Source organism: Idiotropiscis lumnitzeri, chromosome 6 (genome assembly GCF_059441095.1).
Source record: "Idiotropiscis lumnitzeri isolate Australia: NSW breed Sydney's pygmy pipehorse chromosome 6, RoL_Ilum_1.0, whole genome shotgun sequence".
In the NCBI taxonomy this organism is placed as follows: domain Eukaryota; kingdom Metazoa; phylum Chordata; class Actinopteri; order Syngnathiformes; family Syngnathidae; genus Idiotropiscis; species Idiotropiscis lumnitzeri.
In genome coordinates, this window is record NC_142396.1 from 4,345,955 (window position 1) to 4,490,133 (window position 144,179).

The 144,179-nt window shown below is 41.3% G+C and overlaps 6 protein-coding genes across 15 annotated transcripts in view; 3 read left to right on the plus strand and 3 right to left on the minus strand.

Annotated features, from left to right (window-relative positions):
- The first annotated feature begins 432 nt into the window (after positions 1 to 432).
- il34 (interleukin 34) lies at positions 433 to 38,805 on the plus strand. 3 transcript variants are annotated; one of them, XM_088299557.1, is made up of 8 exons: positions 433 to 577; positions 12,504 to 12,831; positions 25,014 to 25,117; positions 26,999 to 27,076; positions 27,176 to 27,253; positions 33,114 to 33,221; positions 35,146 to 35,326; positions 38,030 to 38,805. In XM_088299557.1, the coding sequence occupies exons 2-8, from the start codon at positions 12,786 to 12,788 to the stop codon at positions 38,086 to 38,088; spliced, it is 654 nt and encodes a 217-aa protein (XP_088155683.1). In that variant the 5' UTR covers positions 433 to 577; positions 12,504 to 12,785; the 3' UTR covers positions 38,089 to 38,805. The 3 variants fall into 3 exon arrangements, with proteins under 3 accessions (XP_088155683.1, XP_088155684.1, XP_088155685.1); XM_088299558.1 differs by lacking the exons at positions 433 to 577; positions 12,504 to 12,831 and adding an exon at positions 24,291 to 24,629; XM_088299559.1 differs by lacking the exons at positions 433 to 577; positions 12,504 to 12,831 and adding an exon at positions 24,639 to 24,864.
- A 3,597-nt stretch (positions 38,806 to 42,402) lies between these two features.
- On the plus strand, positions 42,403 to 63,771 carry lonp2 (lon peptidase 2, peroxisomal). The gene is made up of 18 exons (XM_088299625.1): positions 42,403 to 42,768; positions 45,857 to 45,992; positions 46,075 to 46,185; positions 48,508 to 48,639; positions 48,961 to 49,083; positions 49,151 to 49,314; positions 50,587 to 50,681; positions 52,385 to 52,503; positions 52,583 to 52,722; positions 54,055 to 54,196; positions 54,960 to 55,110; positions 55,471 to 55,597; positions 56,429 to 56,568; positions 60,133 to 60,218; positions 60,514 to 60,721; positions 60,799 to 60,989; positions 63,151 to 63,386; positions 63,477 to 63,771. The coding sequence occupies exons 1-17, from the start codon at positions 42,536 to 42,538 to the stop codon at positions 63,379 to 63,381; spliced, it is 2,529 nt and encodes an 842-aa protein (XP_088155751.1). The 5' UTR covers positions 42,403 to 42,535; the 3' UTR covers positions 63,382 to 63,386; positions 63,477 to 63,771.
- Positions 63,772 to 66,547: 2,776 nt separating this feature from the next.
- On the minus strand, positions 66,548 to 77,762 carry siah1 (siah E3 ubiquitin protein ligase 1). Its single transcript, XM_088299549.1, has 5 exons — positions 77,508 to 77,762; positions 72,553 to 72,610; positions 69,760 to 69,941; positions 68,707 to 69,003; positions 66,548 to 68,161 (listed from the first exon to the last, which is right to left on the minus strand). Exons 1-5 carry the CDS (start codon positions 77,619 to 77,621, stop codon positions 67,790 to 67,792), a joined length of 1,023 nt encoding a protein of 340 aa, XP_088155675.1. The 5' UTR covers positions 77,622 to 77,762; the 3' UTR covers positions 66,548 to 67,789.
- A 4,285-nt stretch (positions 77,763 to 82,047) lies between these two features.
- n4bp1 (nedd4 binding protein 1) lies at positions 82,048 to 92,525 on the minus strand. The gene is made up of 12 exons (XM_088299302.1): positions 91,989 to 92,525; positions 89,284 to 89,511; positions 88,831 to 89,004; positions 87,543 to 88,057; positions 87,112 to 87,433; positions 86,089 to 86,421; positions 85,744 to 85,976; positions 85,503 to 85,633; positions 85,183 to 85,279; positions 84,421 to 84,528; positions 84,210 to 84,311; positions 82,048 to 83,850 (listed from the first exon to the last, which is right to left on the minus strand). Exons 1-12 carry the CDS (start codon positions 92,298 to 92,300, stop codon positions 83,493 to 83,495), a joined length of 2,913 nt encoding a protein of 970 aa, XP_088155428.1. The 5' UTR covers positions 92,301 to 92,525; the 3' UTR covers positions 82,048 to 83,492.
- Positions 92,526 to 93,999: 1,474 nt separating this feature from the next.
- Positions 94,000 to 95,444, plus strand: LOC148334640 (dynein light chain roadblock-type 2-like). Its single transcript, XM_088299303.1, has 4 exons — positions 94,000 to 94,202; positions 94,340 to 94,415; positions 94,881 to 95,048; positions 95,233 to 95,444. Exons 1-4 carry the CDS (start codon positions 94,200 to 94,202, stop codon positions 95,286 to 95,288), a joined length of 303 nt encoding a protein of 100 aa, XP_088155429.1. The 5' UTR covers positions 94,000 to 94,199; the 3' UTR covers positions 95,289 to 95,444.
- Positions 95,445 to 95,875: 431 nt separating this feature from the next.
- LOC148334641 (genetic suppressor element 1-like) overlaps positions 95,876 to 144,179 on the minus strand; it is a 50,120-nt gene continuing 1,816 nt past the window's right edge. For 2 of the 8 annotated variants that reach the window (XM_088298627.1, XM_088298628.1), the window contains exons 2-18: positions 143,267 to 143,443; positions 134,840 to 135,043; positions 110,799 to 110,978; positions 109,073 to 109,275; positions 106,388 to 106,560; positions 105,331 to 105,549; positions 105,065 to 105,220; positions 103,541 to 103,764; positions 102,823 to 103,048; positions 101,521 to 102,008; positions 101,336 to 101,448; positions 100,337 to 100,613; positions 100,083 to 100,205; positions 99,037 to 99,384; positions 98,142 to 98,414; positions 97,775 to 97,878; positions 95,876 to 97,542 (exon numbers count right to left, since the gene is read on the minus strand). In XM_088298627.1, the coding sequence (XP_088154753.1) occupies positions 97,402 to 97,542; positions 97,775 to 97,878; positions 98,142 to 98,414; positions 99,037 to 99,384; positions 100,083 to 100,205; positions 100,337 to 100,613; positions 101,336 to 101,448; positions 101,521 to 102,008; positions 102,823 to 103,048; positions 103,541 to 103,764; positions 105,065 to 105,220; positions 105,331 to 105,549; positions 106,388 to 106,560; positions 109,073 to 109,275; positions 110,799 to 110,978; positions 134,840 to 134,876 (3,285 nt within the window). In that variant the 5' untranslated portion in view covers positions 134,877 to 135,043; positions 143,267 to 143,443 and the 3' untranslated portion in view covers positions 95,876 to 97,401. Of the gene's footprint in view, positions 97,543 to 97,774; positions 97,879 to 98,141; positions 98,415 to 99,036; positions 99,385 to 100,082; positions 100,206 to 100,336; positions 100,614 to 101,335; positions 101,449 to 101,520; positions 102,009 to 102,822; positions 103,049 to 103,540; positions 103,765 to 105,064; positions 105,221 to 105,330; positions 105,550 to 106,387; positions 106,561 to 109,072; positions 109,276 to 110,798; positions 110,979 to 115,097; positions 115,156 to 115,496; positions 115,644 to 123,783; positions 123,914 to 134,839; positions 135,044 to 135,697; positions 135,788 to 137,790; positions 137,808 to 138,558; positions 138,860 to 140,079; positions 140,227 to 143,266; positions 143,444 to 144,179 lie in introns of those variants that run through there. The other 6 variants (XM_088298625.1, XM_088298624.1, XM_088298626.1 and 3 more) reach the window with 6 other exon arrangements.

The window sequence follows — 144,179 nt, forward strand, 5'->3', positions numbered from 1 at the left end:
AATCTCAACAAGATGTCAGAGTATGGATGTCAAATTGGTAAGGTTCCACTGTGTTGTAGTTTATGTGCTTTTATCAGGTTACTTTATATAAATGTATACATAATTTATATTCAAATATAAATAACCAGTGCTGCTTTATAATTGGAAAGTACAATTTTTCAATCATCAGCACTTGGATTTGATGTGAATTCAACCCCCCAACCAAACAAAAAACATTTTAAATATGACATGTGCGCAGTTTTGGATGTCCTCTACCGTGACTGAACTCCATACTGTTCCTCACGAGGAAACGGCACCCGTACGTTTATTTTGACAGCAAACCGGATGTTGTTAGGCATCTGTCAACTTGACGTAGTCGGAGACAGGACAACCTGTTGCGGACTGTTCTACTCCGCAGTCTCTGCGCACACGTAGAGAACACAAGCATGAACGCACGGAGCAAGTGATGGACTTCCCTTTAACAAAGTATTCGTAGGCTATTTCTTGTTCGGATTTGCTATCATCTCACACAGGCGGGATTGGAGCTCGGCGCACCTGACAGAAGTGGACGACATTGGGGATTAAAGGCCTGCAAAAGGTGCGTGTCCACGCGTTTTGCCGCGTTTAAATTTCACTTTCGTCAGGTGCTATGGTGACACGTTGGGTATGAATGGGATTCAAAAATGTCCTGTGTATGGATTTACGCAAAAGTGACCTACACAATTTGCGCACCTGAGCCCACGTGGGATATAACGTGTGAATTTAAGTATCCGAGCAGTAACTAATATGATTTTAAAAGTAAATGCTCGTGAGGATGAGCCATTCAGTAAATGGATGGATGGATGTTTTGATCTACATGCTTTCAATTCAATCCACGATGAGGCTGTAGAAGGAGGACGCTTGATCTCTGTGCGTGCGTGTGTGCGCCTGAAACATTAGCGCGGTCCACAGAATTGTGATGTGACCCAAGCTAGAAATGATAATCAATTTCTTGATGAATTGATCGTGAAGAATAGCTTGTCGAGTTGGCTTTGCGGAATTGGATTTTTATTTAATTGTCTCATTTGAAGCATCGGAGTGCACTATTTTGCTGTAAGCATTTTTGATTTGCTGCTGATTTAGTCTCATTTAAGTTTGTGAACTTAGGAAAAGTTTTGAAGTATTTGCAAATTGTTGTTAAAAAGAAAAAAATATGTTTTTTTAATGAAATAAGTGTAAAAAAAGATTGCATGTATTGATTCCTTGTTTTTTTTCTACCATCCATCTTTTTTGATTAACCGTTTTAAACTTTTTTTTCCTTATATATATTATTTTTGCTTAAGTTGTGGCTTTTTTGCCAACTGGTTAAAATGTGGGTTTTGTGTTGACTTAATCACCAGTCTGGCAGTTGCCCTTCTGCTTTTTGACCTCTGAGTGCGCTGCTTTGAGATTGATCGGTATGACACCACATCAGAGAAGTAGTAAGAGCTCCCTGTTGCTTTCTCACATCACGTCATGTCATGAAAGTGCTGCCATCATAAAATGCAACCCCCTGCCATCACTACTTTGTAATAAAATCTTGATAGAGAGCTTGCAAAAACAAACACCAAAAAAAAAAAAATGTCCATCATATTCAGCGGGTGTAACCTTTGCACCCCATTGAAGCATCCTTGGTGTTCATTGCTGGTCTTAAATAAAACACGGCTGCATACTCATGCATGTGTTTTGGGTTTGCCTTTCAGGGTTAAGCCATCATAAAACGTTCCACTTGATTTGAAAACTGGCCTCACTTCAATCTGGGGTATTTAGCCTTTCATACACTTCAAAAGTGTTCGCACATTGGCCTGATATTGAGTGAAAGGGAATGGATTTGGGGCTGGAAATGACACAAGGAAGTGGCAAAACACTAAAGTTGTGTAAAGAGCTATTTTCTTTTTAAATTATTCTTTATAGTTTGACAAAATGTTCCAAGTCCCAAATTACGCTGACCTTTTATGCAGCGTACTAAAAGCGTACGAGTTCCATCAGGCAGCTATATTTCAAACTGTAAATTCTACAAGTTTCACAAGCTGAGGTTCAGCCAATCAACCAGCACATCTGCAACGATAAAACTGTTCCGTTTGCTTCATTAGTGCGCGGGAAGAGTCGAGCCTTCTGACCCGCCTACTTTTGTTCCAGACACACCTCGTCATTGATTCAAATTCTTCCGATTAGTGCCATAATGATTTGTCATGTCTTAGGATTTTTCTTCATCATCTTAGTCATTTCCTACTTCCCCTGTGTCATTTCCTGACAGAAGCTACCGATTCACCAAATCAAAATGCGTTTAAACTTGGACTTGACCAGCGTGTGAATCATTTTTTGTTCGAAAGTCATCATTGCATGCTGTGAAGCCGTCAACATTTGTTTGATGATCTCATGCAGCTGCAGGCTGGGTGCATCGCACATCTGTCTCCGGTCCAACTACGTGGGGAGTCATTAGTCATGTTAGCGCTGAAATTCAGAAATCAGGAATGTCAGTGTGATAATCATCCCTCAATAAAATGTCACTTTTATAAGCCGGAGAGCAGCGCTATCCCCACGTTGCAATCACAGGAAAGTTGGCTCGGAAAATTTCTGATGTTTGATTCAATTTGCTGTCTCCTTTTTGCAAAACATTGTCATGGTGTAGACTGAATTACGTGGCTGATCCATATGGAGCTTTTACGTTTGAGCTTTCGGGATGTTAACAGCTAAATTTGTTCTTTACATTTGATCCATTTCCTACCCCGATATCGATTCATAAAAGCATATATCGAAACTTTTAATAATGGCTTTTTCTCGATAAATTTGCAGGATTTTTTTGCGTGACGCGAGACCTTGTCCTGACGCGGAAATAGCATGTCAAAACAAAATGGCCGAAGCAGACGTATTTATTGATTTGATCAGGTCATGTGGAATAAAATTTACATGATTAATATTGGCTTCCATTCTTATTGTAAATAATATTTTTTCATATAATAATTTTTCAATTTGTACCATTTTGTAAAATGTGAGGTCCTCTGGAAAAACTATTATCACCTCCGCAAAATAGAAAATATTGTGACGATTAATATTATATTCTTACAGGTTGACGTAGGAACGTGCATTTAAGTTTTGTTCGACTCGATAGCCAGGCAGCCACCCCCCGCAGAAAACTGGCTGACGCCATTGCTGCTTTCTGGGCAGGGTGATCGCTAATTAATTCAGAATAGCCAAAGCATGACTAAATTGCTGAAAGGGTGCTTTGAGAATAATTTCTGTAGGTATTTACTGATTTCTCCAGAACAAATTGATAACATTTAAAATCAAAGATAACCTTTTCCCGATTAAAGAGTATATAAAGAGAGTTTTTGAATGAAAAAAATGGGCCATCTCGGCCAGATGCTCTTGATCTGACTTCATTGTGGCCTGCAGCTGAATCTTTCAAGTCTTTAATTATGAACATAATTCACTTTTCAGTATGAGAATATAACCGAGGTTCAGTATCAGAACTCGGACCGACAAATAAAATAATGGTCGACTATTTAAATAATCGAGTCAATGTTTAAGACACTGTTTAATGTATATGATTAAAGTGCTTCGATTACAGCCATTCAACAGTAAATATTTTCAGATTTCCGTCGTTTTTTATGAAAGTCTTTTGTGTTTAAGCATCAGAAGTGTACACCAAATCAGGAGCCTTTTGCATTCAGGAAATAGCTCTTATGGTGAAAAATGTCAGTGAGTGTTGTGTGACATTGCTTCATTGTTTTGTTTGGTTTTGTTTTATCATTACACAATACCAAATAAACTAATTCCCGGTAAATAAACGGTAATCGAAAATTTAAAAAAAGATTTTGCAATACATGTCAATGAAAATTATTTTTCAGATTATTCAATTTATCGGTGGAATAATCGATCGACTAATCCAGCGTTCACCACCTTTATTCTGTGAAAAATCACGGCACATCATTTCGAAAAATGATTCACAAAACATGGATATTCGGGTTAATTATGTACCTTCAGTCATCTCGTGGGAAAACATGTCTTTTTTTTTTTTTACCCGTTACTCTTTGTGTTTGACAGACATACACTAATTTAACAGAAAAGAATTGAAATGTAGAAAATTTTGTCAAAATAATTGACATTGGATACATTTACATGGCACCCCACATGATGTCTTACTCATGTGCCCAAGATATTTTGAACTCCTTTTGAACCAAAAACAGTGGGCTGCGCCCAATAATTCTGTCTGTAAAAGTTAGGAACAGAATTGGTGACAAAGAGCAGCCTTGGCGGATCCGGCTCTCACTGGAAACTAATCCGACGTACTGCCCACAATGCAAACCAAACTCTGACACTGATCATCCAGGGATTGAACCCGTAAAAATAAATAAATTTCTTTTTAACCCCCAAGATTCTTCACCCAACAAGCATGGACGTAGTGTACTAGGAGGTGCCGAACCACAAATATGTGTCCGCCGTACAGTTCTATGATTATTTCCACAGGAAAGGTTCACATGTTGAACATTTCTTGATGACAAGAAAAACTGTTTGCGACCGTTAAAACTTTTGACGGACGTCTTCGCGACTGTTTGTTGCATTGAGTGCTCGAATAAGAATGTGTAATTTATCGGCTCTGTAAATTTCCGTCTATAATGGATAACATTGTGATTGATTTTGCTTCTCACTGTGAACAACTTGTGATTGACTTCAGAACGTGAAGCGTTCCTAAACAGATTTAGAGTTTTATGAGCGTTGCTTGGTTGGCTGGCTTGTCGGTTACTCGACACATTTCTATACATCACACGACACACATTATAAAAATAAAATAAACATTTCCATTACTGATGTGTATGATTTTTTTTTTTTTTTGTCGTCATAAATAAGCTACGAACAACGCTGCCATTCTCTTCAGTTGTCATCACTTTAACAAGAACTAAATAGTAATGAGAATTCAATTCAAATGTCACACATCCTAAATCATCCTTTCGTTTTGGATTCAACGGATAACAGGTGTCATTATTTTTACAGGATTCCGCAGACGCGCGTGTACTTTGTAGTGAGTTTCACACAAATGATCACTGGAAGTACGACTTAAATACGACGTCGGCGAGGGTTACTGATAGACGATAGCATGTTTCCAGTTGACAAATTTGGGTTATGCCGACACCGTAGGAGCAGTCAAATATTTAATGTGTGTTCCGGGTCAGATTTGCCTTTTCTTTTTATTTTGAAAGACAGGCTTTAGGAATGTTATTACAGGCTGTCTAAAAACAACTTCAAGCACCATTTAAGCAGTCTCTCATCTAAAAACGATGTCATTGATGTTTTAATATCATAATAATCCAGACTAGTAAAGTTTTTACGGTCTGCATCAGTGCCAAGCTTTTAATTTGTACATGCAGTTGTCATGTTCAATATCATTTTCTTAATAAAGGAAATTTAAAACAAGTGAACACTTGGAATTAAAATGTGATATGCTAGTTTTCAAAGGCTATTTTTAAAATTTTTTTTTTTTAAATTATTCCTAACGCCAATTAAAGTGCATCTAGAGTTTGAAATAGGAAAATACAGGTCTTGGTCTGACAACGACAACTTGACAGAATCATTTCAGCTCTAGTATAGTTAGTTTCAGATGGTCTCAATTCATGCTTGCTGGGTACATTTAAAAAAAAAAAAAGTAAAAGCGATCTTGTCATTTATAGTACGAAGTTAATTTAGAACGAAAAATAATTGGTGGAAGAGACTACGCAACAATGTCAATCCATATTTAAGCCCTGCTAAGTTTCTCTCAGCCTATCACGGCGACTGTGACAGGCCACGTTAGGACGGTTCTGCGGAATCCCGGAGGTTCGAAGGCGCACTCAGTGACAGCCTGCGGTTTACCACAGATGTCAGTACGTTGCCTCCCTCAAATCGCGCCTTTGCTGTTGCCGGTCCTTCCCTATGGAATGAGCTTCCTTTAAATGTTAGGCAAGCATCCTCTCTGTCCACTTTTAAAAGTCGTTTGGAGACACATTTGTATTTTTATAGCTTTCGACTCAACATGAGACTGTTGCTGTTCTTCTGGTACCTATTATGCGTTTTAACTTCTGTTCTAATTTCCCGTTCATTTATATGACACCATATGGAAAACGCTTTGGAACAGCTCCAACTGTTGTGAAATGTAGACATCAAGTTGTTTTGTATTGTATAATGTTTGTTCATCCCGTGCCCATGCGTTCTCTCACAGCTGTCCTCATTTGTCCATGGTGACCTGAAACGGGCCTGCTCTGATTGCCGGGTGTGTGAACGAGGCGCATGGAGTTCTGTGATCAATTGAGCAGAGATGGGCGCATTTTTCCGCCATCGACCTGGGCACCTTTCCCTCATCGCTTGTCCGTCCTTCTTCAAAAAAAAGTCGTCCTCCATCCCCGTCCATCCTCGTCCTTTTAAATCGCTTCCATTCATACGTTTGATCAGAGAACAGTGGTCTTTCTTTTTAAACTAACCCAACGCAACACGTCCATGGGTTCTAGGCCCAATTAGGGACAATTTCAGGTTCAGATGACGGACACTTAGTATTGTGAAGTCTCAAAGTTCATATTCCAAAAAAGTCTAGTTCTGTGTCAAAGGTCCCAAGCAATATTGGTCATGAAACACATTTTTAACGCATTCACTGCTATTGCCGTCAAAGATCAATTTTCCAGCTTGGCTGGAAGTTCAGATGACGAAAACTTCATTTTAACTTACACATCCCACACTAATATAACAATAATTAGTTATCATTTTCCAATTTGATCACGCTGACCTATTTTTCTTGAATTATGAGGCGACAAAATGTAAGCTTAGTTCTATTTTTTACTTTTTTAACTTTGTATGTACAAAGTGTGTTGAAAATGACCAAAACTAATCAATCTTAATACATCAAAAGCTGAGAAAATTGAACAAAATCAGGTTTTTCTAACCGGCTGATTTTGACGAGGCGCCTGTGGGCCAACTCAACTGCGTGATTTGAACATCTTGAGGTCCCTGAATAAAATTGCAGAGACGTCTAACAGGAAAACTTTTCGTCTTCATTACGGACCAGGAATACTCCAGCGGACTCGATGCGCTGCAGCTCGTTATGTATTTTTAGTGGGAAGATTTGGACCTTGTGCGAGTTTCCTGTTTCCATTTCCAAGCTCCCGAGACGCTATCTGGAGGAAAAATAACCTCATTCTTAAAAATTGTGTGGGCTTTTTGAACAGGTACATTTAATAGCTCGGCGATGACGCGTTTCAAGGTGGAAATGTCATCCCAAGTAGTGACTTTTTTTTAAAGACAAAACAATCTCTCCTCCACCAAGTCTGTGATTCGACAAACGTAATCTGTCCGTCTTTCTCTTTGTTTCTCAATGCTCAGCTCTCCGGCGAGTTATGAAGCTGAGCTCTTTCTCTCCCGCACCATTCATGCGCTCTAGATCAGGGGTGGGCAAGCTTTTTGATTGGCGGGCCACAATGAGTTCTAAAATTGGACAGAGGGGCCCGGACCAGGAACAGATGGATGGAGTGTTTTGAAAAAAACCCCAAAAAAAACATTTAATTTGAAATGAAAGTGAACATTAAACGCAGTATTTTGAAAATAAAACATTAAAAAGGTTTATTCATTTCATTTTTTTCAAGTTTGGCGGGCCGGATTAAAACGTTTAGCGGGCCGCATGTGGCCCCCGGGCCGTAGTTTGCCCACCCTGCTCTAGATGTTCTAGCGAGGCGGTCATGTTAGCCGTCTCTTGTCCAGGTGTTCCAAGTTGTCTTGTCTGTTTGGATTCAGTTCCCTGTTTCATTTCAGTCCTGGTTTGTTCATCGTCCAGTGTCCATTGCTCATGTCATGTCAAGCTGCTTTTTGTTTTGCTGCAAAGTCAAGTCCTGGTCCTTGTTGTTGTTTACTTACTTTGATGTTGTTTCTGTTAATTTAATATTTTGGGGTAAGCCCAGAGCCTTGTTTTCCTTATTGTTTTCTTCTTTTGGACATTAAACACCTTTTGTTTTGCTCGCCTACGCGCTTCCCTGCGTTGGGGTTCTCCACAACAACAAAAAAAAAAAAAAAACGACAGCGCTGATTTGATTCGAAGAGAGTTGCAGCTGTTGTTGTTCAAAAAACTTTTTTAGCACCTTGAAGAAAAGAGGAAAAAGAGCATGTGATATTTGGTCAGCTTGCTTTAGGGCGGAAACAAATTTTCCATTAATTCGGGTGCCTTGATGGGGGAAAAAAAACAAAACAAACAAAAATCTTCTTCAATTACCCGCTTATTTACGTCTACACTGCTAAGAAGTCAAGCTAAGCATAGAAACAATGGTTTATGGTATGGATAATAGTAACACAATAGTAATAAACGCAAATAGTGGATAATAGTAACCACTGCGGTAACACGGCCAGCTTCAAAATAAGCCTTACATTAGCAATTAATTTCTGGACATCATTGCCGAGGTAAGTGGTAAGTTCTTCCTGGCAGCAAGTCTCGGCGTAACCGTTGACTTGACTTACGTTCCAAACTCTTTTTGTGACTGTTTTTCATCACAAACTATTGCTACTGACTTCAACAACATAACGCCGCCCTAAAATAACATCCAAACACCATTTTCACTTTTTAACAAACCAGGCTTAATCACGAGTGTTTTTTTTAGCTGTCCAAATCGTGATATGCACGATTTAAATGTAAGAATAAAATTGAAAAACAATTGGACGTTCATTATTGAACACTTTCCGTGAAGTCAAATTGGGCAATCTCCGGCGAGTGACGTCGTTTCAAGATGGCCGAGTCGCCAGCCAGCTGTTGTACTGCATTGTGGATTGTCCTTCTAATTACTTTTTGCCATTGTTAACGTGTTTTTTTTCACTATTTCGTGTGCCGATGTATCGTTCCTGTTCAGGCCAGCGGTTGTTTGAGTGGCCAAAAGATGAGAACAGGACACGTAAATTGACCAGTCTCTTTCTTTACGCAAAGCGAATGAATGCCACGCCGGAGTCTGTTTTCGTAACCATTTTGCTTATGATAAAGCGTTTACAAAAAGGGAGGTGTGATGACAATTAATTTAATTTAATTTTTTTTTTTTTGGTGAACAGGCCACATCCTCTTGGAAAACTGCCAATCACAATCAATCGTACTGTGAATTCACTTGCGTTTTATCATTTATTAAATATCCCTTATTTATCCCGACAAGTATTATCAAAATATGACAAGAAATAAAGCTAATGTGACAATGTGGGACACCAACCCAAAATGACGTGTGCTCTTAGCGGCAGCGGAATAAATGGACTAATGTTGCGTGTAATTTACAGCTTGGCAAAGGATTGAGTTTCAAACAGTAACGCGAGTTTAATAACCGCAGCCTCGTACCGTTATTTGTTCCAATCTCGTTGATTCTCGTCACCACTCCATGTGCGATCGTTCGGGCACAACATTTTTTGGCATTGTGAGAATCTGACTCATACAACTTACATCATGCCAACAATGTCCTCTTCCTTCAACTTTTCAAACACGTGGATCCCCTCAGATCAGTTTGAAATGTCGCTTTTGAGTTGATTTCTGATTGGCTTGTTGGCTGGTTGTTGTTGAAGTTATGTCACACTTCTGGGTTTGTCACTTGCCTGGATCTCATTTCGGAAAAATTATTACTTAGTTTTATGAAATTACTTCACAGTAGGTCTTTAAGTGGAAATTATTATTTTTGTCTTAAGTACTCACAACCAAGTAGAATTGAGTTTTTTTTTTAATCAGATTATTCAATATAATTCTCTGCAGGATGTCCGGATAAAAAAATATTTGATAGCTGCTGCCCTAGCTTGCTTTAATACGGTCAGGTGGCCACGTAAGTCGTCCGTATGGAATAATGAATGCCATTTGCAGTAACAAATCCAATAATAAATGATCAAAAATGAGTCATTAATTTAATATAAACTGTTTAAGAATAACCATGTGAGGAAAAATTGTAAATTTGTCGACAAGTTCAGATGAGTTCAACCAAAAATAACTGGTCTCCAATTAAACCAGGGTGTCCATATGGAAAAATCAAAGGACGCGAGGGCTGCTTTGAAATCTTTTAACTCTAAACCAATTCATCAGTTAATGTAAAGATATGTGAAGCTAATAGCAATAATAGATTTATTTTTATATATTGTATAGTTGGGGAAAAACAACTAAGTAATAATGCAAAACATCAATGATTTTTCCAAATTTGGGCATGACTGGTCCTTTCGAATGATGACCGAGTGGTTGAAAATAAGCAAGTGAGGGACGAAAACAAACTTCTGTTCTTCCTCAGCCTTGTCACTCAATGTTCAAAGTAGTATAAGTACATCACAAAACAGGTTAATGTAAATGCTACGTCAAATGTTATTTTAGTCCGTGCTGCGAGACGCTAAAAATAAATAGTTTGGGCATCCCGGAAATAATCTAAATTGAGAATCGTTTGGAACTGGAATCAAAACAAGCAACCGAAATTAGAATCGGTGACATTCAGATGATGCCCAAGGACTGTGTTTTGTTGTCGGTCATTTGCAACCCTGACAGTGACTCCAAAATAAAAAAATATAAATAAAATACTGTGCTACATAATGACATTTAATATGCCCATTGGCTGTGCAAATGTTGATATTTCATGCAGCAGTCTAGAGTGCAACACGTGCTTGAAACAAACAGAGCGAGTGTATAAAAAACGGCGGCGCTAAAGTTAAAAAAAAAACTAATTGGCTGGTGGAAATCCTGTTATCACATAAGTTAATTCAGAACCCTGTTTACTGCCATCCCTTTGTTCTTTTCACCCTCATGTTTTGTTTTCTTCTTCTTTTTGTGTGGCCTGGTCCATCAGTTGGCTTCATAGCGTCTTGTTTTGATGTGCTATTAACCTATTTTCAACAAGACTGCAAGTTGGGGGCTCGCCGATGCCCCACGTGTCGTGGCAATGCCTTTTTAGCATCGTGTCAGTAATATCGACCAATATCAGCTGTTTGTCGGAGGTGGGGGCCACCTGTCAGTGCCGCTCAGGGGTGGGGGAGTGAAGGGGGGTGGGCGTTTGTCTCGAGCAATTTGCAAATGAAAGAATGTCAGGAAACGCCGTGGGTGGCGTCAACAGATCAACAACTGTACAGCATTTTTTTTGCTGTGTCTGATACTGAGGCACAGCTAATTAATACTCACCCCTCAGATTTGCCTTAATTGCGTCTAGGTTGAATTAATCATCAATTTCTGACAATACATAAAATGTTATTGATTATGCCCATTTCTAATACTCTATACATAATAGTCGTTCAGATGAGGGGTGTATTTTCCACTTCTGATCCGATACCAACATCGTGGCCCTAGAGGAATTCCGATATCCGATATCATATGATATGAGCATGCTGTGATACATTTTTTAGTATAAGAAGAGACTTGATCAAGTTATCCTGTTAAACCAAATAACAAGAGTGAGCAACGGTAGTTATGAGAATATATGACCCATTTATTCCAAACATGGCGTGTATCTGACTATTAAATGGATAAATACATACATACAGTTACTAGTTACCTGTTAAAAATTCACTTAGCAAAGTATTCAAAGTGCCGAATATTAATGTGACTTCAATACATTTCGTTACTTTTGGATCACTCTAATACTAGATATGTTGAAAAAAAAAATCAATGTTGTTTATTTCTATATATTTCTCTTTTTTTCTCTTATGACTGTAAAATGGTTTTGGAATGCCGGATAAAGCCTGAGCACCCACAATTCAAATGCAAAGTACAAAAAATGTGAAGTCGACAAACTGATGGCCATTTGTGCACCGTACAGCAGAGACAGACAGACAACTTCATCCGGTGAGGCAAAGTAGATTTGGTAGCTTCGTCAAGTTTTTCAAACATTTCCACGTAACTAGTTTGTAAATTTGTAAAGGGTTGAGAAGAGACGTTTGCTTCACGGCGTTTAAATAGCAAAGCTGTGGGCAATTTGTAACGGGAATTAGTAAACGATTTACTTATAAGTTGCGGGCGTAGCACTAGCATGCTAGCGGTTCGCGATCCTCCATCATAACAAGCAGTCCGGATGATTTTGACAGTTGACAGATTTCTTTGTGAATGTTATTTAAAATGAATAAGTCCTACAGTGAATACTATCCAAAACAGTCGCCACCTACGTATTCATTTTTTAACCACAAACTTCAATATTTTTTAATAAATATGTTGACTCCCAGACTGTCTTCACTCGCTCGTTGTTTCGATCACGTGGGTTTTGCACGCTCGCTCTAGACGCTGCTGGATACAAGAACACGAACGGATTCTCGAATGGACTGCTTATCTTTGTGTGCTAATATCGGACATTTTGGGTGTTGTCTGCTAAAATCCACTACATGTATTTTTTTTTTGGGGGGGGGCGGCGGCTGATATCAAAATCTGATCCGATACACAAAAACGGATCGGGTCACCCCTAGCTGATTATGACTTTTTTTGTTTTAATAAACTCATGCTGATTATAGCTGCATTCAAGTTGATGATTTGCATCTTCTCTTTTTTCCTAATTACATTTCCTATTTTCTTCCCCCAGATTTCCCACAGCCAAGGAAGCACAAGAGGCAAACCAAAATGACTTGTTGCTGTCAGCATGTACCAAAATTGCAATGAAGACTTGATGTCTGACCACTCATGTTTGGCAAGCTGAACATCCCCCGAAGAGGAGCGTGACACAGCAGTTTGCCCCGACCTGCCCTGCGTGTGTGGACACACGTATACATATACATATATTTATATATGTGCTACAAATATATCAACACACGCACGTTGTGCTGAATTCAAAGCACCCTGGAGCTGAGGAATTAAAACCAAGAGTATGGTCCAACGTTCCACCTCAGTCCGCCTGTTGGGAGCCCTCTTGGGTAAGATGCATGAGAAACTCCTAATAAGATTAGCTCGTGTTTCGACAAAAATGAGAAACATGTTTCATGCTTGAGAGTGATACCATATATGATGTTATGCGATACGGTGCTGCTAAAGGCTGCATCACAGTAGGGGAAAGGTCCGTTATAATCCAACGAAAAATTAACCTTTGGCATCCACTTTAATGTTGTTTACATTTTGTGAAACTATTTATTCTGGAGCTTTCGTATGCTATATGGAAGTGTACGCTATTGCAGTTTGTGTATTACACCAGAAGTCCCAACCACTCAGGCCGCGGCGGTTCACGCGGATGGGGGAAAAAAAAAAACATAGTTGACGCATGTCAGGAAGCTAATCGTTTGGGTTACCTTATGGGTTTTTTTAGCTAGCGAAACGGGTAACGACAACATGTGTGAAGCCCGCTCGGCACACTAAGTGGCCCCTCAAAGTCGTCCCATTCAAATGACCTTCATTAATTGACCTTTTCTAACCACAGCATGCATGGCATCAGAAAATTTTGTGTGACCACAGCTCAGGAAGCTTGAAAGGATATTTCATGGCGTCAAGTGTTTTTTTTTTTTTTGGCTTTTTGCTTCATTTACTCTAATCCCTCTGTGAACGACGATTTTCTGCAAGACATTTATTAGAGGAACTCTTTGGTTTAATTGTGACACTTTGGTTTTCGTTTTCCCCTTCCTGTTTAAATGTTCTGTGCCGCTTACAAATCTGCTTTTCAGTTGGTGTATTTTTTTTTTTTTAATTTGCTCAGAAATGCTCTCTGCACACTTTTGTTTGATGATGCTCAAGCTTATCATAACAAACAAATTACCTTTCAAATTCAATATCATTTGTCACCAAAAAAGTGAAATGAAAATAAGAACTTAAAAGGTGTCATTGTGTTGCTTCTACTGCTTTCAAAAGTCATTGTACTTTCTTCAAATAGCAACATTACTCTTGCGCCATATGCTTGACATATTCTTTATGTTAACAGAAATATGCTTACATGAGAAGCTGTATCAAACAAAGAGAGAGTTTTCTTTCACTATATCAAATTCCATTTCAATGTATAACACATGGTCACTTTGGCTTACACATTTCAATGACTCCCACATGTCAAGTATCTGTTTTTGGAAAATTGCAGTCCAGCAATTTCATGTTACAGTTAATCCTCTGACTGGAGCGTCATGGCCTTGTGTCCATAACATACCATTTTTGAATATTTTGGAGTATTTATCAGGACCTCTTCTGCGCGTGAAAGATCCACAGGCGGTCATGGTTGAGTTACCCTGTTGATATTGTTGTTAAACAGCTAAGATTTTAAATCTATAATAACCTCATGTGGCAGTGCTTCTCAATTATTTTCTGTCCCCAAGGAGAGCAAGGAGGCTCGGAGAGCACCACTGCCAACTACTGGAGTGGTTGTGCAATTACACTTTATTGTATAATATATAACATTCATTGTTTGGCGTAAATACTAGCCGTAACGAGTGGACTGCGGTGCGTCTCTAATTGAAGTGTGTCAAAAACATTGTCTCTGTCTTCCAATTGTTTTTGTTAATTTTGAAACTGAGAAATCTTCAACAGCGTTATTTTTTTTTTGTTTGTTTGTTTTTTTTAACATCCGGTGCAACTAGTTTTAGGGGCGTATCTAGTTGTCACCGTGGTAATGAACTAGCCACAAATTGAGGGTAGCCATCATTAACAGAAACTACGCCCTTCACGGCGATAATGTCCCTTTACAAAGATACATCAACATTAATATCACCGCAAAGGAGCCGTGAAGGACCCGAGACGGGGTCAAATTAACCCAGTGGGCATCTTCAGGCACAGTCCATGTGACAATGATTACGACACGGTGCGTGTTTCAATTTGAAAAGCTCCCACAATTTTCTGGACTTATTATTCTTTGCGCTCTGTCAACCGTGTGTCAAATAAACTTTGGAATGTATTTATATGAGGCAAAGATGAAAATGCCAATGTAGCTCATGTTTGAAATTTTTGAAAGCAGCGTCTAAATTTGCTGTGAACGTGAATGTAAAGCTCCACTTCCAACTGAAGAAGCCTCAAAGCAAAATGTTTTGTGTTCTTTTGGTGATGAGCAGTTTGTGACAAACTTAATAGTATTAAGGCCGGAAAATTCTTTTTCTTGTTTTATTTTTTTTTTTTTAAACACAATTTCCCGCATGCATTTTCAAGACCTCTCCTTGTTTTTTTTTTTTACAAGATATTAGCCTGACTTGGATTCAGGTATTTTTTTTTTGTAAGATAAGGCTGCTATTTTGCCACCCTCAAGCTTGAATAGTCACCAAAACTCTTTATTCGAAGCTTAGTGGCTCATTCTTTGTCCCAACTCTGAAACTCATATCTACAAAAATGACAAAAATCTTTCTCCTTTATAGTCCTGAGCTTGAGTCACACTTGCTGAAATAAGATCTTAGATTTAACTTAGCTTGATTTATTTATTTTTTATTTTTTTTATTTTATTTTTTTTAAGGGGGCGGCACGGTGGTTGACGGGTTAGCACAATCGCCTCACACTACAGAGGTGCAGGGTTCAATTCCGGCTCCGGCCTTCCTGTGAGGAGTTGACATGTTCTCTACGTGGCAGTGTGGGTTTTCTCTGGGTACTCTGGTTTGCTCCCACATTCCAAAAACACGCATGGCAGGTTGATTGGACACTGTAAATTGGCCCGAGGTGTGAGTGTGAGCGCGGATGGTTGTTTGTCTTTGTGTGCTTTCTGCGCCCTTGTATGTGGTTGTGCCGCGAGACATGTAACAGGTTTCTGGCTGCTCTCTGTGTCTATACGATCGAACCACACCCCCTTTGCAAGCTACTGGTCGTTCGCAATCGACGCACTGGGCATCCCTGTCTTAAAGCCCCCCCAGCTTGTGCGTTCATGCATTACTATTTAATTATATCGTATCGCAGCCCAAAAAGAGAGCACATAAACATCCAATCCACACACGAGCTGAGTTTTAAACAAACAAATATATATTTCATGACATATTAGAATTTAAAGTTGAGTGTAAATGCATAACCTTGCTTTTTTTTTTTAATTGAAATAAAGGGGACGCCAAAGTCGGTATATAGTTACTAGAAAAATAACAAGCTCTTTATTATTTGCTTTCTTTATTTACTTGCGGACTGAGAAGACACCCTGAGTTGACACTGTACTTTGTGGTTTTCTATTTGATTCGACCTATTTGTGGCCTAGATTCGTTTTTCATGTGGGTATTTAATGTCATTGTTACTTTACTACTTTGTCATCATTTTATTGTCAATGAGCTATAAATGACGTTAATAAATGACGACCCAAACTGCATAGACGTAGGTACTCATAATTTTCGGCAAAAAGGGCTCTTTGATATTTGTTGTACTTGAGGACGAAGATTGTGAAATTGAGCCAGCCAAGCGCTTGTACTGTAGACTCTTTGTGTAGAACTGCATTAGGGCGATTTGCTTGATGGAGCTCGTCATGAGGACGCGCGCATGTAAACACATGATTTCCAGGAGGGTCTTCAGTCAACAGTTGGTTTGCTGTACAAATGAACAAGAAAAACACATCATGCTGAATTTGTACACCTGTGTGCAGTCGGCAGTGACGGGAAAAAGTTTTCCTTCAGACAGATGCTAAGATTTTCAGATTTGCGACTCGCATCATTTGTGCGTGACGAGCCGAGCCTTACATCCGACACTTCAGAATCATCCACACAATCAGATTTCTAACATTCAATTCGTCATTGTCAGGAAATTACATCATAAATAAGTGCAAGAGGGTTTCAAGAGGTTTTCAAGCCAACCTTTTATGACCAGCTGTAGCAAGGTTGAATTTGCTAAATATTAATACTCACTCACAGCAGAGTAGCTTTCTGTTGATGATAAAGAAAAGTTGAGCTTGTTCACTTGATCATCCAGTTAAAACAACTTTAACTTAAATCCACTACCAGCCAAGTAAAAAAAAAGACGTATTTAGCCGTCAATGGTAGGGAATAAGTTAATTACTATTACCCCCTTATAAAAGCCCACTTTCGTCTCCTGTAAGGTCCTTAAAGGATGCACTCAGGAAGAGGATTTGTTTCACCACACTTTACAACCTAATACAATTAGTTTCACTCGACAGAAGCACCAGGTCGTACCATCCCAATTTTGCACAATTTTCTCTTTTTTTTACGTTACTTGTCCCTGCTCACTGACAGCAATTCTGAGTCTTCTACTTAGTGAGGAAGTGAGGAACATAATGTGATTTATTCACATTTGTGGCTTTGTGTTTCCTGTCATCTTAATTATTTAACAATTAAAATTGTGGACGCTAAATGACAATTTCCACTAACTCTAATATTATCTTTATTTGAAAACATCTTTATCAAGTACAGCTGCTTCCTTAATTCCTCTACAGTTGTGTTCCAAATCATAGTTTTTTTTAAAAGGAACCTTGAATCTGGTTTCCGCATGCCCACAGCAGTGAAGCTATTTTCCCAGCCCCCAAAAAAAAGCCACTGCCATCTGTGGAGTCCCTCAAGGTTCAATCCTTGGACCCTACTATTTATCGTTTGCTGCCTCTCGGTTGCGTCCTCAGCAGGCATGGAATATCCCTCCATTGCTTTTCTGATGACACTTAACTATGGTTTAGAACAGACCCGAGATCCACCTCTACCCATTTCCCATCCTCCTCACTCCCACTCCCGTCTCTCTCCAACTGCGTGGAGCAGATAAATCTGTGGATGAGCCAAAATGTCACCCTGACGAACAGCTCTAAAACGGAAGCTTTCCTCACGCACACCACCCCCCCACCACCACCACCACCAGGTCCCACCATTTCTTTTTCCTGTCAAGACGGGCCCCTCTCAACCTCAGTAAACAATCTTGTTGTCAACTTGACCATTTGTATTCACATCAAACATCTGTACAAAACATGTTTCTTCCATCTCAGGAACATTTCCAAGGTCTTTCTGTCTGTTGCTGATGCTGCAAAACTCATCCCGTCCTTTGTATCCTCCATGCTTGATTATTGCAATAGTCCAAGTTGAAAGGTTTTCATATTCAAAATTAAGCACCACCCTCGGCATAATCTTTTCATACAAGTAACATTGTTTAATTCAGCATTATTGGCTTTAAAGAAACGGCAAGGATGCCATGTTGTCTGTTCTTGACTTCGGTAATTTGAAAGAGTTGGCTCCACACCCTAAATATTTTCATTTCAAAGAAGATTCTGAATCTCTGTGTGAGTCGGAATATTTTTTCTTATTTTAAACACTGGTAGGAAAGCGTTTAATTTAACCTGAGCCAAGTCATGCGGATCTTTGCCCAAATTCCTTTCAGAGAGAAAGAGATAATGGTTTTAAAGATTGGCGGATGTCCTCGTTTTCTCTGAAATTGGATTTATTTCATTTTGAAGATTTATTAATTGAATTTAACGGAGTACGGTGCCTGCGTGGGTTTCCTCCCGCTACTCCGGTTTCCTCCCACATTCCTAAAACACGCATGGCACGTTGATTGGACACTCTCAATTGGCCCGAGGTGTGATTGTGAGCGCGGATGGTTGTTCATCTAGATGTGCCCTGTGATTGGCTGGCAACCAATTCAGGGTGTCCCCCGCCTACTGTCCAAAGACAGCTGGGATAGGCTCCAGCACCTCCGTGACCCTCGTGAGGAGAAGCAGTCCAGATAATGGATGGATGGATGTATCCTCTGCTTATACAATTACTGCCGCACATTTGTATGATTATGGGTGGTCTGTTGAGAAACAGAGCAAGAGACTCAGATTTGCTGGTAATTGCGAACTCTGACTTCCACATCTGCTTTCTTTGACATGCATCAGTAAAAATAATCCCTGCTTGTCTTCCTTAAAGCAGACAAAAATGTCTGTTGGGATTTGTGATGCTCCTCTAACATTTGCACAACATGTTTTGGAAGACTAAATTCTAATTTGTGTCAACAGCACGACTTTTTTCCGTAACACTCTGTCCTTGTATTGAGAGCCCCTGAAGTTTTGCACCCAAAATGCAATCCTGTCTCCCTAAATACTGACAAGGACAAACAATCACCAAGCCACAATTTTAAGACAACATAACCGCCATTTGGTCCTGTGAATTCAAGTCTCTCTGAGAGTTAAAAAAAAAATGTGAATGCTCAGTCAACGAGCAGGTTAGTCAAGTTTTTATATTTTTGTCGACTCAACGGGTGGTTTGCACCGTTGTGGGCGTGAACACAGCCGACTCCTCTCAATGCCTTTAAAGTCGGCATGCGTGAGGTGCACAATCTTTGACATGGCAAGAGCAGGAACTGATTTGTTGGAATCCATGCAGGAGATCAAAGCGTGCATGCTTGGCACATCTTGCTTTTCGTGCCAACGCCAGCCTCCTTGCGCCTCTTTGGGAATTTGGAAGACTGTTCTGTGACCAGTCTCTTACGTGTTCCGGTCTGGGAGGATTCGCTGGATTGCTTTGACGATCTAAAATCGCATTGTCTGAGATCGCAATTTCGATCCCAAAACGATAAATCGTTCACACTACATATCTCAAGTGTCTCATTGCATCTTTGCAAATGTTTATGGACAAGTAGCCTACAGTAATATGATGGACACCATATCTGAATCCCTCTGAGCGTTTGATGATTCCATGACAGTAATTGACAGTTAGGTGAAATTAGAAGTTGACTAACGAAGGAACCGTGAAAGTGTTGCTATAATTGGACAACTATTTTTTTTTACAGCATTGTAGGGTAGAGATGTATAGTTGCTTTATACATGCAAAAAAGTGAGTGCAGCGTGTGACGCCAAACTTTGGTAACTGCTCTTCCTGTAAAATCTTATTTTACTTTTTTTTTTTTTTTTTAAGATAGCCATAATGACAGAACATATTCATTGTGCTTGCACGATTCCAAAATGGATGACGCATTTGAGGCCACTGACTATTTACAGCACTAAACCGTGCGGGTTATTTGGGGCAAAAGCACAAAGTGATCTTGGCCATTTTTATGGTCCTGACTCCTCAATGGGAAAGGAATTTACTTGTGAAACATGTGTGAACAGTTTCATGAGAGATGAGAGCTTTTGCTAGTGAGCTGTATTGTTTCCGCAGAACGAATGCAAAGACTGTTGAGCCAAATAATCATTTAGTTTTAAGAATGTCATGTTATGTTCCAAGAAATGTGCCAAAACTATGGAGAAAAACGTACCTTGCAGGACTTTTTATCCAATACACATCTTCAGTTTCACTTTTTTTCTCTTCTATATTTATATAGTGTGTTGGCTTTATGAGCACAAACCACAATTAGCGGTTTTAGCACTCGCAAAACATTAGCAGGGCAAATTCCTTTCTTCCATCCACTGTGCAGGAAATAAGATTGTTGTTAACATAAGGCCCACACTTGGTGTTAAATAGTTGCAAGAAATGTCGGATCGTAGTAAACGAAGAGCCACAGTAGTCGAAGCACTTTTCAGCTGTTTATTTCTTTATCACTGAGAGAAGAGTAACACATAAACACAATGAGCAGACTGAGACAAAAGCCGCTGTCCACCATGGCTCTTGCTTAGACAGAACCCTACTCACTGTTGTCAGAAAACTTCTCATCCCTTAAATAATAATAATGCATCAGTTTTATAGAGCACTTTAAACACAGCTGTGTAAATTGTATCAATATTACGCTTGCAAGTGTAAATGGCTTTGAAGCGTTTGGGAAGGGTAAAACTATAGGAGAGCTTTTTTGTTTACCTATTACCGGTCGGTCCATGATACACGGGCTAACAGTGTACTGCTAATCTGTTCAGGTTTGCACGGAACTATCACAAGTTAATTACAGAGCCCGTATGGAAACAGACTACCATTCACACGTCACGGAGAGGGAATTTAACCCACATTGCATTCACAGATGTCAGACAGGTGGGAGACTGCAAGATCGGGTCCTCCGAATATAATTTAGAAACAAAAAAACAAAAACATTTATACAGAAATTGATTAGCTAAGAAAGAGCCTACATTCTTGTCTTTCTCTGTTGTTTTCAATTTTCATTTCCTACTTTTGAGGTGCAACAATTAATTGACAACTAATTTATTATCTAATTAATGGCTGATTATTTAGCTCATCAAGTCCTTCGAAATTGCCGCCTTTCAACAGTAAATATTGTCTGATAATGATTATAACTTTATTTTTTTCAAAATAAAAAAAATTGGAAACATGCGTCGACTTTTGAAAACAATGATCAACAGTTTTTTTGAAACGTTATCGACCAAACCAGGTAATGTCCAGTTTTTGAATGTGATTAAAAAACTAAATTTATTTTTTTTTTTGCCTGATTTATCGATTGTTAAAATAAAACGTTGCAGCCCCAGTCTAATTTTAATTCATATCCGCTCTGAAAGCTTCAACATATGTGGAAGCAATTTTTCTAACCAACTCAGGTTTGTGCACCAAGCGGCAGTACATAAAAAGCTGTGACTTTTCCTGAGTAATGTGTGCTTAGAAAATATGTGTTAGTTCTACAAAAGGCATCCAGAATCAATATTTTTGAGGCATTGGGTTGTTCAGTTTAAAAAAAAAAACATCTGCGTTGACATGTATCCCATTAAGAATCGGGAGGCTGTATTTAATTTTGTTTTATCTGTCTTGTGTACTTTGAAGATGTTTGACTCTGTTGGACATTATGAATTTTTTATTACGTGTTGTCATGGAGTTGAATGGTTGTGACAAACATGTCATGTTATGGGTTTGGAGTTACTTTGAGTACTTCTTTATCCAAGTTCATGAGCACAACACAATGTTCTTGAGAAAGGAAGGTAGGGAGAGAGACATAGGGAGGGAGGGGTGAGGAGAGAGAGGGGGGGAGAGAGAGAGAGACAAACATTGGCTCGTAAACCTTGGAAGATGTTAATTGGTGGCACGTTAGGATTTAACCATTTCTTCTACAAAGAATGGTGGATCAAATACCATAGAAGCTTATGAATAACATTTTAAATTTAGTATCGATATTCATTTTCAACCGGGGTGGCACCTCGGCTGGCAAGGTATTTGTTCAAGGTTCCAGCTGCCACCCATTGAGACCCTGTAAAACCGCCTTTGCCGCCTTTGCATGTAAACAGTGTGAGTATCTTAAAAAAACTTCAGAAGGATGGACATGTGGTTTTGATTGAATGTTTAAATGAATGGAAAAATGAAACTGATGCACATCTGCGTTACAGAGATCTTTGCAAACATTGCATGCATGGCTGGTTGATGGAACCCTTGGAACGGAGCTCTTACTGTAACCATAACCAAAACTAAAAAAAAAAATAATTAAGGAACGCAGTACAAGTAAATCTGGCCTGATTCACTGCTGCTCTCACATGAATCAAAGATATTTGCCATGATATCCTGGTGACCTACTGAATTGGGATTAAAGGGCAAATGGAGGTGTGTAAGAAAGAAATAAGTATCCAACCATTATATGCTTCATTGAAAAAATGCAATATGGCAAATAAACTTAGACTCAAGTCCATCTGCCTGCCAGGTTGATTTTGCGCCTGTGAACACACATGACAGCAAAACTGAAAATCAAACATTGAGACAACCGTCAAACGAAAGAAAAACTACTGAGACATTTAAAAAAGAAAGCTTCTCTGGGCTTATGGTAGTCAAGGGAAGCTCCGCAGAAGGAGTGAGCTAGCAATAGCTTCGGCTTGCTAGTAGCGTGCCTAAACATGTTCCGAAGTCGCTTCTATGTCAGTAATCATGGCGACAAATAAGCTACATTTCTGACAAGTATACTCATGAGGAAAGGACGAGCAAAGATGGCGAAGCCATGCTAAATGCCAAGCTAACACGGCTCGCGCTTTTAACACCGCAATTAAGTGCTTGGGTGATCGATCACAATTTGTTTGCCGCTACACACAATGTGAATTTAAAAACTGTTACTTCTATTAAAAAAAAAAAAAAAAAAAGCTCTACAAATTTAGAAGGTTGCTCCTGAAATTTAGTCATTGATTTACACAATTGCTTTGCATGCAGAAAAATATTTTGAGCCTTGAAGTAAGATTCATCTTTTCTCGGAACACATGCTAACATTCTTTAGAGTTTAATGTCAGCATGCTTTACAGCACTCTCCATGATGCTTGCAAAAAAAAAAATCTGCAATAACCTTTAGCTCTCACTGCAAACACTGAGAAGTAGGGCTGACCATTTTTAGCACTCCGCCACTCCTCTTGGTAGCTTAACATGTTCCTACAATTTATGGCTGATTTGCTGTGGTTCCTAAAATCTTCATCTACCCATCTGTTCTTCACTGCTTGTCTTGTTCACAGTCACGAAATATAGAAGGAACGGCTCTTTCACCACAACTGAATCTCAAGTTAGAATTGGATTGAAAGATTTGAAACCTCCCTCATGCTGACGGCAGACTACATGAATATAGCCCGATTTTGGGCCGACAGATGTGTCGCAGACAAACGTAGACGATTTTGAGTTGTCTTGACACATCGTAGCCCACATCTGACCAACCTATGTGGACAGATGCCATTCAACAATTAAGATTGTTCGACAATTATAGCAACACTCTGATTGACTGCTTGGCAAGTCTAAGCGAAGGTGTTCGGGAAGTAAAGAGACTCGTGCGGAGATGTTGGCTCGGATGCACATCGAATCTGGTGTGCAGTAAGAGCTCCTCTCAGGATTTACTCCATGTGGAGGAATCTTTCGGTCAAGTGTCTTTCTATCAGAGGCGTAACAACCCTCGGCACATTGAACAAGGTTTTGTCAAATGCTCACAGTATTGCTATTCCTGCTGAGATCAAGGGTTGATATGAATGTCAAATATTTTTACAAGGATAACACTCTTGTGATGTAGTGAGTGAAGGTCATGCATGGTTGAATAAGCAGCACAAGCAGAGGGAATAACTCCACATCAGACTTTTTCAGCTGCCTTGCTTGTGTGTGAACACCGGGAGCGGCGTAAATGTTTAAATCAGAGGTCCCCAACCATCTGGCCACGGGCCGGTACCAGTCCGCGGGCCACTTTGGACCGGGCACAGATGATATGGAAAAAAAAAAACTTGCAGTACTTCTGGTTTATTTATTATCTGAGGCTTTTTAAAAGTGACATACTGTTCTCCATTATATCCATCTATGATAGGCCGGACACGATCCGTGGAATGGCTTGTGAGAAAAAAACCTACACGCGATCACATTAAGGCAACATGATAATAGTCCGCAATCACTATAATAGCAGAAGTTGACACCCCAGGTGGATCACGAAAGTTGCGTGTATGAGAGAATTTTGGCAACTTGAGGTGAAACGAGTTCTCAATTTATTTATTTTTTCTGTCTCCTATCGGGACATTTCACACAGACATGTCAAGGTAGCTGCAAACATAGTCAACGAACAAGCCGCCTCTGCAATGGTTAACTTCAAAATAAAGCTTAACAAATTATACATTGTGTCATTGGCGCCTATGCAATAACACTTTTTAGACTTTTATTTTGAAGTTGGCCTTCGTGGTGGTGTAACGACCACCTTGATTTCCGTCGACGACCTTTCGTCTCGTTTTATCGTAGTTTTAATTGACTTTAGATAGTTGCTACCAAAATCAACACAACGGCATCCCGAAATCATATTCAGTCACGAATTTAGGACGCTAACAAACCGCTACTTAATTACGCCGTCGTTGTATGACACGACACAAGTCTTCGGCGTTAATGGCTACTACCTGTTAGCAGCTAACTGTTAGCATTAGCATTAGCAACAATTGCCAGCTGCCCCCGCCCCCCAACACCAGTCACTGGACCGCAAAAGTTTCGTACTTGTATGAACCGGCCCGCGGCGCAAAAAGGTTGGGCAACACCAGTTTAAATAACAAAGTAATCTAGTTAATAACTTTAGTACCAGTATCACTATCATTAGTGGCAGCAGTTAAAGGTCATCATCTTTCCCATGCGCCATGACAAGCAAACATGGCTGCGATGTCATTGCTGTGCGCTCCTCATTCATGATTTCATAAAGTGGAATAAATACATGTCCAGAATCTTTTCCACACATTCATGGTGGAGGCGGGAGCAAACCCTAAAGTAAAAAGCCATGTTCAGAATTGGGGCAAATTAATCGATTTTTGTGTCGTGGTGCTTTTTAGATATGGTTTGCATTAATAAGCCACCAATCTCAGTATAGCATAGTGATGTCGATGTTCACGTTGTTGTTGTTCATTTTGTCCTCGTAGGCCTGATTCTGCTCATGCCTGTTCTGATGGCACCAACACCGCCAAGCATGTGCATTGCCTTGAGGACGCTTGATGACAATCTGAGTCACAGGCGACGCTACATGGTAAGAGAGAATGATGGCATGTTTACGACTGTGCCACACAAACTATTTCCTCGGGAGTTGAAGGACGCCAATCTGTGGTGGTCAAGTCATACTAGTGTGTAATGGATTTACGAATTGACATGCTGTGTTTTTTCAATCATCAATTTTCGTTTGTTGAGACATTTTGTCCAAATTGAAGACTTGCCCTTAGGTTATTTTTTTTTACAACAATCACAGTAAGTATCTTGAGCTCAGCGAACATCAAAAATGGAATTTTCCACAATGTGAACCACCATCTGACTCCAGAGGAAATGCAGTGGCCTGAGAAAAATAGAGATGAAAAATATTTTAAAGAGGGGTGTCACTAGGTTATGTGGATTTAGTAACAGTATTTACTTGACGTTAATTTTATCCCACTTGAAACATGAAGCATAAAATGGACATTTATGGTGATAGACACAGCAATGATGTGATGGCTTCATGAAATGAGATCGAAAAGCCTTGCCTCATCATCATGCAGCATCAGGAGCAACTGGGGGTTCAATATATTGCTCATGGACACTCTGACATGGTCACAACTCAACCCCTGAGCCATGTCACCCAATGTGGTCCTGATGACTACTTACTTAATTTCATATCCATCCATCCATTATCTGAGCCGTCTTTATACATCTTGAGTCATCTTTAATTTTGCATTTGCGGCAGCTAGTAAGACTCCACTTACTGTTTGTGAGCTGGCCTCAATAGGTATTGCTTTTTTGGTTAGCACCGGCGTTAACATGGGATTAGTTCCCAGTAACGCTTTCATTTCAGTGCGCGGCAAATATCATCTTCAGATTAAAGGTAAAGGAGGTGTCTCATCAGGTGACGGCACTCATTTGTTTCAAATGACTAACACACCCGTTGAGTACAAAGACACAGTGTCTATGAAAGTTGAGGCCACAATTCTTTGAGCAATTATGACCACATAAGACCATTCATTGAGACCAGACATAGTGTTTGAACATAGTTAATCTTTTAATTCAATTTGTATAAAATGCTTGCAAGAACAGATGTCTACATATTCTTTGACTATACTTTGTTGTCTGCTACTCACTGCACACCAAGGCAGTCATTGTCACTGGTCTGCAATGTGAATCTGTGTTGGTTTGCGGATGTGAGGCATCCAACCAGCTGCTGCTATCCACTTTATGACCAACTCCTTTGTTGAATGTAAAAGCAAAAAACGAGAGGCAAGCCAGGAACCTGTAGTAGAGCTGAACCTTTAATTATCACAAGCACATGGAGTGAAATATTTACAATGGCTATTTTGGCCTGTCTCCAAGTTCTAAATGCCAGTTTGAATTTAAGTTACTTCTTCAACACCTTGTAGGATACAGGGATTGCTACTGCATGGTTCAAGTGACAAAATTCAGATTTTTTTTTTTTTTTTTTTAGCTCTGATGTGGCTCAGGTTGGATGTGGGTCATATCCCAAGTACAACATAGGGGGGGAAGCCTTATTGAATTGGAATCAATCCTCCTGTAAATATGCATAAAACATAATATACTGCTACCGTCTGCCGACACTATTGTGAAAAAAAAAATTTCTGGAAATTTTACATTTGAGTGCATGTTCTCCCCGTGCATGCATGGGTTTCCTATGGGTAATCTTGTTTCCTCCCACATTCCAAAAACATTCATGGCAGGTTGATTGGACACTGTAAATTGCCCCTAGGTATGAGTGTGTGCGCGGCTGGTTGTTTGTCTCTGTGTGCCCTGTGATTGGCTGGCAACCAGTTCAGGGTGTACTTCGTCTACTGAGGGAAGACCACAAAGAAAATGAACCAAATAACCAAATTACAGTTAATTATGTCATGGCTTTACAACATGACACATTTTAGGGGTTCTTTATGTGTTGCAGAAGCACAACTTCCCTGTCAACTACACCATCAGAGTTCATCACGAGGAAGTTTTTAAACCATCAAATATCAGCAAAATGGTAAGCACTTGAATACGTCGCTTGAGTCTGCTTTTTTTTTTTCAGTTTGATTCTTTCTGTTGAACAGCTGTTCAGCTCTTTTTTTCCCCCCGCTTTTAGAAGTTGCGGGTGGACAACTTGGAAGAACTTCACCTCCAGAGGATGTGGTTCCTCGTTAACCATGGCGTGTTAAAAAGGGTAAGCCCGCATTTCTCAGCTAACTGTCTCATTGATGAGCAATGGCTTCTGCACGGGATAAAAATTCCAGTGGTACCTGGAAGTTCCCAAACCTTGAATCAAATGGTCATTTTATGTGATGTCATGTGAGCCAACAGTGTACCATACTAGACACCAAAGATTCTGGCAGGATTCAAGTACTTTAGCCCAGCGTCAATGTTCTGATAGATGGAGACAATGATGCCAGCAAGTTCTCTGCTGGCATCAACACTATCAGAGGCACCGACATATTTACACCCTTAATTCCAATATTTGTCCATTGAAATTGCATTAATTTCTTCCCAACTGTGTATTGTCTCTATATCATTGTGTTTCTTGTTTGCGCTGTTTCCAGACAGCAGCATGTAGCATTGTGGGCCAATAAGATTGCCATGTCAATCAAATCTGCCTACGGACTTTAGACTCATCAGTGTTGGCTGATGTAACGCAAAGCCGTTTCAAACTGTGCCTTAAACCAATCAGATTTTACATTAGCCTCAAAGGAATTTATCAGTATCAGTGAAACAGAATTGCTGCAAAGCGAAACGTAAGTAGGTGGATGACGTCCAGCGTTTAAAGAGGCCGAAAGAGAACATTTGTTGAATTCAGGCTTACTAACACGATCCACATGTACTAATTAAAACTATTGACGCTGCGATTGTAATTCTGCGGAGTATTGGTTAATCGATTTTGGTCATTATCAACAGCAGTCTGTCTTCTGGTGTAGTCCCCCAACATTTTAAACATACTTTGTTCTATCCTCTGCTCAAGAAACCTGGTCTTGATCACGTTGTGCTGTCGAGGTTTAGACCTATCTCCAAGCTACCCTTTATTTAAAAATCTGGAAAAAGTCAGGTTCTAAGCCCCGTTACCAATTTTTAATGACATCCTTCTGGCTAATGACTCTGAGGGACAATGTGTGTGTCTTCCTTTGCTGCATCTGACTGCAGCGTTTAAATCGGCGGACCACAGTTTAGAGAGCGAGAGAGAGAGATAGTTTAAGCTGCATTTTGAATCGGATTTATTTTGAGCAAAGGGATGAAGTGCAATAAATACAGTCCAGAAATTACGATACGTGGATGTTAATAGGAAATTAGACAGCTAATGAGCTTTAATTGATGTTTCTTAACTAAATCTTAATTAAGAAACCTCTGGTGCTAGCCTCTCGTCATGCACGGACGCTTTCTTGTTTTTCGGGGTGGGCTCCGGGGGGCGAAATGTAAGGTCGGAAGAGCTTTGTCGCAGGACAGGGACGCAGATTGATTATTTTATGAATCAGGATGATGGAAAGGTTCCCAGGTCACGGATGGAGGACGGACCGGCAAAATAGGGTAAAGTGTCCAACCCTGATGTTTATCCATATTATTTATCTTTAACATTCATTAATTTGGTATTCATTCACATAACGTTGTGTGAAGAGTCTCATTTATGTGATATGCTCATGTGCAGATGTTTGGAGCAGCATTGTAATTCAGTCACATGTTGCAAGACAAAATGAGCGGAATATTGTGGGATAATTTGTCGATGTGCTTCAGTAGTGTCATCCAAATATGAATGCATGCAAATGAATTATCTTATTATCCATTGCCTGTTTTATCTATTTTAAGTGGCTGGTTCTGTTGTTTATGTGACATTCATGGAACTGTTGCCGTGTCGCAATCGTCAGTGTCGAGACAGTGCACCACCAGAAGTGATACAAATTTGAGTTTCAAAATAAGTGGAATTTATGTGTGATGTCACTTGACAGCTGGGTTTACAGAAAGAATTAGATGGATAGGTACATGGCTACAAATACTTTATTCTGTCACTTAGACTAGAAATTAGATTCACAGCGACAATATTCCCCCAAAATAAAATGGGACCTACCGACGACAAACAAAAGAAGCATTGAGTGGGACTCATGGAAAATTAATTCATCTAAACCGGGACCAAAAGGAAAGGAGATTTCATGGTGTTGCTTTAGGGCCATGGCAAGTCATAAATAAAGTATAAATATAGACCAATTTGCCACAGCAGTTGTGATACAGCTAGCAATTTATTAATCAAGAGAATTGGCCAATATTGTCACCATAGTTAAGCTATTACATTTCTAAATTGAAATTGAAATTTATTGATCTTTTTTTTTTTTTTTATTCAGTGTTATTTTTTGTATCACTGTTATTTGACAGAGCTTGACCCTTTCTTGCCAGTTAGTCCCCGCCTTGCGGCCGCGATCTAATTACCCTTCCAGCCTCGACTTGCCGGCCTTATTCATAAAAATTGTTGGCCCCTCTATTTGTTTTGGAGAAAGCCGTGACTAAATAACGATTTGAAAACTCCCCCCTAAAAATAAAGGATATGTCCACCCCCCCTACTTTCCCTCAATGTCTTTGTGAGAGTCACGTAGGGACCGATCAGAAATTTTCCATTCATCCACAGTGATGTCATTTTTACATTGATAGCTATTATATAAGTACCAATGTTCAGATGAATCAAGTGTCCCTTTAATTAATCTGGTTTGCCACTGTAAAGTGAGCAATTGACTCACAGAAAAGTCTGCGGGCTCAAAACTGAAAAACAGCACTAGGGGAGGAAGCCTTGGTTACCCACCTTTCACATTTCCATGAAACTGTTTTCCTGCACACCCTCCACTGGACTACAAGTAGAACGAAGAGAGATCCATGCGACAGTCCCCTGAAAAGCGGGATGAAAGACAAATAACCAAAGGAGCCTTGGAGTAGGCAACTATGGGTTGCCCAATGTAACAACTTATTTGGTCATCAGAATTCTGAGGACAGCACTGCAGCAGCTGATACAGCGAGGGTGGATCATAGCCAGATTGAGCACCATATTGCTGCAGATCCCATCATTGCATTTTGAGTGGGGGAAGACCCATCTGCCCAGGACGATGAACAGCAACTTCAGCCTAACCCACAGTGGAATCTAAAGTTCTCCGCAAGAGAACCATATGAGAAGCCACGACGCAAATCCAAAGTCAGGTTCATGGAAAACATCCATCTCATTTTCTGTTGGCAGTAAGACAATCCCAATCTTGACAGACCAGCCACTGAGAAATCTCCAGACAGCCAACCTCTCTGACAGACAGATGGCGGCATGTATTACATCACACCTCTCGAAATATCAGAGCAAGGTTGACCACAGTTTCCTGCATCAAAGTCAGATGCTGCCGGTTCTCCTTCTACCAATGCCTGATGTGGCCATTGAAGCTGTGTTACATCATATTGCCAACAGCCTTGAAGCTGGATGCAAAATCCAGCAATTAAATCAGGAAGTGGCAGGGCCTCCTTTGTTGCTTGAACAAAATGGCACCCTTTAGAAGAAACACCTCGAAGCTTCCACTGAAATCTACCCGTGCTGGCGACAAGCTGCAGAAGGTGAGGCTGGTGATCAAGTTGAGGGATTCATCGCATTCTGCTGTCTGCAATGCCAAAGCGTGGGATTGTACTGTACGGAAGTGTAACGTATCAATCAGTCAACCAGGCCAGCGATAGCCTTAAGCACCAAGAGATCTTAGGAATGTAGCATCAGAGAAGGACCGATCGTGCCAAAGATGTGGTCCAAAGCCACAGAGATGGGGAGGATAGACCTGGTGCTTTTAGAAGTTCCCAATGTGTAGGAGGAACGCAATTAAGATCAGAGCAGTGCGCCAGCAGCAACAAGGGAGACGGACAACCGGGAAGGCAGTGGTGGAAAGCGCTATGATGTGGGCAGATGAATGCTGCCAGCTCTGCAACTCTGAACTTAAGACTGCTGGAATAATAAATTCATTTAAATTCATTTCAATACAAACGTCAAACGGCAGATGTAAGAAATTAAAAACAATAAATAAAAAGGAATAATCAAACATAAAAGCGCTACCAACAAAATTTTGAAGTTATACTGACAAGACAACAAACCAATAGTAAATTCTCACAACCGGTGCGTGAGACTTGTGAGGTCTGGTTTTAATACACTCGTTAGAAGCCGTTAACACATCCAGGCACACCACCATTAATAGGTCTCTTTGATAAAGGCAAAATAGACTGTTATTTGTAACTTGAGTTAAGTTATTACAGACGATACTGAAATCTAGTTAAAAGCATCGGGCCCCCGGCACTTAATCCAGCAATTGCCCGTTACCCGTGAGCTTTTATCTTACTTTTCAATCAAATGTACCTTTCAGAAACGGCAAAGTGGATGAGCTTTCGAGTGCATTTAAATCTGATAATAGGCTATTGTAGGCAATAATAATGTAATATGCTTTTGACAAAAAAATATTTTACAACCTAAACATCTCCTCAGGATGCTGAACACTTGCTCAAATCCGCTACCCCCTTTGTTAAACAGATCAATCAATTCTACCCCTGAAATGAAATTCAGAATAAATATAAAACATTCAGTATTATGTTAAATTTTTCGTGTTTTGGGGGAAAAAAATTAAAACAGGCCATTATTTTAGGAAGATGATTTTCATGCTGGTAGAGGGATCATGCCTTTAAATCCCTCCATAAACTTCAACTGGTCCAGAATTCAGCTGCTCAGCTCATTACAAGGACTGCCTCCTTCCACTGCATCACCCCGGATTGAAATCAGTTCCACTGGCAAACGTATATACATACATACATTTATAATATATTTCAAAATCCTCCTGCTAACTTTGACCGTCATCCAGAACCTCAGTCCACCATTCCCGACAAGCGTACAAATGGCCACCTCGTCTTGCACCCATGATCCGCGTCCTTTTCTCCAGCTCACTGTCCTGCCTGCCAGCTTCATCACTGCGGGGAGCAGAACATTCAGTCACTTTACTCCCCATCTCTGGAATGTATTACCATCTGACCTGCACAACACAAACTCCATTTCTTTCTTTACAGCCAAACTCAAAACACATCTGTTCAGCGTTACATCCCCCCCAGTCTTGTTTTTCCATTTACATTTTTGTGTCTTAATTTTTTTGATTGTAAAGTGTCCTTGTCTGCTCTGAAAGGCATCTTTCCATAAAATGCATTAGTATGGCTCTCGTTAAGCCAAGACAAATATTTATATAGCTCTTAATCACAAACAAGTCTCAAAGGGCTTCAACAAGCCCACAGTTGACAAATATTAACGGAATCTGATCTAAAACCCAGAAGAGCGCAAGAAAAAAAAAAAGAAACCTTGAAAAGGGGCCGCAGGCGGGGGGAATCCCCCTTCGCGGATGACCAGGCTGCATTAGATGCCGAGTGGGCAACATTTAACGCATAATGCGTTAAGGCTGTGCAATGAAATAAAATTCAATTACGATTATGATTATTAGACTCAATGAATACAAAATTTGCATAATCGTGATGAGCAATTATTGTATATAGTATATATTAAATATATAACATGACTAAAATATTACTCATTTTTCACGTCTAATTTGAGACATTGAAGAGGATTAGACTAGTCTTTTCCATATAGCGTAGCAATAAACACTGAATCATCTTATACAGTACGTCCTACCACAACTCCATGTATCCATCCAACAGTTTTCTTCTTTTGGATGGACACACTTAGTTTTCATTCAATTTATCTTTCATAAATTAAAATGCTAAAGTTCTCATTTCCTCCCCAATATGTGGACTTACAAAACATATTGTAGACCTGCTGTGCTAGTCATGGGCCTCAATTACATTTTTTTGTGTGCATCTGTATCGCCTCACTGAAAAGAAGGGTAAAAAAAAAAAGAATAATAAGATGACGTAATGCAACGAGAAACACTGTGGAATCTGAATTGTAACGACAATCTGCAAACATGCCTCAAAGTTTTATGTTTAAAATATGTTGAAATATTTTTTTGCACGTATAAAGATACTGCATTGAATCCAGATTCAATTTCCAGATAATCCGAGTCATGCCAGAGAGACATCCGTCGCGTCCCTACACGACGGAGTTGGAGAGGCGTCTGCAAGATGCTGAGGGAGTCTTCATGCACTCGCATCCTCCAAAGGTAAGGCAGCGGTCATGCTTCTCTACTATGTCTCTATTATGTGGCGACATTAAAGAATTTAACACATAATTGAGTTTGCCTCGGAACGCAAGGTTCTGAGGTCATTTGGAAGCTCAGGGATGTCACATTGATCCTATTTATGTTTATTTGGAATGAATAGAGGAATGACCCCACGGGGTAATCGGGGTAGGACAGTCATTATCAGGACATAAAAAGTGTTCATTTTTAATGATTCGATTAAAATTGCAGTTTAGTAGGGGCGAGGTTGGAAAATGGTCGCTGGTGGAATTTGTTTACGGCAATGCGAGATAGTTTCCATTTCGCAAAAACTGATTTGATAGATGGCCTCTCACCAACATGCTTGCTAAAAAAGCTCATGTAGCATCTAATACATCTACGCTTGGTACTGTGTCAGTCACAAAAAGTTGATCACACCGACTCTAGCTGGGAGTTCTATTAAGCCAACAGCAACCGGACAAAAGGGAACAAATTAGTATCGCCAAAAGTAAAAAGAATAAGGCCTGCTACACACAAAGGATTCTTATTATTTTTTTTAATCTTGGAGATTTTTTAATTCTCAAGAGATTTTTATCCGTTTCAGACCTTTCACACAGATAAAGAATCCGGCATTGAACAGTTTGATCGTACTTTGTGTGCAGGGAATGATAGTTGTTTCAGGACAATTTTTCATGGAAAAACCCCAAAAAGAAAAAAGAAAAATTGTGGTGACCGCATGAAAGTGGACTTTGTAGTCTCCTAAGCAATTTGGTGAATAGTAGCTGGTGTTATTTATTGTCCTTTGTGTTTTGGGCAAGACTGTGACTTAATTGTATTATTTATTTATTTTATTTTTTATGCAAGTCGGGAATGAGCAAAATTGGGACATAAACAGAGTGATCCTGTGATACTGGCTGAAATTAGGTCAGGTAACTGGTGAGGTGCATTGAATAGCTCATTTCACACAATGAAAGTTCAGAAGGATTTTTTTTTTTTGGGGGGCCAAGCTAAAAGGGACCACTGTATACGATAATTCTTGTAATATTTTGACTTTGATTTTCCAGATATTCCTACTTAACTCAAGTAATGTTATTTCCGTAAAGTAAAAAATATTTACCTCTTGATTCGCTACCTCACAGCCAATCACAGTGTTCATTTGTCCCGACCGCCAGGACCAATTCTACGTGCCCTCTCTCCGTCCGTCCAAGAAGTAGAGATGTAACGGTTTATTGTATTGCGGTATCTTAGTTTCACAATCGTCACAGTACTGCCGTGGAAATTCACGACCCAGAACTGCCCGCTGCTGTCAATCTGAAAACCATACTGCAAGGCATTCTGCAGGAGACGACAGAGGCTTTAGGGCTCGTTTTCTTTCTGTTTTTGCAATGTGGTCAATGCAACACGTTGTATTCATGTCACTCACCACAGCATTAAAGCAGCCGTTTTCCAAATCGCTCCAAAAGACCGCTACGTCTGAGTCTCGCAACGGTTGTTTACCTCTGCTTGTGTATTTCCGGCGAGTTTGTACCAGACGTACGGATTTATGGACACTCGTGTGTGTGTGTGTGTGTGTGTCTATCAACATGTAGCATTTTCGGCGTAGAGCTCTCAATGTAGCTGCTCATCAAGATAAGGAGTTAGGCTATTACTAGTGCTCATGATGTGGACATGTGCATTAGATTTACCCTCAAATAACATTTTCATCTAATCTGATCTAATGGAAATAAATGTTCCAAATCACTTAATTGGTCATGAGTCATGGTCCTTGTGTATGTCTTTATTTAGTTTGTCGAATGTTTAATTATAGAAGAAGGTGGGAATTATTATTTCATGTTTCATGACGCTAACTTGCAACACCGACTTGTTTCTCATGAGAGATTCAGCACCGCAGCTGACTTCAAAACTGTGTGTTTGTGTGTGCGCACAGGTGTTCCAGCAGGAGCTTCCAGGTGCAATCCAAGACATTTGGGATCATTTAACAGAAGAGTCAGACAGAGTTCCAGAGTCCAGCTGGAGGTTTGCTTCTCCAAAATCCCTTTTGGACAATTTCTGTCACACCATGCATTGCCTCTTCAGTGAATGCTTTGCCACCACAGAAACACAGGAAAGTGAGTATTAGACGATTGAGCCCATCGGCAAGAATTGGATGTCAATAATGTTTCACCTTATTTGTAAACATGATTGAAACCGTTTTGAGGACCTGCGGCTATTTTACTACTCTGCCTGTGAAGTTCTGCCGTTTTTTTTTTTCTCTTTTCAAACAGTTTGTACGCAAATGTGCAGTGACAAACATGAATCTGGTTTATTGTTCCTAGCGATATTTCTGACATCTGGAGAAAACAATATCAATGCATTCCTCTTGAGAACTTTGCCAAATTGTTGGTATTCGAGTAATGGCACACAATCAAATAACCTCTGTTGTGTTGTTTGAAATATGAAAAAAAAAAAAAAAATACCAACACCCCTTTGTACACCTTGCTGAACATCTGGATGATTTGGACTTTGTAGTTGCAGGTTCGTTAAGGTTTCATTGTTTTTTGTTCTCTGAAAATATGTATGTGGGGAGTGGTTTGTTCAACTTGCGTCTATGAAATTCATACCCCGAGTTAACCAGTAGAGAGGGCCAAAATATATGCTATGAACAATTATTCGCTCAACCATGTTCTCAATCAAATAGTCGGTATGCCCTTGGCTCTTCCAGAAAACAAACAACTAATGAATGCCACTTAAATTTTTTTTCCTTTTTTAAGCAATTTAAAAATGTGCAAAATGGTATAACAATTACTGAAATAGTGGCATTTCAAACACTTGCTCAAATCATAATATTTTCGTTGTGGCCCAGCGTTGGCTGTCCTGACAGGGCTTAAACTGCCAAAGTTGTTTTGTGGTGTTCCGGATAGAAATGAAATGTTAAGGTCACCGCTGACTTGCTGTTAGCAAACTGAAACTACACACTCCATGGATGTGTGGTTTTAAAATATGCATAGTGAACAAGTATCATCCAGAAAGAAAAAAAAACATGTTTTCTGAGTCAATGGAGAGGATTGTTTGGATATCTGGATGTTGTTCTTATAAAATGGAAAAACGCTGATGATGTGATAATAAGACATTCATGCGGAAAATCAAAGCATTTGATTCTGATTGTTATTTGTTGATGCACTATTTTGTTTTTAATCAACTGTCATAATGGAAACGGATATTTGCGCTTCAGGGCAGTGCAGAAATAGAAATCTCTGACACAATCCTTTCCGGGACGCTGGTTGACCTTCAATTTATTTGAAAGACAAAAAAAAAAATCAAAAAAATCCCTGTCGCCATCATAAAATTTTTTGTCACTACGCATGCCATGTTTGTTTTTAACTTCTTTAACTGTGTCCAGGAAGCAAATTTCTTAAACTGAATACTAAGGGCTTTAGTTATTGCTCTTGACTTTTGGCAGGTTGCAGTGAGCAGCCAAGATATTTCGTAGATGTGGCTACGTTCATGTTGCAATACATGATCACTGGAGCTGGGCAATTTAATGCGTTAGTTTATTAATGCCGACAATCATTTTATCGTGCATTAATGCCGTTCGTACTATTTCTTTTATTGTGAAAGTCCGTTGCTTCCGGCTGCGGCGCTCACCGGAACAGGTGGAAACAATATGTATCGCACATTGAGTAGAGGTGAAACAGGTGGAAAGCTATGCACATTTCTGCATTCACATTTTTTTTTTTATATCAACAAAATTTTACCATTAAACAATCACGTGACCATAATGAATTTCAAGGAATCAAACACGATATTTAAGGAAGAGGATTGGAGAAGTGGGATGTTTCCCGTGCAATCAAATTTAAGTGGCAAGGTACAGAAGGTGGGCTCCTGTTAGAGAACATGTACTGATTTATTTATTTATTTATTTATTTTATTCTTTTTTTTTTTTTTGTAACGGTCGATGGCTGCGTCAACAGAAGCAAAAGAGAAAAAAAAATGAAGTCACTTGCCTTCTGTATTAGACTGGAGATGCGTTCAAAGACCACTCACACAGTTGGATATTTGATTAACTCATGTGCATTCAATGCATCAAACAGCTATGAACTACACATAGCTAAACAATGCTGGCTTTCTAACACAGTGCGCCATTACTAATAGTTATTGTCATCCAACAAATATGCACGTTTGTGTTTGATTTTCATTTTTATGAACAAAGTTTGGCAAAAAAATAAAATAAAATGCTTGCACTTGTCTGTGCTGTATTTCATTCAGCTAATTATTCACTACAATTTAAAACGTTAGATATGCACATTTGCACATGATGTATAAAAAAGTTTTGCAAAAAAAATCATTATTTATAACATAATAATAAATGTGAAGTGATGTGAATTTGAGCTGGTATTCTCTTTTCCAGGCAAATGTTAGCGAATACTTTTGGCAGGCAGTAATATACACTACTTCCGAATTTTGGGGATTTTGTCTATAACAATGCGATTAATCACAAAGACGTCATCCAATTGATCGTGGTTAAAAAAGGTAATCGTTGCCCAGCTTTAGTGATCACACTTTTCCTTTTGCCGTCTCTAGTTCTCTAAGGTATGACGGCATGACACGATGAGAGAGAATAATAAAAGCCCCACATTAAACAAAAACACAAAACACTTGTGCTTTAAAGTCTGAAATCTTATGAGATATGATAACCCAAGTTTTGTGAGACTTTAGAGGCATATTGTCCTCGATAATTTTGCTAATTTCTGAATTTTAGGCCTTCCGTAAAAAAATAAATAAATAAAAAAAAAAAAACGGAATTTGTTTTCACAAATGTTTTTTTTTTCCAGAATTGGATTCCTTCCATTGTCACAAAGGCAGGAAGAAAGCCTTAAGAGCAAATAGCTGAGAGGAGGCCAGGGGGGTGAGGAGACGTGGGCACTGACAAAAGAAAAAAATCATTATGAATCTGTTCAGCTTTCATGTTTTATTGTGCAATTGCTTTGCCTGATAGACATGATTTCAAGAGAATAGTTGCAAAAATGGTAAATCCAGTCCGATTTTTCATGGACTTAATGCCATTGGTGAAGATGATGTTTTATCTTTGTTTTGTTTTGTTTTTTCCGGTATATATATCTATATTTCACATTCATCAATGTGCACTGGCAATCCGGGTCATGCAGCTGCATTTACAAACAATGTATTCCAAACACACCATACTAAAATTTTCACTCATGGAATAAAAACTAGATCATCTTTTTTTTTTTTTTTTTTTTAAGCCATGTGTTTTCTGATTAATTCATAGATTGTTACTTCATTCAAAATAAAAATAAATACGCTTTCCAACTCAAACACATCAAGTAAAATAAAGAATAAAATGTGATATTCAGGAAAAGCAGGTCACTTTGAATATACAGCACGATATCATGTCAGTTTGTCAAAAGTTTACTGGTGCAGCACACCTGAATACTGATGTAAAAAAAAAAAAAAAACTCACACCAGCAATAATTGAAGTAAAAGTGGAAGTTCTTCACGTCATGAAAATCGATCTAAAGAGTTATGACTCCAACACAAAGAAGGATTATGGGGGCCACGCAGAAAAGAAAAATGGGAGATGACTTTGAGACGATACAAACCACAACTCCAGTGAATTTGCGACATTAAGTGTAAAATGTAAAAAAAAACAGTATTTGCAGATCACTTTCAAACTATATCCCATTGAATACAATACAAAGACAAGATATTTGCTGTTCAAACTGTTTTTTACCCCTCAATTTGAATCTTGTAAACTGTTCCAAAAAATCTGGGACAAGGGCAACATGAGACTGGAAAAGTTGAGGAATGCTCCAAAAAACGCCTGATTGGAACAGTCCACCAGGCGTACAGGTTAAGTGGAAAGACTGGAGTTAAAGGAGCATCCCCGAGAAGCTCAGTTGTTCACGAGCAAGGACAAGCGAGGAGTGTGCGTTCACCACTTTGTGAACAAATGCGTGAGCACAGTCCAACAGTTTAAGAAAAAAACATTTCACAAGGTACAACTTCAAGGAATTTAGGGACAGCGAAAAGGAAAGGTTATATAACGGTGACAAACATGTTCTTGTGCTTGCTTGTTTTTTTTCAGGGGGGGGGATGTCTTGCAGGCATCTCAACCAAAATGAAGGAATATTTAATAAAATAAATGTTATCAGTTTGAACATTTGAATATTGTCTTTGTAGTCTATCTAATTTGTTGAGAAAGGATTTACAAATCAATATTTTCTGTTTTTTTCTACGTTACGTAGATAACGTCCCGACATTTTGTTAAAGATGCATTGATACAAGAACCGGAAGGTCAACACAAGTGTAAAAATAAAAGAAATCACGCAATTACCCAAATATATAGCGGTAATGTGAAGCCGACCTCTGAAGATAGACAGCAGCAGCTTTGACATCACTGGATATAATTACAACTTGAGCTTGGAATTAGTTGTAAGTACACCTCTGCATCGCAAAGTATCCTTATTAACATTAAAATAAATATAGACCATCTTACAACAAAGACTGACTTATTAACATGTTTTTTTTTTTAGTCTGTCACTGAAAATATTTGAATTGCATCAATTTGCCTGAAATTAGAACGAATAATTGGGCACCACTGCCACCTACTGTAGTGGATGTGCAATCACACTTTATTCTTGAATGGCAAAAGAAAAAACATTTTCTCCAGGTCATATACACGAAAAATGAAGATATGCCCGTTTCTTTACACCAACTGCAGTTCACATTACCAAAATCAATCAAATTACCAAATTGTGAGGTGCGCGGAAGCTCCGTCTGATCATTTAGATGGAGACGATCTTAAAATTCAGCGACTTTGTTTGAACCACAGGAGAAACATTTTAAAGACATACGGCAAAAAAACAACAGCTTGGTAAAATTATAGAGCGAGAAAGACAGAAGACAAAGTTGGGGAAGAGCTGTTTTGATTCTAGCGCTGCCAAAACCATTTTTATCATGAAATGACATTATGCCTTTTTCACAAGATTTTATTCTCGTAACTTTACACATTTTTGGAAACATTACAACTCTATTCTCTTGAAACGATAACTTTTTCTCTTGTCAAATTTCCTCCCAACAATATGCAGTTAATAAGAGTGACTATTCTCGTAACTTTTTTTTCTTGTTACTTCACCTCTTAATTCTCATAACTTCTGGACCTAATTCTTGTGAAGTTAATTTATCATTACAAATACCATTTTTTGTACTGAGCTGCTGCATACTTGAAGAGTGATGTCATTATTAAAGCTGTTTATTGAGGGCAGCAGTGATACACTATAAATTGTATATTAAGTGGTGACGGTGAGCAAGCTAGAATCAAAAGATAAACAAAACATGCATTTATTTCAGGTTCTCTTTGGAAATTTGCAGCACACGTTGCAGTACGGTGAGGTTTTAGACCCTTATAGAAATAACAACATATCGTACATTTGACGTACTTTTATCCTGACTTGCTGGTTTAGTCAGTTTGTCGTGTCCTAATTTGTCTATAGTGTCATAGAAATGTTTGAAAGTTGGTGCATCAAAAATAAGCACTGTGAAGTACAAGATTCTGGTTGAATGCCTTGTGAAAAATTCTTTGATTTGTTGAGAGACAAAAAGGCCCAAGTTATAGAAACATTCGGAAATGGCAGACAGTGAAAACGCAATGTGGTTCAGTTTTACACAAGTGTGTGTAAGCTTCAGATGCTTCTATCGTGTATGTCGTAGGAACACACTTTTATTTGTGAAGGCTTGCTGAAATGTTTATTTTCGAGTTAGTATTCCGAGCCTTTTTTTTTTTTTCAGAATTAATATATGTTCGAGCTTTAAAATTGGGGGCAAGTCAGAAAGGTTCCAGGGCTGCATTTGCAAAAGATGCACATCATACCCAAACTACGAAATGTCAATGTGGGCCCGGCATTTAACAAGCACGTCTCCTGCAGTGTTTGCTACGTTCAGTGCGTGAGAAAAGGTGAGAACAGGGGTGTGACAGCTTATTGCTGCTTCACCGTTGTCATCCACCTGCTCACAATTTCTGAAGCATCGGACTGAGGAGAACATTTCAGTGCTGGAGAAGTCTCCTTTCTCAGTCCACCTGGTTCTGCCAATTTTGGGGGGGTTTACTAAGATGTGGACGACATCAAGATAGCAGTGACGAAAGAGATGCAGAGAATTCTGGAAGAATCCTCCCAGGAGTGCATGAAGGGGGATTACTTTGAAGGGCAAAATTATAGTTTAGATCTCAGATATATTTTTTGAGACACCAGTCCTGGAACTTTTCCGACACACGTCATATGTGTCAGTCATTACATTATTGTGGCGTTATGGTCATTGGTCATATTTTGTATCTGAACTCAACCAAGCGATATTTTTCATACCGTTTCCTGGGATTGATTTCGCAAAGAAATGTGTACAATAATTGCTGAAATGATGTGGATTGCATGTAGTTTTGCTCACACTATCAATTACGTCAATCAAATGTAATGATACATGTTTGTAAAATCGTGCCTTTTTTTTAAAGTGTATAAAAAACTGTTTATTATCATGAAGTGCTATTTGCCACCTCTGTATGACAACGGACAACAGAAATATGCCTGCAAATATAATGTTTGTTGGTTGCTTGTTTGAAACCTGGAACACATTTTTTATACACAGGATAATAAATTTATTTATTTTTTGAAATGTATAATGCTACTGTATGTGACCATACTTTTATGAAAGATGTATAATTAAATTGCTATTTTATCAAATAAAGCTGTGTCTATAGTGCTCTGATGTGATTTCATTTTTTCAGTAATATTTCAGTCTGTAATAAAACTCTTTCCTCCACTTTTGAGTGCTCTGTCAAATTCCTCATGGCATTATTTTAAGCGTTAGTCCACTGGGAAAAACAATGTATGTAACATTACTTAAAAATCTACTAGTTCTTAGGCTGAAGATTTGCACATTTTGACCCTTACGACTTGCTATTGTATACACGGACGTAAACAGGAAGTCGAGATTTTGTTTTAAGTAGAGAACGAAAAACATTTTTTTCTTAATTAATATAAAATCATAACCACATATAATGTATTTAACGTTTTATTCTATTCCTTTTAACAATTTGAACGGTTAGAATTATGACGTATTTTCCTGTTTCATAGACACTGGTCGCCAATCGTCATTTTACTTTGAAAATAGAAAAGGAAGTGATTGGATTTCTGCCGACTTTATTTTGACAGCTAAAGGCGAATTGCGATGTTTACACATTAGCTTGAGTTTGTGGTACTCGCCAACATAAACCACTAACGCCACTTTATATTGCCCTCGGCTTGACTTCAAGTGTTTTAATACTAAAAATGTCATCATTGGGTGGAATTCATTTACCGAGCCGTATCCCGTTGCTTTTAAACCACGAACGGGTTCTCCTTCCCGGCTCGACCGTCCGCTTCAACGTAGATACTCCTCGGAACATGCACTTGATCAAGCACCGTCTTCTCAAGGGGACTTCGCTCAAAAGCACCATTATTGGAGTGATTCCCAACACCAGAGACCCCGCGAATGACGCCGACGACCTGCCCACTTTGCACAAGTAAACTTGACAATCACAGAAGTCCGTACTTTTGAGTCGTAACCCCTTCAAGTAACGCATAAAACTAAATCAAGGGCTAATAATTATTTGACAGCTACTCACTTAACGATATATTTTCAAGCGACGACACCACAGCCACAACATATGATCAACATACTTAGTGACTGCTGACATGTAAAACGCATGTTGTGGGTGAGCGTGCTGTTCTTTCTGCTCATTATCGTGGAAGTAGGACTGCAGTTCGAACGATGTAAAATACATACACATAAATCCCAAAAATAATGATAAAATGATTTGGACGGGGTGGAGGGCAATTTTTGATTACATTCTTCAAATTCATACGTTTATATGCATTTCAATATTGGTAACGTGACTTTGGGTCCAACTTCTCCTCACAACAGTTTTAGTCATTTAATAATAATATTGCCTTTATTAGTCCCACAATGGGGAAATTTGAGATTCGAACCCAGGCCTCCTGGGGAGACTGGGTCCTGAACGCGGCGCCTTAGACCACTCGGCCATCCTGGCAGCCTAAGATTCGAACCCAGGCCTCCTGGGGGGACTGGGTCCTGAACGCGGCGCCTTAGACCACTCGGCCATCCTGGCAGCCCACTCGGCCATCCTGGCAGCCCACTCGGCCATCCTGGCAGCCCACTCGGCCATCCTGGCAGCCCACTCGGCCATCCTGGCAGCCCACTCGGCCATCCTGGCAGCCCACTCGGCCATCCTGGCAGCCCACTCGGCCATCCTGGCAGCCCACTCGGCCATCCTGGCAGCCCACGCGGCCATTTCGGCCCATTCCTCCTGATAAAACTTGTGTAACTCGGCTAAGATCGTACGCTACCTTGCTTGGAGATGCCTTAACAGGGCAAGCCATACATTTCTTGACCCTTAGTGATGGCAATTTCTTCTCCTTCTTGAGTGGTTTGATGGTTGGACATTCTCATAGTGCTTGTGCTTGTGTCGAAGTGTTTGAACAGTTGCACGTGTTACCATATGGCAGATGGAAGTCCACAGTTCTCTTCCAGATATGTTTTCTTATTTCTTTTCACTTTCTCATGAGAAGCAATGTGTTTCAAGTGTGTGAGTGACTTCAAATGCATCCGCAGGTGTGTTTCTATTTAGCCCTATTGATGTCATTACACCTGTCAGAAGCTTTCAAAGACATGGTGTCATCATCTGGGATTTACCCAAATTTTTGAAAGTTATACTATACTCCGTTTACCAATGATTTTGAAGAAAGTAATGCAAAATTGTATTTAAAAAAAAAAAATATACAAAAAAATACACTGCAGTGGACCCCAACCACCGGTCCGCGGGCTGCATTGATGAAAGAAAAAAGAACTTGTAGTACTTCCTGTTTATTTTTACTCAAGGCTGGGAAAATATTTTGTTTTGAAAAATGACCAAGAATGTGCCTTCACAATTATCGTAATACCAACAAATTACCCCGGTTTTTGTGTTTCTTGTTCATCCACGTTATAGTTGTTCTGTGGTGTCTGTTGCGTTACCATCGTGACCATCTTAAGATATACATAAAAATACACAGTGGATTTGCGTTTGTTGTTGTCGCATTTTATTAATCTGCCAACATACCTGCTCCCGTGTTTGCCAGTCCACAAAAGTTATGGACTTGTATGAACCAGTCTCAGCATCTTGATTATGATTTTATTTATTTAGTTAATAACTTGTGTTTTCTTTGTATGGCGGAATTTTCAGTTGAGTTGTTCAACACAGTCAAGTACCCAAAGATGGACTTTAACCGGTCACTCGGCCACTCTTGTTTTTTTTCCCCCTCAATTTCTACTAGCCTGAACAATCATCGATCCACTTTCTTGAGTCTAGCATAACGTGGAAAAGAACAACCGCTTCTTGTCTTATCTTTTTGTTAACAGCTAATGTGTACCAACCTACATTAATGAGAAGCGTGCTGTTTTGTAAATGGCAACGTTTGGGGCTGGTGCTGAGAGCACTGAATTGTTTCTCCTGGCTTGTATAAACTTAACTGAATCAATGACACCGTACTTCAAAAGAAAAATGGGAAAAATAGACACCATAGATTGCCTTGAACTATTTATATAAGCAGAATCTTGTGATGCTGTCCTACTTCTGCTTTGGCCTACTGACAAAACAAAGTTTCTCATTCAGATATGTTAAAGTTACAAAAATGTTATTTCAGAGTCGGGCAGCACAATGAGATTGTGGTTCGTACTTGTATCTCTCACAGTCCAGATGTCCTGACTTCAAATCTCACCGCCGGCGTTCCTCTGTGGCGTCTGTATGTTCTCCCGTTGTTTGTGTGTATTTTTTGAAAATCGTACGGAAGCTTTGTGAGGCCTTGCGGCAGTTAACAAGCTGTGCATGGACACCAATTTGAAATTCAATTGAGCGCCGCGCAGATCTGAGAGAAGAGATGAGATTTACACAAATTAGGAGGGACTCTTTGAACTGTTTCTATCGATAAGAAAATGCGCTGCTGGTTGCGGCAAACTCCAAATATTGATCTAAGATTACATTAGTTTGGAGTGGGGCCCAACCGGCGCTGAGTTTTTGGATCCAATGCCAATACTGATTTGGGGGTATAAAATAAAAAAAAGAAAATGCTGATTATGTAATATATGGGCCAATGTATAACATGAGATGGTAATTGACAGATGCATGTATGCTTGTTACACAAAAATGGAGATCCAACAAACACGTTCCAACGCTGAAAAAAAAAAAAAAAACACTCATGAGACACTATAATAGCAGGCGTGGGCAAACTACGGCCCGGGGGCCACATGCGGCCCGTTAGATGTTTTAATACGGCCGAACTTGAAAAAATGAATAAACCTTGTTAATGTTTTATTTTCTAAATACTGTGGTTTCTCAACGACATATATGTTGTTGTAATTCTTTTGTTTACTTTCATTAAAAATTAAATGTATTTTTTTCTCTGATGAGGTGAGGTGACCAAAACACTCCATCCATCTGCTCCTGGTCCGGCGGCCCTTCTGTCAAATTTTAGAACCCAGTGTGGCACGCCAATCAAAAAGTTTGTCTACCCCTCCTCACTTCTGATACTAATTTCTTCTTTTTTTATGGGCAGGATTGGTACAGCTGGGATTGCAGTGCAGGTAGTGGGAAGTAACTGGCCAAAGCCACACTATACCCTCCTCATCACAGGATTGTGCCGGTTTAGTGTGTCAAGCCTGCTGACGGAACGACCTTTTGTTCTGGCTGAGGTGAAAAGAGATCAAATACATTTTAGAAGGGGTCAATTACTTTTTCATGGCACTGTATGTCCATCTTATCTGAAATTTGCAGGTGGAGCAGTTGGATAAACTTGAAGAGTACACCACCCCGCTGGAGGGTGTCACACCAGATGACGGAGAGCTCCAAGAATTGTCCCAGAAATTCTACCAGACAGCACGACAGGTGCGGTTTGTCTTTCGGGCATCGCTTTAACCGCTCAAGCCACCCACGTGTACGTGTCGTCTCTGGATAACGCTATGTGGCTGCACGTAACTGGCGCACTTTACCTGAAAGAGCGCTTTGCAACATCAACCATTTGAGCACACTTGCTCTTCCTTTTCCTCATTTCAACTAATTCGGCTGTGCACCCCGACAGCTTTCTCCATTTGTAAAACGCACAAAAGGCTTTCCCACTCATGTTACAGAGGGGGGGGGGGGGGAGTTTATGCGAGGGGTCTCCCACCCTCTCAAGTACGTGCCTATAAGCCCCCTTTTGCACTCGCCAATAATAATACAACAGGAGGAATTTCAACAATGCTCACGGCTCCCTGCTTTGATCGAGACGGCAAAATGAATATTTCTGGCAAGAATTTCAACCTCGTATGTCCTTGTTTTGCAATGCTCGAAGATCAAAGCGCAGCCAGCGCAGACATTCTTTTTCTTCCTCATCCCACCGGCAACAAATAATCACACATGACACAAGTTCATACGTTTACTGAAAGGCGCAGTTGATTTATCCTCCCAAGTGACATCTTAGACATCCGACCTAATGCACAAGGAGAAAAATTTGCAACAGACAGCCGTCAGCGTCGAGCCCAACATGCATCGGACTCGTCATACCACAGTGGTTGCTCGCCGATAATAGAGAGCCCAGTTTTTCTATAAAGGCGCTCAAGTTGTCGACCTTTGGCTGTCTTGCGACGGATATTCGAGGGTATTCACGGGGCGTAGAGGGAGAAAGCAACAAATCAGTTTTTTAGTGGAGCAAGGGAATTTCGAATGTTATGAAGTCCAGTGTTGTAATGAGAGACCAGAGGCCTCATGTACAAAGGGTGCACGCACAGAAATACGGCATTTTTGATTTTTTCGATTTTTGATTCATGATTCACTTTGATTGATTTTTTGGTTCAAAGATTTCACGCAGTACCAATTTGACTTTGGTATCAATGGCGTTCTCAGAAGAACCAATGCTGCAATTAGTACCAACTTCTTGTCGTAACTAGGTGCATTAGTAAAAATATTAATATTTACGTTTTGAAATGAAGCCAATACAGTTATATTAATCATGTACGTCACCCTCGCTGACTCGAGAGGACGGCATTTTTGAGTCGTGGGAGGATTTTCTTTCTCCAACATTTGTGCATTTATTGAGATGTATGCAAGGAATGTGCTTGGCATCCTGCGTTCGCAACGATTAATGCACCTGGATTTTTTTATCTTTTGCGCGTGCAACGTTTTCTCGATTTGGCTGGCTGCTGCATTTTAGTATGAAAGCCACACAAGTCTTTGTACATGAGAGCCCAGGTCATCAGGGTTGAAAAACTTTGTCGAGGAAGCAGGAGGTCAAAATATGATTGAGATTGGCGGGGTTATATATTGGTTTTCATCTGACCGTGATTCCTGCTTTAGATTTTTTGCCTGGAAAAAAAACAACAAAACTCAACATTAAAGAGTGTCACAGGGATCATGTTCCATAATACAGTCACATCATTTGTAACAAATTTGCACCTTTGGATCAAACTTCAAGCCAGCTGTCGTATCCGGCCTCCAATATGTTCTTAATTTCCGGCTTCCACTTTTGTATAAATAAATACAGATTGTACTGAACTTTAATATGTGTGTGCTATCAAAAGGTGTTAGTTGAGGAGTCATGTGTGAACTGGATTTAAAACAAACATTGAGCTTTGAGCCTTTGAAACATCGTCCCAAGCTAATGCAACTAAGTCATATTTTTCAACAAGTTGGCCTATCCAGTGTGGTGGCAATACATTCCAGCATTTTTAAAAACTGATGGCACAAAGCCGATGGCGCCTCATGTGCGCAGGGCTTAAATCTGTTGAATTTTATTGATGATTAACTCATTCACTACCAGCCAAGTTAAAAAAAAAAGATTTTTGACGTCTTTAGCCGTCAATGGCAGTCAATGAGTTAATTGAAAAATTAAAGTCCAATGAGCAAACAAACACATTTGCTACCAGGAATGCATACCAAACCACAAATGTAAGCAAATAAATATTTGGATTGAGATTGATCTGACAAAGCGCTTGCTCCTGTTCTGCTTCGACCTTTATTTATTTTTTTATTATTGGCACAGATCTAGTCGTTGTGTCATTCAGGTGGTCATTAAACAATATCAAATAGTTCAAATATGTGTCGACTGCAGCAACACACTATCATGGATTGGATTTCGTATATTTAAATATATTTACCTGTGGTAGTATTTCTAATTGTCAGTGTGTGTGTGTGTGTGTGTGTGCGGGGGTGTGTGTGTGTGTGTGTGTGTAGTTGTTAGGTATGCTGGATATGTCTGTTCCAGTCGTGGCCAAATTCAGACGCCTTTTGGACAGCCTTCCCAAGGAAACTCTGCCTGATGTCGTTGCCGCCATGATCCGCACTTCAAACAAGGAGAAATTACAGGTGACGTCATCCCTGGATGTGCAAATTCAACATTTATCGGAAGCATTCGTCCTCATTAGGATGCCGCTTAGCCCAGCCCATCGCAACATGGACCGGTTGCTAATAAATCGCAGGGTAGATGTAGACAAGTAACCATTCACTCAATTTCAGTTTGCAGCACTTAAAAATGTTTTGCCATTTTAAGGTCAACTTAAAAAAATAAAAAAAAGTCTGAAATTACCAGAAAAGTGAGTACAAATTGTTCTACGATAATCCAAAATTTTTTTTCAAAATCCTGCCAGCGGTGCACAATAACATTTGCAACCAAACTTTGTCATAAAGGTGCTGGATGCCGTTAGTTTGGAGGAGCGTTTTAAGAAAACGTTGCCCATGCTGACCAGACAGATTGAAGGACTTAAACTGCTGCAGAAAACTCGGAAACTGATGCCTGACCCGGAAAAGAAGGTAAAAAGCATATCAACATCTGCATTTAAGAGCGTTGTTAATAACTACTTGTGTACTATCTTGTTAGGTGCTATCTGTCCGCAAAGGTGGAGCGTTTCCGGGCCGACATTTCAATTTGAACGAAGAAGATGAGGAGGACGATAGTGATGATACAGCGGCTCTGGAGAGGAAGATTAACGCGGTTAACATGCCAGACACACCTCTCCGAGTTTGCTTAAAAGAGCTCAAAAGGTGAATATGTCATTACAGCAAGCTTCAAATTCATTGATTGAATACAACTGAACGGATTTTGAAGTACTGTAGTGCTATCGTGATCTCGAAGGCCTACGTTTATTCCGTTTGTTCTCAAATGCATTTGGGCAAGTTACTTCCAAGGTTGCGCCATTTCATATCATTTATCAAAAAAAGTTACTGAAATGAACTCATTCACTGCCATTGACGGGTAAAAATACTCCTGGGACCCCAAAATTCTAATGGACAACGAAAGCCAATCAAGTGTGTCGACTTCCACGATGATTGCTAAAATCCGTACCAAAATTATCAAAATGTCATAACTGTGTAATAAATACTAACTGTGAAATGCTGCAAATATTTAGTTGCCAAACCTCTTATTACAGTAACCTAAACAATAGTTGAACGGACGGAACGTTTTATACTGTTTCGCCTCATCAGCCAAAGGGTTTCATGTCTTTTTTGACGTTTTGAAATATGGAACGACACTACGTGGAGAAAACTCACGCGAAGCATGGAAAGAGCCTTCGACTCCACAGACAAAGGCCGGTGCCATGATTGCAACCCTGAAGCTCTTGCCCATGCTCCCTGCTTCTGAAACGATCCATACATGCGTTTTCTGAGCTTGTCCCAGCTGTCTTTGGGTGGGAGGTGGCGTACATATTTCAAATATAATTGCTATCGGAGAGGACTTTTTGTTTTGGCGGTCGACCAAATCCGAGTTTGCGACAGATTGCTCGACTTTGGACGTTTCACCTTGTAGGATTTTTCCCCGGAACAAAGTTGTGATTGAGGCTTCATTGTTATAAATAATTCTAGCCAGAGGTCGCCTATTGAAGTAGAATCGATTCAGATGTTTACTGGAATGATAAAACAAGATGATTTTATTTCAGTGACCGGGGCTAATTGAAAAGGGTGAACAACAAAAATGAAGCTAGACTGGCCTGGTAGCCATAAAGAACAAAGCGTTGTGCTTTTCTTTAATTTGTGTACCGGAACCTACCTCTGCATTAAACTCAAAGAAAAATGTGATCACCTGTAAACACACAACCCCGACTGTTCAGTCACATTTGGTTCAAGTCATATAAAGTACATTCCCTTTCAACCATCCGCATGGAAGAGGCAGAAACATCTGGCTACTGAGCAGAAAATGTCCACCACTGAGACTGTAACTGAAGAAACTTCTAAATGCTAACCCTGATTATGCCACTATTGAGTGAGGCCTTGTTTAAAAAAAAAAAAAAAAAGTTTCAAATTTTTATCCTCATATAGATTGAAGAAGATGCCGCAGTCGATGCCGGAATATTCCCTCACTCGAAACTATTTGGACTTGATGGTAGAGCTTCCATGGAGCAAAAGCACCAAAGGTAAATCACATTTGAATTCTAGTCATTACTTACCTGTCCCCCAAAAAATTAGTCCGCCCGGCAGCCAGATGAGAAAAGTAATATCGGGGTGGTGGTCACCATCTGAATATTCATCACCCAAATTGACAGCAGCGGCCCTGGCGAACTATTTGGTGTTGCACATTTAACACTTTAGTAAATGTTACTTTAACACTGGGTAGGTTGGACGCTTGGAGACACTTCGGTGATGTTAAAATTGACACCCTAAGTTGTTTCATGAAAACCTGCAGTTTTGCACTACCAAAGAGAAGGTGTCCACCGATGGGGTTTATGTGAGGTGTTGCCTTCAAGGACAGTTAATAATCGGCTTCGCTCTCGCAACCAAGCAAACGTTTCAAATGGCCTGAAAGTCTCAACTCAACTCATGTGGATTTATAAAGCTCATCACCCACCGCTTGAAACAAAATGGCCTACAAAGAGCTAAAGCGATTCATACAACAAGAAACCATGAAACAAATTCATAATGTCGATAGTAAAAAGCACAAAAACAGTTCAACCAAAATCCAAGCCTCACGCTGAGTCAAAAGCCAAAGTATAAAAATGAGCTTTAAGATGATATCTGTATCTCTACAGCACAGCGAAAAAATGATGAACACGTCTAAGTTGCGGCTAAGGTCCAGCTGTAAATACCTGGGAATGAACGCTGATCTCTTGTCCCATATTCATCTTTTTCATTTCAAGCCCAAATGTTTTCAATATACATAAAAAAATGAAGAAATTGTCTTCCAATAGTTTTCAGGGGAGTGTGTATACGGAAAACTTGGCAAGCAGTGGCTCATATTTTGTTCAAGTTCTCACTGGGATTTTTCTGAAGCTGAAGCGCAAACCCCAATTGCAATGACGTTAGAACACTCTAAAATGTGACTAAAAAGCTCTGCAAACAACAATTTCCAAATGTAATTAATTAGTAATTACACAGAAATATTAACAACGCGTATCTAAAAATAAATACAATAATCAGCACCGTCGACTTATGCCATATAATTCAAAATGAGAGAATATTTGCAAAAAATATTGAATATAGACTGAATAAGATTTGTCAAACATTGTATTCCATTTTTATTTATGTGTTACGCCACATCCCAACTCCATTGGAATTACGGCTTGTATGTTGTTTCCATCTGTCAGAGATGGCCTTTCTGAGTAACTACGTGTGTGGCTTATCGCGAAAGCCAAGAAAAACATATCCTTGTTTTACCGGAGAGAAATCCGCGTTATCTGGCAAGCAGCAAGCAGCCCTGGCTGCATCTCCTGTCCTCCAAATCGCTGTTAGAAGCGCCTCATGTGCCAAGTAGCTGCACACAGACATGCTCTGGAGATCAAATTAAAGAAGACGACTAGATTCAGGTTTGCGTTTTATTGGCTTAGCTTCATTTAATTCTTCCCCCTTTTTTTTTTTTTTTTGAAACATGGCGTGCACAAAGCCGGAATAGATAACCGCTTGACAAGAGACAAGCGCTCTCGCTTTTCATTCTCTGCCCAAACAAGCAATGTTAAAAAGTAATTTTGATTCATGTCTTCAGGGACTAGTTTTTGTTCAATTCTGTTGCTGTGTAAAAATCTGCCTCTGAAAAGTCTTTCTTTCCAAAAAAAAAAAAAAAAAGCTCTACTTTCTCTTAAACATTTTGTGCCATCCTTCCGCCGCAACCCCACAAACTCCACAGACTGCTTGGATATCCGAGCTGCTCGAACATTGCTGGATAATGACCATTACGCAATGGACAAGCTAAAGAGACGAGTGCTGGAGTATCTGGCTGTCAGACAGCTGAAAGCTTCACTAAAGGTTCCTCGAGTAGACGACTTGATACATGACTCTTTGTTTAGACATGAAATGATGACACCACTTTTGGATTTGTCATCAGGGTCCCATCCTGTGCTTTGTGGGACCTCCGGGAGTTGGTAAGACCAGTGTGGGGCGCTCCGTTGCCAAGACTCTGGGCAGAGAGTTCCATCGCATCGCTCTCGGGGGTGTTTGTGACCAGTCGGACATCCGAGGACACAGGTAGGTTTGGACCGCAGAAATTCAGACCGGACTTGTTTTTCATTGCTTTTCAAATGGACAATGCAGGAATGCTGACTCGGCTTTAAAATCTAAATGTATTCATTTTTTAAGTTAAGATCCTGCACCCGAGGTTAACACGATTGCTGTTTGCTAATTTGCATGATCAAAAGATGACATGATGCCGCTCGCATTTTCATGCTTTCCACTTCATCACTTGGATGAGCATGCATGTTTTTTTGTTTTTGTTTTTTTTTTTCATTTTTGTTGTTTGTTTTTGTGTAGTGAGGCCGACAGTAAACGTTTGTTGTCTCAGATAGTTTTGTGTTCTTTAATTCAATTGTATCATAAATGTACTGTAACTGATCCCCCATGCATAATTTTGCACGTGGAATCGCGTTGTTTTAGCGCACATATGTTATGGTGTGCAGATGTCCCAACAATCTCGCCATTACCTCACACACATCTTTTATGGATCTCGTGAGCCCGCCATTACCTCTGTTGCAGATATCTCAAAAGCATTTACTTGAAGTAACTCTTGCTGACACTTCAGGCCGTCATGTATTTGGATAAAATTATAACTCTCTAAATAATAATACATCTACTCCAATGCATTTCCAATTATTGCCATCGGTTTGCAATGCCCTCTATTGCTGCTTGTTTTAGTTTTGCTGATCAAATTTTCTTCCGAGGTGATCCATTATCGAATCCGCTTATCTTCACGAGGTTCTCCGGCATGCGGGAATGCTTGTTACAAAAAAAAAAAAAAAAAGAAATAAATAAAATATGATGGCAGTAATTGGCAGCACAAAACTGGGAAGTATTATTTGTGGCTGGATATGGCATTAACAAGTGGCCCTGGGGTTACGTCTTGAATTGCTCATGTGATTGCTGGGTCTTCTGGGTGTCTGTTCAAATATATATGAACTATTCATACCTCGTGTCACAGACTGGCGGCCGGCGGGGTAAATTCCCGATCTGAAAATAATCGTAATAAGATTAAGGTATATAGATACATGCCTCATCAAAGTTGTGGCATCCAAATTATACCAATGTCATAACTTGCATATTAAAACTTTTGAAAAACAAAGATGTGGGATAGCTCAAAAACTCAAGCCAATTCAGAAAAGGCAAAGTCATTTTCGGATTCAGCGACATCAAAATACCGAACTCGTAAACTGTTGAAACTTTGGCACCAAAATGATTGTGTTAATTGTCATGAAGCAACTTAAATGGCTCACCCTTAAAACATTTGTCTTATTAAATTTTTTTTTGTGGGGGGGGGAATTTATTGGCAAAAATAATATGAATATCTAATGTTTCCTCTGACTCCAGACGTACTTACGTAGGCAGCATGCCGGGCCGCATCATCAACGGTTTGAAGACGGTGGGCGTTAATAATCCAGTTTTCCTCTTGGATGAAGTGGACAAACTTGGGAAGAGCCTGCAAGGAGACCCCGCAGCTGCACTGCTGGAGGTTCGCTCATTTCATCGCAAGCAAGTGAACTTATGTGTGAATGTTCCAATTTGAACCTGTCAACATGCGAATGTCTCTCCAGACAACAACGATACGATCACACAGAACGATTCATCGTCTCCTGAAAGGCTTAATTATGAGGACTGAAAGTGCCAAAATTAAATAAACAAATACACCATGAAATGTTAAATTAAAATTGTCATTAATTGTTTCTTTTTGTTTCTTTCATTCATTTATTCATTAAATATGAAATTAAATAAATCAGATGAATAAATAAATGCACCATTAAATAATAAAATAAATGTACCAACGATGATATGATTATTTAATTATATATATATATATATATATATATATATACCGAATTATGTATATAATTATTTCTGTATTTAATTAATAATTTCATGGTCCTATGTTGCATTGGTCTCATGATTTTTTTTTTTTGCATATAATCATTGGTAATTAATTAAATTATTTATTTAGTATGATTTATTTAGTTCTACATTTAACTAACAAATGAAACATTTAGTTAATGACACTTTTATTTAATTTTTTTAATGGTGAATTTATTTATTAATCTGATTTATTGCCATATTTAATGAATGAATTAAACTATTAATTAATTAATGACAATTTTAATGAGACATTTCATGGTGTATTTATTTATTTAATTTTGGAACTTCCTGTCCTCCACACTTCCGCAGTGCTTGATTTTCCCTTTTGCAAACATGCCGTCAGCTGCCTGTTCATGTTGCTCCCTCAGGTGCTCGACCCGGAGCAGAACCACAGCTTCACAGACCACTATCTCAACGTGGCTTTTGATCTCTCTCAAGTGCTCTTCATCGCCACGGCCAACACCACTGCAACTATCCCTCCTGCCCTGCTGGACAGAATGGAAGTGCTCCAGGTGCCCGGTGAGTTTCGCTCTAGAGTCGCGCTGGGAACACGTTCCATTGAATATTGATGGCTGAGTTTTGTTAAGGGGTAAGCGTAGTGCATATGTTTTGCATATGTTTCGAGTACACACGCGATGAACGCAAGTCGAACTCTGTGTCCGATCATAATGAAATTAAATTAATCAGTTCAACAGTTGATACATGCGTGCCCATGCCGCAGTACTACAGAATATTGAATGACCAACTGAACACTGATTGCTTACACCAACAACGTGAGAGTTCACCGAGTATGCAATATAACGAGTGTGATAGTTTGGAATACATATTGTTGACTGCCTTAAAAAAAAAACTGACCATGTCAACAAATGTCTCCCTCAGGCTACACGCAGGAGGAGAAGGTGGAGATAAGTCACCGGCACTTGATCCCTAACCAAATGGAGCAGCACGGATTATCACCTAAACAGCTTCATATACCTCCAGACACCACCAAGGATATTATAAACAGGTGCACAGAAGTCCATATAAAAAAAAAATTGAGAAAATTTTGACATTATGTTTGAAATTGCATCAGTGGGCCATCAATTATTATTATTATTTCATGTAAGAAAGAGTAGATTTTGAACATAGCAAATATACACCACAGTATGCGCGGATTTCCAAACAAGTTGCGCCACTTCCGAGATAAAAATAAATAAATCCCCAAAATGTTTTTGCTTGGAAAAAGGCTTTTATAAAAACATAAGATTTTCTGCCATAAATATATATCATAAATACAATGTACACCAAATTTATTGGGGTTTTTTTTGGACTCAATGCCCGTGTCTCCTCATATGTCATCAGATAGTCGTGATGGCGGCCATTTTGTTACATCTTTCAACTGAAAGTGACATCACAGTTGCTCAGGGCTCAGGTAACGACCGATCACGGCTAGTTGAGACCTGAACAACATTGATGTCACTTTCAATCGACAAAAGTGACAAAATGGCCGATCCCTGAGATGGCAAAAAAACGGGTGGATTTTACTGCTTCACTCATGCAATTATAATCAGAATGCCATGTTTCAACTCGTGGGACTGCATAGAACATGTTCTTGTAAAGAACATTTTTAGGGCTGACTCCCCCTTTAATAAACTTGGAAAACCCGGGTTCACAAGTGTAGGCCCGTCAGATGTTGTTTGGTGCGAACATTTTGTTCCCTTCATCTGGAAGAAATTGTTCTTCTAGTTCAAGTTTTAACATCCCTGATTGAATCCACTTCTTTCATTTTTTTGTGTGTGTGTTTTTTTAATTCCTTGACAAATTTCTAAGCTTGTCTGTATTGCTTGTGTTGGGCTAGGTACACACGAGAGGCTGGTGTGCGCTCGCTGGAAAGGAAGATTGGAGCCATCTGTCGCGCTGTTGCTGTTAAGATCGCTGAAGGCCAAACCGATCCAAAGACTGAAGCGTTGACTCCTGAGACTCAAACACAGCAGGGAGGTGAGCTGTCCATGATGACGCACAAATTCCGCTTTTTCTTGAAAAAGCGCAGAACACTGAGAAATGTCATGATACCGCTTGGAAAATAACAATCGCTTGAATTAGCCCGCAGAACGCAACAATCCCGTTTCAGTTCTTCCGAGTTTGCAGACTTGGTAAATGTGGGACACAGCAGGAATGCTTCAGCCTGAGGGAGAATCTTAAGTGGAAGAGCACAGATGTCGCTCCTTAGCACGTTACTGAGCATTTATAACCTTTACACAAAAAGAAACAGCTCTGAGCCCTAAAAACAGTTTGCCACACACCACGTTGGCTAACGTATATTCAAGAATGTGTGTGTGTTCTCTTGAGTTTGACTGTTTTTTTTAAATGTACCTGTTTAATTTAATTCATCCACTTCAAACCCTCGGATATTCCGCCAGAAGGAAAATAAAACTGTTTTGTTGACTGAAAACAAAATCGCTAAACTTTGAAACTTGAACCGTTTAAAGAGGGTAACCTGGAGTGAAAATGTCAGGACAAATGCAATTTTCAAGTCCAAGACTCCAAACCTAATCTGCAAACCAAAACTAAAGAAGGCGAAGTAGCTGTTTAAGCGTATCGCACATGAAAATGCCGTGTTTAGCCACGTTAGCTAGCTAGCTAGCCGTAGCGTGTTGTGAGGACGTGGCAAAATAGTGCTCAACAAGCATTCCACGATGCCAAAAGCAGAAAACTGCGAGTTGATGGGCAACTGTTCACTGTGGACGTGCTTTCCGTCGAGTTCATTTCAGAAATTTGTCCTGGTCAGCGTTTGAAGTGTCTTGGTGGACCGACACAGTGCCGTACTGGGTGGGGGGGCTAACGTTCATGTCGGACATAAATGAACAGTCAGTGTTATTATGAGCGTAACGACTTAGCCTTTACTTATTTCCCTCACAAAATACAGACGATCCGTAACATTTACTGTTAGCAGCTCTGTTTTTTATTTATTTATTTTTTTGCATCAATTTCGCACTTCTTCAAAAACACCCAAAGTGGGTATTTTAAACATACTTTTTTTTTTAAGGATGTCTTTTTAAACGTTCTCTTGGGATACAGTGAGCACAAAGAGAGAGAGAAATCTAAAAATGTACGTGCTCCCGCAATTGGCCAGTTGGGTCCCAATCTCCCTCTTTAGGCAAATTCAGACTTGTATTGATTATGTCGCACTTAGGCCGCATCGTAACATTTGGGGATGTTTCGCTTGAAAGTCAAGTCAAGTCAAATTTATTACATACCCGCAGTTGACATGCCCTGATCTTAACCCCTCAGGTGGGCAAAGAAAAACGCATCTGGGTTAAAGTGCGAAACCTTGAGAAGGGACCACAGATGGGGGAATCCCCCTTCCGGGATGATCCCGAGTGGGCAACATTTGACACATAAATGATGCTATGCGATATTAGTTGAAAATAATGTGAGCGTCTTGAAGATCAATTTACGGCAGTGCTTACTTTTTTCTTTTTTATATTTATGGCCTCGTTCGGACTTTGCTACTGTGTTAGCATAACTTTGTGATGTATTCCAACGCTTTCAACCACTTTTGCTGCAGCTGTCTTCATTTGCCTTGCATGCTCCGAATATATTTCAATTGGATTCAAGTGTTGCATGTGTTTTCCTCTCGAGCTTTTCCCCAACTTTCTGTTTGTGTGCGCTGGCTTGTCGTGGCACTTGAAAGATGGACTTTGTTCTCAGCTTTCAAGCAGACACCTTTTTATGTGGGAGGACGAAATAAATACAATGTTGTTGGACAACTTTACCTTTGAACGGTTCATATCAGTTCATTACATTTTTTGGGGCATCGGATCAAAAGTTTTGTAAATTTAAGGAGATCGTCAATGTTATGATTTCATTGTTTTTATTGTCGGATAAGCAGTTGCTTCGGATGATTCGCACTGACCCCTTCGGCTTGTTAAAATCCTGATCATGCGAAGCGTTTGCCCGAGTGAGTTGGGAGCGGTGGGCTTGGCTTCGGGCAACATCTGTCGTTTTTTAATTGGCTTCCTTTTCGAGGACTGTTTTGATTCTTGCTCAATGCTAAATCTTTTAAGTTGTCTCTCAAATGTGCATGTGACAGCACTCGTGGAGCTGTTGGAGTTTGCTTGATAGCGCATCCTACTTAACTTCTATCTGCGCTGAAAATCCTTCAGGACCACCATGATTGCCAATTCTTTGGACCAATTGACAACTAAAAAAAAAAAACAAGCGTTGATTGGAATCTTATTTTTTTTTTTTTAGCAGCCAGTTTGACGTTTATAAGTTGGCAACGAGGCAGAGGTGCTCTCAAACAAAATGCATTGTTGGCGATAAAACCGATAAAATGCCTCCTGACGTTTATTCCAAAGTGGGAGAACAAGTAAACATTTTCTCCTGACAATTGACAGAGCAGTCTTCGGGTGTGGAAGGTCGCGTACACGAGTGCACATGACGGTCTGGATAATTGAGGCGCGCAAGAATGAGTTCAGTGTGTCGACTTGGCCTTCATCTCATCTTGACGCCACATCTCAGTCCAACGGCACATCTGCAGGATGTGTTGCTCTTAATTGCACTTGGAAGCGCTGTCCCGCCCGTCAAGAAAAATTTTTTACAAATGAGCAAACTTACATCTAAGGTGGACCACAATGTTGATGTTTTTTTTGGGGGGGAGGGGTTTGTTTGTTTTTTGATTCTGTGGCTGTCTTCACGCTACCTGGCATAGAGCAGTGGTTCTCCAATTTTTTTTTCATACCAGTCCATAACTTTTGCAGACTGACGGGGGGGGGGGGGGGGGGGGGGGGGGTGCTCGCCACATCTTGTTCAGGGCGGGCTTCGTACGTGGTTTGTTTTTATTCATTCTCATTCTTTTCTCGGAGAGAAGCCGTTTCACTTTTCAAAATAATATATTTTTCAACCACAAATAATAAATAAAAATTTTTTTTTTTTTTTTCCTCCATCCTCCATTTCTATTAAATTTTCAGTTCCCGATTTCAATCAGATAATTTTTTTTATTTTCCGAAACGAATCACTAAACTCATAACTAAAATATGTTGTTGTTTTTTATTTTTTTTATTTTAACATCTACGGTTCGATCTTGTTGCAAAGAGTGACTTTACACAAAAACTTGAAAAAAGTGAAAATGAACAAATAATTTTTGCCGTTTAACTGCGTTTTTGTCTTATGACTGTTTTGTTGAACAGAACATAAAAATAAATAATGTACAATAGATTTGACTGTTATTACTAATTCTTTTGTAATCAAAATATCCTTATTGATTTTTTTTTTTTTTTTTACATCAATGGACATTTTAAGCAATTTAAATCGATTTTCAACAAATAATTCCCTACTTAATCCTGTTTGGGTCCAAGGCATGGGCAATCTGGCTTATTGACCGATAAGAGCCCAAACCAAACTGGTTGACCTAAAATGCATGACTTTTTTTTTTTGTTTGTTTTTTTTAAATGTGAGAAGAGCCTTTGAGCTAAGGTTGAACACCCAGAACATTTGGCCGTGAAGCGGAATGTGTTTGCCGCATGACCCACCGCAATCTAACTGTTTTGTACTAAACAGAGAAGGCGGCTCCCCCAGCGATGCCAATCGTGATCGACCACATGGCCCTAAAAGACATCCTTGGAGCTCCTCCCTTCGACATGGAGGTAAGCAGGAGGAAGAGCACATGCGCATCATTACAATAATGCTGATTCTCTCAGCGTGTCGGGAATTATCAAAAACCGGACCTCAACTGGTCTCCAAATGTTGTCTCTCATAAGTAGTTGTTTCCGTGAGTAATTCAGCTTTTCCATCTGCTGTCCATCACGTCTTCATTTCCTCTGCACCCTCTGTCACCTCATCGTCCAGTTTTGAAATCCACGGCCTCATTTTGAGAGAATGACCTTTTCATCTGCCAAATCCCGACGCGCCTTATCGCCGTTGATGTCCGTGTGGTGTTAGGTGTCGGAGCGGCTCACTCTTCCCGGCGTGGCCCTGGGCCTGGCCTGGACCCCTCTGGGCGGCGAGATCATGTTCGTGGAGGCCAGTCGAACAGAGGGCGAGGGTCAGCTGACTCTTACGGGTCAGCTGGGCGACGTCATGAAAGAATCGGCGCATCTGTCCATCAGCTGGCTTAGAGCGAACGCTAAACGCTACCAGCTGACAAACAGTGAGTCCATCCACGCATAAGAAATCATCCGTACGCCGTGCACGACTTTGACTTTGTCAAATTATTTTGGAAAACAGTGGTGGGGGGTCCCGATCCTTTAGAAGGGACAGACATCCATCTTCACTTCCCTGCTGGAGCTGTGACCAAGGATGGCCCGTCTGCGGGTGTTACCATAGTAACCTGTCTGGCCTCCCTGTTCAGCGGACGACTGGTCCGATCGGATGTCGCCTTGACCGGAGAGATCACGCTGAGAGGCCTGGTTCTTCCGGTATGAAAAAGCTCGCGGTTTATAAAAGATGCACCATTATATCGTGTAAAATCCTCTCACGAACGAAAGACAACAACTTATGAGAACGTCTCGTAAATGCAGAAGTAAAAGAGCGTGATAAAAACCACCAAAGCATGAATGTTTTTATTGTCCTTTTTCACCAAGCGACATAAACAAAATCAAATCGAAACCTCCCGCTGGGGCTACGATGGCTCAGCATGTGCAAAGGTTTTTACAAAACCCTTTTGGTCTGTAACTGATTTTCTTGGGTGGAATCCCTTTTGTCTCCATAAAAGTGACTGAATTAATTACTGAATTCATCCATCCGTCCATTTTCCGTACTGCTTCGCCTCACTAACAAAGAAGGCCCGAGTCAAATGTGGCGCCTTAGGCCAGATTTTATAAGGCGCTTGCCTCCATCTTGGATTTACATACGTTTACAAAACAAGTTGAATATGTCACAAAATGTGAAATATAAAATGGAGCGTTTTCTTTTTTTTTCTTGACTGTATCATTACTGTCAAAGAAATCACGCGGGAAACTTGCTGTTGCGGCACATAATTGGACAAAACAATTAATATCTGAGGGACCTCAAAACAATACTGGTGGACGTTCTGCAGGCCCTAATTCAAATTTTTTTTTACTGCAAGTACTAAAAAGTACATTTAACACAATCTAGTGTCAAATAAAAAATGTCACACAGCTCCAGGTTCATTAAAAAAAAAAAAAAAATTCGCCATAACAGTGAAACGAAGTGCTTTCAACTTTTTTGTTCTATTAATTCAATATATGAAAATGCATATACTGGCCGTTTAAAACAAAGCGCCCGTTTTGACCTTTAGCACTGATTAGGGTTGTTCGATGTAAACATTGATTTGAGGCCGCCGCACATCTAACTCTCGCTAACGGTAACGGCATCATAACGATTGTCGTAGGAAGTAATTGTATAACATGCTCATGGAAAAACAATACCGGTGTTAATTATGGGCAAAAATTGAAATATTTCATTAATCGGCCTAAAATGCAAAAATCATTGAATCTGGTGGATGACGTGATACAAATAATTCACTTTTTGTGTTTAAAAAAAAAATAGAAATAATTCACATAAAACCATGATTTGGTGTTTTTCTGCAAGTCAATGAGAACAAAACAAAGTATTAGTACGTTTGAGAAAGAGCTAGGATTAAAACATGACTAGAATGGAGACAAAAACTGTTGTGTGCAACAAGCCTTAATTTATTAAACCATGGAAAAATTAAAGCAGCATATAAATTGCCTGAGCGGAGAATTTCCACTGGCATTAAGTGTACGCAACGGTTTAATATGCTGATCATCTGATTGATCATCCAGCGCCACAAGATAAATTACAGTATTTGTTCCTCTGCATCACAACACAATCATAAAAACGAAAATGTGGTTTGCTCTTTTGCCTCAAAGGCTTTTCGCTTCGTAACTATGCATACCATTTTATCATACTAGGATTTCTCTAATCTCGGATCGGCGCACGTCAGGCTCGTGAGGCGACGTGCGAATGAAAATGAATTAATCATGCTCACCCCAAAATTATTCACACTCTACTTCAGAAGTGGTACTCATACAAAAAATTATGTTTAAAAGCCTGTGGTGAATGGTGAAGTAAATGTTAAAAAAAAAAAATGTACTTGGGCACAAAAGTTCATGAGTTTGTTTTTTTTTTAAGTCTATTATATAAAGTGTCTTATTTGATAACGTGGCATTTGGATAACCGCATGTCCCTCTTTTATTAACCTAATCGAAATTGTTATTAGAACAATTTAAAAAAAAAAAAATCGTCGTCATGTGTTGCCATTTTAGAACGACTTGCTAACATCGTTTAGTTGAACTGAGTAATAAATTGCTCACTTTAACAACGGAAAAAATACACCTTCCTTGGAAATATTTTTTTTTTACCAGATAAGTCTGAGAATTTTCGAAAGCGAAAAGCTGGTGGATTTTAGGCTAGCACCCAACACGACACTTGCAGCACGTCGCGTTTACAGTAAAGAGACAAAACGTGTGACTCATCGGGAGGACGACATTTATGACTTATCTATCTAAAATTAAAATCTGACAAATCTGTCGTTTTTTTTTTTTTTATTTCCATATTGAGATTGAGCTTTGATTTGTCTGTGGTCCTCGTCAGGTGGGCGGCATAAAAGACAAGGTGCTAGCAGCCCACCGGGCGGGCGTCAAGCGAGTCATCGTGCCCAAACGTAACGAGAAGGACCTGGAGGAGCTCCCGCTGAATGTGCGAGACGACCTGGACTTTGTGGCCGCCGCCGACCTGGACCAGGTGCTGAACGCCGCTTTCGACGGAGGCTTCCCCGGGACAAGCTGCGTGCGCCGACGCCCTCAGCTCAGCAGCAAGCTGTAACGCAGGTTGGAGTCTTCACCATTCGTCCTTTCAAACTTGATACGCATTCATGAATCACCTGGCCATCATTTTTCTTTACTCTTATCCTGGTTTAGGGTCTGGAGGAGCTGATTTGACCCTGAACTGGTCATCAATCAGTCACAGGGCGAGTCGAAAGACAGACAACCTCCCACACACTCGCATTCTCAGCATCACTGAGTGAGAACTGAAACCTCACCGCTTGCACGCAAGTCAGACGAGTGAACGTTTCTCTTGGACTCGTCCGCTATTCCTGAACAGAACAATACAATACGATATTAGAATTCTAGCAATTAATGTTTTAAGTGACTAAAAGAATGTGTGATATTTTGGATTGTTGGGCTTATTACAGCAGTTCTTCCCCTTTCTTTTAAAGGACAATTGCCTTTTCAAAGGTCTTGCTTAGAAATAGTTGGGTCTCTGGAGCATCTGCGTGCAATTAAACAATCAATAAAATCATCTTTTTTTTTCAATCTGCCTATTGCTGAATATTTCTTTGTGAGCTAACCTTTCTGAATTGTATATCACTGCAACCCTGCATTGAGTCTTTTTAGACCAGAACATGATCAGTTAAAAAAAAAAAAAACATCTCACGCTCATTATTTTAATATGGATTCATTCCAACAGTTACTATAAGTATACTAATTAAATAGTTTTTATGCGATTAAAAATGAACAGTTATGAAAAAAAAAACAAGAAAAGAACTTTTACAATTTTGAAACACTAATAATAATTTTATGGACTGTATATCCAATATTGGAGCAAAAGTCTTCGGGCTTTCAAATATTTGTTATTCATTTCGTAAGCCTTGCGGCAGTAAAACATATCATTGAATGTTCCACTAATCGTGGAAAAAAACAACGCAGTCTTGTGCTCGACTGGGCCCATCGAGTCATGTGGCTGAATCGTGCCAACGCTCAGTCATGTAAAATTGCGCATGGTGAAAGGAACGTTGACGATAACATCGTTGACGTCGATGACGATCGGCCAGCCCAAAGCACACACTTCGTTGCCACGTTGCACCAAGCGAGTCGGTCCAACGCATGCACGTTAGTGAATATGCGGGTGATGGAGGAAGCTGGCTCAAGGTGCACCTGGAGCATTAATCAAGGAAGGGAATTTTGAATAATTCCAATTAGTAGTGAAGGGAAAATGACGCTTCAAATTTGTTTCATGAACCAGATGTACTTTTGAGGCCTCTAGATGGCACTGTTGGTTTAAATAAAGGGTTTAAAATGTACAAGTCAGTGTGCCTTCAGCCCAATGTTGAACGGAGAGTGCCACCTACAGGATTCCAAAAATACTACAGCTGGTTCAGGAAGCAGAGTTGAAGTTTCATTTACCAATCACTACCAATTAGCTGTCATTGTTAGTACAAAACCTTCAGACTTCTGCTATAAAGCTACAAAAATGTTGGTATAATATATTAAATAAATGTTTGGGGTTAATCAGATGCACTTTAAATGGTGGCAGGTGTGTGCTGATTCCCATTTAACTGTAAAAAATTCACGTCAGCAGTTTCAAGAGGGTGTCCAGACTTCTGCAAGCACATCATCTCAGATTTTGAAAAGTTTAAAAATGATTCACCATAGTCTGATTTTTATATTGCGAAAGCCTGGAATTTGAACAGTCAAATAGATTTTTATATCCATTCAATATGTGACTACCATGAGTGAAACACACACGCACAGTCTAATGTAAACCACCGGTACTGTGAAGTGCGTCTTTGAAAGATGTGCTTCAATTAGCCTTTTTCCAATAAAGACAAGGCCAAATAAACAACGCTTATGGAGCAGTGAGAGGCACACCTGCAACGTTTTAAAAGCATCCATTTCCTTGGCCTACTTAGTGCTGTTCAACTTCATGGGGAGGCCGTGGTCTCTTTCAACTGATTTGGAATGGTTGGTTGTCACTCAATGGGCCATAGCCATTATTGTTCCTTTTGCTTTTTTTTTTTTTTTTTTTTAGTAATGCAAGGTTTAAGTATTGGGCAACAGATGTCAAAATTCACGTTTACAGATTGCGGACTCGCTTCGCTACACTTCTGACAAGTCTTGTTCTCACAAAGGGATGACGAGTAGTTAGCTGTCGGGAGACTCAACTTTCTCCCTGTTTATTCACCTATTAGACAATCTCCCCCCCAACCGCTTGCTGCTGACAATAAACTATCCATGTCGCAAAGAACGGTTTTGCTAATTGATACGCATTATCATGGATTTGGCATTACTATGAAAAAGTTTTGAAGGTAACTTTTTTCGTGTCCCTTGAAGCAAAATGCTGGTGTAATATACTTTAAAGAAAATCCCGTCAGATTAACGTCATTGCATCACCCTAACCCTAGTTGGGAACCCTAACCCGAGTTGGGAACCCTAACCCTAGCTTGAAACCCTACTTGGAAACCCTAGCACTTATTTTAAACCTTACTTGGAAACCCTAACCCTAGTTTGAAGTCCTAATTCCAATTTGAAACCCAACTTGGAACCTCCTAACCCTTGTTGAAACTAATCCTATTTTAAAACAATATTTTAAAACTCAAACCTTACAAAACAAAGCTCCAATTTGGACATTTGCTCTCAGTAGACTGAAAATACTGTCCTCCTGTGGCTGAAAAGGGGTGGGAGGCTTCACCAAGGAGAGAGACTCAGATATATTTACTCAGTTCATCATTGGACTACAATGGATAAAATGTTTTTGGACAACTGATGTTTTGACAGCACTTGTCTTAGTCATGGGTGAGATGGCATCTTGCGAAACTAACTTTGGCTGCCACACCCTAAAGTGGTCACCAGCCACCTGCAGTACAAAAACTCATATTCACAAGTACAGACATTTTCCATCCATTTATTATCCAATCCGCTTCTCCTCACGAGGGTCGCGGATGTGCTGGAGTCCATCCAAGCTGTCTTCAGGTGGCATGAAGGATCCGCCCGGAATTGTTGGCCAGCCAATTGCAGAACACTCAAAGACAAAACAACCAACCGGCCTCACAAACACACCAGACAATTTAGAAAGTTCAATCAGAAAGAACATGGAAACTCCTGCTGAGAATTGACCCTTGAACTTCACAACTGAGGCTGACACGATGTCTGCACATCTAAATTAAATTGACAGTTGAGCAGAACGCAATATATTAAAAAGAGAGACCTGGTATGAAAAAGATAAATTTATTTAATGACATGTTAAAACAGAAAAGGTCAAGGGAGGGTCCAGTTGAGGGAGAGCAGCAAGATGATGGCGACTCCACATGAAGAAAATGCTCACGTTTATTAACAAAAAAAAGGAAGAAAGAAGACTTACCACAAGAGGACATACGGACAAATAGATGACGGGAGGAAAAAAAACAAAACCATCCAACCAGATGGAGGAGGAGAGAATACAACTGGCTTTCACCTACAAACACACTGCCTAGCCACAAGTTAACAACCGACTGCTGTTTTTGGAAAGTCATTTGACAAACAATAAGGATCAATTTCCATGTAATAATTTTGTAGCAACCTGGTCACTGAGAAGAGGCGATGGAGATAAGCAGGCCAATTGGTTCACCTCTCTGTCAAAAGATTTAAGAAATCCCACAAAGACAATTTGACTGAACTGAAATGCACCCCCAAACAAAACAAGACCGACCTTATCGTTTATCGGTCATGCAAATGCACGGGCATACACACTTGGTGATGATTAAGATCATTTTGGGGGGGGTTGGAAAAATCCATCTGAGAGTCATCACACGGATGCGAGGAGAGCGTGTTGTAACATCAATTTAAAAAAAAGAAACAAAACAAAACAATCAACTCAGGTGATGAAACGCGTGTCCATTGCACAGTCTTTAGGAATCCACGTGAGGGAGACGGGCCGGCGGATGTCCCGAGGTATGGGAGTCCTCAACAGAACCGGGAGCTACATAACTTGGCGCCACGGCCACGGAGACGACGGGTTTGGCTGCACGTGCGGCCGCAAAACCGCAGCTGGCAGTCGGAAGATGAGCCGGCCCGTTCGCATGAGGCATGATAGCTTGCCAACTGCCTGGATTGGATCAGGGGGCCCGTGTTAACAGCTTGTGTGTGTGTGCGCGCGTGTGTGTGGTGGAGGAGGTGAACGACACTAAAACAAGAATGGAGAAGACACTGCCAGAAAAACGCCTTGATGACCAACCAGGTGAGACTGCGCGTGTACGTTTGTTTTGCGTGTTGATAAGGCTGCGGCCACCTCCACACACTCCCGCCTCTGGTTCCTCGCAGCTGCCCGACACGACAGTCCGATTCCACATCCATAGTGTCTTCAAATAGTCCGACGGAGGCGGAGCCGAGCTGATTCGACCCCCTCCGAATGCCTGCCGAGTGGTTGACCAAGACATCCAAACCTCCCGCCTCCCACGTGGCTTATCGGTGAGTTCTTAGCACATGGAGATGGTCACGTTGATGCCTAGGTTGCCGTTCTCTGCAAAGAGCTGCGCGATGGACGTGTCGAACACCAGACAGTCGCTGTTCATGATGGCCGTAGCGATGCCCTCGTGGATGGAGCGCGGCGTGGCCTCCCAGGTCAGGCGGCGCCGGTGGCCGTTGAGCTCCAGGCGATACGCAAAGTTCTCCGCTTGCTTGCGAGTCCCAATGAGCTGCACGATGGCAAAGAACTGTTGGTGACCGTCGTACTTCTCCTGCTTCTCCAGCACCAGCATGAAGTGGAAGCCGAAGCACGACTGCATCATCACCCAGTCCACGGCGCCGGGCAGGTTGATGTCTGTGGCCAGAAACACAATGTCCTCCCCCTGGAAAAGGGAGATTTGGATTTAGTATTTCGCTTCAGGCATCTGCTTGATTTCTTCCGAGCCCAAATCCTCCCCCAGAATTAACTTGGAAACATAATAATATACGTTTATATTATTTATTTTTACAAATGACAAAATAAAACAACCCCCTTGATTCAAAACATGCATAGTACCGTGGCACCTCCAGTTAAACGAGCCGGAACAAATGGACTACATCTGTAATGGACGCCTCGACGTGGCCCTTCGCACAGTAGCGGTCCAAGCCCGTTAAATATTGGAAACATTTGGACAGCTTCAAGCTTCCCATTTACATTTATTCAAAGCTACGGGCGTCATTTGGAAGAAAAATAACCTCATTCTTTCAAATTTCGTTAAATGTGTGTTTTTGAAAGGGATTCAATAGTTCGGGGGTGATTCTGAATGAAAGAAACCAAGCAAGACAGTAAAGCTGCCACCACTTTGATCCGGGTGCAAGCGCGGCATTAAAACATTGACAAAAGCGCCACCATGTGGACAATGGGCTCAGTGGCTCGGCGAAAGCTGACCTGCAATGTGGTGATGGACTTGTGCTGGTGCATCAAGTGAGGCATGACGGCATCCAGGGAGCCCTGCCACTTGCAGGAGGCGCCGGGGCACGGGCACGAGTACGGCCGGAACTCGCACAGCTCCTCGTGCTCCGTCTTGTCGGTGTGCGGCAGCGTGACTTCGCATCCCGACGAGGCGTATTTGCACGGGAAGAGCACCGAGTTCGCCACCTTCTCCATCGCCAGATTCCTGATGGAGCCCAGCGGCCCTCGACAGGTGGGGCAGCAGGTGAGTTTGGGCCGACAGTTGGAGCATACCTGACAAAGGCGGGTACACAGACACAAAATGACACCGGAGGAAAGGGAAAGACTTTGAACACCAAGGCCAGAAGAAGTGCACCGCCGCACGTGTCGGAACTTCAGTCACATCCGCATAGCAATCATACAATTTGGAAGCTCATCCAGGAAGTATTTGTGATCCCTATAATGAACACGTCTTGACGGACACGAGCCATCAAACGGTCCTTTCCTCTGCTTTGTGTTATATTTTGGATCATGAAAAGAAAAACGCTGAATAATCCTGCCAGCAGCAACTCATTTCACTTGGCAGTCACTGTGAGTTTTCTTTTTTTTTTTTTTTGGTGTATCTGTCTGCCAGGCAAACAGGAAGCATTGTTGGAATTTCTTATTATTCCACTTGTTCTTGATCAAACACAGCATTTCAGTGAGCCCTCACATTGTGATGATTGTTTGTTGCAGCAGCTTTCTATTTTCCAGACAATATTTCAATTTTGTTTTATTGCCCTGATCACAAACGGCCAGACGCTGTTTCGAATACAAGCGTTTTGAACTCAGAGCAGAATAGTGGGCTGTCAAGACGAAAACTTTGGAAGCGGAGAACAGGACAAATTTCAAGTCAATTCAAAGCCATTTGAAATCCATAAAAAAAAAATGAGTCTGGCAAGTTGGTCAATCGTGACGGAATACTAAAAAACTAGTCTGATGCAGCAAAATGGTTTGCAATATTCATTTGGCACACATTGTGATCTGTGTGCCAAGAACGGGCTCACATACCAAGTGTCCCGACTGGCACTGAAGGATGGGAGGCAGGACATAGTCGAAGCACACCGGGCACTCGAACAGGCTGGCCAGGTCACTGTTGGAGGCAGTGGTCCCTGACAGGGTGGGCACGCGCTGGGAGGCAGGGCACTTGGATGTTCCTGTGGGCAGCGCGGTGGCAGTCTGGCGACTCATTTCTGATTTCAATCAAGAATAAAACACACAAAGACAAATAAACAGAGAGAGAAGAGCCATGAATGAAAGCCACATTTTGATGATGACATCGACAATATAAGCGCAATACTACAAACGCAAGACTGTGGCTGCTGTTTCCGCGTCTTTGTAACCCTCAATTATTTTTTCATCAGAGGTCCACAACTAGGGCTGCACGATACTGGAAAAACATGGATGTGCGATATGGCTGCTGACTATTGCGATAAATATTATTGCGATATTTAACTTGTACCTAAAGAAACGACAATGATCTAATTCAATAAAAAAAAAAAAAAATCCCCCCCAAACGGCAAAATAAGCAATCTCAACGTATTCTTAGCTAATTAATTGTCATTCCACTAGCGTAGAGCATTATCGATATTGATTTTTTATTTATTTTTTTTACCTATTGTGCAGCCCTGGTCCAAGCTACCAGGAAATAAAGTCATCAATTGTTGAGTTTACATTTCTTGAATGTATTGAGAAAGTGGAAACATGCTCATGACACCTTGACTTATGAGCGCATCAACTCAGGTTTTTCCAGCTTTTAGAGAGCACAAGTGGAATTAATTAAAATCGGACAATGTGCACATTACAAACAAGCTCTTCCCAAAACACTCCTCTGCTCAGAAAGTGCAAGTGGCTACCAACAACTAATGTATCAAATGTACATTATTTATTAGGACAGAAAGGAATGAAAAATGTCCAATGAGGCAAAAGAGAGGATTACAAAAGGTGTCACGACCGCGACCCTGCATAGCTCATCCTTATATAGCCCCGCCCACACTCTGACAACACAAGACGAAACCAGAGAGGATCAAGTAGACGATAATGTGTGGGAAGTGAACGGCGGAAAAGTAGTAGGTGATGAGATGATGGCTCAGCAACATGGAGATGCATATACCGGCAGTGGAGCAATCAATTGGACCAGTACGGCGCTCACAAATTTACTTGCAACAGTAGCTTAGAAAAGCAATAATACATTTAAAAAAAATAAATAAATAAAGTAGGAGGAAGGATGGCTACCATCAATTAATCGACCGTCTCGAACTTCATAGTTTAATGGCGTGTTGAAGCCACTGAGGCAAGGTGGAGTACACAACTACGTTTGCAGGATTGAAGTCGCCCATGTTTTATTAGACTCTTACAAACTTTAAAGATCCTGATTATGTTTTCAACACCGAATTGTGATGCATGCCGAGTTTCACTCCACTCAAACAGGGGTGGGCAGTAGTGATGCACCATTTGGGGGAAAACAAGCGGTATGCGATATGATTAGGGTTGGGGCATCTTTCAATGTAGATGGTTTATTTTTGGGATAACCTAGTATTTTTCTTTCAAAAGAAAAAAAAACAATCTGACAGTTGGGAGCATTTTTGCGGATGTTGCCAATAGCGACACTAATACAGCGATAGATACCGACTCAAAAGATGATGCAACAACAATGTATTAGTTTAAGCGTGTGTGTATTTATCCGGCCGGATTATTGTACTTTTTTTTTTTTTTGGTTTGTTTTACATCCCGGTTGGTCACATCTGTACGTGCAAGGTTAACGCTTCGCCATCATGCTGGCCCATTAGTACGCACATCTGCTGCGATGGGGATAATTCCTTGGAGACTATTAATAGCTGGCAAGCATACCAACAGAAGCAGCAGTGACAGAAGCCAGAGCAGTGGGACTAAATTAGCACAGGACACTGAGACAGTCCAAGGCCGGGGTCATAGTCAGCTAGCGTGCGCAAATGATATAACCAGTCAAGGCAGCTCCTTGCAGGCAATGACTCGGTTGCCTAATCCATTTTAAAGGCGATGCTATAACCACATCAAGGAGAAGAGCGACACTCAGGCCGATGCATACGATGAGGTTTTGTGAGGCAGATGTGGATTTTTGGCAGGAAAAAAAAGAAATACTGATTAATCTGCCAATTAACTTTTACAAAATTCCATACACAAAATGCCATTTTCTTCTTCGAATCGAACACCAAAGTTCAGAACTCATCTCTATTACATATCTGCCTCGCCATAGTTAAATAAAGTTCTTATAAGGGCGCATTGTTTATAAAGTGATGCATGTATTATAGGAGTGGCGGGGAAATTTGTGAAAGAAAAAAAAAAATGCATGGGGAAAAACATGACATGGCATAGCAACACTTTCCGGTAAGCGGGTGATGAGGTTTGGGCACAATGAAGTGGTGGCTGGCAACACATTTGGGTGGCCGTTGCAGCCGGGAGCGGGCAGGAGAAACCGGGGTTGTTCCATCGGACCTACATTTTCGTCATTAAACAAACTCCTTTTAGATTTCAGGTGCTTTTGGAAACCAAGGCTCTTAAGTGTGCTCTATTCAACGTTGTTCACTTCAAAAAGGCAAACAAACAGCCATGAGTCGAAGACAATGCATTTTAAAACAAAGATCACTTTTAATTTTCTTATGTTTTTAAATGTCTAATTCTTTTGATTGTAAATTCTTCGAATGTTATATTTTTAATTATGTGAAGCAGGCTTGCCTTCTCAAGTTTATTCACGAGGAGGATATGTCTACCATGAAATTTGGAAGGGAGGAAAAAAAACAAAAAAAAAAACAACCCTCAACTCACCTTCGTCCATAAGATTTCCAAATAAGGCTTTCGTCTTCTCTTGAAATGGGGGGGACCTCTGAAAAGAAAGGAATATAAACACGTAGAATTAGTGCATTGCCTGACAAAAGACATCAAATCAATTAGTTACAAATTAATGGACAAACTGTTTTAAATGAGCATGTGTGGCACCGTACACGTCGACGTGAAAAACTACAAAACAAAAGTCTTCTAAAAATGTTTTTAAAAAAGAAAATGTTACAACTTTTTAAAATCATTCATGAGCATAATAAATAACAGGTAGCTAAGTGGAAACCAGTGTATTATGTAACAATCAGTTGTCAAAAACTATTTGATACGGGCACTGTGACCTTCCCCTGTGACAAAAAAAAAATATACCAGTGCTTCCTTCATTCCATCTTATGTTGTGACACATCACATCCTCGAAAATGGGAAGGTTCTAAAGAGTTGAAGGAGCAAGGATTTGACATTTTTCGGCAAAAAAGGGGGTGTAGCCGTCTTCTTCGCAAGAACTACTGGGTCAATCTGCACAAACCAGTAACGATAAATCTTTTGATCGATACAAAACGCATCGACACAAAGAGATAAAAATGTATCACATTTTGGGAATGATACAACAAAACAATTTCAATACGGTAACAATAACTTTTCTGCAAATAAACCTATACTAAGCTACGGTAACACAAAATGAATGTTTTTTCATTGGATTATATCTCAAAACCAACTCCGCTTTACCAATTCGAAAATGTAAAAAGTACAAGAGAGCCGCCACCCGACGGACAAACGCAATGCCAAAGTAAAACTGTGCCTCTTTGTAGGATTGCAAAACACAGATTGAGCCAAATGGCGTTCCAGAGGAGGAAAAAGGTTGTAGTCGGTAAGAGAACGAGGAGGGAAAGTCCCAAACTGTCTGACTTCCACACTCTGCTGTTCCTGAAGTGCGGTAGGTGTCACCGCGGGGTGTGTGGAGCTGAGCCGGTGTCCAATGTCAGCACTAACAGTATGCGCTCACACACACACACACACGCGCACCCCCCGCCCAGTTCTCCAAACTAATAACTCCTTCATCTCCACTTGCTTCTCTCTCTGTCATGCACCCAATCATGTCAGTAGCTGAGTTTTCAACGTCAAAAGAGCTAATTCTCTTGCCACCGTGGACAAGTCAGCTCCTCTGACTCTTTTCCTGTGCCCCCCCCCCCCCCCCACCCGCCACTCCCACTGCCCAAATGAATGCGCGGGGCTCAGATTTCAGACTTGTCTGTCTGCAGGCTCTACCACCAGCTGCCCTCTCTGACAACATAACTCATTTTCTTTTCACAATGTATTGCTTATTGCAAACAGTCTTCAACAAATGGCCGCAGGCTTTTAAAGACAGCATCATGCAAACTAATTCCCGCACAAATGTGTGGACGCCGTTATTTTTTTCGACGATACGTTTCGGAGCGCAAGTCGCATTTTTTTTTTTGGGGGGGGGGGGGGTGTCGTTGCACTAAAATCAAGACCAAGAAGAGTGGAACTCTGACTCAGGCTCGGGGTACTCGTTCCCTAGCCTTGGGTGCGTTGGGAAATACGCCACGAGCGAGCGCTGATTGCCTGCGACCATTCAAAAACTCAAGAGCGTTGTTCAAATGTGCCATTTGGATTTCCAGAGTGCCCAAAAAGGGAGGGCCGGAGACCAGCATCAAACAAGTTCCAGTTGGACGAAACATCCGCTTCTAATTATGGAAAACGTTTTTCTTTTTAGCTTAAAACCGCTTACCGAACTAGAATCCGTTCAGCGAAAAACATGTATTTGTTTGAACCGAAAAAAGAAAAAAAAAAGGTTGGGGACCAGTGCTTTAAAAACGCACTAAAATGAATGTGGTTGAATTTCTAACAGCTTTGCATAAGGCTTAATCAGCATAAACTGATGACGCACGCGTCGCAGCTGACACAAATCACACACGCATCATCCAAGTAAAGCGTTTGCTGAGCAGCCGCAATCACGTTTCATCAAGACACTTTCAACCAGGAGCTTGATCCAATTTACAGAGAAAAGATAAATGGCTGAATGGAGAAGAATGAGAACAAAGCCGGCCATCAATAGGCCACAAGAGGTCATTAAATAGGCTCTGTTGGGACATCTGAGTACCGAGTGCGCACGCACAGGCAGCAGCTGCACACGATCATTCATTCACAAACCGATAGAACCAAAATGACGCAACGTCCGTCATGAAGCGGCTGAAGCATTGCCAACGGGCAATGCTCTGAAACATAAAACAATGCTCGGCATATTGGAAATCGCGATGGATATGTGGTTTCACAAACTATGTGTGAACCATGAGCTCAGGGTTTTCCCTACACATGTGCGACAAGTTTCCCTTGCTCACTGTGTATGCGATGGCTCGCTGACAACTCCGGTGAGGTTTGCCACAAAATCTTCAAGTCGCTGTCATGCACTTTAGAATGTCGTCATCCGCTGAACCAAAGAGAAATAGAACACCATCATGCATGGAATGCGTTGGCCTCGACACATTTGAACTTAAATGCAGTGCATTGACTGACTCAGGAAGTCTGGACGCAGGCTTTTCAAGATGATGATTCTCGGCATCTCTCTTCCCGTATCCTACCTGACGTTATTCCACCCATTTATGAGCCGATTAGCCTCACTATTAGCTTAGCTTATTTAATTCATTTTATGTCCAGTGATTGTATTGCTGGTCCATATTAATGACATATATGTAATATGTTGGCATTATCGAACATTAAAATGTATTATGGGTTGTGTTTAAAGGTCCGTGTCAGAGGTCCTAATATCATCATCGTCGTTTAATTTTCATTGTCATAATTATTCATGTTTTTTAATCACCTAAACCGGTTGTGGATTGGCTAATGTGTTAAAAGAGGCAATTCTTGGATTGCGGAGGTTTCACGTGACTTTTGTAAACAATGAATGGCAAAGAGGACGACCGGAGCTGACTTTCTCCTCAACCTTGAGTGCCAGAAGGCGTGAGAAATTGTGCAGAGCGGGCTTCCAATGTGGCATGGTTTTTACTCATTTCGCTAGCTTGCGGGTTTAATGCGACCGAGACAATAGGCACCTGGACATGTGTCACCTGCAAGATGTTTTCAAATGCAACACACCACACCTGTCGTCGTATCATTATGGGGTGTTTTAATATTATACAAGGTTTCAAGTAACGGTGTTCTAGGCAGTGTGTGGTGCGCTGCAGAGAGTTTGCTTTTCATTAGGAACATACAGTTGACATTGATGAGACAAAACCGCCCATTCCCCACGCTCGTAAGCGCGTCGCCGACTGATGTCTTTAAGTAAGTAAGAGCAGTTTCCCGCCACGACTGAGGCTGTCCTCTTTAATGGTGGAAAAAAATAATTAATTGTTTGATGATGGCATAAAGATTTTTCATTTAAATATTTGCTGAATTATCACATTTCAAGCTTTGCATAAAAATACTTTCTCATATAATTTAGTGTAATTATGTCTTTCACAACATTTCGCGCAGATTGCGGCGCATTACGACCGACAGACGTGTCACAATCTGAACAGAACTGGGTGGTAAACCACAGCAAGGATGTAACTCTTTATCAAATCTATTATTGTTGGGCGCTCTGAAAACACATTTCTACTTCCACAAGTACAAGAAAACCTTGTTGCGGCTGCTCAGTGTTCACCGACCAGGACCGGTGAGTTAACTCATTCACTGCCAATGACATTTTTGTATTTTCAGAATCCAGACATTCAATCCCATCTTGCATATTTTTACGTTTTTTTTTCATGCGGTGGGGTAAAGGGAGGGTCTGACAATGGCAGGCAGTTTCATTGCAAAGTGTTGCAACAAAAAATGGCTACATTAATAACAACACGGCAGTATATTGCCACCGAGAGAGTAACTGCAACAAATCATTGTTCAGGCATGTTTTGTAACATGCTGTGCATCGACTTAAACACACACACACACACACACCCCCTTCTTGTAGTGTTAAAGCGCCACTGTTGATGCTCGACTCCGCGAGTGTTGTTATGGCAACAGGCTACTCAGCTGATCACGAACAGTTTATTCGTGAGCCCGATGAAGAGAGGCGAAAGGTGCAGTGTGAGAATGCATCGTGTTTCATTGATTAAATGGAAGTAATGGCATTGTAATCAGTTTTTGCTAACTTCAGCAATATATAGAAGCTTGACAATGTTGTCCAACTTAAGCTTGGACAACAGTAATGTCGCTGATAAGTGAAATAAAGCTTCTCTTGCACAGGGGCATTAATCCCCACAAGCACCGACGCTTAATGACAAAATGCAGCCGAGAATGTACTGTACCTGCCCGTGCTCGTTCATTACACGTATACAAGTGTACATGTTACCACCAGCTCTACTTACAGTACCCGATTAAAAAGATAAGATAATGTTGCAGGATGGAGACGTTTCAATTACATTTTATGCTCACAGCTGACATTCAAGCCTCCACTTGAAGCCAGGTCACTCACGGGCAAGCACAACCAAGTCAGTGTTGAGCTTTTCCTCTTCGCAAAGACACACATGCAAAAGAATACATGGACGTTGAGCGAAAGGGAGTCAACCAGAAATGCTGTGCTTTTGGAGGAAAACGACGGCATATTTCTTGCTACCTAGTGTTCCACACACACACAAGGCCTAGTCGTGACGGGGAGCTGCAGCCTTAGCATGTACGCTCCCGAAATCGGTCAGTTATCTCAGCGAGTGTACTACCACGCAGATAAACGAAAACATGTCTACTTCCTCGAAGTAACGCGTTCGTCTCAATGAAAAAAAGGGTCGTTGAACAAGTGAAGTCCACAAACAAGTTAGCAAAAAGGGGCTAGCTAATGTTAGCAAGCCACCCCCCCCTCCCGCGCTAATGGAAGGCAAGCTAACGCTGTTGTTTTGACCACAGCACACTCGTTCCAAACCTCCTCTCGCCATTATTAGCACGACCCAGCTTACCTCGGAAGAAATATCCGTGACTTCACCGCGGGTAAAACGACGTATACGCCGAGAAGGGGTCGACAGCGGCTCGGTGTAGTCCGTGTTTCCTTGGTTAGCTGCAGGGACACACATTCGCAAATGCTCGTGAAGCAGAGGCGAGACGCCAGGCGCTAAATAGTAGCAACGAGCAGCCGCTCGGGCTCGCGCACGGTTGTTGAAGTTTGCCTCGGGAGCGCGCTCCTCGCTTGCAGGCGGCCCAGTACGGATTGTGCTTTCACCAGGCAGTCGGAGAAATTACTTGTGGTTTACTGAAACGGAAGAATAAGGATTAAAGACATTAAATGAAAAGATGAAAATCAAGATTCTAGCAAAATAGCTGCATTTAAAAAAAGATAAAACAGAACAGTAAAATGACACGGCTTGTTGATGATCAATTTAGGAAGCACAAAACAAAAGCAACATTGTGAAAACAAGAAATGGTATTTTCACATTCTTTCAAATTCACATAATAATAATCAGTTAATTCCACATCATCAGAATCATCTTTATTGACCAAGTACTGTATGTTAGACATGATTAACTTGTCAGCGGTAGTTGAAGTTAGCGGTGTCCAATACTAAATTATGTATTGAAAACATAAAAAGCTGATACAAGTAAGCAGGGCTGGACTGGCCATCTGTCCTAAAGGGCTGATGCCCAGTGGGCCACCATCTTTAGGGCCGATGTGGTGTTATGTAATTATAAATTTCCTCCATTTTTTCCCCAAGAGACTGGCCGACAATAGAGAGAAAGCCGACCGTTAATTTTGACCACTTCATATTATTAGCAGCGGGTCGCCGCCACATTATAACTTGGTATATTTGCAAAGAAAGACTTCAAACAGATGGATTTTTCAAAACAAACAAACAAACCCCAAACTTTCAGGTTAAACTGAGCTCCTCTGTACTGCAGCAATGCAGTGTTCTTCACTAAGGCACTTTATTTAGGTAATCTACTACAGTTTGTTCTCAAATGTTTGTTGTCAAATGTTACAATGGTGCAATGTTGACAAAATGTGCTTGACTATTGAGCAGCCACCAACGGTTTAACCAAATGGTATCTAGGGGTGGGGGGGAAAAAATTGTCTGTGACAATTCAGGATTGATACACTAATATCAAATGTTGATATTGTTGCGGTCTGGTGAAAAACACTGCAAGTGCTGCATTATTGACAGTGGAAGCTGGTGATGAAAGTGTGTTGGACTTAGCAAGAGTCACTTAGGAGGCAAGTCAAATACTATTGTGTTGCACTGCAAGTCATAAATAAAAATTAAATGCGTGGTCTTACACAGAACATGGAAATAGTGGAAGCAGAAAGGAGAACGCGTGGGGCTCGAGGGCGGAAGGAAGAGGGGAGATCCAAATCCCGGAGAGTGTTAAGCTGTTCTGGCATGCTGGAATTTGACTTTCAGCTTGGACAGAACAGCACATGAATAGTTGTGGACAGTTCTAATCCCCGAGAAAATGAAGAAAAGAGTGGAGGAAAGCCACAGACGAGGTTTTGAACAGGATGCACGTATGGAGGATAAAAGGAGGGAGGAGAGGCTAAGGTTACAAGAAACAAGACGGAGAAAGGTGACCGAGGCAGCCGCTTTTCTCGCTGCCATCAGCAAATTCCACACATAACTCTCCTTGGTTGCAGACTCTCATCCAAGATGCGATACAAATTCCTGATTCTGGCTCCTCGCAGATGTTTGATGAGTTACTTATGGAGAACATGGTCCAAATTACAGTTGAGGCCATTGAACCAAAGCGAGGAGAGTTACCCTGGAGGAATCCAGCAGAGAGTAGAATGCCGCTGAAGTTGATCACAATCCATCCATTCATCCCTTTTCTCGGGTAATGACCAATCACGACTCACCTGTTTTCTGAAGCTAAATCATGATCGGTCGTGATCTGAGCCCTGAGCAACTGTGATGTCATTTTCAGTCGAGAGAACTGATGTCATAAGCGACTGATAATGTAGGAAACAACAGAACATTGTTCGTAATTACTGGCATGGATGTAGCAAAACGCATTCATAGAAATGAGAAACAGCTTTTTTTGAATTGCACAAGCGACACAATGACGCGGACGTTGGACAAGTTCAACTCTAATCTGAGAAATGCACCCCAGCAACAGAGAAAAACTGTTATAAAAAATACCGCAAGGATCAAGAATGCTGGTTACCCTTTAAACGCCCGATTTCTTGTCTTGCCGAATGTATGTTTAAAATCCCATCATTTCCAAAGGCAAAAGTCGAATTCAAATCCCAGACAAAGGAATGGATCATGTTCAGCGGTTCCACTGTTGTTAAATTGCCAGTTTGACGCAAATTCAAACAAAATGTACACTACATGCCAGATGTTTCCATCTGCTTGTGTTTTCTGTTCCTTCCGGTGGGTTCCGAGACTCTGACTTCCACTCACTAAAATGCCGCAACCTCAAAAGCTTGAGAATGGTCTCCATCTCATTACCTGCTGGCATATCGCATGTGGTCAGTGCACTTAACATTGCTATGCCCGTGTATAACTACAAGGTTTAGAAGACAAACACATGAGACCGCAGAGGAAGCAGGAGGGCGGTTTTTGGATTCAGTCAGTTAAAAACAGGTGGCGCAGAGCAAAGGTAGGTTTTTGGATTATGTGCCCAGGGTGACCGCACACACACACACACACACACACATAAGAGCACATCGGCAGTTCCATATTCTCCGGCACCCAAGGACTGCCAACATTTCATTCCAGAGACAATGCGGTATAATTTTTGTTTATTTTAAATAAACCACAGAAATAGTTGGACGTTTGTATGCCTGATAGAGGATGTGGTCTGTTTGACAAACTTGTCAGAGAAGCATTACGATTTGGGCAAATCAAATCTACCATATGCAAGAGTGGTAAACATCTACAGGCCAACACACACACACACACACACACACATACACACACACACAAAATTGATTAACGCAATCAGCACCAATGATTGGTTTACGATAGAGCGTTATGGATGTCTAAATAAACGAGGTGCGTTTTAGTCATGCTGCTCTGATTTCCATTTGGCAGCCATCTTATTTGTGTATGAAGCTTTTTGTATTTTATTTCTGGTTGACTCAGAGACAGGCACGGCACCAGGATTTTTTTTTGTCTCCCGGGGCTAGACCGATATGTGGGGGGGATGATGGAAAAAGAAATATACAAAATATAATACATAATAGTGGTGCACGATGGGGGACATGTATTCAATATAACTTGTGAATTTGCCCGAAGGTAGAGATTTGGACCCAACTGTCCAATCATGCAATTGATTACATCATTGTATCGTTCTGCTCAGTGTGACAGAATTTCGCACTCTCAAGAGGCCGACTGATGATACTTCAGGACTTGCACTTAAATAAATATTATTAAGGGGGTGAGAGGCTACAGTCAGCACATTGGCTGTGTTGATGTGGATTCATTAAATACAGAAATCCTCCACATTATTGCTCTAAAATGAGCTTTCTTTTCATTGCATCTGCCGAAGTAAAAATAACTGTCACCAAGCCGGCTGGTCACTAGCAAACACGTTTTTTTATTATTCTGGCCTGACAGTGACGTTGAATGATGCCGAGTAAAGTTGTCAAACCTTTCGAGGGGACATAATACTGGAAAATTAGGAAGTGGAAACGCACACACTACGGTATGCATCGTTGTGAAATACGCAATACAAATAAAGTTGTATTGTATTGTATTGTATAAAATGTAGAATTATGAAAGGGATTTAATATGATGCCAGCCTGAAATATGGGAAATTAGTCATCATGTTCAAGGCTGTATTAAATCCACCACTGCCCCTAAACTTAGTTTTAAGTATATTTAGTTTTTTTTAACTGTGGTTTGAGATAAAAAATTAGCTTCAAAGGACAACATTACGTATGTGTCACGACGTTTGTAAAAAAAAAAAAAAAAAGCGCTTTCCGTATCTCATTTAAATATATGCAGTCTCGGGTCCAATGTTCACGATTTACCACTATTCGTCCCTCTAATAACATTCGTCTTTTAGAACTGTCTGAGACTCATCTGGATGCTACTGAAGGTTTTAGAACCTGTAGATTGTAAAGAGACAAATTGGTGGGGTTGTATTTTATGATCAAGAGAAGATCCAGTTTTACAACGCAATGACGTTGATATTTGTGTGTCGATACTGACCTCTAGTGTCAGCAAGAGAGAATTGCTGCTATTTTCCGAGTATAATGTGTAAAACATCCACCCATCCATCTTCATAAGGGTCGCGGGCGTGGTGGAGCCTATCCCAGCTGTTTTCAGGCAATAGGCCAGGTACACCCTAAAAGTTTTGCCAGACAATCACAGGGCACACATAGACAAACATCATCATAAATACGTCGTGAACTAATTACACGAATCAATTATTTTTTTAATTGGAGGATTTCCTACTTGAGCTGCGATGAGAGTTCAGTGTTCCATTTGTTTTGTATGAACAGTGTTTTGTGCATTCAAAAAGAATCCGACCAGCTCTGTAGCATCACATTTGCCGTAGTCACACGTGGTGTTAATCCTCTTTATTGATCCCGCAAGGAAAGGATTATTTACATTCTCCTGTTGGCTTTCTGTACACCCAACAAAGCGCAAGAATCTCATGCTATCACCTCAAAAATTCGGAACCTGTACTTTGTCCATCATTGCATCCTTCAAGGAAGGATAAGTGGATGGTAACGCAGAAGCTTACTGCTGACTGTGGCATTTATTTGGATTCTTCACAGACATTAAACCACATGTCCAAAAATATTCAGATTTAGAAAAAAAAAATAAGTCCACAACAAAAAATATAGTCAAACAAAAGAAAAATCCTTCAACAATGCTTACAACATGAACATGTTTTGAGGGGTTGGTATGTTACACAACTGATGCACATCACATATATGCATGCAAGGGAAACTGTCCATTTTCTGCTTGGAGGGTGAAAAAAAGCACAAGGAGTGATTCTTCAAGTGCCTGCAATTCAGCATTTAACATGAATCAACCTATGTACATTTTTCAATGCTACAAAAGTACAGCGAAAACAAAGTGTATGTAATTTTGCTTTGTAACAGCAATTTAACTCAATCCAACAAATGGAAACTACACGATTGAGCCTTGTAGTGTTTCATAACGAGATGGAGTGACTAAAGTGGTCAAGTGGCTCCAAAACAACCAACACAGTTAACCTCTGAATAATAAGTGATGCTGGGGACATATACAACCCCGCCGCAAAAAAAAAAAAACCCTCACAAATCTAATCTTCATTGGGATTTTTCGAGCGACAATTTAAGATTGAGCGCTTGAAGTTTTCAAAATGAAATCCCAAATTTACGGCAAACACAGGTCTCGGGAATAAAAGGCGAAAGTTGACTGTCGCGAATTCCCAAACGTTCGGGCTGCAAACAAAACCCTGGCAAACGGAAAACTAAATTGTTAGTGGTTATTTCCACTAATTTTAATGTCTTTGCAGTGTACGAAGCATCAAGTCCAAATATATTTTGAAGGGAGACAAATGGGCCCGTTCTATTCTATTTGGCAAAACTATGAATATGTACAGATGTATGTTGTCCTAACAACTGCCTTGCTTGAAATAAGATATGCCACTGTGCTGGTTAATTTGTCTAATGGCAGTCGTTACATAATTAGGTAGTATAGATGCATTTGTGGGAAGAAGCCGATCAAATTCTGGGACCAGAACTCAAATCTTGAGCTATTCTGGTCCCACATTTGAAAGGTTAAAAAAAAAAGGGAGAAACAAAACCCACTTGGCTTTTTTTGGTTGACATTTTAGACCAAATTGTTTCAAACTGAAAAAAAGGGGAAATCTGTGTTCATATCGAATGAACAAATAAGCTTTTAGATAAAAAAAAAAAAAAAAAAAAAAAGACTGTCCAAGCTGAAAGAGAGAAGAAAATAAATAGTTGTTATACTGTTTTCAGGGTCCCCTCGTATGAAGTGCGGTTGTTAAAAATCATCCCAGCAGCAGCCCCGACAGGGCGTTCAAGTCTCTCATGTACGGGTTGTCGCTGAGGATGCGGTCAATCTGTTGCTTCTGGTCCGGGAAAATCGCGCACAGCTGCCTCCTCAGCTCGGACGTCTCTCCCGGCGAACGCTGGGGAGGGGGCGACGGCGAGGGAGAGGCGTGACGACGGCGGCCTGGATGGGGCCACTGCGCACTGGGATGGGGCATATGGGAAGGGGGGGGCTGAGGGGCGACGGCGGGGCACCAGGGAGCCGAGTGGAGGGCCTGCACGTAGACTGGATGCTGCTGGTTGGCGGATGAACGCAGGTCCGGGGGTCTCAGAGGGGGAGGGGTGAGCGGATGATGCCTGGACAGACACGGCGAGGGAAGGAGAAAATGTATAAAAGCGCGATATCCCAAATTTTTCCACTCAGGGCCACAGATGGGAAAATGGAGGGGAGAGAGGTGCTACGTCACCGTGATTTTATGGAACATGCTAAAACCAAATTCAACCAGCTAGAGGACAAAATATGCAACGCTAAACTGGTATTACAGTGATATTATCTGAAAGGACAAGCTTTCATCCGTTGTTTCTTTTTTTTTTTTTTAATTTGTGTGGTGGTGCTGTGTTGGTCATCTGGTGTACATTTCACGCAATGATTTTTTTTGTGGGAACTATCACATTTTAAAAATAGGTTCTAGTGTACCGATAAATGAAGCGCACACCTGTTGATTTTACGAAGGAAAAGGTCCAGATGAGGTCCATTTTTACCCAAAGGGTCATCAGGGATCATGAAGTGGTCCTCCACAAAAGTAAACTGGAGTAACCTTTGAGAGAGAAAAAAATAAAATCAATAAGTTAAAAAAATAAAAAGAATAATTTTAGACTGCATCTGGCCACTTGGGTCATGTGAGATATGAGCAAATGGTCAATGACCTCTCTTGAATGATCCGGCGCCAAGTGTCCGAAGAGTTGACAAAGTCTCGCAGGTTGTCTTTGGTTACAATGACGCCGTCTGTTTTTTCAGCTAAGTGGAGCAGGAATCTAATGGAGAGTGCAAGTATTTGATATTTAAGATTTCCTTTGTCAAGACAATTTTGAAATGGATTTTATTCATCGTTATTACTCATACAGTTATTAAATGTGCCGCGACTTTAAATAAATAAATAAAATGTAATTTCCTGCTTTGTCATTTATGTTGAAGAAGCGCTTCAACGTTGAAGGAAAGTAAGTCACTTCTAAAAAAAATATTTCACAATATTATGCTCTATGTGACACCACTTGACGAAACACGGTATTCTGATGAATATTACATTTTTGGAATTCTAATTAAGCAGCACAACCGTTTTTATCCATCTACGGGGGCCTTTTTGCCACTTGCTGTTGACCAAATATGACATCACAGTTACTCAAGTAACGACCCATCACGGCGCACCAGTTTTCTCAGTTTGAGCGGTGATGGGTTGTTATCTGAGCAACTGTGATGTCATTTTTAGTCCAGAGCAAGCTGAGATTGGATGAAAACAAGTTGATTTTGCTGCTTAATTCATATTCCACAAACGCAATATGAATCAAAATGCCGTGTTTGGACTTGTGGGGCCGCATAGAACACATTATTGTAAAGAAAGTTTTTGACTTGACTTCCCCTTTAAATATATTCAAATAAATTAAGGGTGGATGAGTGTTGTATGTATGCACCTGTCGTCATGCGAGGCTATCCTTTGGCCACAGACCTCTCTGGAGGGGGTGAAAGAAAGCAGCCGCAGGTCTTCGAGTTGATTTAAAAAATGTTGTTCTGCAAAAATAAATTAAGACATAGAATAAAAAAACAACAAACAATCATGAACAAAAATCAGCACGCTGCATCCTGAATCTGTCTTTGGGGGAAAAAAAATCTATATATAATTTAACTCATTTTTAGTTCATTTCAGATGCGTAAAAATTGCAAGACCAAAAAATTCAATCACTGACGCGGTTGTTGTCTGCTCATTCATAAATGCTACGTATGCTTTGAGTACCTGTTGTCAATGGGTCTCTCTTCTGGCGCCACTGAGGAACAAATACAGTGATCTCCCTGTGGCCCCGCCTCCAAAATGTCTCCACGGCAAGCGCGATTCCTCGGCAGGAAAAGAACCGATTTAGGCCGTGACTAAAAAGATGGGGACAAATGAAAACAATTGGAATTCAATCAAAATATATATTCAAAGAAATGGAAGACATGTCTGTCGAATCTTTGTTGTTTAGTTTTACAAAACTCACGCCATAGCCACATTGCTGCCATCTATGATGATGTGGCGCAGTTCTGGTAGCCCCGGCTCGTTGGGTAGCTTCAGTGTATACGGAGTTTTCAATGATTGGTGAAAACGAGCCAGACCGGTCACAGGTGGCGCAGGTGGGTTGCTTGTTGCTTGAGAATTCCTGGCTGCGCCGCCGTGAAAGCCCATGTGGCCCAGGGTCTGGTAGGCAGAGGGCCGGCTTGTGGTTGGAGCCGTCTGAGGGGGGTACAATCAAGTCCTCTCCATCATTCCAGTAAAACATTGTGAATCTTGAAATTTGCCATGATGTGAAAACAAAATGAACCCATCGCATGCATAAAATACTTACATTGGCGGTGGAAGCCACAGAGGTGGTGCTGGCCGTCAGCCACTGGGGTGCGCTGCGCAGTGCTGTCACACTCTCAACTTTCACTGATCCACCTAAAGTCCGAGTCCCGCCTCTTGACAGGTTATCCCTATGTGAAACGTTCCCACCTCCCCGTGCCAAGTAGTCCGTTCTGGATCCGGTCTGCGTGTCAGCGTGCGCCATTGTTACCCTTGATGTCCGAGTATCTGCCGTTTTGCTGTTTGTCACGCTGACATCATCGTCATCGGAAATGGTAATGACCTCGTACTTCCCTGCACCTCCTTGGGCACTGGAACTCCTCTTGATAGTAATGGCCTGTTTTGGAAAAAAAAAAAATTGCAGTAAAGAAGTAGCATTAAATATACTGTATGGATACAATGCAAATACTAACAGACTGCTCTACAAAGTAGAATTGTTGGGCTGCAGCCATACTTGACTTTGAGTCACGTGTTAACGCCCATATCAGCAGACTTTGGGCGAAAGGCAGACTGCACCCTGGATTCAATCACAGGGCACATATTAACTATTCACCCTTACACCTTTGAACAAAATTTGGAGTGCTCAATTAATGTAATATGTTCTTGGAACGTGTGAGTAAGCCACATGGATACAACATGGTAACGACACATGAAGTCCAAAGGCAAAATTCAAACCCCGAACATCAGAACTGTACAAAACACAAAGCGTAATTAATTCATTTTTTTTTCTCTTTTTTGCACTTCATTTGATCAAATCACAGTTACATTGCAGTTGCAATTAATCATTTAGCCCGATTAAAAATAAACAGAGGATTAAAAAAAGAGTCAGAGATGCTCATGTTTTTTGTTGCAGATAATTTCAGGACAAAGCAATGTTGTATTCATGCTCTTTGGTGAACGTAAATAGCTAACACAGCCAACGCCATCAGGCCCACAAAATGGAAACACTAGAAAGATTCTATTTTCCATCCCGTATTGTGCCTACCTGACCCAACCCATTAACACTTTGGCTGAAGATGGTCGTTACCTGTTGAGTGCTGGCTTCACTGCTACTGCACTGCCTCCGGTGGCCAAGTCCATTACTACAGGCTCCATGATGATCGGGCTTAACATTCTCTTTGGACTTCCCAGACTCCTGCTCCCTCGCGGCGGCTAGTGATGTCGTCGTCGTCATCGTCGAGGATGACGAGCGCACATTGTTCAGTTTGCTTTCTTTCACCCCTCGTTTTGTTTCCCCCTCACAACTGTTCGTTTCTGCCACAATTTTCTCCAGAATGAGGAAGGTGTCTTCCGTTTGTCCCGTATCCTTGATGACTCGCTCCACCACGTCCTGCTGGTAACCCATGGTTCTGAAGGACATTTGGTTTAAAAATAAAACAACAACAATAATGTGTACATTCATAGCACTTTAAATGAATTGTGATCTTTTTTTTTTTTTTTACTATGTGTGATGTTCACCTGAAGAAATTGACCAAACAACGGAGATTGGTTTCTGGGCTGACTGCCTCGCTTTCTTCAGTGATGCCTTCACAAGGGTCCAATATGATCGGACCAGCGACTGTGTTTGCTTTAACTGAAGAGGAGGAGCAGGAAGAGGAGATTGTGCATGAAGCAGATGCGTTTTTGGCTCCGTAGCCTTCTCTGTCCCGGTGTCGCTCCCTGTCCCTCAACCTCTCCGGGGACTCGTCCCTCCGCTCCAGAGAATACTGTCTCTTAGTGTCCCGGGTTTCGCTCTCTGAAGAGCGTCGCTTGTGTGAAGGCCTGGTGCCATTCAGCAGTATGGCCTCGGGACCAAAAGCGATGCCTCCTCCTGCTTTTCCAGCGCCGTCGCCAAATGGCGTTGTTCGTGACCCTCTGTCTTCAAAGCTCGTATCCAGGATGCGAATGGAGAGCTCCGTCACCGGTGTGCTACTCTGTGAGCGATCTTGCTCCAACTCTGCCATGCTTGGATGTAGGCTCTGGTTCTGGAGGGCCTGAGTGACAAAACACCAAATAAAACATCTTTTTAATTCAAAATAGCTTTCATTGCTCAGCCTATGTTATATGAATGCGTTTACTTTGTCACATAAACGTCCGGTAAAAAGTGGACAAACAATGTAGGATCAAATAATCATTGCGGCTTGTTGGCACAGTTCCAATATTCTTTTTTGAATCTGTGATCAAACATTCTGATCACGGATCGACCCCAAAACCCCGACTGAGTAAAACCTAGTGAGAATAAAGGCACTAGAAGTATTTTTTTTTATCTCGACAAGAGAGTGGAAACAGAATGTTAGAAAACTTCAAAGATCAGGCCTGGGGAAATCAGTTAGTTGGAGGGGGGGGGGGGGGAGGCCCCAGTCTTTTTCGTTCCCCCGAGGGGAGCCCCTTAGTGTCATACGTTCAAAGTCCCCAGAGTAAAGGATGTCAAACACAGACTTGATACCAATATTTCCTGTTCGGAACGGCATTTTCACAGTACTCAAAAGATGACATTTTCACTTTTCTTTGTATCTTGAAAGCTGCACAAAACTAGGTTAAATTTGTGTCATTCTTGTAACGAAGAAATAATCTTGAATTGAATTCTTCATATCCCTTTTAGTATTGACTTGCCAAGACTTTCTTCAGAAAGTGAACTTTTAGGATCTGTCAATTAAGGCCCACCGCACAATGCGTGGAATTAATGTAATATGGAAAAGTATGTGGAAGTTGATCAGAAGACACCGATTGTCAGCTTTTACATATATGATGATAAAAAGACACAAACCAGTGCGGGTGTGTGCGAGCTGGTAGGACTGTGAGCTAGTCCGAGTAATTCTTCTTTCAGCGCACTGGGCAGTAGAAGAAGCTCCATGGTGTACTTGTCGTCCCTTTCCTCCACAAAGGACTTGAACGCTCGTTTCACTGCCTGCTCTCGGTCACTCAGTAGACTTCGCTTTTCCTGTATTAAACGGACAAGATGTCAAAAGTTTGGAAATGAGGAAAAGTAAATCTTGGTGATGAGGAAAATGAGGCTTCAAGATGATTCATGAACCAGTTGGCGTGTTTTAGGTGAAACTCGCTGACTTGACATTTCTTAAACTCCTTTATTTAAACCAACAGTGACATCTAGAGGACTCAAAAAATCTGACTGGTTCGCGAAGCAAATTTGAAGCTTCATTTTCCTCATCACAAGAACATGAACAGAAATTCACAGCAAATTGTTGGATATTAACCTGACCTGGAAAAGTGCCACAAATTGCTGAACCCTGCTCTGCGCCATCACGACAGGCTCAGTGCGGCCCAACAAGCGCAGGCGTCCTGGCTCAGGAACCAAAACTTCAGCACTTGTGTCCCGTATGAGTCTGTCCAGGAACAGGCCCCGGGCTCCGGCAAAGATACAGTGCATGTCCACTGGATAGCGTTCTTCTTTCTGCAGCTCTGGGTCACACAGCCCCCTCACGTACTCCTGTAAAACACGTTGACAGATAAGAAAGCATGTCCAAAAACAAACATAAGCATAAAAAAAAATCAATCAAAATGAAAGGGACACAGTAATATGAAGTTCATTTTTTCCCCCAACGTGTTAACTAGGTTAATGCAAAACAATGGCTCACAAAAGAGTAGACAGCGGATCGGCCTCCCACTTACTCATTCAGGGAATCTCCGGGTACTAGAAATGCCTGAATGAGTCAGCTGCGGGTAGGTCTGGTAACTTCCTTTAAGGTGTGTTAAATACAGAGTGTTAAACAAATTAATACGCCATTCACTTTAATGAAGGAAAATGTGGACTCATTTCAGTCAGTTTTTTTTTTTAAAACTGTATTTTTTTTAAATGTATGGATAATCTATTTTAGGAATAATACAATACAATACAACTTTATTTATATAGCGAATTTCACAACAGCTGGCACTGTAAAAAATTAACCATAACAAACCAAAAAATATTTTGGCAATTGTCAATGCTGTCAAAGTAGGCAGTGGCAGCATAAACCATATATTAATGTGTTAGGTACTATATATCCAGACAACAACAGACTCAGCGCTGAGGATTCGAAATGACTCAACGGTGAATCAGCAGAACAGAAAGGAAGGTTTTGGTGTCAAACGAAAATCTGATATCATATGTTTGGGCGTGCCTGTCAAAATGAAACGATCACTGAAACGACTAAGTGAGTGCCTTTAAAGATTTGATTTGACTTCTGTGGAATTTTAAAAGTACTGCTTGGTTGCAGCAAGTATATTCAAATGTTTTTTATTTAGCTTAGTGCTTTGGGACATGGGTTAAATATCAAATCTTTTTTGTCAGTTTGGCTGCTTAGCGTGAACTTTGCTGACTGTTTATGATTACAGTCATGTTGTTGTTCATACAATGCAAATGTAGCCAACTAATATTTTGTTGAACTGCATGCAGCGTTCAACCAGCCAGCTTTGGACTACATGATCTTTTTAGCTGGCTTATTATGTCGTCTGTAGTACATTTCTGACTTGCCTGCGAAAAGTGACGCTTACGATTACCTTCCAAAGGGCAATATAAGTAGGGCTGGGTGATCATATGTTTGACAATCGGGATATTATATGACCAGCTGCAAGTTGTGAGCACTCTCATCAGACGTGGTGGAAATGTGCACGACTGCAGCCAATCAGAGTCCAGCTTTTCCTTCAACCTTTGGTTTGTGAGTTGACGTCAACAGAATCCAGTAATAAATGCAAGAAGAAGCAGTAAACGGAAAGTAATAGTAAGAATGACCGAACATGCAAAGAAATGCGCAGCTGATGGAAAAGCACGACTCTGAAGATGAAGCAATTTTGACGAGACGTTTTTGTGGCGATACCGACAGAGAAATGTGGAGGAGGAAGCCATTGTTCTGTATGCCTCCAAAGGCAAAGCAAAAAAACTTGTTTAATAAATTGAAAAAGAAGCACCAAAGTGGAAAACATGAAAATACCAGAAGAGTTTGCACATCCTGGCCACATAAACATGAGTAGTTTAGCCATAATAAGTAGCTGGCAGCCGGCGTACGGAAACAGCAATCAATCGTGTTTACATTTCAGTTCTTACAATGTTCCAAGGAAATTACAGTGACCTATCAATGGTGAGTAGTTATTCATCTTGTAACTAAACATCGCCGATATAGATAAAAAAAAAAATAAATACAAACATTTAATATTATAAATGAATAGTGAATACCGGACCAATGAGGTGAAATTGGGTCATTTCCCGTGCCGATTACACTGACGATCTTCAGCACAGCGGTTGGAAATCATTACGCTTGTTGTTTTGGGGAAAATTGCATGAGCAAACAAAAAGGTGAAATATTAAAGCCAACACAATAAAAGGGAGCAATCAATCTAAATTCAATTGCAATTATTACACCCAAAGATCACAAATTGGCATTATCGTAAAAAAACTATTATATACAGTATAAGATATATATAATATTGTTAAATAGTACTTGTAGTAGTATTACAATGTCTAATATCATACTGAATATATTTGAGTTAAAAATTTGAGCGTTCTATTAAAATTGTTTATTTAAATATTACAACAGTTCTACGGAAATTTCCAAATGTATATAGCAAGTAAACTCCAATAATCCAATTTATATATTTGCACCTTTTTATTTTAAAATAACTATTTTTATAAAAAAAATTGTTTGGTGCAAAATGAGCTTACATCGAGTTTCAAATAATTTGATTTGTCTTCATATTTACGTTCAAACATTATCTTAAATAATCGTGATTAATTTAGTTTTCATAATCCAGAAGCCCAACATGGAAGTAAGCAGTTTTTATGGAACACTGTCAGCTATGAATCGTTTCTTGAAGGTACAGTACACAGACGAAGGAAGAGTTCCAGATAAAATCCGCCAGTTAGCACGACGACCCACCAGGGTCGCATCGGCCCGTCGGTTTAGTAGGGAGGCATAGAAATAAAGACCTCACCTTTGCTTTCGAAACGTCGTCAGTGTTTCCTCTGAGCTGGAGCCATATCTGACGCGCAGCCGAGCTACCGTGTGCGTGTCCCGTGTGGTCCAACAACCCGATAATAGTGAACGTCACTTTGAAAACGTACTCCACTCGAGGCTTGGCACATTTCAGTTCGTCTTGCTTATTCTCCGGGACAGTAAACTCATCCACCGTAGGGCTGTCCTGCTGCTGCCTCGCGGCCGAGGCGGGAAGCCTGTTGGTCAGCTGCTCTACGCAAGCAAGCTCGGTGACTCGCTTCATACCGAGAAGAGGCCGCGTTGTTGACATAGCGTCTTTCGGTGTTAGCGTCGCCTCGGACAAGCACGTCTTAATATTACAACCTGTCGGCGTTGCTGGGACTCTTTGGCGTCTACATGGTATGATCGGGAAGTAATACGCAGCGACACAGCGAGGTTTATAACGTCTAATATAAAGAACACCACGGTGGGGCTAGCTAAGAAGTCGGAAGCACCGAATGACGTATGCGGAAAGTCCCACTTACTACGTCATCAAAGTCCGACAGTGACTGCATACTGTACTCTACTGTTTTATCTGTTGACTTGCGGCGAGTGGTTTTGCGCAAGCAAGTTGCACATTGACCTTTCTTCTTACGACAGAAAAGCGTAGATGTGGTCTTTTGAGGTTAAGGAAGGATGTTTTTATTCCGCTGTAACTGTCTGAAAGCACCTAGAGAGAGCTCTTGACAACACGCTAGTGTAACAACCACTTTGTTGACAAATGTAAACAATGGTGCAAGAGTGGCCCTTCTGAAGGATTACGGGGAAACTGTATTTGCACCAACAAAATGTTATACTTTAGTATGAAAATATGCAGTGCTGTATAAATATCAAGGTCTTGGGCACCATAAATATGTAATGCAGAGCTGTGCACTTGACCCTTTTTTGCCAGTTAGTTCCCTGCCCTCTGTCCACGACCTAGGTTCCCTTCTGGCCTTGACCCTCTGGCCTTCTTGATAAAAATTTACACAAAAAAAAAAAAAACTCCCAAATTTGTCACACACCGCCCTCCTCCCCCAAAATGGGCAATGCTTTTCTAGGCCTTTACTGTAGCCTCTTTCAGTTCTTGTTTACTGCGAGTTTGTCCCTTTGGGATATGAAATGTATGCTCTATTATTAGGTTAAGAGTCAGTGAATGACATGGCATGACCTTCAAATTTACCCCCAGATGAAGTCCTTTGTTGTGTTGGTAATGTGTTTTGGCTCATTGTCTTGTAGCACGATGAAGCTTCTCCTGATTAGTTTGGATACATTCTTCTGTAAATTGCCAGGTGTTCTTGTGGACTTCGGAATTCGTTCTGCTACACCCATCTTGAATACTTTCCACGTTCTTGTATTGGCTAAGCCCAATATTTGTGCAATATCACGGTTTGATTTTCTCTCACCCCCACCAAAAATCATTTCAAACAAGTCTTTTAAAAAGGCCATGGATGGGGAATATCTTTCTTCTTTGAATCTTTTACGCTCTCGTCATTAATGCTCGCCGGTTCATATTTTGACAATATTTTAACGTTACAAATTGGGGCAAATGTTGGGAGTAAAAGTAAACGGTCATCATAAAAAGAAATACTCTAGTATTGATACCTGAGAAATCAGTTTAAATGCAGTAATGAAGTATTTGTTGCCTACTACTCAATGATAATGAACTTGACCTTATATTAATTATTCCTTACTACATTTTGCTGCACATGGTTGCTTACAACGCTGTATAATTTGGACACTTGAGATCAACGTTTCACAGGTAAAAGCATTTTCCCCACATCGAATGTAATGTTTCGATTGCACAGGTTTGGACTGTTACAGAAAAGCACACTTCATATAAATCGGTTGAGAAATGAGCAAGTTACGACTTATTCTCGATGTTGACGCATTGCGTTTGATGGAAAAATTGCCCCTGCAAACATGGCCGCCACGTCGCACAGCGGTTAGCGTGCTGCAATACAAGCCATTGTAACACAAACAATGTCACAAATATCGCAAGCAAACGTTGCATCTAACGTCAGACTAAGATGCTATTCTGCCCACGAAACGTCACAATAATAACACGTAATACTAGATAATTGATGTCATGAAGAATGTTGACATTAATCACCCACCGTCGTAACTTGAGGCAACAATTAGCATTAACTAGCATTTACTCCCAAGTGTAGTAGCCGTCGCTTCCGCCAAGATGGTAATTGGATTTACTTATTTAGTATTTCTTCTCACTATTTTGAATTTTAATTACTATAACTAATAATAAATGTGCTGAAACTGTTTATTTAAATGTTATTTTTTATGATTATTGATTTTTTTAAACCGCTCTAACAGACTGAAGTTGAGGAAACTCTGCTGAGAATAGAAGCCCATGGGAGTGTGACAGGGACTATAGTTGCCAATGCAGATGGTAAAACAAAACATTCACTCCACATAGCCACCCAAACATCAAAAGTAATTGTACTTTACTGTTAACATGTTTTTTTTATTTAATGTGCTATATAATTAAAGTTGTATTGTATTGTATTGGGTAGCACAGTGGGTTTAGTGGTTAGCATGTGTCTACCATTTCTGAGATCTAGGGGTTGAATCTTGACTCAGGCCTTCCTGCGTAGTGTCACGTTCTTCACCTTGCTTGCTTGGGTTTTCTTTGGGTTCTCCAGATTCCTCTCACATTCCAAAAACATTCAAGTTAGGTTAAAAGCTCTAATTTGTCCATAGCTGTGGATGGTTATCCATGTGCGTCCTGCGATTGACTGACAACCAGTCCAGGGTGTACCTTGCCCTTTCACTCAAAGTCAACTTGAATGACTAATGAGGACACACGTGGTTGAAAATGGATAGATTATCGTTTTGTATTTGTTTAAATTCCAAGGTATTCCTATCCGATCAACGTTCGACAGCTCCAAGGCTGGCAAATACGTGGAAGCCCTTCGCCACCTCACCGCCATGGCCAGGAGCACGGTGAGAGATGTGGACCCTCAAAATGATCTTATTGTGATGCGCATCAGCACTAAGAATCAAGAAATTATGGTTGCACCAGGTAAAACGAGTGACATTAATACTCACACTCTGTACAATCGAAATACTGAACATATTATTGCAAATAAATTTTTGGGGGGGTTGACCTTCCCTTTTAGTAAAGTACCAATTCTAAAATGTATTTATGAACAATATGCTGTACCCACTATGAAAGGCATTTTTTTTGTATTTTTCCCCCTTTGCAGAGAACTCTTACCTTCTTATACTGATCCAGAGATTTGAGCGATATGCACGTACATGAGAGGCAGTTCACATGTTGGTGGAGACGCTGAAATCATGTGCAGTAATAAAAGAATGCGTTGATGAGAATGTCATCTCGTGCAACTGAAGATTTTTGTGTCAATGTGATCCGTCAGATATTCCCCACCAGTGTGCCATGATAAATGATCCAAATGTACTCAATGGGTTTTGATTTATTTATTTTACTACAAATGTATCCTTATTCCTCTTCAGCAATGCGGAATAGTGACACACAGAACAATTGACTGCTCTTCCACTAGATGCAAAAGGTACATAATTAACCTGTCCATCCACTTCTTGACACTTTTGTGTTAAGATTTTTTCGAATGCAAAAGTGCGCTCTGCATGCCCAAAAACTCACCCGAGCGGATTTAGCTTTACAATAATATTGAGATGGAACTTTGTTGACTCAGTCATGATGCGTGACTATGAAGGTTGTCATAATTACAGACTGTATTCAAACTCCACTCAAACAGCTGACAGTGAATGACAACATAATGATGACGATGAAATAATATATTATTTATGGTTTTTATATAGTTATAAATAACATCAGCACATTAAAAAAATCACAAAACTGCAACAAAGTAAATGCAATCATGAAGCAACATTTTAATGCAAATTTCAATTTTCATGTACAGCAATATGTTAATAAATAATTCACTGCAAATTTACAGTACCCCCCTTATCAACCCCAAAAATACATTAGATAGCTGATTCAAAGAAATGGGCAGGATATCACGTTTTTGTTGATGTTATCCATCTGTGATAATATATGATTTCAATTAAAGGGATTATACTTTACATTTTGGGTGAAAACAATTGAAAGTTTGGACCAAAAAAAAAATGTTGACTGATGCGAACAACAGAATGGATGTTTCTTCAAGTTTTATCCACATGTGTAGGCATGTAAAAGGTAGTATCTCTAGTATGTTACCATACAGTTGTCATGACAACCAGCCTCCCAACAATGAATCAATACATTTATGCTATAACGTCCTTCAGTTTTTCTTTTTTATTTTTCCTGACCAGCAGCATTATTAAGCACAGCATATGGCTTCTGTCTTTTTTTCTTGCAAAATTAAAACACAAAAAAAAAATCTTCATCTATCACAAGTACCAGTTTAAAATCTACGAAGCACCAAAAAAAAAAAAAAAAAAAATCACGTTTATCAATACTTGTTTCCTGTCATTTTGTGTTTTGTCCCCAGTGTTTCATGTTTAAGTGCATTCCATTCTCGTTTTAAGGCCTGAGGTGTGCTTTGACCATTCAGCCTGGTCATGTGTTGAATGAATTGATTGATTATGGGTTACGTCAGTGATTCCTAACCACTTCCGTCAGATTATCAAGCGTGCTGTGGGAAATTTTAGGTTGTGTATTAGTTAATTCTCTGAACCCGCATTTTTTTTTTGGGGGGTGCCAAATCAATTCTCAATAGGAATTGGTCTCTTGGAAATACAGTATGCTTACGTGATTAGTTTGATTGAGAGACAAGCTTTGTACATTGGGGAGGGTCTTAGTTTAGCTTGGGATGCTCATAAAAGTTAGAAGTATGTGTTAGCCATATGTTCATGTACACATATGTGCACACTTTAGGTGCATTTTTTCAAAAACAAAATAACCTGTAAGCAATTTGTTTGTAAGGTCAATGTTGTAAGATGAACCGCGACTAGCAGTTTGTTCATTTTTATATGCTAATGTTTTATAGTGACAGGCAGAGCAATTCTAGTTTTTTTCCACTAGATGGCAGAAGATTCAATTAACATGTCGCCAACCTGCTACGATTCATAAAAGGTCATTGTTTGAATCTATATAGTTTTTGTGACATTTTTGTTTGGTGATGTGTCGTGAGATTTTTTTTAATGTGAAATATGTGCCCTGGCTTAATAAAGGTTGGGGAACACTGGCTTAGATATATAGAAAGGGAGAAAAGTCTTCGGTCGCTTTGACAAACCTCCAATCCTTTGGGTAGATTGAGTAAAAAGGAAGTGCAGGGCGTCAGGATGATGGTAACCATTGCAGGTGTGTCGAATTTTGGCTCTGGGTCAGAGGATTGACTTTTAAGTTGTCTAAGTGCAAAGCCGGTAGTCTTTGGACACACAGCATCCCGAGGTCACCTGGGCGCATGGGCGTTGATGTGCCCCCCTCTACCCCAGTGCATGCTGGGTAGTGTCAGACACCTCCTGAAGTGATCCAGCTGCGCGTGGAGTCTCTCACGCTCCTCCCGCATCCGCTGCCTCTGGCTCACCAGCTCCTGGAGGAGACAAATTTTCATTGAAAAACAGGTAACTAAGCACATTCTAGTGGTCCCGCGACACCTAGGGGGCGCCCAAGAGTGCACATTCTATTTTTAGCTTTGACTTACGAGCAGAAATTAGTTACAAAAAAAGACTACAAGCTGTTTCAGTTGAAATTTACTGTCAAATTAAACAAACTGAGCCGTGAAAAATGATGGACTGAAGCAAAGAAAAAGTGTCGGTGCCTACCGCCATGGTGAGAGAGAGCTGCTCTGCGGTTCTGCTGAGATTGTAGTTCTGCGCTTCCAGCCTTTTGCACTGACTGTGAAGAACTTGCCTCTCCACACTCCGCTCTGTGATGAAAAAGGGATTCTTTTACCCCGAAAATCCAACAATCATCTCAGATGAAGCAGATTTAAGAGTTGAAAAATAAGAAATAAAAATGTAACCACACTTAAAGTGCTGCCAAATATGCAATCTGGATCAGATCCATGATTTAATATTAAATGCTGTCACATAATGCGATCTGTATCATATTACTATTACATTTGTTTCTACCACGCATAGAGGTAGCAAATTTCTTTCTACTGAGGTGCGTTCCTCACGCCGAACTCACCATCCACATACTCCTGATAGGCCTCGAAAATTGCTTCAATGCCCTTCCACTTCCTTGGTGGTTCCTCATCGTCGTTTTCATCCTCCTCCCCAGATGAGTCTTCACCCTCATCCACGTCGGCGTCGGTCAGTTGCTCCCCCTGACCCGCTCGAGGGGAACGGACGTGATGGCCGTTGACATACTGTTTTGACGCGGCGTGATGCGGGTGTGGCGTTTTGTGTGGAGGGAGGTCGCGAGGCAGTGAACTGTCAGCCTTGGAGAGGTTTGAGACGCCTGGTGAGGAGAGGGACACTCAAGATCAGGCTTCAAACAAAAGCACGCAGGACAAGGTTGCTCTACCCACTTCTGAGAAAGTATTTCGAGGGCCCAAAACAACAACGTTCTAATCCCCATTTTGCAATTCTAACATGTGTAAATGTGCTTTAATTGGTGTGCTAATTTATATTACGCCATTTGTAAAGTGCTTTGTTACAGCTCCAGCTGTTGTAAAATGCGCTATATAAATAAAGTTGAATTTTATTTTTTAGATTTTTGCAGTTTACCTCTCAAGCCTGGATTTAAGTCCCTAACAAGTGTCAAGTATTTAATGTGAATCAGATCCAGATCAAATTTGCCTTGATACATTAGCTTCTGACCAGGCATACAAAAAATACTTTTAAACGAGGAAGTATATGACAGATTACAAATGTAAATTGGATTGTTAGGTTTAAATCTGTCGCATTGATCAAATTTGACTCTCACCACAAACGGTTTTGGACGAAAGAACCTTTCAGAATCTGATTTTTATTTATTTATATTTTTACTTTAAACACGGCCTGTTTGATACGTTTGCCATCTCCGCCACTAGATGGCGCAAAACATTTATGATTCATTACTAATGGTAGTAGTGTGTAACCTTTGTGATGTGTGGACTGTAGCACAGCCTGGTGAAAGTGCTGAGCGAAGGCGTCAGGCGTGAATCTCTCCCAGGGCCGGACGCGACCGTTCACTCCCGCACCGGGCTCTCTTTTCAGAGGCGCTACGAGGTGACCGTTGTGGGCCGGCTGCAGCTTCTTGTTGGGCCGCGGCGCTTCTGCAAATGCCGCTTTGTCTCGGTGGGGCGCCAATGGAGGAGGGGGCTGCCTGAGAGCGTCGTCATGGGGGGCATGCCTCGCTTTGTGTAAATATGGAGGGGAGGGGCTCGGTGAGTCTGGATGAAGATGTCCGTTTGACTGACAGGAATGCGGCGTTGATGAGGACTCCCCTGCGAAGACAAGTTGGACCATTTTGAATGTGTTAATTAAGGTTATTTAAGTCAAGGAAAATTAACAAAATAACAAACTAAAATTGAAAGAAATATTTTTGTTAACAAAATAAAAATTATTATCAGTCTTTGGACTGTTAAAACTGTAAACTTTACCCTGTATTATCAAAATGAATAATACACATTTTTTTCTTGAATTTTCACTGCACAATTCTCACCATGATCTTTTTTTTTTTTACGTGTAAAACACTTTTTAAAAACAAAAAACTAAGACTAAAACCGAGCGTTTTAGAAAAAATTAAAACCAATAAAACCTAACAAACCCACCCTGAAAATTTATTAAAATTAACTAAATTTAGAAAAAAAAACTCAAAATGAAATAAAAACAAACTATAGTTAAAACTCAAAAAAATATAATAACCCCGGTTCTAATCAGTCGTTACTTTTGTGCTCGAGCTCGCGACTCAATTCACTCGTATAGTATAATATTTTCCCATTGAAAGAAATTTAAATACCATTACTCTGTTTCAGCGCCACAAAAAGATTTGTTTTGCTTTGCTGTTAAGGAATTGGGACCGGAAATATTGAACAGGTTTATAATTTGAAAAGGTTTTGGATGAAATGTGAAGTGCTTGGTGGAGGCTGATCAAGGATGTCACAATGCAACCCCAGCAACTGCAGAATACAATGGCTCTCACCGGTTGAGGGGGTGGCAGCAGGGGGACTGCTGCTACACGGAGGTACTGAGTTGTATCGGAGCGTGTCCAACGTCACAATCTTCTTCTCAATGGCCCTCAGCAGCTCCTCCGTCTTCTCTTTGTCTAACGTGCAACACAACAAGTCATTTGTGGATTTTTGTTACTGGGCTTCACTGTAGCCTTTTCTTGATTTCAGCTCTCCATCTTTTATGAACCTTGAGTTTGAAATAAACAATTGAATGCGATGCTCGTACCTCTTCGTTGCTGAGCATCGACGTGAGAGAGCTTGAAGGTGCGCAGGAAGTCCTTCTTCTCCTGCAGCTCCGGTGCGCCGTCCATCTGCTCGGCCGTGTACGGCGTCGTCAGAGCGGCGGCCGGCAAAGGGGGAGACTTCCGCTTCCCTCGCACGGCCAGCGGCGGCGTGGTGCTGCGCTCCCTCATCATCCGCCGCCTCTTTCGCCTCTTGCGCTGCAGGAGGTCATCACGATGAGCCAGCGTAACCAGGCCGCATGTGCGCAGGAAGTCCACTTTCTAAACAAGAACACATGAGTTTCAATAAATTGATATAAACCCTGACATAAATTCATACCTGGATTTGTGAGTTTTATTTGTTCTGTGATCAAGATCGTCACTCAAATTACGTTGAGATTCAGTGCTCCTGCATAAAATAATGAGGTAACTAGGGCCAGTTGAGTGAAATTTCCTGCAGCACACCTGATGACACTGGTTGGGAATCATCGTTTTGAAATGGACGACATAAAAGCATGTAAGATGGTCTTAAAGTTGTTAAAAAAAAGACTTGACCTTGATTGATCTTGTTTAAAATCCTCAAGTAAAGATTTTACTCCCATTAAAATCCTGGTCAAGTCTCACGATTGGTGACAGGAGACCTTCTATATCAGGTGTGGCCAAACTACGGCCCGGGGGCCACATGCGGCCCATTAAATGCTTTAATCCGGTCCGCCGAACTTGAAAATAATTAAACGAATAAACCTTGTTCATGATTTATTTTCTAAATACTGTGGTGTGTCAACGACAGATATTTTGTTGTCATGCTTTTGTTCATTTTCATTAAAAATTAAATGTATTTTTTTTTCTCCAACGAGGCGAGGTTACCAGAACACTCCATCCATCTGCTCCTGGTCCGGCCCCTCTGTCAAATTTTAGAACCCATTGTGGCCCACCAATCAAAACGTTTGCCCACCCTTGTTCTAGGTAATGCTTGGAATGGTGTTCAGAATGAAGTCCAGTACCTCAGAGGACGTATTGAGCTTAAGGGGTGGTTGCTCCGTCACTCTCCTCAGATGGGCTTTCACCTCTTCTTCATCACTCTCGTCGTATGACTCGTTCAAGTCGTAGTAATAACCTGGGAAGGGGGGCGATGGTGGTCAGATGGTTATTAAAACTTTTTACCGGTGTTTGCCTATGTTAGGCTCACCTCCTTCGTGGGCCTCCCTCCTCTTCTGCTCCTCCAGGTCCAACTTGCTGAGGAGTCGTCGATGTTGCTGAAGTGCCTCGTCGTACACCAGCGCACTGTCGCTCTGCCGCTCCCTTCCCGCGTTGGGGTCTGACAGGGGCGTGCACAGCCTCAGGTGGAGGTTGTTGGCGTGGCGCCTCTGCAGGATGAGGAGGTCCTGCTCGTCGGCCTTGTTGGACAAGCCGGCCTCCTCTCGGGTTGAGGGATACCTCTCGGGGGCCTCCAGCCTCCTACGGGCTCCCTCCTCCATGTTCTCCCCCCAGCTCAGGTGGGGGCGGTTCGCCCTGGTCAGGCCGGGAGGGGGGCGTATCGGCGGAGTAGGCTTTCGGCGGTCCACGAAAGAGGCGGGGTTCCACAGTGTGGTTTGTGGAGCTTTAGGGGAGATGAGAGGAGGGGGTGCGCCAAGGGAAGGTGGTGCATCTTTGATGCCTTGGTTGTGATGGCCTGTTCTGTTTGAATACACACAAAGACAACCATATTAGACCCGTGCTGAGCTGCTGGCCTAAACACTATCAGAAGCAGTCATCTACATTTAGATTCTAAATTCTAATACAAAAAATCTCCACACCCCTGTTCAAATGGCAAGTATTTGTGATTAATATATATATATATATATATATATAATTCATTTTTTTTTATAACTTTTCCACCATAAATGTGGTCTATAACCTGTACAAAAGTAAACTCCTGAGATAGTGAGGTTGCAAAAGTGCTCATCCTCATTATTAAGGATGTGGCTGTGTTCCGAACAAACCAATCACGTTCCAAGTCTTGTTAAATTACATACACTGTAATAGCTATAGCAATGACCTTTCAGAAAAAAATCCACCACTTGCTAAATATTGCAAAAAAATAAAATATTCCATTTGAGAATCAGTGCAAAAAATAATAATTTGCGAAAGTTTACTGGCATCTTAGAAAATGTAAAAATTTGTTGACCAGTGTTGTTTATAATAAATTATGATTAAAGAGTCAAACATTTTCTTCACTATATGTTCCATGTGCCCCTACTAGTCTAAACACGGTATTCTGATTAATAATGCGTTTTGGGAATATAAATTAAGCAATCAAAATATACCAGTTTTATTCGCTCATCTTGTAAACATCGAATGACAGAACTAAAAAAACATGAGCAACTGCGATGTCATTTTCGGGTGGCCATTTTGTCACATACTGCCGAGTGAAAATGACATCACAGTTGTTCAGCGCCCAGGTTGACTCTCTTGTCTCTACAAACACAATCCCGTCCTATATAATTCTCACCTATTGGAGTCTTTCATCCAGGCCTCCTCGCTGGCAGTCTGAGTCATGGCGGCAGATGCCAGAGCTCCGTGGACGCCACCCCCCGCAGGCGCGGCGTGGTGCTTGCCCAGGTGAGAAGGCACCAGACTGGGCATTGGGTGTGGGACGGAGCCCCTGGAGGAGTGCAGGTTCAAGGGCAGAGGTTTATGAGCAGGGAAAGCAGGGAGCTCCGACTCCTTGGTTGGATCTGGACAGACATTAGAGAAGCAAAGTGAAGACGGTCGCTGGACTTTTGATGCAAGACAATAACAAGACAATTTAATTGCGTAATGTTTATTTGTGGGGGAGCACGGAGGATCACTGGTTCACTGCCTCAGTACAATTACGGCTCCGGCCTTGCAGTGTGGAGTTTGCATGTTCTCCCCGTGCCTGCGTGGGTTTTCTCCGGGTATTTCGGTTTCCTCCCACATTCCAAAAACATGCATGGCAGGTTGATTGGACACTCTAAATTGGCCCTAGGTGTGAGTGTGAGAGCGGATGGTTGTTCGTCTAACGTTTGCCCTGCAATTGGCTGGCAACCACTTGCTTGCTCTAGATCAAGGGTGTCAACCTCATTTTGGTGGACGGTGTGATGTGAGTAAATTAGCATTCCTTCGTAATGTTCAAGGTTTACAAGATGAACTTGGTCAAACTCATCCCTATCTATGTGAAATGAGTGCAAATAATTGTGAGCGGGTACCCAGTCTGTTGGGGGTCAGCCTCTCCCCCAGCCTGGCCCTGTCCTCCAGCGAAGGCGCCCTCTGAGGCGGCCTTTCGGCCAGGTATCCGTGGCCCTCCGCCACCCTGACCATCTGCTGCTGTCTGTCTCTCTGCCTCTCCTTCTGTCTGTCCAGCTCTCGCTCCCTCTCCTCCTCCCTCTCTTTCTCCCGCTCTCGCTGGCGAAGCTCATTCTCCATCTGCAGCCTGTGGGGGAGGTTGACAAGTATGAAGGCGCGCACGCACACACACACACACGTATAAACACATGGGAGAGGAGGAGGGGAGGGTGAGAGATGCAACACCCAGCATGAGGCCGATATTAACCACACACTGGTGAACCTCACACAAACATTCGCACGTACACAAAAACGCACACACGTACTTCGCTTACTATGAGGGAAATAATCCATACACAGCATGACTGAGCAAGAACAGATGAACACTTAATGGGAAACCACAGGAAAAGCGCACGCACGCTCGCACGCACACACACATAATACGTGGTAATGAAAATAAAAGACATGCAGAAGCCATTACAGAAGCAGATGATGAACGGTGTTGTGTTTAAAGATGTCCCCTGTGTTTTGTGCTGCAGACAAGCAGAGTTGTTTTGGCAAAGGGAGCATTTACTGGAGAACAGGGGTGCCCACTGAGCATTTTCGGTGTGTATTTGTAGTATGAGATTAAAATGCAATGTTCAATACATTTTTCTTCAGAAATTATTTTGTATTTATTAATAAAATATACAAAATAAATCTTTGTAAAATAAACAGTTGTAAGTGTACTGTACTATTTAATTATTGTTAAATAATTAACTTATTATAACAGAAAGAATAATTAAATAGATTGTGTTTTTTTTATTTCTTCATCATCATCATCATCTTTATTATTATTATCAAACTTGAGTGTTTAAAATCCACTCCATTTCTCCTGCCCATTCATCATTAGCAAAATAATCATCTGATTTTGTTACAATATAAAATGTTCAATTAAATTATGGCATAACTGTTTCATGTGATATATGGTTATAATTAGATGTAATAATAGTAAAGATTTTGGAAAAAAAAAATCAAACTTTTTCCCCTTCAAGTGGTAAATGGTCTTTGGCTTGGATTGCGCTTTTCCTTCTATTTGAAAAATAATGTAATGATGACAATAAATAATGAGCATTGTATATTACTTTATTATTTAAATTACTATAATTAAAAAAAATATGCACAGTGTACATGCATATGACCTAGCTCACCAGTCCGTTTTGAAAAAAATAAAAAATAAATAAAAAAATTTATGTGGCCCTTGAGCGCTGCAGATGAAATACAAAGCATTCAAGTTCCCATATTATGAACATGAACCCTTTGTATGAAGGGCAGCCAGTGCATTCGTGCAATGTAAAGATGCATATTTGGACGTGTGCTAAAAATATCTCTACATGTGTGAACCCTGCAGAGAAAGATTACATGGTTGCGCAGAATGGGAGGAAAGCAAAACGGATAACATTTGTTACCTCTCGGCTAGTACGCTGTGGTTTAGCTCTGCAGGGTAGCGGGCTCCGGGCAGGTGCAAGTGGAGGCCGGAGGGGTGCAGAGGAGGAAAGGCACCCCCAGGAGGCACGGAGTAGAACTGCGACCGTAGCGCTGACAGACACAAGGATTCCTCCATCCTAGAGATCAAACAAAGAAAAATGTCATCAAATGCCAGCAAGGCCTCCTCTGCTGGTCTCCTAAACTCTGTTCGAAGAACATACTCCGATTTATTTTCTGTAAGGTGTACCTGGGTAAAGATAAAGGATGGTGCAGGAAGGCCGGGTGGTAGTAAGCAGCGGCAGCGGCGGCGGCGGCAGCAGCATGAGCGGCGGCGGCGGAGGGGTCCAGACCAAGAGGCAAAGAGGTCAGCCGCAGGTCGTCAGGGGTGGCGAAGGGACGCAGCGCTCTCAGGTACTCCTCAGGGATGGTGCCAGAGGGAACCGCAGGGTGCATCTGCCCAGGTAAACTGCACAACACACACGCACACACACAATTTAATACAAATGCAAGATGGTATACTGAACTGTAATTTGTTTACATTTTATTTGTTGTAATAGGCATTATTTATTTGAAAAAATCATATTCTTTTTTTTATTTTACATGTAGTTTTATTGTTATTTTTATTAAGTGACCATATTTGGTGACTTAATTTTTTAAAATGCAATGTGACATTTCTCTGAGCAAATCAGCTTCAGACAACAATAACACTGATAAAAGAAATGTCAATTAAATAAGACAAAATATAGTGATTTATATATAATTCTAAAATGATAATAAAAATAACATTAACTACTATTATTATTACAATTACTACTAATATTTTGATTAATTAAATACATTTAATATTAAGCTTTTTTTTTTTTTAATAAATCAACTAAGCTGATTAGCTGATTAACTTAACTTTATTTGAGTTTAATCAGATGCACTTAAAATGGTGCCAGGTTGTGTCCTAATGTGATTGGTTGGTTTTGACATATCCCTATGACATGTTTATAGGTTGTGCACACTTTTACAACATTATTAAAATGTTGTTTTTTTTTTTTAGTTGTACAGATTATTGATTACATTAATGGCGGAAAAGATTTTGAAATGATTTATCTTGCTCGTGCTTGTTTTACGTGTAGCATTTCAACAGGGGTGTGTAGACTTTTTATGTATATAAAAAAAAACCATAAATTAATATAACTTTTATTATTACTATTTTTTTTTTTACAATTTACTATTGGCATTATTATTATTTTAGATTTTAGTTAAATGTGCTGTACTTGAGTTCATTATTATTATTATGTGTGTTGAGTTCTTGCCTGAGGCTCTGCATTCGAGGGTCCTGCATGACCGAGCTGGGGGTGAGTCCGAAGGGGTGAGCCAACGGATGAGCCGGGGGCACAGGCGGAGTCTTCTTGTCGTGCTGCGGATGGACGTTGTCGGCGGACGCCCGCTCCCTGCCGCCGCCGAGCCTTGAAACGCTCTGTTCCACCTGAGTGATTAAAAGGTCATAAGAAAAATACTCAAATAAAGTACACTGTTGAAAATACTGTAAGCATTTTTATTTTCCACCAGTGGTATTAAGTTAGTACTAAGAAAGTTAAGGGAAAACTGCATTAAAGCTCCGCGCTTGCACCCTGAGGCTCAGCCGAGTGGAAAAGTGGCTCCGGTACGTCAGAGTGGGTCAAGATCAAAGTGGAGGAGCTGATCCAAATATCGGTGCCCGTTGCTCACTCCTCCAGTTCACACACTGACACTCAAAGTGCTTCCCCTTTGCAGGATTTTGCTCACCGCAGCGCTGCATTTAATCTGTGGCTGCTCCCACTGTGGGGCAGCCACAGTACAGTCATGATGATATTTTTGACTATAAACCGTAAACATTTTATTTCAATAGGAGTTTGAATTAAATTGGTTCAGCTATCAATGCCAGTGATGTATAGCGACAGGCAGAACAATAAAATGCTCGACCATTAGATGGCAGGAGGTGCAATTAAACTCTATATCCGTTATTATTTATAGATCTTGTAATGTAAAATCATAGATTTGTTTCTAAATATTTTAAATGTTTGAAGACGATTCCTGGTCACATGCAAACTGTTTTTAACCATTTTAGGCTCAATCTATTTTTTTTTTGGGGGGGGGCGTAGCTAAAATGGTGCCCAATGACACACTTGGGCGTCCGGTATGAGTCACTCCTCACCCACCATATTCTAAACTTGAGCGCTTTCATTCGCATCAGCGGTTATCCAGCACAAGTCACTTGCAATTAGCTAGCTAGTTGCGTCTACCTCCCTTCGGATATTCCTCTGACAGCTTTAGAGTGCCTCGTTGTCAGCTGTGAATGCGCACGCATCACAGTGCGACTGAAGGAGAAAGGAAGGCAAGGGGGTTGGAGTTGGAGTTCAACTTGATGCCATAAAATGATCCAGTCCAACCTTGTTGCAAAAGCAACAAGACAGACAAACAAACCACTGTCAACGCTGCAAACAAATCTAAGCAAACTCGCAATCAGCCATCCAAGAGCGCACGTCTTGTGACACATGCGCACTTTGAATAAAGTTTGAATGCATTTGAATGCGGCGCTCATGGAAAGCATATTCAAATGCCTCCATGAGTAGTGTCTCTCTTTATCCTACAATGGAGAACCACTGTCGCTACTTGACTGTTGGTAGCCTATTTGGTTGATTTTATTTATTTACGTTGCTTTTGCGATGCTGCTTTCCATTATGCCAGCTGATCCAATTTTATGTAAACTGCTCATCTAGTCTGGTAAAAATCATTTAATTTATGGGATTAAAATCAATTCAATTTAATTTTATTAATTTAGGTTAATTCATTGAATTAATCAAACATTTATTTTTAAGTTATTGCCGTGCTCTTTCTGTGCTGCTTTTTCTATGGCAGGTCTCCCTTTCTTCTTTTGTTTTAACTCCATGTCATATGTTTTCTTTGCTCTTTTGTCTATTTGATCAATTTTAATTTATTGCATTTTATTTGACATACATGATGCTTATAATATCTGGTAAATTTGAGTTCATTTTCATTTTAATTAATTTTATTCAATTTAATTTATTTCATAAATCACATTATTTTCCCATTCATTTTCTGTGCCACTTTTCTAACCTCAGATACAATTGCCATATATATCTGTTGCTGATTATGGTAAATTTTACTTTATTTTGTTGTATTTCATTTTTACGCTACACCTCATGTAGAATTGCATTTACTTGCTTACAGTTTACTGCATTTTTCTCCAGTCTTATGACTTTGGATCACCATTTTAAATTGTCTTGTTATTTATTGTATAATGGTTGACACAAAACAAAACAAAACTGCCAATCTTGGTCCAATCATACTATTTTTAACTGTCCAGATTTAGAGTCAGAAGCTGCAACATTTCCAATGAAGAGAGCAGGCTGTAATTAGGTGTGCCTGTGGAAGATCTGACTGACAACGTGTAGGACCACATTGCTTTCCCCTTTAGTCTCCTGGCTTTTCTTGCTCTCCATCACTTCCCTCCGTCACATCCTATTCTCTTTCATTGCCCCCTCCAGATTGTTTGGCCTACACGTCTGAATGGGAACCCCCCCCCAACTGCACTCCGGTGGGTAGAGCCACAGAGTGGTCTTTGTGAAGGTTGAGAAAGGCAGCTCAGGTCCAAGGGGCTCTACCAAGGCGCTGGCAGCGTGTGTGTGTGTGTGTGTGTGTGTGTGTGTAGGGGGCGGGGAGTAAGGCTTTTTTATTGTTTCAGGGGGGGCCTCCATGAGTAAACATCTTCAGATGCACACCAGAACCTCTTCATGTCATTACGCCTAATGGGTTGGAGGGTCAGAAACACACACGCACGTGCGCGCACACACGTGCACAGACAGGCGCATTTGGAAAGCCGTTTAAGCATTTATTCAATATTCTTGATATCCAGCTTCAGGTCCGTGTACTAGTATACACGTTCGACATTTCTACACACTTCCCCCCCAAAAATTCAAGCATCTCTTCGTCCTTACCGGTCGTCCGTCGGCCCTCCACAGGCCGTCGCTGGTCTTGGTGGGCGCGATGGTGACCACGGGTGGGGTGCTCGGGACAACGGCGTGGCCGCGAGACTGGGACAAGAGAGGCCCTAGTGTGGCCCGCTTGGGGGTGCTGACCGGCGAGTTGTGGCTGGTGGCGGGCGAAGACACAGGTGACGACTCACCGCTGAGGACCGAACCTGAATTTCATTGAGATGAGAATGACAAAAAGAAAAATGGAAAGAATTTAGGGCTAAATTTATTTACTACTCCAAATGACCTCATGCCCATTCATCCCTGCACGTTGAACACTTTATTCTTGAGCACTCTATTATTTTTGTAGGGGACAAAATGCCCTTGGAAATATGAGAAATTCAAGTCTCATTCTGCAACATCCACACTCTTTGATGCCTTGCATCTTCGCACACATTTAAGCATTCCCCTTATCTCTTCATAGTACTTATTTTCTCATGTTATTTTTCCAAGTCTTGGGACTCACTGCGCTAACTTGGGATCGGAGGGATTGAATTTCATGGTATATCATGTGTGAGGACTGCAATTTTCCGCACACAGTGAGGAAATGAAAGAAAAAAGAATTTGCGATTATTATTGTACAGTTTTGAAAAATGGAAAAATTTATTTTTAAAATGTTGATTTCTAATGGACAGTGATTACAAATGGAAAAACAATAAAAATCATTTTTCATTGGAAAACGACAAAGTAGGAGAAAATTGGGAACTAATTAATTATTATTTTTTTTTATTTATAGGACAGTGCTTCAAGATGGGAAAAATGAGGGATTTTTTTTCAGTTTCCTCTACCCCGCCCCTCGGAATAAACCATTAGGCTTATTAAGAAAATCATTAGAAAGCTTGGCAAGATCTATAACATGTCAAAAGTTGCAGTGAGCAACAACAACAAAAAATAACACGTACAATCATGCAGGTGTTGACAAAGAGACCCACCACCTTGGTTAAAGCAACACTGACTAAACAGCGTACACACATAAAAACACAAAAGAGGACACGAACGAGGCAAAGGAAGGCTGCCAATAAACACTGAAGAAGCGAAAGGGCGACGGCAAGCCGGAGGAAGAGAGCTTGTTATAATTGGCCTTAATTAGATTCTCATTATTCAGAGATGAATGGAAAGGGATAAAGGGAGAGACCGAGCGGTCAGGATAGGTCGCCCGGCGCACGCACACACATCCAGTGAATGATTGCAACTGTTACATGTGATTTGAAACCATCAGTCGTGCTTCTTAAAGGGATAGACAACCATTTTTTGAGTTGGCTCGCACTAGAGCAAGGAGTTGGGAGCGTTAACTGATGTTTATTTTAGTTAAAAATAAATGAGTGTCATTTTATATCACAATAACGATATACCATGATATATTTTTAGTTATTCTACTTCTATGTAAAAAACAATTCTTTTTAAAAACACTTTAAAATTTACGCAGCTGTTTTCTAGGGGCATTTGCATTCATTTGAGATAAGAGTGCTTTGAGTAGTTACGAGTGTAGTCACGGAACAAATTAAACTCCTAAATCAAGTAACCAGAGTACTCGTAAAATAAAAAAAAATACTCAGTTGCAAATAAACTGGTGAAATTCCTCACATTAAAAAAAAAATACATTAATTCTAAAAATAAATTCCAAATGATTCAAATAATATATCCGAGCCGACGCTTGCCATAGAACAAACGGTCGTTTTGCGCCACTCACCTCTGGGATCCTCAGCCTGTTTGGCCAGTTTGCGCAGGGCAGCGGCGAATCCGGAGTTGGCAGACTGGGCGAGCGCGCTCCCATTGGTCAGAGGGCTGAGGGGACTGACGGTGGCCGTGGTGCGAGTCGCCGTGGAGACCATTCCTAATGATGCCGACTTGGTGGACTCATGGCTCATGCCTGCGAGTGGAGAAACACATGGGCACACTGTGAGCTTCATGACATGACACAAATTTCGTATTAAATTCAACCAAATTAAAGACAAATGCAATGATTTTGACTAAGTCATTCTACTCATACATCAAATCAATTTTCCCTATTGAAATGAACCAAAATGACAATCTATTTCAGACCCCTAAATTTTTCAATATGTTTCATCAATAATAATGGCCAAAGATGCCGCCTAAACAACAAAATGAACCTACGGCCATCGCTTTTTTTGTAGGTGTAAAATGCAGGATTGAAGGGATTTGACATTCAAAAATCTTCATCAAAAATTATGGTGACTTGCTGTTTTCAATTTTTTTTCTTTAGTCAAATTTACTAAATTGTCTGCCACCATCTAGTGGTATACAGTGGAATTACATTCAAAATAAACGCAAGGCAGAATAAAATACAGTTAAGAACTGTACCAAAAAAATAATCCCTGAACTACACCCATGACACCAGCCTTCACCTCTTGCAAAACATCCCAGTGTGTGAGCTCAAAAAGTCATGAGGACTATATCTTAGGTGCCAGTGCCTCTGCAAGATATTATTATCATCTTTCATGAAATACTGATCGATTCAATGGCTGTTTGGGATTCTCTTGTTGTGTAATGATTCCCAGACAAACACCAGTAATTCCACTTGGTCACTTGAATGCTCGGTGCCAAATTGGTAGCAGCATGAGAAGATACGGCAGAAATAAAGAAGCCCTTTACGTGTGCGTGTGAACTCGAATAAGCTGCAGTGCCGCTCGCATGCAGGCAATCTCGAGGTCTTTAAAAACGCCGTCGGCCGACTCCCTTGAGGAAATGAACGTGTGTGCGCTCATGTGCGTGATTTGCTATTAGGGTCAGCGCTCTATTTGACACAGCGCCACCCCTTGACCGTCACAAAGGCACAAGAATCCGTTGGATAGGGAGGACCGTCACAAATGAAGGCATATGGGTCCAAAGTGTGTCACTGTTCAAGAAAGAAGTGGAAGGGACACTTTTACCAATAGAGAGGAATAATCTTGGGAGAATTGTGGAGAATTGTACTAAAAATTATATGTACACCCCCCCCCTTCCCAGAGAGCCACAGCAATGCTAATTTCTGTTACAATATATGTTAGCATTTAGCTAGCAGACTTTCATTAGATGAAATTGTACAGTATGGTTCAGTTGAAACGTTTAGTGTTTAAAAGCTACACAAAATTGAATACTCTTTTGTTTTAAGTGACATTTTAAAGTAAACTTGTGTGACAAAAAAAAAAAAAAAAAGAGGTTTCCCCTTTACCTAGCTAACGTCGTGATGTTACAGCTAGGATCCATGACAGCAGTCGCTAACATGCTTACTTTTTATGTACTTTTTTTCTCTCACTCAAAGTTTTATCTCGCGCACATTACTATATTTTCGATTTTGGATTGACAGATCATTTCTTTTGTATGGATAGTAATAGCTATTTTGTATTTTTCACATTCCCACTGTTCGGACTTCCATGGCATTCTGTTGCTTTGAATTTTGCTGCCGTAAGGATTATGGGTAACAACCTTTTACAAAAATTAATTGTTTGCAATTTCTAATGTAATCTTGATCACGTAGGAAATTAAAGCAGCTACAAGTATATGTTAGCATTAAGCTAGCGGACTTTATATGAAATGTATGGTGTGTTTGAACATTTTGGTAATTAAATATACAATTTTAAGTGATTAATTTGTCAGTCTATGGTCAATTTAAACTGGTAGACACAAATACAAGCTTGAGGCTAACATGCTTATGTTTATACACTGCATCAATATTTTTTATTCATTAAAACACATACAAATTTGGGTGGATTTGGGGGTACTGGAATGGATTCATTTCAATTGTGGAAAATTGATTTAATCACCAGTTAAATTCAGTTACAATCTTGATCACGCAACAACTCAAATGTCAAGGTAGCATTTTTTCTGTACTCTGTATGCTATTTTTGCTTGCCGGCATAAATGGAGCCCATCTCCTATGTGACACATTCAGGTAACCACAATTGTGATTGCATCCAAGATCCCTGAATAGCAATTAGAAGTCTATTTGTGTGCCGCACGCATAAAAGCAGGATGAACACGAGGAGGCAAGTGCGCATGTAGATGCTTTTATGTCCATTAATGCTGCGTAATTGCGTGTAGCTTTTCACGTGACGTCTAACACAAATTTCCCTGGGGCCAATTAGGCTGATCTTGAATCTATAATCTATTGATTAGTGGGTACACTTAGCCCAAACATAGGCTGGAGCAACCTTTGTCCCAACCCCCGCACCCCCTCCTCCTGTAACCCTCTCACTGACCCACTAATGTTAATTACAGCTGGAATTAGCCAGCAGCTCCCTACACTACAACTACCACCCTACCCCCCCTGCTCGCTCACTACAGCCATGACCTCATTACCGCCCCACAAACACACGCACGATCATCCTTGGCACACACAAGCAATAAACAGTGGTAAACACTTGGACACTGTGCAATGTTTTGTTCATTATATGCACCGTGCCTAAACAAACTTGTTTTCTTTCAAAAATGACTGCAATATGTAATATGCATGCCAGGCCAGTAGATGGTGCTGACACTTTCGGAAGAGACACTAAAAACATTTATCATGTTTTTATTTTAATTTTTTTACAGAGAGAGAGAATTGTTTTTTTTCTCACAGAGCAGTGAGAATAAATGGCTGTGAGTATTGTCATCTGCCTTGTTCGTATGGATTGGATGGATAAAGGAGTATACTGGGGAAAAAAAACCCGACTTCATTTTTGGTTACACATGATTGAAGTGTGGTCAAGTGACAGAATTTTGAAAAAATCTGAAAAGGAGAATATTTGGTTCTCGTCTACGTACACTTAAAAAAAAAAGTAAAAACGACGGTACCAATTTTATAGTATAGTAGGAAAGCGACATATTTTGGAAAGTTCCCTTGGTAAGAAAATGAGTCGAATCAGTACTACTTTTCTCAGTTTCTTTGGTACATTTCTCAGATCAGAATTGGATTGCTCCAGACTACTTGTTCAATATTCACATTTTTATGTTGCTTATGCACATAAAAAAAAGCAGTTTCTCATTTCCTGGAACAAGTTGCGAATGATTTGTCACATCCATGCAAATGGTTCTTTACAATTCTCTTCTGTTTTTGACATGATCAACTGCATATGTCACATAGATCAAAACGTATTAGAAAGGGTCTCTGTTCAATTGTCTCACACCCCCAAAAATGTTGGCACAAGTTCATTATATAAATCTCTTTTTCTTTGTACTATGCAGTGCTGTCTTTTCCTTTCGGTAGCACAATAAGATGCGTTGTCAACATATTACAGTGTATACAAAAAAAAACGCTGGCGTTGTGCAGAATCCCCGTACCTCCAAAATCATCACTTTTCAGGGGACACCCCCCCCCCAAAAAAAAAAATCACATTCGTTCAGCCCATTAACATTGCGTCATTAAAGACAGCAAATCATATTCAACACTTTAGACTGATCAATAATTTGTAAAAATCCACATGTGTATGGACTGACCCATAAATTTGTATAAACAAGTTGTCATCAAAACCTTAAGCGGTAGTTGACATGAGAACATCCCTCCAGAGCACGTACACTGACAACATGACTGAGCAATTTGACTTCTTATTCCTGTTCTGATGGTACAGACATCCTCAGTGACACAAATATTTCAAGGATTTTGAGAACTACGGGGAATCCTGATGTTTTGCTATTTGTACGAAATGCTTGAAGAAATGTACATACTGTTTTGCAAATGTCAATTCTGATTTGAGAAAACCAACCAAAGCAACTGAGAAAATTGTTTTTTTTTCGTTTTGTTTTTTAGCACAAGTATCTGTACAGTATTTGTACTTGAGTACAGAATGAGAGTACTTTCACATACATGTACAAAAAAAAAATACAGGAGCCATTGGAGGGAAAGGGATTGTCAAGATGCAACTGAACACACAATCATGCAAATACATGCACAGCAAGTACAACCAGAGAGGGCAAAAGTGCTTCCACTCCATACGTCAGTAAATGTACAGATACTCCGTGTAGATAGCTGACAAATCTACTTCAGCAACTGTACTTTCTTACTTCTCACCCTTGAGTACAAGTCGAAGTGAAAAGAACAGACAAAGAGAGTGATGAAGATGTGAGAGGAAAAAGAAAAGATCCTGATGAGGCTCTGCCGAGGTTGAGATGATAAGACAGTCTCTTTGCACTGTCTCCTTCTTGCCATCCCTCCTCCCCCCCCCCCCTCCCATCCCTTCCTTCACTCTCATCTATCTCGGCACGCCGGGAGCTCATTTCACCAAAGCCAACAACAACACGCCGCTTGCTTTTTCTTTTCTTTTGCTCGCCACAATCTTGCTGCCATATTCCCTTGATAGTCCAGCCCCACATACACACACTCTCACGCGTACTGTACACGCGCACACACACATGCACATTTCGTAGTAACATGTGCATGTGTGCATAATTCAAACACGCAGACACTCACCCTCCTGCTCACTCTTCCGCCTGTTCGTCGTCTGTGCTCCTCTGTGACTCTCCCTCTCTCTCTCTCTCTCCCTCAGCCTTGCAGCTGCCGTGTGGTCACGTGACCTCCTCTCAACCTACTCTTCCTCCTCCTCTCCATCCACTCGGACCCCCCTCCTCCTTTCCCTCCTACTCCATCTATCACCCACCTCTCAATCTCACCAACGCCACCCCCCCCCTCCTTCTTGTCATCTCTGTCACTCGTTACAGCTTTCCAGTTTTCTCTCTCAGTGTGCTCTAGTGATCCTTCCTTCCTTTGGGCTTCAGTGTGTGTGTGTGCGTGTTCGTGTGTGTGCGTGCGTGAGTATTAACCCGCCGTCCATCTATCACTCTGTCGCTCTCCCAGTCGGTCCGTCTGTTCCAGGGCAGGGATGAGAGGAGAGGTGGGTTACGGGGTGGTAGTATTGAGGGTAGGGGGGGGGGGGTTGGCTTCTGACAATGACCTTTCACCCCTCACCTCTAACCTTTGCCACCATAGGCAGCATGAAGTTCGGGAAGACAAACAAAACAAAATCAGGCAGTCTACATGAATGTTTTGTGTGGAAAGGGGACCTAGTATGGAGGACTAACTTTTTAGATAGAGGCAACACAGTGGGTTAGTGGTTAGCAAACCCGCCACACAGTTCTAAGTGTGAGTTTGTATGTTGTCGCTTTCATTCCTCCCACAATTCAACCACACACGTTGGGTGAAAGACTAAAGTTCAGATTTTTGTAGACAGCGCGATAAAAACTGCCACATCTTGATATTTGTGCAAGTTCAACATGTTTGGAAATTTTGCAGAGTACACTGCGCTATGCTCGGTGTTCCGGCGGACTGAGGGCGCTTTCCCTTAAACACCTCCAGCGCAGCTGAAAATTTGGTGAGTGAAAGTAGATTACACTTCAGACCGGCTTGAAGCAGGTCTAAGTTGTGGCACAGTTGGTGTGACGCGATTGATTGTAAATTTGATCGAGGTGCGGGCAGACAGATTTTGTACTGTACACAAACAATCAGAGTGGAAAGCCGTCTCGAAGTGCGGCCTTCACAGCTGTCATCTGTGATGGCCCCACCCAACTTTTGGAGGTCTGCTGGCAGTTCCTCATGAATGTACTTTGTTCACTTCGATCTTCTGCCTGGACTCCAGTGAGTCTATTTCACCTTGTAAAAGACAGTGTCCTAATCTCCTGCACTGAACTTAGAGGGAATAAGAGAAGACGCTTCCATTGGACGGGAAGGAACCATCTGTGTTCACTCCCACAACGGCGCAATCACCCATTTTTAACGGTGTCAGTCTCTGAAAATACCGAAATAAAAAAAGACATCCATGCATACAGTTAGACTGCACACCGTCAGACTTGCACTGGACATTAAGATAGCCCTTGAACGCTCTAAATTCTGCATAAATATGAACGGGTGCCTATAGGTGATTAAATGGATGATGGATGGATGGATGGATGATGGATGTATGGATAAAGGGAAAGATGACTGCATCGATCCACAGATGGGTGGATAGATGAATGAATGATAGAAGTGTCTAAAAATACAGTAGATCCAACAACAACATAAGCTAATAAAATCCCTTGCCTCTGAGCCATAATTATAATCAGTTTTTTGACATTAACACACGCACACACACACACACACACAACCCCCCCGCCCTCTACACACACACACATGCACCCCCACGCACCCACATTCACACACATAGAGTGCATACACTGTGCCTAAGTGAACAATAGCAAAGCTCAGCATGATGTCATACCGTAGGACATGTCCAAGCCTGCTCTCCTCCCTCCCTCCTCCTTCTAAAGACACACACACACACGGACACACACGCACACGCACTCACCTGACACCCCTCTATGAGGACTGTGGAGGGTCCATAACCTACTGCGTCAGCTCATTAAGAGCAGCCACTGTGTGTGTGTGTGCAAAGATGGGTTATTAGGACGGAAGAAGAGGTTGCGACTCGAGAGGCATCATCACTCTAGCACGTCGGTGTGTGTGTGTGTGTGTGTAGTTCGACACTTTAATTCACTCTGGTTGTTTATTACCTCCGCCTAGCTTGAAAATGTGAGAATGTGAGCTATTGTTTACTCGTCATTCGCTGCTTGGATGGTTCGCAGGAGTGCTCAAAAACAACAGATGATTTCAAATCAACATGGGTTGGTTGATGGGCCGAGGGCGGTGGGCTCATGATCAATTCCTTAAATTTGGGGGAGACTCCATGCATATGCAAATAGTGCAGTCCAGAAACTAGGAATCAAAGCCCAACAGATCAAAACAGAGATAAATTTGTTCGCCAAATGATGTTTTCACTGTTTTGTCAACATTCATGCAACTTGTAACAAGCATTACATGTTATGATTTGTGTTACTGAGCTGAGATTGTACGGATGTTATTTATTTTAATTTTGGGTTTCGTGGTTAAACGGATTAGTTGACTCGTCAACACATCAAATATATAACTATGCAATGACGGTTGATTAAATGCCAATCATGCGATTTGGCATGAACAACACGGATGCCTCACTGAACGCAACAGGTTTTGGCTCCGTGCAACAAACTAGCAGCCGTGCCTCAAGCGTTACGAAATATGAAACCAGCGTCACGGTCACTTGCAAAATATGCAAGTTTATCCTCAAATATAACAAAAGCCCAAATATTATGCATGCCCATCTGTCAAACAGCCTAAATCCTCACGTCAGACGTCAATTAGAGAACTCAGTAAACACTCTCCGGTAACAGAGAAAAAGGCAGGGAAAACACTGCAGTGCCTGTTTTCAACAATGAAAACGAGGTCAAGTGGTGGATGATGAGGAACCTCTTTCTTGTGAAAATGAACGCTTAATTTAAGATCGATTGTAGCATCCATCCAAGTGTTTTGCTGAAGCCTTCATCCAGCAGACAGTAAGCTCGTCTGCCACCACCCGCATTTCCGAGTCCCTCGTCCAATCACAAAAACACACTCGAACACCTTCACTGGCTCGGAGACAATCGGAACAGGTAGAACTTTATCAAGAATCCACATAACATGGTCGGTTATACATTTGCGAAGAATTCCCTCCTCCTGTGATATTCTTTTAAATTCCGGTACTGTAGCGAATAGCGACCCTGGAGTTGTGCTACGTGACTTGGAGTTATATAAGTACGACTGTCTGTGAGAAAGTGAAGGTGTCTAAAGGTGATGGAGGAGCAAGTCGGCAGAGGGGCGAGTGCACTTGGGGACGGGGGGGAGCATATTGTCTGTCAACTGCGACGGGGGAGAGTAAGCTTGTTGGAGTTGCCATGAGAGTCAAGTTTAATTTGTCCCATGACTCTGCTCTTAACTTATAAAACTCGTATCTCAAATAAGCTTTCTCTATTTAAATGAAGGGAAAAGCCATTAATCCGTTCCAGCCAACCCCCCAACCAACAAAAACAACCATACAAAAATAAGCTGTTTTTTTATTTCTTCGCAGAGGATAAAGAATGTATGCACGTGAGTATTGTTACTGTTTATAATCTGTTGCTTAAAAGGAATCGCAACGATGCTAATCATTAGACCAGCTGCAGCATTTTGCATTGTTCATTAATATAAAGCTTATATGACCTTTTTGCAAAGCTACGCGGTTGTTCTTTGTTTTATTATTAGTTGGTCAGCAAACTTCAACTGGGAGTGAAAGTAAACAGCTTGAAGCCTCATTTTTGGGCAAGATGGTTCACTATCTGACAAACTGCGACTTGCATACAATGAAACACTTGTATCTCAAAGCACCACTGTATTTGGAGGCTGAAGGCAGCAAGTGGACACATTTTAAAGCACGCCATGAATCATCAACGTTGACTTGACTATCATTACCTCAGCGCCGACTTAAAAAAAAAAGTTTAACCTCTAGTGCTGGCATGTGGCACCATCCGCTGACACAACTGCTGTGCTTGGCAATATTTCCCAAATCTATTCTTGTTAGCTTGTACACATGCGCTCCACTTTGTTATTTACTGCTCTGACAGCTGACGCTAATAGCAGTTACAATATCTGGCAGACATCCACGGATTCTATACACGCGCATGCGTACGCGCTGAGGGCGAATGAGAGGAAAAGTAGCCAAATGTTTTACGGCCTCTTAAAGTTGTCTGTAATAGCAGTCGGAGTGGCGTCAGCCCAGCATTCAGGGGTCCTCACGGGGCTGCTAAATGGCTTTACTAGCTTTGCTCGTACAGCAGCACTTAACACTTCCTCGCCATCCATAAACAACATACACACACACGCACACGCATTCTCCTCCACCACGCACAAACAGGCCCGTAAGTGCACCAAAAAAAAAAAAAAAAAAGAGACATGCAGCGAGACATCCACAAGGAAAGGTGATCTTCCTTTACGACACACACACAAATCAGCTGACTCAGTTGACTTTACATACACCGCGCTCCACAAAATATATGCATGCGACCCCGGGGGACCAAACAGCCAGCACGCATTTGTGCTGCTGGGATAAATGGAGCAGAAAAAGCACAGAGTGTAAGAAGCAACACCTCCAGCTCAGGCACAGACAATTAGGACTCAGAAGCAGTGAGTCGTGGACATGTGGATGCAATGATTGTGTTTGATACGCAACACTAAGCTTCGGTGGCTCTATTTTCACTCAAATCAAGTGCCTTATCACAACTCCAAATATTTGGGTTAGATCTCACTGCCGATGATAGCAAAGCCCCCAATGCCACCTCCTGTGGCTGTGAGCAGTATGGGGAGGATGTCAGAGAGCTGATCGGACACTAGCCAGCTAGTCATATTTATTCATTGATGCCAACTAAGCACTTGATGAACAGAATTATCCTAAGCCCAAGTATCACCTCCAAAAAATTATTTGCTCTCCAGGTATCATGACAAACATTAAAATAGTATAGTAGGCCTAAGTGTTCATCACAAGATAGAGCTAAAAATCCTTAAGTATATTGATTATTGTATTGTATCACTGTCAGGGGGACTAAAATAATGCCCAATGTAGAATGCACATAAAGTACGCTATACGCAACAATTTTGTAATTTAAGTACACTGAAAGAGCAAAAAAATGCAAGCGTCCCCCCCATTTTAAAGATCCAATTACGAGAAACTATGGAAATGTCATGCCTCATCTAGTAATCGTCCGTATCATTTCAATTTGGGTATGTTTGAAAGGGGGGTGGGGGGGTCGGACACCCTGAGTCCCTCCTCCTCTTCGTCCTGCGGCCCCAGGCTGCCTCACACGGCAGGTGTCGACAGCACGCCGGCTTGACCTGGACCATCTGAACAAACATGAGGGTGCCCCAAGACACACAAAATAGCAGATGCACACGGGCAGGTGCTCGGGGGGGGGCGTCAGCCAAGGTGTGTGTTGCGTGAAGCACAGCACAAACTAGTAGAGGGGATTGCTTACGTGGGTTTTCCGCAAGTACTTCTGCCTCCTCCCGCAATCCAGAAAAAAACAAAACATGCAATTGGGGTGAAGAATTGCAGACTCAGAATTGTGAATTTACTGCCGACCAGTCAAGGATGTACACCGGTCCTCACGGAAATTCAGCTCCTCCATGACTCTAATGAAGAAGTATTAAAAAAAATAAATAAATAAAAAAAATTGAAAATGGATAAACGGCCTGCAAACTGCCTTACATATATTGATTGAAAACGCAATCTCTATAAAAATCGCTTTGAAAGCAGAAAAGCTGAAGCATGCGACAACAATTTAAAAACAATGGCAAATTATAAAACAAAAAGGAAAGTGCATTTATCAGCGGTAAGAATTAGTGCTAAAAGAAATAAAAATATTTAGGTAACGTGCAAAGATGCAGGCATCCGACTATTCAAGTGATTGCACAGCGAAAAATACTACAGTTTGGTGAACAGATTGTGATGTCATTAGTTGAGGATTCTGATAACGTGGGTGGTAGAAGCTATTTTTTATTTCGTCGAGTTGTTCTGGCGGTCTCATCTGACAGACAGGATTAGTTTGAAAAGTGTACGTTGTGGACGTGTGCTGTCTCTGATAATGTTTTGTACCCTCTTTGTGGGATCGCTGTCAAATACGGTATTTGGTGGAGCGGTGTGGAGGCTACACCCGCTGATGTGTTTTGCAGCTTTAGTGACAAGCAGGGGAATCTTTCACACATCGCTACTATTGGGCAATGTGCATGTGTGTGTTATTTTTAGAAATTATTGACCAATCGGAATCTGTGAGGCTTGCTCTCCTTGACGATGCGATGCTAATGGTGAACATTTTTTTTTTGGTCTCCTGAAAAAATTTAGACGCACAATGCCACCCGACGCCTGCAATATATATAAATATATATATATATATATATATGAGATGATGCTGCAGACTACAACCACAATTAGAAACTTACTGGCACCTTTCCACTTGAGGAGAGCCGAGCCCTACGAATTCTGCCTAGCAACAAGCTGTCACCCAACTTGTTTTCCTGGTTTGTCAATTAAAACAAACTGCCACTTGATGCATGAATGACTGACAAACATGTACAGCTACTACAGCCAAAAGAGTAGATGAGGGGTGTGTGTGGGGGTGCGCGTGCGCGTGTGTGAGTGAGTGAGTGGGCTACTTTAGTCTATCAATATGAGAAGAGGAGGTTGACTCGGTAACCCCTGCAGAGCAGCTGGTCCATGGCAGGTCAGATGGTGCATAGGGCCGCACGTGTGTGTGTGTGTGTGTGTGTGTGTGTGTAGGAGTGAGTGCATGTCTGTCAAACTCCACCTGCAGGCTGTGTACACACACGCACACACACGCACGCACACGCACACACAATAGCCAAGTGATCCGCTTGGCTGCTGCTAATGCACCCGGTGGCGTCTGTCTATTTGACGCCAACAATACAGTCACTGTTAAAGGTCTCCCTTGACTCCCGTGGGTGTTGCGGGATGACACCCCGCATCACAGCCACGGGGTGGAGAGACGAGGGGAGACCCCGTGACAGCTACTAACCCAAGCTAATTCTAACCCTTAACCCCACGGAGTTGGACAGCCTGATGTCCGAGGATGTCCAAGCAGGAGCAGCTCATTGACAAACCATCCATCGAAATCGTAATATTGCTAGCAAAATAGCTAGCTAGCTAGCTAGCGAGCGAGCTACCTTCACAGCGAGTAACCCTCACCCTGAGTCACGCGAGGCCCATTTTCCGTTAAGTTTGGTTTGTCACAGACGGGAGCATTTGTTTGCTGAGCAACAGGTTGGACAGGAAAGAGAGTGTTGAGCGGAAGCTGCCTAACGAGCTAACAAACGCCTGACCACCAGCGAGTCGTGAACATGCTCCAACCGGACGTACTGCATTTTGACTTTATGATAAAAGAGACACAACGTGGCTTTCATTAGGTTTAAAAGCGCGTCAGTACATGTGGAAACAAAGATAAATTTGATAAAAATAGTCAATGAATTCATTCTGACACTTCTTTTGAATGCATTTTTTTTTTCCACACTAAATCATCAGCACATGCGACAAACAGAATCAAAGTGACTTCCGGTTTCTGTATTTGCACTGCCGTGAAATTGTTTAGGTTTTTACTGAATACGCTCATATCCATGCATGAAAAAGACATAAATGGTTGCAAGAGAAAAGTGCAACACTGACGAATAAGTAGTGTAATAAACATCAAGTCAACGCCGACAACTCAAAGGTGTGCATCCACTGCAAAAATGAAACTCAAATCAAGATTAAGCCAAAATATGCTTATTCTTTGACTGAAAAGATATTTCTTTGTACCAGGCAGCTTTTGAGTCAGAGACTCTTACTTTTTTTCTTAAGGTATTGAGATTTAATCACTGGTAGTTTAGCCTAAAATAAGCTATTGGTCGGTGAAGTTGAGGTTAGCTACTACATGTTTAAGAAATCTTGTCAAGACACGTTTTCTTCTTCTCTAGGAAGATCATTTTGCTAGTAATATATTCCTTATTTTATTATTTGTCCTTGTTTTTTTAACCAAGAGCAGACATCAGTGAGAGGCCTCGGATTGGACAGAAGCATTTAAAAAAAAAAAAAAAAAAAAGTAAAAAAAGACAAATTTCCGCCTTAAAGAGCAATTTCCACTGCAGATAAAAGAAAACACAAGCGTAATACCATTAAAGCAAACAGCAGTTAAGTTGTTCCAAAAGAAAGGTGTAAGAAGATAAATATCCACTGCAATCGCCATCAAGTCAACAGAGACAACTCAAAGCCGTGCACAGACATCATCGAGAGCTTAATTGGACAAGCAACATTTAGGCTTAAAAAAAAAAAAAAAAATGCATGAAACAGACAACTTACCGCCTGAAAGAAACGAGAGAAACAAAAGCAGTCCTCGGCTTTAGCCCATCTCGCTGTTCACTGTGACAAAACACGGCTGCTGCATGGATGTGGGACGGACAAGAGAGGAAGAAGTGGTGGGGGAGGAGGGAGGCTTGGAAGGGGAGGGAGGAGGGATGTGGGTGGGGAAGCTAGCACCTGCTCCACCGATGCTCCCTGGGGGGAAAGAGGGATGGAGAGAGGAGGGAAGATGTGACCACCACCACCACCAAGCCCCCCCACCACCCCACCCCTCCTTTCCACATGCATGCACACACAGTGCTGATAGCTCACACAGGCCTATAGGGCACTGGAGACATGATGCTCATGTCATCATGTCAACACATCTGCTCGTTGAAGTCATACTACTCTGTTGGTGCTCACCAATTAATTGCAGATGTTTAGATGGTGTGTTTTTTTTTTCATGGATTTTTACAGTATACACACAGGCAAGTCCAAAGTGAAGTGCATTGAGTGTCGTATCAGTGTAGTACCACATGACGCCAAAACATGCTGTGCACCAGTGAGCTCAACATACTGAGATGCAACGTAATTTACAGCACGAAGAGGACGACTGTGTTACCATATTTTGCTGTTTTAATATTCATTGTTTCCACAGAGGAGAGAATGAATGCCTGTATTGGATTTTCGCTACTTGTGGCAGAGGTGTTTTATAACTGCAGCTGCCACCAGGTGGCAGCAAATCAATACTTGTCTAATGATGCTGTTCAACTCACTTCAACATTGTTCCTTGGCACTAATAGTGGCAAAAGATAGTACACAAAACAGTACACGAGAAAATAATGGAAAATATGTTGCAAAAAAAACAACAACCCAAAAACAAAATAAAATGAAAAAACACGTAAGGTCTATTGTTGAGTTGAACACAAAACTATTATTGTGTTACATGAACAGCAACAGGTGGAGACGCAGGTTCGCTGTACCTTCTGCTTTTGTTATGCCTGTCGTTGTCGTAACTAAATCATCCTTTCGGACAAATTAAGTAAATTATGGGGAAAATGGCCAAATAGCCATTTAAATAAGTTCGAGTGGCAGCAAGCTCAAGCCCCGCCCACCTGCCTCACCACAAACATTTAGCATTTGATTTGCATGATTTTTGTACCTGTAACTTTCTACCTCGTCCCACAGCTTCTCCAGGACACGCCAATACAAGCGTCGAGCCTTTATATTTCCCCCAAATTAATGCACCTGCCTATAAAACACACCCACACACACACGCACACAAAGCTCCTAGATGAGTACAGGCAGCCTTTCAGCAAACGCTTGAAGGAAGCAACAAAACATACGAGTGAGGCTCTTGGAAATCCCCCCCCCCCCAAATCCGTGGCTGTTGTGCTCAAACCTGCACATAGGAAAGAAAGGGGGGGGGGGGTGCGTGTGTGTGTGTCGACGCGGACATGTGTAGCCTGACATGATTTATGGTGTGGCTGTGCACAGTCAGACACTCTGAGGTGGGTGGTGTCTCACCTCCATCCTCTGTGACCTATACAGATTGACTGCTGTGTGCGTGTGCGCGCGCGCGCGTGTGTGTGAGTGTTTATTGTGTGAGGACAGAATTAGAGTGACTGATAGATTGTAAACGTACACACGAGTACGTGCATTTCCCGCAGGTGCATGAGAGACTGATGGATCATGCGCTGTCTGTGCGTGTTTTTTGGGGGCGGGGTCAAGGCGCACAGTGCAGTGTATTGTCAGGATGTGCAACGGTGTTCCCCCTCCCCCCACACCATGTAAAAGAGGCCAAGCACAGAGGCTATTATGAAGTGTGGCAGTAATAGCTGCAGGATTCTTTACTGCCTCTGGAGACCCGGTCATTAGCCTATTCCTCTCTCATAAAGCCTTCTATCCATCACACATGCAAGCATGCACACATTTGTATGCAAGGCGCGCACACACACGCAGGGCAGCACACACTCCATTCATGTCAGGTGAAGATGCACCTGCAACATAAAAAAAACAAAAAAACAAACGCAGGATGTGGTTGCTGCTTGCGTGGGGCCCTCACACAACACACATGCAGACACACACACATGCATATGATCAGCAATGAACCCCAGCCCCTGATTATTCAAATGTATTCCTCCCTTCCCCCCGACCCATGAAAATGACACGCCTGGTTTGCCGCTCCGGTCAGGTGCGAGATCACAAACAGGGCCGAGAGGCAGCCGTAGAAGGACCTGCGAGGTTAACCCGACGTTTATGTGCACGCGACAGATTGGCTACTACAGTGGAGACACATTCCCGGCAGTTGGTGACCTCCAATTTGTTGATATCTTTTTACAGACCAGAGTGCCTTTGTCACAGACAATGGTCGCCAATATGTTGCGTTTTGTTTTGTAAGTAACATTATATTAATGATAATCGCATGGAGCAGAAAGAATAAATACCCGCGAGTATTGTTGAATCCTGTTTGTATGTGTTGCTGCTCTACTACAACATCTGTACAAATTTTCACGAGTCCACCCGTACTGCTTATTTTGTTAGCTTGAAGCTATGACGACGTTGGATCGCTTGAAAGTCAAGGAACCACTGTACAAGTTACGTCAGTCATGTGTTGCCATAGCGTGTAACTGGTTGTAACATCAACAACACACACACACGCGTGAACACCCCACCACGCAAACACACGCAGTGCTGTTAAGATAAGCAGTAATCCTGTTTATTAGCACCACCCCTCTCTGCACTTTCCCTTTTGCATCTTATCTCTTGCTCATTTGCTCCTTCTCCTATGATCCATCCCCCCCTCACACACGCACGCACGCACGCACACACACACACACACACACACATGCACTTTCCCTCTATGTGTCTTCCTCAAGCCAATTACATTGCTCACACAAACACCCCCCCCCCCCACACACACACACACAGACGATGTGTCAGTGCACTCCCGCAATGTTTGTTAGCCTGGGGGGGGGGGCTTAGCTGAGGAAGCAGGATGGGGAGTGTGGATGTGCACTGCTCTTTTCCCGCCTGGGCTCCCAGCACGTCCTGCAGAGAGAATTACCTTCCCTTTGTCTGTGTGAAAGGGCCGCTGCCTTTACCATCTGTGCAGCGGGGGTGGGGGTGTGTGTGTGTGTGTGTATGCCACACTACTGGAGCATTTCGGACTACAGCAAGGGGTCTTCAATCCTGTTCCTCAAGGGCCGCTGTGCTGTCCCGTTTTCCATCTCTGCCTGCTGCACCGCACCGGATTCAAATGATCACGTTCGTTCCAGCTTTTGTAGATCTTGCTGATTATCTGATTGTTTGAGTCAGGTGTGTCGCAGCAGGGGGAGATGGAAAACAGGAAAGATAGCGGTCCTCCAGGAACAGCATTGAAGACTCCTCGACCACAGTTAATCCTGGTCTCAGACCCACCAACAACAGGGGAAAATCCACAATATCGAGAAACCATATAATACCTCCCACATGCTTTCAACACAAAATTATTCAAATGAAAATTTTAAACACACTGTAAATGTTTTCTAAAATTGCAACATAAAATGTATAAAAAAAATACAATGGGCATCGTCGTGTTTGTGTATTAGAAAATTTTTCTGGGCCATGGTCGGGTGGCGTGTGAGTGTCTGGGCGCGAGCTGTGGCAGACAACAGCTACTGGAAGAGATGTAGCTAAATGGACAGTAAGAATTAGTGGTAGAGAAGGTCCCCAACTAAACACACATATGGTATGTCTGTGTGTGAGAGAGAGAGAGAGAGAGAGAGAGAGAGGTCTCCATATTGAGTAACTGCACCGATTACAGGTGGGTCTGATAAACAGGGGTTCAACGTAGACGTCCACCCTCTTTCTCTACCTGTCGTCATTCCTTCAGCCCCAACTCCTCCTCTTCCGCCTCTGCGTCTGTCTTTCTCCAGATGGGTGGCAGAGAGTAGCAGCTTGCTGTGGTCAGGCCAATTATTTACATAATTATGATCTCCCACTTAACCACATGATCCCTTACCTGGGCGGAGGCAATTAAAGCCGGCATCATTATGCAGATTATGCAAATGCAGGCAGAAGCGGAACGAGGCGGCGCGCTCGCCCGAGCAAAGGCGTGACCCCCGTCGCGCGTGAGCGTGAACCCTGCCGCTCATCATGCGTGTGCGACAGAAGGTGGCGACGTTGGCGGATTATGGCTCTGTTTATGTTCTCAAACTGGGGACTGCTGTAATAAACCGCCATTTGCAATTACAATCCCGCCTTTTCTTGTCAAGTGCGGATCATAGATTAAAAATTCCATTTTACTTAGGTTACGCATTTTTAAAAAATGATTCATATATATTTACTGTATAGTAATGTGGGAAAGGGGGGCCACAATCGTCTAGGCACTTTTCAGGCATTTGTTGAAGAATTAATATTGTGCTCACCACCTGAAAACAATTCAATTGAATTTTAATCATATTAGAATCTATTTTAATGTAGGTTAGATCCACTTTGATATTATTATTATACATTTTTTGGAACTGTTCCTGCCTCCCAAAATATAATGATATTTTTAATTACAGTTTCATCTATTTTTTTTTAACATAGATTCATATATTTTAATATGATTTAATTTTCTTTTACTGTTTCTGCGCTCCAAAGACTTGAATTCCTGTTTGTTAAAAAGAAACACACCAAAAGAAAGTTCACCTTCATATTTGAATAAAATTTGCAACTCACATTATTTAACAGGTTTATAACAAATATGTAATTATTCCCCCCAAATAATATTTAGCACAGTATATAAAATTTTTAATTTATTTATTTATTACATATTTACTCTATGTATTTTTCAATTATGAAATCATTTTTATCACCACTTTTACATTTGCATTTTAAAATTTTATATATTATTTATTATTTAATAATTATAATAATAATAATATTCCCTTTATTTGTCCCACAATGAGGAAATTCGAGATTCGAACCCAGGCCTCCTGGGGAGACTGGGTCCGGAACGCGGCGCCTTAGACCACTCGGCCATCCTGGCAGCCATTATCCATTTATCATTTATTGGCAATATTATTCTTTTAAACTGTAACAGGTCAGATTGAGTGCATTGGTCAATGAGTTTTTACAAATTTACAATTTTATTTTTGTAATCAGAGATGCAAGTTTACTATTCTTTTTAATCTGCTTTTGTATTTACTCTATCAGGTCTTCATAATAATAAAAACAATATAATAATATTACAATACAAAATATATTTTGCAACATTTGTGAATTTAGGGTGAGATTCAGCAACAGGTGGATTTTTTTTCTGAAACATCATAGCTATAAAAATTGTTCCTGATGTTGCGTCATCAGTAGGTAGATGAGGTAACAGTGTGAAGCGCTTTGAGTACTGAAGGTAGAAAAGCGCAGAAAAAAAAAAAGCTCATGAACATGATCTGAGTTATCCTCACATGAGTATGAAGCAAATAATGTGAAGTCCGACGATAACCTGAACGTGAAAACTGTGGTTCGTCAGCTCTCTGAATACACACACACGCACACACACGCACACACACGCACACACATTCAATCAATTAAGTTCTGACATGGTTCATGAACATGCAGATGGCGCAGCACCACTGGGGGCTGACGAGTTGAGTTTCCCATTCCGTGTTTAACTCCTCCAGAGCGTTGATTGTGTGCGCGTGCGTGCGTGCGTGCGTGCGTGCGTGCGTGCGTGCGTGTTGAGCCTGAAGCGAGGTACACGCATGCTGATTTTAAAATCCCTCTAAACACATCCCACACCGCAGTATAATCTCAAAGAATCTTGCTGACTAGGATAGCAAGGGAAGTAAAAAAATTAGGGCTGAGCGATATGCAAAGTTTGTATATCGTCATTGATATCGTTGCTTTCACGATGTGCAGTTTTACATCGAGTATTAACGCTGCCTCAAAGAAAAGACGAACACGTGCATGGATTGGCTGCAAAGTAGGAGGAAGTGATGAAATCCTCATTCGGCAAATTTGCAACTCTGTGAGGCCAGCTGGTTTCATTTTTCGCATTTTACTGTTATGGGAAAAAAAATATCAATGACGCCATCGATTAATCGACTTTGAAATGACTTTCATCATCCAACTCGACGATGCTTGACTTCAACTAATATTAACAACATCAAATTGTAGATGTGACTCTTTCACTTGGCTAATCCTCCTGCCATCTGCTTGTTATCACACACTAAGCAGCAGCTTTTATTTTGGAACTGTTTTTATCCTACTGTGTGTGTGTGTGTAGGTGTGTTCGCGTGAGCCCATATAGTATGCATGCGTGCGTACGTGTGCGTGTGTATGCGTGCAGACTACGAGGAGTTTTCACCTCGGGTCAAAACATGCTGGCATTTATCCTAATCTGCAGCTCAGCGAGCACGCATCCTGCATGCGTGTGCGACCGTGCGTATGTGTGAGCATGTGTGTTTCACACACATGAGTTTTCACAACAAAGTCACTGCGTGCGCTGGTGGTAAAAAGGATGTAAACAATGCAGCGTGCACGTGTGTCATTAGCGTGTGCTGGTAAGTGAATCTCACAGCTAATTAAGAGCTCATTAGCGACACCAGCTCTTTTTGGCCAATTAGGCTTAGCTAGCGCTTTTTGTTGTCGCAACGCATACGGTGTTATTTTATTCAGTGACTTCTATCACGACTCTGGTGGCTAGAATTTGGATTATGTCTCGTGTATAAACTTGCGATTGTGCATTCTTTTTTAATCTCTGCTCGGTTATCAAGCTGTTGTCATGGAGTTTTATTCATCTCGTTAATAACGGTGCCCTTGAGGTGAAGCGCATTGTGACCCTGTTTTCAACGGCGCGCACGCACATTCAATTAACACCACATGAGAGCCTGACAGCAGCGTGGTTTGAAGGCAGGGCACATCTCATTCTACCTGCCCCCGCCCCCCCTTGCCACCATCTTTTCTTGCGCCTATAAAACGCTTATAATGGCCTACTGCGGATTCCAAAGCAAAAAAAAAAAAATAAATAAATATATATATATATATATCTAAATCGCAGTAAGGGATAACCTATCGTACACACATCGATAATTGTGACATTTTTTTTTTTTTTTTTTTTACAGGATTTTATTTGCGTACCCCCTGGAATTCCTTCAAGTACCCCCATTTGAGAACCACTGCTCTAAAAATCCCAATCCCCAAAATATTTAAGTCTTGATTTAAGATGCATTTTTATACTATGACATTTAGTTAAACTCCACTTGGGCCTGTTTAACTGCTGCTTCCCTTCTCTCCTCCCCCCCTCTTGTCCTGCTTGATGACTAGATGGCAATTGCCAAATCGGAAACGGTCGCTGTATGGATTCTGCACTGACTGACTGGGACGAGATCTGAAGTGGATTATGAATTGACCAACCGGGTCAAGTCCTGAGGAGGAACCACTTACCCAAAGGCGTCTACCTGTGGCGCTTAATCCCATTAAATTGACTCCCATGCTGTTAACTTTGTACAGCAACATATTGTGTGATAAATGCGGCCCCACTCTGCGTCCATTGCAGTCTAGTCTCAAGGGTTCTTCTTTTTTGGGGATTTGAGTTTTTCCTTGCATGGTTGGGGCGTTCAGATCAGGGTCGGGCGCTACGCTTTGCCAACATGGCTTGGGAGACCCTTCAAAACTCTTTTGTAATTAACGGCTATACAAATAAATTTGGCTTCACTTGAGGTGTTGTGCTTATGATGTTGCGCAACGGCATGTGATAGAATTATAAGGTATAACAGGAACTTTCACATTTCTGTTTTTGCGCAGGGTCTCATGGTGGTGTCAAAAGCCAGCAGGCACTCGGAGAGGTCAAGAATGGAAAACAGAGAGTTTAGAAGCCAAATCAAACCAGCAAGTGGGAAGCGAAAGAGTCAGCCTTTCACCGTGTGGCATCCTCACTCTATTATTATGGGCCCTGACCACTTGTTTTCGTCTCCATGCGCCACAAAGTCCACGCCAAAAAAATGCAATTGACACTTTCACCTCAGTTTGCTCTAAGCTGCGCCATTACAATTTTATGCACCGCTCCGCCGTTTGCTTGTTAGACGACACTTTAACAGCTCCAAACCGCAAAACACACTTTGCTTGAAAATATGCTTAGGAATTGCTATTTACTCGAGTTCGGCTTACTGCAATTGAACGAGAAGAATATTTGTTATGAGAGCCTCAGGCGGAGTGCGGAGTGTGTAGTGTGTGCGTGAGCGCCTTCACGTGACACGTGCCATAAATCACACACACCACGGTGTCCTTGCAGCGCTAACACATATCATAGAAATCAATGCAGAGGTCAAGTTGAACAGAGCGAGCCAGAGGCTGAAAACAGCGCAGCAGCCAATAAAGATGACCTGCCGGCACACACACGTCAACAACAGCTCCAGATAAAACAACACGCACACACACACACACACACCCCAACGTGCACTGAAATACAAAAGTCACTTCAATTAATTGTTTTTATTATTTTCTGTGGCCTCTTATGTTTAGAGGTTAAAATAATCTGAATTTTATTTTTTATTTATTTATTTTTTCAATATTATACACCAGGTTGAAATGAAATAACTTACAAAAAAATAAATAAATAAATCAGCCAAAGTACTTCCAATCGCTGATATTCGGGCATATTTACCCATGTGTTGATTGAGAAATTTCCACACAGGTAATGAGTATGATTGCACCTGATTTTCTATTCTTGCCTCTAATCTCCACCCATGAAACCCCCAACAGACACACAGACACACACGCACACACACTTTGCCCCACAACCCCCGTTGTCAAATGATCATTGAGGCTGGAATGAGTGGCTGGCACCGTCTCCACAGCAACCATTATGCTGATGAGGAAACACACACATCCACAAACACTTGCATTGGAAGGTGCCAGCCATGACACACACGCACACACGCACGAGCACATGGTACAGGCATCCAATACAAATGTAGACACTCATATGGAAAGCTAGGTGTTTATGTACTTTATAGATTTTGCACATGTTCCATTCATTTCCCATAAACTTTTTTTTTTGCAGCGACCGCCATAACATAGAAGACTCTGACGAGTATACATAGGCTTCGCCAAACATGGAGTGGTATTTCCAAGCCAAAACACGCACTAAGACAACAAAAGGAGCACCGAGCGTGCCGTGAAAGTGACGAGACGGCTATTACGGCTGCTGGCTGTTGAGGGGGATCGATACACTTGGAGGTGATACCACAAAGATCATTGATACTTCAATCATTTGAGGCATTGTATTTGAAACATGGTGCCATATAGAAAATTGGTCCAGGTATCGATTAGCGCATATGGACCACACAAGCAGCAGAGGGGAATTCTGTGCGGCAATAAAAGTTATTCAAACAGTTGTAGTGTACATGGACCTTGAGCTAAATCTTACAGACATTGAATAAATGCTCAAACGGCTCATCTGAAGCAAAGCCTAGGATGCTTCAAAAATTTGACAAAAGCAGGCAGTGTCTATGGATGTTTCGTAGTGAGATTTCTCTCCCACACACACTAATGCAAACAATGACAAAGCTCGACATAATCACAGCGCTTCAATCATTTATGACAGTAGATGTATAATTCAAAAAGCCGCATGAAAGATTCACAAGGCGCGGTACATTGTTTAATCTGTCCCCCCCACCTCTCCTACTTTACACAGACACGCATGCGAGCGCACACGCGCCTCACCTGGCCCAACAGCAGGGGGATTAATCAACATATACAACTTAAAGGAGTCGAGGTGAAAGGGAATCCTGTCGTCGCTCTCACATTTTTTTTTTTGAATACCCCAGTTTCCACTGATTCCTTCTCGCCTTGTCGCGAGGACTGTTCCCACCCTGCTTTCGCTTTTCACGCCCGTCTGTCTGTCTTGTGTGAGCACCTCTCACAGTCCAAATCTAGAGGTGTCAAAAACACTCACACCCTGTACTTACTTTTTACTCAAGTAGAAGTACGGATACACTGGTGCTTTGCGAAAAGAGAGACCCGAGATATGAGAACACTTCGCAATAAGCTGTTGTTTAAACAAAAACAACATGGCATGTTAAGAAGCCCGTTTACTTTCATGCTAACAAATAATGCAAAACGCCATTGACATGCTCGCGGTCAGTATCGATAGTTGAGGTTTCATAAACAATGGATATTTGAACACCAACGGTGGAGCAACACATGTACACAAAATAGAACAATACGCAGAGGCATATATTCGGTCATAAATGCGTTTGTAATATTAAGACATCAGTGCAATATATATATATATTTTACATGTTATAATTTCATTAATTAAATGTATTGTGCCACAGAATACATTCTGGGAACTGAAAAGGAAAGTATATATATATTCTATATTTACAGCTATTGGCGGAAAATAGTGGCCGGCTTGTGAATATCGAAAATCTGTGTACAATTGATGGCCAGTGAAATGCAGTCGGGGGAAAAAAGAAATTAAGCATTATATATATATTTTTTTTATTTTTTCGTGAGTATGGGTGGGCCTCTGTCCACTTTTTGTCTTTACTAGTAAGACAATTCAGCGCACTAGTAGAGCAACCGCACTTTACCCGTAAGATTATTTTCCACTACCATATGACATTTCTGCACACTAGTGGGTAACTTCAAATTCCAAGGAAAGCAAAAGGACCAGTGGGCATTTCTTAGTCTTACTAGCTACTAGTGTATGACACATGCCTACTGGCAAGGCCTAGTAATGTTATTAGTGCACTACAGTAGTTTACTAGTAAGGTTTAACTGCATATTTGTCAGCCAATAGTGGCACTAGTACTGAGAAAACATCACTTCAAGGTCAGTCATTCAACGAGTGTGCTGAACTGTCTTATGGGTGAGGACTAGTAGCAGTCTTTTTATAAAGAGAAACTGCGTGCTACTAACGCTAAAGGTCAAATTATAAAATGTTACGAATTAACATCAAGCACACTGTCCAGCTACAGTTGTCCAAAGTTGTCCTACTGCCCTGCAGAAATGTCACATTACAAGACCTAATCATTCTACGAGTGCGCCCAAGTCATTCTACTTGTGTGGTGAATACCAAAAGTGCCCCAAGAAGAACTTGACATACCTGGGAGGTAGAAGTGCGGCGCCTTTAATCCGAACATGCCTCCGCTCTGACTGGAAGTGAGGGTCAGGTTAAAGAGCTCGTCGTTGGCTGTTAGTCATCCGCCCCTGCCCCCGGTCCTCCTCTCGCTCGGGAGGTCCCGCAGGGGTGGCGAGGAGGTCAGAGGTCAACCTCTGTCTACTCCCCTTTGCCCCCGGTAGACCGAACCTGCGCGGAGCCCAAAGAAGGCGGAGGACAATTGATCAGACTCCGGGCTGAGAACGAGCGGCAGCGTTTTCTCATTCCTCCCTTTGACTGTCTGTGAGCAAGAGCGGATGGATAGAGAAGGAAAAGAAAGTGAAGAAGCTTCTGCCAGGCTTGGTCCTTCCTCTCCTTCTTTTCAGTCTTTGTAATCCTTTCCTCGCTACTATTCATTCAGCGGCTTCTTGCTCATCCTACTCCCCCCCCACTCGTGTCCCCCTTATTTTCTGCCTGTATTCTGGATTTATCCTCCTTCCTTTTTGCCTCCTCGGTCCCACTAGTGACTGCTTAGCTCAGCGGGCACCCAAGAGGAGGAGGAGGAAGAGAAAAGAGAGAGAGAGAGAGAGAGAGAGAGGGGAAAAAAGAGGAGGAGAATCACAAGATGGACCAGTGAGGAAGAGATGAATGAGTTTGTGTGTGTGGAAGACGAGGACTGAAGCTGGCTGGTGTGTGCGTGTGCGCGCGCGTGTGTGTAAAAGAGGTTGGGTGAGAGGAAGAGGAAGCGAGGCGAGTGAAAGAGGGTGTTGATGCACTTCTCATTATCAGTAGATTGGACTGGTGCCTGAGTGACAGCTGATTCATCATGGGAGAGAGAGCGAGTGTGTACGTGTGTGTACATACTCAGACAAACCAGCTCTCCCTCCCATCATCTTCTTCTTTCTCAACCTCCAGTCCGTGGACTGATGCTGCTTTGGACCACGTGGCTGGGACCTGCAAAACACGCAGATTAGTGCAACATAATGAACTGCAAATACTTTGTTACAACAATTAATTGGATTATTCAGCTTTCTGTACTTTACTGATAATCGTACGAGGACGTACATGTGCCTCATCTAATTATCAATTCATTGTGTGTAGGTAATATTGAGATGAGGGCGATTATACGTTTAGATGGTTTCACAATCAGACGGACCTTTGAGGGGAACGAACTATGCAATTTGCTCTGCCTCATCTCCTGACATCGGGATTTTGGCCTGTTTTACAGTCACTTCTCCTCCACCCTCTTCTCCCCCTTGGAGATGGGCCTATGTGGTGGTAAGTGAAGAGAGGGAATTGCCATCGAGGATTTTAATACACCAAACGGGACAAAATCAGAATAGGACTACTTCCACCAAGGGGCGTCTCCCTGCGCTTATATAGCATCATATCATGCGATTAATACCGCCCACTTGGCATCCATTGCAGATGTGTTATCCTGTGATCCCATCTTAACATTTCTTTTTTGGGTTTTCTGCTGCGTTTTTCCTTCCCCGGGTGGGTTGTCTAGATCAGGGGATGTTGTTGATTTTGTTAACTGTGGACCTGTGAAGCCCTTTGACACTGTTTGGTGATTAAGTCCAATATAAATAAAACTTAAAGGTCACAGAGAAGCTCACCCCTGAAATAATTGATTGAGACTTCTTGTCTACTTTCCGGTTCATTTCAATTTAGATCAGAAAACATTTTTATTCGTTCTTTTTTATGATCGGTCCAAATGGAAGAAATGAAATGAATGAAGACAACGGTCCCCACATGTAGTGGGGAGTATTATGTATTGATCCACCAGTGATGTTATTGAAAGCTCTTGAAGTGTCCTCACAATTAATCTTGCTCTTTAAAAGAAAGGACACAACGAAGGCAGATGAGAGGTAAAGAAAATATTACATTGAGGAAGATGAAGGTGGGGACAGTTATGACCATTGCCTCACACAGAGCCACCATCCCCACCACCACCACCCCCCCCACTGCCGCCTTGCGTCAGATGCCGATAAAAATGGAGTCCCAGTGGCGGTAGATGGGATCTGAGTTCCGAGTGGACTTTAATTGACGGAAAGCCCGACTAACTGGATGTGTCTGTCATACAGTATGGGGCCTGTCTAATCAATGGGAGCATGTGACTGCGTGTGTGCATTTGTGTGCGTGTGTGTGTGTGTGTATGAGAGTGAGTGTATGCATGTGTGAAAGAGTACTCAGATGCTGTACTTAAGTAAATTAAAAAAAAAAAACACTCTGGTGAAAGTAGAATTATTCAAGTAAATGTTAAAAAGAAAACTGCTAAGCTAAGCACGTCAATGACTACTTTTTTTATTTTAATAGGGTGTGAGCGCTTTTGATACCTCTGACAATCAATAAAAGGTTTTCTCATGACAACAGTTTGGACGGTGGGTTATTATTTTGTTGACATGACTTCCTTTGAGAACGATTTGCGTTATTTTCTTCCATGTTCATTTCCTGTCTTGGCTTATAATAACCTTGCGTCCTAATACTTTTATCCACATGGCAGTACAGGGTTTGATAAGCAGTTGTGGGAGCAGTTACGACACGTTAGCCAACCACAAACTGACAACGGCGGCCCAGTGTGTAGGGTAGATAAAGCTAAAAAGGAGGAAACGGTAAAGAGGATGAAGTGGTGGTGCAGAGGAGGCAGAAGTACACACTCTGTACTTAGTAGAAGTACACCAGTGTTTAAAAAAAGAGAAAAAGAAAAAGAAATAAAAAAATAAAAACAAGTAAGGATTGACCTTATTTACAAAATAAGAAAGTGCTGAATTGAAATGTACCTATGATAAAGACTAAACTAAAGAAATATTCTAACAGTTGTGTGTATATATATATATATATATATATACACCCATTCTTTATAGTATCTTTGCTGCTGCTATAGTCCTATAGGCAACAGATTGAACACAAACAGTACAGCAACACATGTAGAAAGACAATATAATAGTACTCACATTGATATAATTATCCTCTGCGAAGAGAAGAATGACCAATATTAGTGCCGTAATGATGAGCTAAGAGTTGAATTAAGACATCTCGATGAACGATATACAATATATCTGTCTGCTTGTCTTATGCTGACCCCACGTGGCCAAAGTGGACACACTAGAAAATGCAGCACAATGGCCACTCAATTGATGTGGTGTGACAAAAATATTCACTAGTTTTCCATTTGACTGAATTATGTCATGATTGTATGTTTTTATAAAGTACAACATTGACTCTTATACATTATTAAAATACACATTTTTGCGGGCAAGGCGGAACACATTAATGGCACTTCCATTCATTTGAATGGGAATAGATGATTTGAGATCCGTGTTTTGATTTGCAACCTTGGTGACGGTACAAACTAAACTGCATTTTCTGGAGACTTCTGAACACCAGCTGGAGACAGTCTGGGCACTGAAGCCCGTGCGGGTCACGCGCTGCTGCGGCGAGGTCAAGAGAGGAACAGGAGGAGCCACTGCGCGACGTGCGATGATTACAGACAACAGCCAATAACGAGTGAGAACCCCTGACCCCATCGCCGTGGAATCACCAGGGAAGGCCTGTCACCAAGGGAGTCGTATAAGTCAATCTATCCCGAGCAGGAGGAGGACCTCATGATGAGGTCAATAAAACCTTTAAATCATTTTTTTCCCCTTCAAGGGGGAGCTGTTCTCCCGCCTTCAAAACAGACGTCGTCACAGACTTGTGAAGTCGATCCCCCCCCTCCTCACCTCCTTGGCCCTCCATCACTCGCCTGTCAGATGCACGCTGTGGCGGAATAAGAGACGACACTCCGGTCCCTGCAGTAACTAGGGGCTGCCATCAGCATCACTACTATTTCTTCTCGGTCTCTCGCCAACTGCTGACAGGCGACCGCAGAGAGATGACAAACACACGCAGCCAAATGACGAAGAAAAGACAAAGCCTTGCATCCTCCTCTACTTTCCCCTTTATGTATTTGCTACCCCCCACACACACACTCGTCTAAGCCCGTTGACCCCCCGAGTGAGTGAGCGAGCATCATTACCTAGCTACTCACTTTTGTGCCATCGGTGTGTGTCTGTTCGTAAATATATTTGTCATTCCCAATGTCAACACAGCAGACATTAAAAGAGGCGGCGCAGAGTAAGGAAAGAAGATTAAAAGATGGAGGAGGAGGCAGAGGAAGGAAGAGAGACTGGGGGAGGGCAGGTGGGAGGGGGGTGTACTGTTACCACATTATATCAAAAATAATTGCCAGAAGGGGTCATTACGCATACATTTCATATAGAAACACCAATCTTTCTCATCATCCTCCCCGTCTCCAGCATAGCGAGACATTTAATTGGACACTGATGGGTTCGCAAAAACAGCAGAGGGAGGTGAAAAAGTTGCACGTACCGTCCAACCGAAAATATACAATTGAAAATAAAAAAAATTAAAAAATAATATATATATATATATATATATATTTATTTATTTATTTTTTAATGGCGATTTAGCGTACGTACATATATTTTCAAGTGCATTATGTGTATGTGTCGGGTCTGTCACATACTTCAACATTGAGGCATCTAGCCAATGCAAATTGGGAACGCATTTAATTTTAAAGAAATTATAGTATAAAAATATTTTTGTCCTGCTCTTGCTCTTCACACATGCACACACACGCGCACACACGTTACCTGGGGGGGGTCTGAGATAGTCCTTCCCCCACCCCCTACCTGCCCCCCCCCCCCAACAACACAGGCCTTCACCCCACATGCTCATCTCAATTAATCACCCAGCAAAACAGATGTCAGGAACAAAGGAGGGATCTGCAGGCCTGTGGATAAAAAAGGGGGGGATGGGGAAGAGCGAGGAGGGGAGCGTTGGGTGTGGATAGAAAAGGAAGGAAGGATGTGAGACGAGGGGAAGAGGGAGGAAGAAAGAAGATGGCAGGAAGTAGTTGGCGAGGGAGAGGAGTTGAAAGACGGAAGGAGAAGCGGAAGAACGAAAGATGGAGAAGGAGAGAAAGCAGGCATAAAGAATAACTGGAAGAAGCGCAGATGTCGTGCAAGCATTTGTTTGATATTCTTGATACCCAACTTTACTTACTAGTACATTCTTTGTCCACTAGTGAGACAATTCAACGCACTATAAAAATGACTATCTTACAAATAACTTTTTTTGCCACTTTTGGCCATACTAGTAAGCCAAATGGGGTACTAGGAATGGAAAAACAATTACGAAACATGTTATAAAATTCCGCCGGTTAACATCTATTGCTTTACCCTAAATTGGGAGGACAAATATTGCATGGAATAAATGCTCAAACGGTATTCCGCATAGGAATGATATCCAGAGGAACGGCAAGCCGTGGCGCATTCAGGTGTCCCGCATCTCATCTTTGACCTCGTGTTTCTCACAACATGTGACAACTGTGTTGAAAAAAAAATAAGAAAGTAGTTTAAAAAGAGGAAGTTGGAGAAGACTACAAAAGAGCCTTCGCCAGATAAGAGAGCATCTACAAAACAACGGGTAACAAATGACGCGGCGGCGTACTGAGCGCGCGTACGTCGAAATAGAGCAAAGATTGAAAACCTGCCAAGATAAAGACAAAGGCCCGCGTTTGAAGTGTCACTTTTTGCAGCGATACTGTCACAAAACAAATGGCAGCCTTGACAGCTCCCGGACGCTTTGAACGCCTCGCAGTCATCTTTTATTCACAAATGCAGATTTTATGCCTTTTACAGCCCGGATTGTAACCTGTTGTTCAGCGCGTGCGCTTCCCCCAATCTTGTGTTGAATTATTGACATCTACATAATGTACAGATGGCGAGAGCGCGAGGAGGGTGGGCTGAGGGAGAAAGCGGGAGGGAAGAGGAAGAAGAGATTTTTCACAGGGAACAAAACAAATGTGGCAGGCCGTAAGTCGAGTCTTCATCCTCGTCTTAATATCGCTGATATCACGTCGCGGTTATAGAAAACCATCAAGACCATCAGACACCAGAGATGCTGATTAAGGCTTTTGTTAAAAAGCACAAATTGAAATTTCAAGTTCAAAATAATGTTTCTAGCCTGGTTAAGGTTTCAAGCCTTTGTTATGCTTTGAAGTCATGGCCTACCTGCAGCGTTGTATTTTAAATAAGGGTTAGGGTTTCAAATTGTCATTCAAGCTTGGGTTTCAACACAAGGTTAGGGTTTTGAAAAAAGGTTCATGTTTCGAATAAGTGTTTTATGACCAGTTTTGGGTTTCAAAGTAAGGTTTCAATGTAGCCTGGGATGGAGTTTTAAACTAGTGTTAAGGGTTCAAATTAGGGTTTTGAGGCCAATGTTAGGTTTTGAAGTAAGGCTTCAAGCCAGGTTTAGGGCTTTGAATTATTGGTTTTAAGGGAGGTTAGGGATTTGAACATTCAAATTGGGGTTTAAAGGCCAGGGTCAAAGTAAGGTTTCAAGGCAGGGTCAGGGTTAAGGTTTCAAACTAGCGTTTCAGGAACTAAGTTAGGTTATCAAAGTTGTGATTCTAATCTGAGTTAGGTTTTAAATAACAGGGTTAAAGTTTTAAACAAAGATCAAGGTTTCAAATTAGCATTTCTTGGTAAGAGTTCGGGTTAAAAAAAAAAAAAGGTTTCGAACTAAAACGGAAAAAGAAGTTTTGCTCTGACCATCCAATCAGGAGACCAAAGAAAATGCTGATTCTGAAGGTCCTGGAAGATTATATTGACATGGCAACATATAGATGCTAAAATATGATTGGACAAAAAAAATAAATAAATCAAACCTAGACATACGAAACAAAATTAATAAAGTAGACTGTCGGAATAACGTAACACAATTTCATGGAATAAATATTAGAATTAAGGTTGTTCTAATCTCGTTGCACACTTGAGTACAATGACAATAAAGGGATTTCTATTTCTATTTCTATTTCTTGTTAATGAAAGGCTTCGTAATTGTCTTCAGGCCAGCAGAGACCACCTTCAACTGCATTTTACGATTTGATAACATGCTTGTATGTTTATGAGCCCAAGCTGTGAATCTTCATATCGCACTAGTTCACCCTACCTTCGTCTCTCTCTCTCTCTCATGTGCCTGTCGAGTGAGTTACAGCTCGCGTCAGCCAAGCAAGCGGTCCTCCGTCTCGCCTTAAATCACAGTGGCTCCGTAGGGAGGCTGGATAGGGAGTGAGAAGGAGGAGGATGTGGCAAAAGCTCAGGGATTCTTATAGTAAACAAAGCCTTAAATGCAATTTGAATAAGTGATGGAGAAAAAACAGGGGAAATGGCTTGGAACTAAAATCATACTTGTAACTCAAATCACTCATATCTCAAATCAACTTTTCCCTTTGAAATGTCAATGCATTCCAGCCTTGACACAAAAAAAATAAATACAAATTTCCCAATCAAATGTCTTTTTTTTGAAGAACTGTCCTGCGAGGTTTAGCTCACAAGTGAAAGCAAAAACTGCGGGAAAAAAATGTCAAAGTGGTTAGCGAGTCTAGTGAATGATTCCTAACAACTGAGAATTCATCATGACGTCAATCCGACTGTTGCCCATAAATGACTCATTGCCTCATAGCGCAAATTAGTGACAAGACTCACCACAAGGTTGTTAAAACTGGAGGATGCATCGCTCATCGCTCATTTTGCGGCTTTACCCTTGGAGGAAAAAATAGGAAAATAAATGGTTGGCTGTGTACAAGCTGTCTGGTGGGCTGCTTGGTCATAATTATTTTGGATGCTTTGTACGGTTAAAAAGCACTCAAAGTCTCTTCGAGAAAATCGGAGCTGCGTCATCCTTGACTCCATCATCTTTCACTCTCACACGCACAGAAATCTCACCCCGCTTTTTACTCATCACTCGCACTTGCTCCACTCTCTTGCGAGTCGGTGTCAACTTGTGTTTTCACCTCAGTGCCACAGCATCACACGGAACCACGCACACATTACACAAACGTCACCCCCCCCCTTTTCGCCCATCACTCTCACTTGCTCCACTCTTTTGTGAGTCTGTGTCAACTTGTGTTTTCACCTCAGTGTCACGGCCTCACAACACATACACGCGCAAGCACGCGAAAGGCTGCTTTAAGATAACGTTGTGTGACACCCTCTCAGCCCTGACCCCAGGTCAGCTATTTGAGCTCCATTGTGCGCTATAGCGGATAAAGCGATTGAAAGGGATTATTCCATCGGTGTTGATTGAGTGGTACTGTACACACAATACACTATAGATATTATTTTTCTCCACTTGGGGTCACCACACTCATGCCCTACAGAGTGCATCTGTGACTGCGACTGCGACTGAATGCATGTAACAACAGAAGGTGGCCTGTAGAGCAAATTGTGAGCTTCAACTTCCTGTTTCAAGAACATCTTCACTATTAACAACATTGAAATGTGACATATTGTCATTTATTTGTTACCAATTCTCCCCTTTTAAAATAAATTTAAAAACAATGTTGAACAAACAATTACTTACTGAAGTCACTGATGGTGTAGTGGTACACTTGCCTGACTTGTGTGCGGGCAGCGTGGGTTCGGGTCCCGCTCAGTGATGGTATCGGTGTGTCCCCTGCAACTGGCTGGCAACCAGTTCAGGGAGTAGTCAGTCTTTCGTCCATAGTGAGCTGGGATAGGCTCCATCACCCCAGCCACCCTGTACAGGATAAGCGGTGTGGATGATGACACATGACACAATTACTTAATGGCTTCTTATTCCAAAACAGTCTTTCCATCAATTTGTTGTGTATATGTGATATTATAAGTAAGAGAAATGTTAATAAATGAAGCGAATAGACTTATGTGAATAAATTAACACAATTTTAGAGAATAAATACTAAAATTGATGTTGTAAATTTAGGTCAGTGCTTCTGAATTTGTTTAGGTCACCTATGAGTTTAGGCCAGTCAAGCTAAATGGCCAAAGGGTTACAAATGATTTCTCGTATGCGTGTGTGTGCGTGCGGGTGTGGGGGTGTGTGCGTGCGTGTGCGTGTGTGTGGTGAGCTGTTAACGAAGATGTGCTGCGAGTGGGCTAATTGGAGTTAATTGGCCATCTGTCTGAGCTTGGTAGCAAACAGGGTCATTAGCAGACACAAGTAGTCCAGCCACAGGGGAAACACCATCACTCATTCGCCACAAATTTTCCCCTTCTCCTCCTTGAACATATATATAAAAATAAAATAAGTAAATAAATAAAACGTTTGATGTCTTCAGAAAAATACATCACCACCATGATCAAAAGACTTGTAACGTTTCTGGTAAATTTACATACAGTGCTTTTGTAGCACGAGGATAGGTAGATGGGAGGGGGGGTTGTACTCGCTCCCGGCTGCAACACGCCTAATTAAAATGAGGATACTTATCAGGCTTCTTCAGAGCTTGCTGATGAGA

Excerpts from the sequence above, each read along its gene's own strand:
- il34 (XM_088299557.1), top strand. The coding sequence starts at position 12,786 with ATGGTCCAACGTTCCACCTCAGTCCGCCTGTTGGGAGCCCTCTTGG. Across the intron at positions 25,118-26,998 it reads GTCACAGGCGACGCTACATG|AAGCACAACTTCCCTGTCAA; the intron begins GTAAGAGAGAAT and ends TATGTGTTGCAG. Across the intron at positions 27,077-27,175 it reads CATCAAATATCAGCAAAATG|AAGTTGCGGGTGGACAACTT; the intron begins GTAAGCACTTGA and ends CCCCGCTTTTAG.
- lonp2 (XM_088299625.1), top strand. The coding sequence starts at position 42,536 with ATGTCATCATTGGGTGGAATTCATTTACCGAGCCGTATCCCGTTGCTT. Across the intron at positions 42,769-45,856 it reads GACCTGCCCACTTTGCACAA|GATTGGTACAGCTGGGATTG; the intron begins GTAAACTTGACA and ends TTTTATGGGCAG. Across the intron at positions 50,682-52,384 it reads ATGGAGCAAAAGCACCAAAG|ACTGCTTGGATATCCGAGCT; the intron begins GTAAATCACATT and ends CAAACTCCACAG.
- siah1 (XM_088299549.1), bottom strand. The coding sequence starts at position 77,621 with ATGTGTGTCCCTGCAGCTAACCAAGGAAACACGGACTACACCGAGCCG. Across the intron at positions 69,004-69,759 it reads AGTGCCAGTCGGGACACTTG|GTATGCTCCAACTGTCGGCC; the intron begins GTATGTGAGCCC and ends CGCCTTTGTCAG. Across the intron at positions 68,162-68,706 it reads AGTCCATCACCACATTGCAG|GGGGAGGACATTGTGTTTCT; the intron begins GTCAGCTTTCGC and ends TCCCTTTTCCAG.
- n4bp1 (XM_088299302.1), bottom strand. The coding sequence starts at position 92,300 with ATGTCAACAACGCGGCCTCTTCTCGGTATGAAGCGAGTCACCGAGCTT. Across the intron at positions 89,005-89,283 it reads AATTTGTGGCACTTTTCCAG|GAAAAGCGAAGTCTACTGAG; the intron begins GTCAGGTTAATA and ends CGTTTAATACAG. Across the intron at positions 88,058-88,830 it reads GCTCGCACACACCCGCACTG|GCCCTCCAGAACCAGAGCCT; the intron begins GTTTGTGTCTTT and ends TTTGTCACTCAG.
- LOC148334640 (XM_088299303.1), top strand. Across the intron at positions 94,416-94,880 it reads TATAGTTGCCAATGCAGATG|GTATTCCTATCCGATCAACG; the intron begins GTAAAACAAAAC and ends TTAAATTCCAAG. Across the intron at positions 95,049-95,232 it reads AGAAATTATGGTTGCACCAG|AGAACTCTTACCTTCTTATA; the intron begins GTAAAACGAGTG and ends CCCCCTTTGCAG.